This window comes from Ambystoma mexicanum, chromosome 1p (assembly GCF_040938575.1).
Source record: "Ambystoma mexicanum isolate Mex_15411 chromosome 1p, UKY_AmexF1_1, whole genome shotgun sequence".
Lineage (NCBI taxonomy): Eukaryota > Metazoa > Chordata > Amphibia > Caudata > Ambystomatidae > Ambystoma > Ambystoma mexicanum.
The window spans coordinates 665,295,477-665,439,655 of NC_090921.1; positions in this window are offsets into that span (position 1 = coordinate 665,295,477).

Below are 144,179 nucleotides of genomic sequence, written 5' to 3' on the forward strand. Positions count from 1 at the left end.
TGACCTTATCTTCTTCCCTTCTCCTTTCATTTCTACGTTCATCTGCCCTTCGAATGTCCTCATCCTTTCGCATCTTTATCCTTTTTTCACGTGCTCTCTGCTCCTCTTCCAGTTTTTCCAGATTCTGCCTGTTCTGCCTGTACTGGTCATAGGCTGCACTCTGTTTGCGACTGAGCTGTTTTCCTTGCTCTTCGTGATATAGCTGTTCTCGCCTTAGCCTATCTTTACTTTTTATCCTTTCGTCCCTTATTTCCCCTTGCTTCTCCTTCTCCCTTCTCTCTGTCTCATCAGACCTCTCTCTCGGTCTCACATCATCACTTCCTTTTCCATCGAGTTTCAACAATACCTGTCCTCCCAGCCATTCGTCTTTTGTGAATGCTATCTCATCCGTTCTGTCTTCACTTCCTTTCCACTTCCTTTCCACTTCTTTCCCTCTCTCTCTTTATCGAGAGATGCACTAATCTGTGCCTGGTCCCTACTCTCATCATCGCGTCTCTCCTTGTCTCTCGGGACTGCGAAGGTAAGATTATTTTCCTGATCCTTCCCTTTATTGTCGTCACTACTGTATGTAGGTGACTCATATGCGGGGTTGCTGTACCCTGTGGCTGCCTTAAGCTCCCTTAATGGGTAGAGTCCCTCGGGCTTACTTCCCTCGGTTTCTATTTTGGGGGGGCAGGTGGCGCGGTAGGCGTCTCACCCCCCTCCGTGCATAAGTTTAATATCCATTCAGCAGGTGGCTCTTCATCCTTCGACTGTTCGAACATTTTCCAAAGTTCTAGAACAGCAAGGTGTTTCTCTAGTTTTTTGCCTGTGTATGTGACTAGACAGACACCAGCTGGACACAGATATCTTTGCCTTCTAATCAATACCCCGACATGGAGTTTAAACGAACTCCTTTTATGACGTCTTTAATCGTCGTAGTAGCCTAGTCTTTCCCTATTATGTGGGACTATGAGTTCACGTTTCTTCTGACCGCTATATTAAAGCGCAGGAACAAGGTGTATCCTCTCTCTCGGGTGTCTACCCCGGTATCCTCTCTCTTTATCTCGGGTATCCTCCCCGGTATCCTCTCTCTTTATCTCGGGTGTGCTCCCCAGGATCCTCTCTCTTTATCGCGGGTGTCCTCCCCGGTATCCTCTCTTTATCTCGGGTATCCTCCCAGGTATCCTCTCTCTTTACTTATTCAGTTATTCTCGAGTCATTATCCCCCTATATATATACAGTCTTCTCTACTTCTGACTATTTTGTTTTCTCCACCTCCCTCCGTTACCTTTCCCCTTACTTGTTCTATTGCTTAAGGACATTTGCCAAAGCATCAATTTTCATTTCACTCACCGGTCGCATCGTTCCTCTCTGGATCCTCGGGATCACCGCCTCCGTTACTGCCTTTTTTTGGTCTTTAGTCTGATCCACTGCCCGTAGGAATAGAAGGGTTTATGTTTGTAAAACGGGTGCTTTCAACCCACTGCAGTTTTTTGGACAGTATTACGCTATCATTGTCCATGGGAAGCTTCACAGTCTACTCGGCCAAAATGGCAAAGGACTCGTGATATTGCCAAAGACCTAGAGTTACTTCGTGTCGACGGTCAATAGGTGTCTTATCAATAATCAAAATTCAATAGCTGATGGTCAAAGCCATCCTCACCGCTACCAAGTGTACAGGAGGACGGAGCGACCTTTGACGGGCCGATAGGATCAGAGCTCGTACTTTAAGACGAGATAGCTGCACCTTGAGAAGGATGTGGTGCAGGATTCTCTTACTCCAACACCAATCAATAAGGACAAGTCAATGGTTTGGCAATGGGAAGTCCGTTTAATGACAAGTACAAACAACGGGGAAACAAATGGTAATCAGCAGTGATGCGATCGCCAGTCTCGCTTCAACTTCCAGATTCTTCATTCAAACAGCAATAGTTATAGTACATTCTCGTCATCATTGCCGTGTAACACTCCAAAGTTGTCATGCAATTCTATTGGTCGGAAAAGGTAACTTAAGTATAGGTACTATATCTGTATATGGTAACAGAGTGTGGGGATTGGATAACTCTTATCAGGTGGGCATCTACGCCCATCCCTCTACATTGCTCGTGATAGGCGTCACTACAAGTATGACGTTTCATTGGTTCTACTAGCTATAGGACCCTAGACTATTTGGTCCATTGAGATTGGGTCGGTTACACCCGTAGACATAAATCTCCACTTTAATTAGCAGCATGCAGAATGGTCACCCAGGTGCGGGATGACCCAAGATTCACCCTACCTCCCTTCCATCAATCAGCGCTTTAGGGCTATGTGTCAATTAGTTGGCAGAGGGTGGCCTTGAAACTGTATCTTCTTATCAGGAGAAGTTATGGCATCCTCTGGGTTTGGATGACATCAGACGTGGGTACCTCTTTGTGCTTGGCTGGTCACATGTCAGTTCACCATGAATCTGCTTCATTCTCCCTCTATTTGTGTATTTGATTCTTCCTTTAGCCTTGCCACCTGGCTGGGCCTCCTTATCTCGACCTTCACTGGCTGACTGCTATGCTCTTAAGTTTCGTTTCTTCGGAGTTGCCGCTCTCCTCCCCTCCTGGAGTTGACCTCGATTCCCCAGGCATGAGCTGCTTCTTACTGAGTTTTTCGATTCTGCTCTTTTCGTCTGGCTTGAGCTAGTATATGAATCCTGGCCTGTTTGTCCTCCGCCATCCAGGGCTTAATTCTGCTTTTATAAAATGAAGTCACACTTGTATAATGTGCTTCTTGAGGTAGATATATATATAGTTGGCGCTTGCCGCTCTATCCTTCTACTAAGCATTGCAAGCAGTACCGTTTCCTTAGCTTCTTGCATTCCAAACCTTTTTACAGGCATTTAGCCAGTTGCATATTTCCGTCCTGCTGTATGGTTACATTTCTTTATATTTCAATATCGTCTCTTCTTCTATGTCCATTACATCCTTATTCATATCATTTAATTGTTATCTGGCATATTTGGATTGTCATTTCGTTTGTCTGAACGTCTGCCCGGGCCATTGTGTCGTCACCATTTGCCTTCAATTAGGGCCCTTTGGGTCTCTTGAGAGACAGTTTGTAAGTAAACTTCATTTCGCGTCAGCTGTTGGTATGGTTGTCTCAATGGGTACCGTGAAGCCCATGGTTGTATGGTTATTGGCGCCTCATTAGGTATTGCTCTTCTAATGGGTACTGGACAGAGCCCCATTGTGGGTCTCTGTTGGTTTATTTGCTCCTTATATGTCACATATCTTGGCGAGTATGCTCCTTGTATCTCAAAATGGGGGGCTGGAGTGCAGGCCGTATCTGGGACCACCTCTACAGCAGTGCAGGAGAACACTCTCATTGTGCGGTTAAACAAGAAGGACTCTATCCAAGTTATGGCTTTGGTCGAGAAGTGGGCAGCTAGGGTGAGGTGTTGGCATAGTGTTTTGTGATTTACCAAGTCAAACGCTGCCGAAAGGTCAACTAGAAGGAGGATGGCTAGGTTACCTTTGTTTTTGATTTCATCCATTTGGATCTTTAGGTCCAGGAGGCAGTTTACGTTCCGTGACCCGGGCGGAAGCCTGATCGACTGAGGACAAGAAGGTTGTGGCTTTCAGGTATTTTTGTTTTTGCAGGTAGGCCACTCCATCAAGTATTTTGAGGAGGAATGATAAAATTGTAATAGGGTGGTAGTTAGTGAGAATGTTGGCACCTAGGGTGGGTTTTCTGAGGAGTGGGTGTACCCAGGTTTCTTTTAGGTTCTCTGGTACAATTCCCAAAGAAAAAGGGTAATTAATTAGTGCTGTGATTAAACAGGCAAGCTTCTGTGCAATCTTTTATGAGAGAGGCTGGGCAGATGTCTCCTTGACATCTAGTAGGTTTCAAGCCTTTGATGATTTTGTTGGTTTCAGTAGCCTTGTGTCATGACCCTTGCCCCTGGCCCTCACTGGCAAATCAGCCTTCCAGTTAGGGCCAGGTCAAAGGCCTTAAAACCTCATCCAAGACTCTCTTGGAGTCAGTCCTGGCGCCTTTGGCCAGGACAGGTCATAACCATCATGAAGACCAACATTAGAATGGGACTATTTACTTGGGACTATATAACTTGGGGGTGTTCAGTCAACATGGAGGCACACACATTGCTCAGCTGTAGTCTTTTGTGTGTGGCAGGCCTGGGACTACTTTACCTGGACTACTTTGGGTGTGGCAGGCCTGGGACTATTTTACCTGGACTACTTTACCTGAGACTATTTAAACCACACCCAAACAGCAGAACATGCTTTGCGTTATTCTGCTGTGGGCAGCGTAACGCTCATCATGTCCAGTTCTTTGATGCCAGCTTACCTGAAACCAAGGACCTGCAGAGAGAGAAAGAACACTACGAAACTTACCTGGAACAGTATCCTGTCTCCAATCCATCGCTGACTTCAGTTCCACTCACCTGAAGGTACGAACTCCATTATCCGGCACCGCATCCATCCTGGAATACCATAACCTGGAAAAAGGAGAAAGAAAGACAGCATTAGTAAGCGTTTACTCACGTTTCCTCCCGAATGAAGACAGCCACGCAATTTTTACCTGGGTAGTCATCTCCTGGTCAGTATCATTGCTGGAACATTACGGCACTCAGCAAGGAACATCGCAACCTGCAAGGAGAGAAAAGACACAGGTTAGCAATATAAAAAGCAAAACAGAGCCACGCATCGCGCATTACTCACCGGACAGCATCGCGCACACCGCGCTTTCGCCTACCGGCCCATGCTCATCTTCAAACTGCATGACAACACCAAAATACCTTTCCATACCTAAAAGGAAAGAAGCAAGACATTATTATTCGAACTAAGAGGAACATAAGAACTGCATATAAAGACTGTAAAGCAGAAAACCTACAGAGTCGCAGCAGGCCTGGATTCCCACAGGGGGGCTTGCACCAGTGAAGTAACTTGGTCGCTGCTCGCCCCCCACATCTACGGGCCCCTGCCATGAGGAGCAGGACGGAGAACCCACCTTTTACAATATTATGGTGAGGAGAAGGCCCAAGGGGGAGGAAAGAGTTGAGGCCAAGGGAGGTGGGAAAACATAAAGACCACCTGGTATTGAATCCAACTCTCCTATATTGCAGACCCATCTTTAACCAGAGGCCTTACCAAGAGACCGGTAGAGGGTTTGAGAGTGCAAATCATCCAACCAGGGCTGGGTGGCGTCCCTGTGGATACCAGGTGAGCGTAACACAGTGACCAGTGTGACTTTAACCTAGTGGTTGTTTTGGGGGGGTGCTGGTAGTTGGTCTGATGGCTGGTCGGTTGACGCAACTTTAATTCTCTTTGCACGATTTTAGTTTGGAGTAGTGAGATTTTGCCGAGAGGACATTTTGTAAATTCCTGCACCAGGCGAGGTCTTTAATGCACTTATCTGGGGAAGGATCTGGCATTTCGAGTTTGTATAGTATTGCAAAATGTTCTCTTGTGCCTGAGTTTGCTTTTTCTTTTCTCTCATTGTATATGTCACCTTTAGACTGTAGAATGGCTTGTTTGTATTGTTTGGATAGGGCAGTGAAGTGCTGTTTATTCCTGTCTAAGGTTATTTTTTCCAGGCGTTTTCAGCTGCTCTTTTTGAAGAGCATAGTGCTTTGAGATTAGAGGTGTACCATAAGTTTAGGTGGGATGTTGGTTTGGGTTTGTGGTTGCTTAGTGGTGCTACTTTGTTAAGGGCTTCTAGGAAAGTTTGATTGTACAGTGTGACTATAGTTGTAGGGTCAGTGTGGGTATGTGTGTAGGCTGTTAGAGGTTGTAGCAAAAGGAGTAGGTTGTCTGAAGTGATGCTGCATGAGTTTCTTGAGAGGGAGGCCGAGACTGGTATTGTCAGGATATCAGATTGAGCTGAGTCGTGAATGGTGAATGAGATGACATTATGGTCCAACATGTTTTCTACGTAAAGGTTTTTTTTAATGCCCTCGGGTTGCCTCTGGTATGGTCAAGTCTTTGCTTCCACCACTAAAGAAGGTGATAACTGGGTTTAATTCCAAGGGATGACCTTAATGCAGATTTATTAAGGAAATATACTAATTCCTGAGATTTTTATATGCAAAATGCAATTGTAGTGCAGTGTATTTTCCCCTTTTTCCCATTTGTCCTTTCCTCTGATTAGTGGTCAGAGGAGATTACGACTGTATTCTCTCTATTCCAGAGAACTGTGGGGTTAAAGAGGGGCTCCGAGTTCATTGGATCACCCACACAAGACCTGATAATACGAGTGAATAACTGAATGAGTTCCGCCGGCAAAGGTAAAGGTAAAACGGCATTTGCAATTCTCACAAGCAGGGGGGAAGGCAAGGGAAGTTGGAAAACATCTGCTCCTCAATCTTGGGAGATGGAAGGCATGTTTCTACTACTGTCTCATGGGAGACGGAGGGTGTGATATGTTTGACAACAGTCTTCAGGGTTATCCCCTGTATACATTAAATGCACAGCGGGGGACAAACAACCAACATCCCAAAAGCTAGAGTTACAAACTGCGAACAAGTGAGCTTCGCAATTTTGTAACTCAAGCTTTTGGGATTTGGTTTTTAAAGTAGATCAGATTAGATGTTGTCTCTCCTTTCCCAGCGATTAGGATGACATTACTGCCAGTGGCAGGACTCGGGAAGTCCGGCTCTCACGGGTGCTTTCTTTTTTGCCGGGGAGTAAATGTTTGTTATTCCCCTCAAGAGGTGTGTGAGGCAGAGGAAGAGCCACTGGTGTGGGCATACTGAGACGCCGTGGAAGAAGAGAGCAAGGAACCAAGAAAGGAGAACGGCAGTAGAAGAATTTGTGAGTTGTTAGCCCGTATTGAGGGCTCCAGTTACATGGTGTGCTCGCTGAGCAGCTTCAGAGCGGAGATCAGAGGAGATTCGGCCCGCGCAGCAGAGAAGCTGTGCGAGGACATGCAGAAGCAAGCCCCGGTCTCCTGTGACAACAATTTAACAACGAACATTGCGAGAGGCCACAAACACATGCCCCGGTCTCCCGTGACAACACATTAACAACGAACCTTGCGAGAGCCCATAAACACACACCCTGGTCTCCCATGGCAACGCATCGGCAACTAATGTTGTGAGAGGCCATAAACACACGCCCGGTCTTCCGTGACAATGCATTGGCAACAAAAGTTGCGAGAGGCCATAAAAACACGCCCCGGTCTCCCGTGACAGACTATTTGTAACAAACAGTGCGAGAGGCCACCGAAACAAGTCCCAGTCTCTCATGACACCAAATTGATATGAAACATTGGGAGAGACTATCAGGCCAAACCACAGACTCTGGGGCAAGTTGAATGGGAGAAACCTGGGGGGGAGGAAGCTAGGAAATCAGCCCTGCCCTCCCCTTTTGTGTCTATTGTTGTCTACAGTGTCCTCTCTATATGATATAAAGAATACACCCTGAAACCTCAAAGAAGCTGTCAGGCGTCTAAATAAAGGTTCATGTGTAGACCGTGAACAACCTGTCCTTATTCCTTGCTAAAACCTTGACAAGGACGCAAAGGGTCCCCAGCAACACTGCCAATAATAGGCTGTGTGCTGCAATAGAAAAATACATATGCCTTAAAAAGAGATATGGAGAAAAATAGACTCCATAGGACAGTAAAACACAAAGAGCAGAGTTCCAAAAGACAGAACCCATAAGAATGAATGAGAAAGGCTCCTCTCATTCAGGATTAAAGGAAAAAGGTCCAGAAGTCCATCAAAAAGTGCTGAGGGTCTGACTAGGAGAAGGGTCTCCGTAAAAATTCTGAAGAGGCCGGGCTAGACATTATAGAGAAGTATTTTTCAGACACAATGACGGCTACAACTTCAAGATTAAAATTACTATATAACAGAAGCTAACCTACCCCAGGTCACAGAGACCTACAAAATGATGTTGGATCGCCCCATTGAAGAGGAAAAGATTGAAACAGCGATTAAATCCCTCAAAAATATGGCTACAGGTCCAGATGGCTATACCTCCCTCCTCTATAAATCATTTAAAACCCTGTTACTGAAACCCCTAATTAAACTTTCCATTCCTTTATCCAAGCTGGACGGGTTTGCTACCACCATCCTGATTCTTAAACCAGCGAAGAACTCCTTACTGAATATTGTTGGGAAGGAAATGAACCTCTCCCACCCCTCTAGGCACTTTAGAGTAAGGCAAATCCCATAACTACACTTGTGATGTACCAGGGAGTAGGGGGTGGAGTGCTAACAGACCCTGCACAGACGCAACAGTATGAGAAATGTAGATCCTTACACTTAGTGAGCACATATAAGTAGGCGCCAATTTTTGTAGCTGTGATAGAAACAGTTGGCCCTGCATTGCTGTGCAATACCAACGAAAAAATCTGAATGGGCCCAAGCGTTGATGATAGAGAGACCCAGCACCTCATTACGAGTCCTCCGTGCTGGATTCCGGTGATTCCGTGACGACGGTGACTCCGCTTCCGCGACCGCAAGGTTGCGGATAGAAGGGCCGATTACGGCACATGGGTCGCGCTCAACACACCTAAGCGGAAACAGAGTCACCGCCGTCATGTAAACACACACGCACATGATTAACGCCACAGAAAACGGTGCAAAACCTGTGTCCGCCCCTGCCAACACGGAAACACCGGAAGCGGAAAAACCATGACTGCAGGAAAAAAACGGAAACAGAGAGGCGGCCATTATATAAAGCACAATCCACTGCCATCCTCAGACACCACAGGTCAGATCACCTCCCTGAGACTGACAACTCATCTAACACCATCATGGCATCCAGGATCCCAACACACAGGCAGCGAAAGCAGCGCTTCAGTGAGGCTGAGCTAACAATTCTGGTGGAGCACATTGTTGAGCATGCGGAAATGCTCTTTAGTGCAGACGAGCGGCGGGCTACTCAGCAACTCCGCAAGGAGGTGTGGGCGAAGGCAGCATGCAAGTGCACAGCGGTCGGTGTGACCAGACGCTCTGTGAAGGACTGCCATAAGAGGTGAGATGACCTCAGGCTCCGGGTACGCAACCTCATCACTGCACACCGCCAACACAGCACTGGCACTGGTGGAGGCCCTGCATCCTCTCTCAAGTTGGAATCGTGGGAGGAGCGCTGCAGCAGTGCCATGCACCTCGAAGGCATCCACGGCATAGGAGAGGCAGACGCAGGAGTGAGCCCACCTGCAGATGCTGGTAAGTGCACAGAGTACAAAGCCATAAGTGTGAATGGGAGTGACCCAATGGACCCACTCATAATGCCCCCCCAAACAGGGCAGGAGTGACCCAATGGACCCACTCACAATGCCCCCTACCCCCCAAACAGTACAGGAGTGACCCAATGGGCCCACTGACTGGCCAGATGACAAGTACCACATCCCCAAAGCATGACCCCTGGAAGTGCACACAGTGCGTGTCTGACTGGAAACAAAGACACACACACCTGAGTGCATCAATAGTCACAAGTGTGTACATACAAGTGGTCATGGATTGTTATGTTCGAAGCATGTGATGGACACATTTAGTTACATCACACGACTAACAGCATGCCCTCTGTATCCCCACAATCGTGACAAGTGACAGCGACGACAGCCAAGAGGCAACGCAGCGGCTACCTGCACGCGCCCAACTCAGCACTCCTGCCAAGGAGGATGAAGCTAGCTGCTCCGGCACACAAGCACCGGCTGCATCAGGCACACCGGCTGGATATGGCACACCGGCTGCATCAGGCACACCAGCAGACACCACCATCCCCATGCAGGCACCCACCCTGGCCCCGGATGATGATTTGCAGCCCATCTGCACAGCTGAGGAGGCTGCATCGAGTGATGGAAGTGCCCCAGCCATGCAGACCGAAGCAGTACAACAGGGTGAGGGGGACAACATGGATGAGCTGTCACCTATCCAATGCCTACAGTTCAGCCCCCAAGAACTGCACAGCCCCATGCGCTCCCCAACTCCCTCCATGGCTGAGCTCAGTACACGCTTGCAGCACATTGAGCGAGACAGGCAACCCTGATGCAGCTGGTGGAAAGACAGCTGGAGGAGGCCAGGCTGCAGCGTGAGGAGGCCATGCATCAGCGGGAGGAGGCCAGGCTGCAGCGTGAGAGCAATGCTACGTCGGTGCGTCGGCTCTCCAGGTTGATTGGACGATTTGCAGCCACCATTGTCACCCTGGCACGCCATGTCAGGGAAGGGAACAGTGTGCAATCCAGCATTGCTGAGTCAATGTTGGTAGCCCAGCAGGCGTTTCAAGGACGCTTGCCCATAGTCACACCGACAGTCACCTCAGCCAGCACCACCCTATCCAGCTCTGCCACTGGCAGCCCACGGAGGCGTTCTAGTCGGCTTACTGGACCCGCCAGCAAGGAAACGCCAGCGCATAAGCGCCCCCGCAAATAGTGGCATGTGGGGATGCTAGTCAACATGACATTTGGGGACACCATGGGTGTAGGGGGGTGGGTACGTTTGGGTGGTGGGGGAGGTCCATCAGGGGGTTAGTTGTTTGGGGCCTGGTTGGGGGTGGGTACTGTTGGGTGGTGGGTGGGCATGGGTCTACAGCTTCCCTACCCAATGCACTTTCTTTCCTGGTTCATTGATAATACAACACCTTTGAAAACTACCATAATGAGTGGACATCTGTCATTTCATTAGCTGACAAAATACATTTATTCACCGGCATCGTCATATCCATGCTTTGCTGTCAATGTGCAGTCTCTCAAAAGTAAATGCGAATGAGTGTATCCCGTGCTTGTTGGCCATCTTGCGCACCCCCAGAAGGGTGTGGAGCCACCCGATCCCCATCCCCATCTCCATCCCCATCCCCATCTCCATCCCCATCTTCATCCTCTGCGTCTGGGGGCAGCAGAATGTTCCTGCGCAAGCACAGATTGTGCAGCATGGCACACACAAGCACAATTTTACCCGTCTTCACTGGGTTGTAGAGCAGTCATCCTCCAGATCTGCTCAAGCAGCAGAACCTGGCCTTCAGTAGGCCAAATGTCCTCTCAATCATGCCACGTGTGCGGATGTGTGCCCTGTTGTACGCCTCCTCATGCCTGTTCCTTGGCCTCCGTACAGGCGTCATCAGCCATGGCGTGAGTTCATATCCAGCATCACCTACATGGGATGGAAATGTGTGGGACATGTCAGTGTTTGTGGTATCATCTCTTGATCTGATGCAGTGCAATCTTGTGTCATCATTCATTCATCCATATGGGCCAAGCAGTGGTCGGACGGGTAGTTGATTGCCATTCATGGGTAATTGTTGGAGATGGTGGCATTTGGACATTGCCCAATTACTTGCTGTGCATATGAAGTTGACCTTGTGGACAATAGTGGTTGGTAAGTATGGCACTGTGCAATGACGTGCACACATGGAGGAGTCAATCTATGGGCTGTGATGATTTGGCTGTTGCAGGATGTCTCATGTGCAGCCGTCATGTGCATTGGGGGGCAGTGGTGCTAAGTGTGGGTGGCTGGATTGAGTGGATCAACTTGTATGGCCTTGTGGTAGCATTGGTCGTATGTCTCTTTAGGCAGGGTGTGTACTGTGCCAACCTGTCATGTGTAGCTTTGTGATGTGTGGGTTATGCTGACCGTACATTACATGGGCCAGGGGGTGATGCATATGCAGTTGTAGCAGCCCACTCACACAGGTCATTGGCCTGGGCACACAACACACTTCCACAGGACCTGTGCATTGGCAGTTGTACTCACCCAATAGCCATGTGCTTTGTCCAGCGTAGCGTTCCATGTAGCGTGGCAATGTGGAATTCCGCAGGGCCATTGAGTCATGTGTTGACCCTGGGAAACGTGCACAGCAATGTGTTATCACCAGTCCGGCATCACATACCATCTGTACATTCAGTGAGTGGTACGGTTTCCTTTTGCGGTACACCATCTCCATTGCACGTGGTACTGTCAGCTCTATGTGGGTGCAGTCTACTGCACCTATGCAATTTGGCATGGCTGCAATGGCATGGAAGGCCAACTTGGTGGCAATGACCTCTGCAAGTGTACGGGGTAGGGCGATGTGTTCCGGCACATGGCGCAGCAGGGCATCCAGTACCTGCCCCAATATTTTTGAGAAACAGGGCTGTGAGAGCCCGTGCAGCTCACCAACTATGTGCTGATAAATTCTGGTGCCTAGAAAATGCAGTACTGACACCACCTTCAGGAGTGGGGATTGCAGTCGAAATGGCAATGTGGCTGCTGATGTCGTCCTCAATCATGGCGGTGATGTACATGATTGTTGGACGGTCCATCCGGTATAATGTGTGGATCTGTCCTGGGGTCAGGTTCCAGGGTGAGGCCCTGATGCAGGGTATTGCAGGCAGCCTGCGGGGTCGTGCCAGCTGCACAATTGGGTTTGGCATGGTGTAGGGTTTGCTAACTGCCGCCTGCGCCTCCTCTGCCTCTGCCTCATCCTCCTCTGCACCATTACTGCCACCATGTGCACTGCTGCCTGTAGGTTCAATAGTCCCAGTCCCAATGCTGCTGCAGCTGCTGCCTGCATAGTTGTGTTTGGAGTTGGCCTGGGTGTGGGTGTGGCACTTTTGTGGCGTCCCAGTGACCTGCTGGGTCCAGCTGGGCTCATTTGGGGCACCTGTGGCCTGATTCAGCTCACCTGGTACTGTTTAATGTCATGTTCGCGGTGGCGCCGATACCGCCTCCGTGGCCATGGTTTTTCCGCCATTTTTATGGCGGAGTTTCCATGTCCGTGGTACTCGTGATGCCTGTGGTGTTTTGTGTTGCCGGTAACTGGGGAGTTTCTCCGCCGACGCATTTTATGGATCCCTTAACTCCGCGGCGGCGGTTTGTGGTGGTGGTTTTTCCGGGATCGTGAGTCGTGATTACACGGGCACGGAAACGGCGCCGGTATGGTTTTACCGGTGGCGTTAAATCTGGGTCGGCGGACTCGTAATGAGGCCCCCACACTGCTAGCTCCCATAGAAACTTCCCTTTCATAACTGTTGCTAATACATGTTATCTCAAGAAGGAATGCGCCCTGCAAGGCCGCAAGACAGTACCAGGTGCCTCGCAAAGCACGTTTATCACAGCCAGGTCAAAATCAGGCCCCTGACCCCCACACAGCCAACCATGAGTTATAACACCCACAACTGCCCCAGTGCAAGACCCCTGAATTCCACGATAGTAGGTGACCCCAGACTGTCAACAATAAACCCACTGGACATAAATGATCTAAAATAATACAGCCATTCCACCTTATTTCATAATGACAAACTTTGTAATAAGAGGTACAGGGTGGAATAAATTATAGTCCAAAGCCAGGGTGAAAGCCTTGGGTGCAGAGAGTACGATATGGACGGAGTGAAGTATGTGAGGGTCAGCATGATCTTAAGCCTCTCCCTGTGCCAGGCCCCCAGTTTCCCAGGTGCATGCCATAATAATAGAGTAGCATTGTCTTACATAGTAACTAATTGTAAACTCGACCTTGGTTCCCTGGAGATGATGAACCCAGCTGATTCCACGTGATGGAATACTGACAGGCGGGGCTAGGACCAACAGCAGCCTGGTATCCCCTATGGAGCAGGCAGCCCATGTATAGGGTCTCACCAACCAGCCACGTGGGTTTTTTACTGTATATGTGATGTCATTAGTGATGATGTGTTTCCTTATAACATTCTGCTTGTACCATTTTTTGGCAGAACGTTCTTGAGCAGCAGAGTTCTCTGCTGGTCTACCTATTTTTGTGTGTGATTAAAATGTATTATCCTTGCAAGAAACTCTTGGCCTTTCTTCCCTGGCGGGTGGTATTTTCTCTCGCATGAGTGTTTTGTGGGCGTGCCTTCATTTGGTCACCCCAATGCGATCCCAGCACCCCCCGTACCTGCAAAGGTGTCCAGGTCTTTGAAGGGGCCGCGCCCACCTACAGCAAGCAGTCCCAAAACAAATGCATATTTCCCAGTTGCCATAAAGGGGCTGTCTTTGCAGAATTCCTGTCTGCTCTTTCGAGCGGGTGCGGCTCTGTGGAGAAGTGCAGTGTTGGAACCCCATGACGAAGGAGTTCTGCTGAACAGGCGCACATGAGTATAGCCTTGCAAGGGATAACAAGTAGGGGATATATGTATGGGAGAGTGTGAACAGTGTGAACACGCAGATATTGAAATTGCAGATGTGGCTTATGTGCGGATGGTTTTGTTTTTTGGTATTATAAATGTTTGGAGGAGAACATTAAGGAAAGGAAAAGTGAATGGTAGGGAGCCTCCCCGGGTGAGGGGAGAAGGTGGTGCCACTCATAGTGTATAATGGAGAAAAAAGTAAATATATATGAGCCCTGCATAATTAGAGGGCTTGGGAATAGTAGTTGTTTTATTGGTGTTTTTATTTTGCATGGTGATGGCCCAGGAGGGGAATTGTGTAGTTTTTGGTATATTTGAGTGTGTGCAGTGTGTGAGCGAAAGTGTGAAGAGAAAGAAGAGGGGGGGAAAATAATATTTTTGGAATTATTTGACAGAAGGGAGGGAGTGAAAATTGTTTAGGTTTTTTGATAATTCTGTAACACTATGTGCAGCGCGTTAGTACAAGCGTAAGGGCAGTGGAGGCGTAACCATCCCCAACATGGGAGGAGAAACACTGGCAGAGTATATGTCTAGGGCCCTACCGCTATATCGAGTCAAAATTGAGAAGTATTCCAAGATGGCGGCCGGCATGAAACAGACGTGTTGGCAGTCTGCTCCTGAGCCCCGTGCAGGATTATGCTGTTCCACCACCCCGCTAATACCCAGCAGTCCCCTAAACGTGGCTGCAAGGCTTCTGGGGTGGCCGTCAGAAGGCAGTGAGGGGCAGGGTAGGAGATCATCACCCCCCGGCTGTGTGTACACCCCGTACCGGCCCTGCAAAAGGAGGAAGCAGAGGGCTCGCCCGACACCGAGCGGAGCGCCAGAGTCGAGTGACGGGCAGAGGAAGAGGATCCCACCAGCCACAGACTGCCCGGGTGCGGATCCGGAGCGGCGTTCAGTGTGCGGTTGGAGGAGCGGAGCACGGGGCTCGTCAGTGGTGTGAGGAGAGCAGAGGGGCCTTGGTAGTGATGTGCGGGCGCCCTCACCCGCAGATGGGGAAGGAGGAGCGGTGCAGCCCCTGTGAAAACAGGGCCGCAGCCCAGAGATTTGGAGGAGGAGCAGAGCAGAGGCTGAAGGCGCCAGAGGAAGCGTAGGAGTGCTACGGTGAGTCTGGGACCTCGCGGGCAGCCCTTGGAGGGGCAGGCGGTTCCTCGGTCACCGAGGAGGAGGGAGAGAGGAGCCGGGGCCTCCCCTTCAGCAACGCGCCCCGGGCTCCAAGCGTTCCGGGCCTCCCATTGAGGAACACTGGGTGGACACTGGAGCCGGGGAGCAACAACAGGCGGCAGCACCCTGTGGCTTTCTTGTATCCGGCCCTCAAAAAAAAGGCACCCCGGGGCACAGAAACCCCGGAACGTGAGTTTGTAGGCTTGAGAGACCCATAAATTGAAAAAAGGATCAGGGGCGGGAGGGGGGATGGCAGGGCTGCGTTGGGATGCCAGAGGCCCCGCATGAGCATGCAGGCCCCATTTGAGGTACCTTGGCAAAGGTCTGGCACCAGCAAGTGATTAGGACGCACAAGGCAAGAATCGGACAGAGCCTTCCACTGTATGCAAGGGGCTGATGGCCTCACAAAATAAATTGAAGAGCGGAAAGACAGTGCAGCACCTGAGGGACACACAAGGCACCTTCCACTCCTTGTGCACGGTGCAGAACAGCCTACAGTGACACAGCTCTTTCTTTGCTTAGTTTGGCACAGATTCGGGCTTCTGACTTTCGCAGACTGCCCCGCCAGCCGCAGTAAACAGCAGCTGGAAAACAAGACTACAGCCATGGCGTCAACTTACTTGCATATGGATGACGCCCATCTTACTTAATCAAGTCCGACCACGACTTTATGTCCTGAAGACAGTTCGGTAAAATTCTGCAGCACTGCTCCACTTCGTCCAGCTACTGCCCATTGCCATCAAACTACCGAACCAGAAACACCAACTAATGTGTCGAAAATGTTAATGTATTGTGACTGTGAACAATACATGTATTAGACTGTCACTAATTGTACTAACTCACCAATATGCAAACTATAAATGTACTTCAGTATGCATATACCATGTGCTACGGCACATAAATGTCCTATGAATATGTCTTCTTATTAAAATAAACTTTCATGTTTCTGCACCTTACGGTGATCTCTTTTTCAAGCTAGTAGCAACCTAGCTCCTCTGCAAGGTGGTTGTTGACCCCTGTCACGCCTTTGGTCAGGGAAGCCATTGACTCTATTCCCCTCTATTTTCTGTACTTCCCACCCTCTAGAGTCAGGCCCCCAAAAAAAGAGGGTATCGCCCATTTTCTCTCCTTCGAGGCAAGAATCGGACAGAGCCTTCCACTGTATGCAAGGGGCTGATGGCCTCACAAAATAAAGGGAAGAGCGGAAAGACAGTGCAGCACCTGAGGTACACACAAGGCACCCTCCACTCCTTGTGCATGGTGCAGGATATGGGAGAGGGCTCAGAGGGCAGCTGGGAAAGGACAGGGGAGAGTGGGGCTTCGGAAGAGTCACAGGAACTGACTCCAGTTACGAGACAGGACTTCCTTGAGGAAATTCAAGCGTTTCAAACTAATTTGGCCAAGACATTCCAGGAGCAATTTCAGCTCATGAGCTCGGATCTGAATGAAGCCCTCGGGGAGATTAAGCGGGACTTAAGAAAATTCGGCGAGAGAACAGATCTCCTGGAATGGGGTCTCCAGGAAATGGATAAGGAAACAACCGCAAACAGTGAGACCATAGAGCGCCTCGACGTGGTGACCGAAAACCTGGAGATTGAAATGGAGGACATTGAAAATAGGTCTAGAAGGATTAACATAAGGATGAAATTGTTGCCAGAATCGGTCCCGGATAAGGAGTAGAAGCATCTTCTCTGAAATCCTGGGGGAGTCCACCCTGGATAGAATTGAACTGGATCATATTCACAGAGTAGGTACGCTGACCAGGGGGCCCACATCGAAGCCAAGGGATGTTCTGGCTGCTTTCACCAGATATGCCCATAAGGAGGCAGTCCTCCAGGCGGCAAGAAGAAGGGAACCAATAATGTATAAAGGCCAACAGATAGCCTTGTATCAAGACCTGGACAACAGCACCCTGATAAAGAGGAGACAGATGGCCCGGTGCTGAAAGTACTAAATGAACGCGGAATACGCTATACATGGACGTTTCCATTTGACCTAGTATTCGACTGGGAAGGGCACCAGAAACGCATAAAGTAAGTACATGAAGGGGCCAACGTGCTACGGATTGACTTGGAGGAATGGCCCTCAAGAAACGGTGGGCAGACCACCAGCAGCAGGCCAACGCCAAGAACGTGGGAATGGTCACCAGTGGGGGACAAAAGGAGGAAGGGTCCGAGAGGTAATGGCTTGTCACCGAAAGAGAATGGCAAAAGTCCCGTTCGGAGCACAGGGTTGATAGCTCTGGGAGATTCCTAACAGAAAAAAAGCGTACAAGGGGTGGTGGACCTTTAAAGCTGGCAGCTAAGTCTGGGGGAGGGGAGCTCAACATCTTGGGGTCAGAAAGGGCGACGAGGCCCATTGGGGAGAGAGGGAGGGAGTGGAGAGAGCGGATAAGTCAGTTGGAGGGGAGGGGTGGCGGGGAGAGTGGGGGTGGGGTGGGGGCAGAGACGACATAAGAGAAGATTGAAATGGAGAACTATGGGAGGAGAGGCATGGGCCACCCACACGAAGAAGGAGGGGACGATGAGGGCAGGAGTGTCAAGGTTGATGAGGGGGGGTTGCAAGGTTGGGCAGGGTGGGTGGGGGGAGGTCGCGGTCTCACCCTAAATTGGGGATTCAGGGTGGGAGGGGAGGGAGTTCTGGGGGGGTGTAGTGATCAGTAGAGCAACACAGGCTCTATTGAATAGAGGAATGGAGGCAGAAGGTAAAGGAGGAGAGGAGGGGGGGGCGGAACACCCACCGCCGGGGGTGGGGAGAGATCCAGGGCAGACCCGGTAAGGGGATGGTGGGTCGACCAAGAGGGGCGCACTATACAACAGCCCAGCCTTCAAAGTGGCTAACACATAATGTTAGGGGGCTGAACTCCCCTTCTTAAACGTACAAAACTGGAGCAATTCACCAGGTCCCATAAGCCAGATGTCCTGGCGCTGCAAGAGACCCATCTATTGAGGAAGGACCAGAATTCCCTGCAGCTGAAGGGATTCTCACAGATACTGGTTGCATCGGGCCCCACAAAGAAAGGGGGGGTGGCCCTGGCATTCAGGAGGGGGATAGACTTCAGAGTAAAAGATATAATTAGCGACAAAAATGGGAGATACATTATGTTAAGGGGACAGTACATGGGCTCGTCTTACACCATAGCTTCAGTGTACGGCCCAAATGCGGGTCAGGATCAATTCATGCAAGAGACCCTGGGTACCCTGCAGGACTTCGCGAGGGGACAAGTAATATTGATGGGGGAACTCAATTTAGAGTGGCACAGGAGGGACGACCAAATGCAACTTGAGAGGGGGTGGAGGAGGGCGGTAGCCTCTCCCCAGCTGAAGGAGCGGTGGGAGGAAGCTGGATTGCGTGATGAATGGAGGGCGCTACGGGGAGGCGAGGAGGGGTTCACGTTTCTCTCTGACATCCATAAAACCCAATCAAGAATCGACTACATCTGGGTTTCCGCAAGCCTGATCGGGGGGGTGGAATCTGTCGAGGTGGGTCCCATTGGGATAGCAGACCACAAGGTCATGCAGATGCAGCTGCAGCTAGGGAGGTGAAGGCCGGGGGTGTGGAGCTGGAAATTGCCAGAGGTACTTCTGAGGGATCAGGTGATGCGGGAGGAGATTGGAAGTAAGATCTGGGACTTCTTCGAGAGGAATAATAGCTTGGACACGAGCCTCAACACTAGGTGGGATGCCTTTAAAGCTACTCTGAGGGGGGATCTCATCACTCTGAAGGTGGAGAGAAATAGACTGGTGAGAGGGCTGGAAACACATTTGGAAAGAGAGGTGGAGGCCGCCAGGGCGCGAGTGAGGGAGACCCCCACATGGAAGGTGTGCAGGGAATACAGGTTAGCAGAGGGCCAACTGGGGATCCTAAGGACCAAAAAGGCGGAGGAGGCTATGCTGAGGGTTAGGAAAAATTCTATGCAAAGGCCAATAAGGCAGACTCACTCCTGGCTTGCCTTCTGAGGGGAAGCAGGAAACAGAATGTTATAACGGCCATGAGGGATGAAAGGGGAGAGAGACTCACTGAGACCGAAGAGATAAAGGGGAGAATGGCGGAATTCTATGAAGCTTTGTACTCTTCACAGAATCCGCTGCCTGGGCCACAGAGGGAATTCTTTGGGGTCCTTCCCCTCCCACGTTTTACTCGGGAAGAGGGGAGGGAGCTGGGTTAGGCTATTACGGAGGACGAGGTAAGAGCAATCATAATGGCACACCCCCGTAACAAGGCCCCGGGTCCAGACGGCTATCCAGCATCTTTTTATAAAACCTACTCCCATTTACTGGTTCCTCATTTAATGCAACTATTTAACTCGTTTGGGTCCAGAGGTAGCATTACCCCCTCCATGGAGGAGGCTAAAATAACACTCATACATAAAGCGGGTAAGGATCCTGAAGAATGCACATCGTATCGACCTATTGCCCTCATAAACACGGAGGCAAAAATGTATACTAAAATATTGGCGAAACGTCTGGAAAAGTACTTACCCTCACTGATCCACCAGGATCAGACAGGGTTTGTGATAGGGAGGCAGACCGCTGACAATATCAGGCGGGTGGCCCACATGGTGGAGAAAACACGGAAGACGACCACTCCAGCGATCCTTCTAGCGCTAGACGCTGAAAAGTGTTCGATCATGTGGAGTGGTCGTTCCTGTTTCAAGTTATGGAAAAGATGGAACTGGGGACAGAGTTCATCAATATGGTTATGGTAAATTATAAGAATCCCATGTTGCGCATCCTAGTAAATGGAGAGATGTCCCATTTAACCATTCTCTGGCGGGGGACGAAACAGGGGTGCCCCCTGTCCCCATTGCTCTACGCTATATATTTGGAGCCCCTTCTACTGGCCATAAGAGAGGCAGCAGACAATATTCAGGGTATACCGTTCGGGGGATGTCAGCATAAAGTGGCGGCATTCGCCGATGATAAGTTGCTTACGCTGACGCACCCGAAGGAGTCCATCAAGGCGACCATAGAGCTGCTGACCAAATTCAGGGCGGTATCGGGTTTGCAGGTCAACTGGCAGAAGTCGGAACTGATGAACTTGTCACTAGAGGAGAATGAGTCGACGGAGCTGAAGGCGATTTCCTCATTTAGGTGGAGCCCGGGCGGGTTACCTTCCATACATACCATCCCTCTCTGGCGGGATGGTATGGAGCAAACTATGCCCCCATGTTAACGGCAATTAAGAAAGACCTGAGGAAGTGGAATGCCCTTAGGATATCCTGGCTAGGGAGGGAGGCTGTCCTTAAAATGGTGGTTCGTACGTGTACTTTATCTATTTCAGGCGATTCCGCTCTCCGTCCCGGGGAGCTTCTTTAAGGAATTGAACCGGGTGGTCAAAGAGTTCATTTGGGAAGGCAAGAGGCCGTGCTTGTCCAAGCCACTTCTTACTGTGTCCAAAGGGCAGGGAGGCCTGGCTCTTCCTGACTTCAGGCGATACCATGAGGCTGCACAGCTCCGGGTAATTAGGGAATGGTTCACGGAGGACTACAATAACCATTGGGTGAAAATGGATAGAGCAGTAGCCCATCTACTACCTGGGGGAGGTATTATGGCTGCCACGAAGGTTGAGACCTCTCCACATCTACCTGAGTGCTATAACAAAGGGAATGGTGGACATCTGGGACAGTGCAGTGGAGAGGCGGGGGATTACGTCCTTTCCATCCCCATTTACCCCTATATTCAATAATGGGGACTTTGCGCCGGGGTTGGAGAGGGGGCCGTTCCGGGAGTGTGAGAGGGGGGGATGCAGAACGCTGAGGGACATGTTTCACAACCAAAAGGTGAAAACCCTTGAGGAGTGTAAGCAGGAATTCGGGGTGGGTGAGGGAGAAAGGCACAGATACTTCCAGATTAGACACTGGGTTATGTCGGCAGAGGTAAGGAAGGCGGCCACACACGACCTAATGCAATTTGAACGATACCTCCTAACACATGAGGGATCCAGAGGTCTAATCTCGGACCTATACAGGATCCTAGAGAGCGTGGGCCCGAAGGTTACTTGGGCGTACATGAGGGGATGGGAGCAACAACTGGGGGCTAGAATGGAAAGGGAAGACTGGGAGAGGTTATGGAAGATGATTCTGAAGGTGGCTAAAGCGGCCCTGCTGCAGGAAGCTGTAACGCTCACCTGACTCCCACAGAGGCGCTGGCCTGGTTCGCGCTGCTGTGACCTCTTCTAAGGTGATGCGCAGGGTTCGGAAGACGGTCTGGACCGGGCCCCCAAATCTGGCTTGTCTGGCTCGCAGAAGTATCCTTCTGTAGGCGAAAATAGGGGATTAACTGTCTGCGGGGTAATGCAATCGGCCTCCCACTTTCCCCTCTCACCCTCCTCGAAACCCTTCTGTGATTCCCCATAGCGTCTCACCTTAGGGTCTGGAAGGACGAGCTCTCCATCCTGCTTCTGATGCAGGAGCGCGTTGGTATCCAGTTACTTCACTGGATTTTCGGATTGGTGAGAACCAAACTTGCTTGGCTTCCAGGTAAGTTTTTTTGATAAGAGGTTCTCCTTGTGTCCATGCATTAATTTACTAATGCTAGTGTCTTTTTCCCCATAGGGGCTGGGGTACGGAATGCCGGGGAACAGGCACCGACCCGAGATGAGAGGTGAAATCCTTGTAGAAATCAGGTAAGTCTTTAATGAGCGTTTTTTGGTAATGTCTTTTCATTCGCTCGTTAACGCTGATTTCCTTTTTTCCCTTAGGGGCCGGGGTCTGGAAATGCCAGGATGCGGCGCGGACCCGAAATGAAGAGGGAATGAATCAACAGGTAAGTCTTAACATGGAGATTTAGCTTTCCTTATTCCCTTCTCTCTCTCACCTTTTGTTCTTGCCTTTTTCTCCCTAGGCGCTGGGGCGTGACTGCGAATCCGGATGATCGCTGCTGAACATGGAGGCGCCCTGTAAAGGTGAGTGGAATGCGGCGCTGCAGCGATCGACGCGATGAGCTTTTAAATAAAAGTCTTCCTTTTCAGGATTGTCGGCGAGATGTCTCCGGGATGCGGATTTAGCAGGTAAGGACTTTTCCTTCTTCTGTTCTCTTCTTCTCTTCCTTTGCAGGTGATCCAGGATGCTGGCAGGCGTGGCAGAAGTCAGGATGCAGGAGCAGACACGGTGAGCGTCCAGCTGCTAGATGCAGAACAACGCGAAGCACGTGTGGCTGTTCGGGTGGGGTTTAAATAGCCTTGGAAGAAGTTCCAGGTATGTATCCTTCCTCCAATCAGGTATGTATCCTTCCCCGACCACGCCCGGATGGTAAATTAGTCCCCACAGGTAAAGTAGTTCCCTTCAGGCCTCAAGATGGCCGGGATCCTGCAGCATGGTCTGCATCAGGTAAGTACACCCAAGCACTCCCATAATGAGCCTGGCGCCTATGGCGCCAGGACTGATGTCTTTTATGAGCCTGGCGCCATAGGTGCCAGGACACTGTCCAAAGGGCCACTATATGGGGTTGCTGGGTCTTTCCTTGGGGACTGGATGTCCGCTTTAGGGGATGCAGGGCTTGAACCGGCACCCCGGGAGCGGGCATCATGACAGCACTCCCCCCCAAGGTCCCTCCCAAGGTTGTTCCCTCCGGGGGTTTTGGTTTGTCTGGGAAGAGTCGGTGGAATTTCCTGACTAATCGAGGTGCATGCACATGGTCGCTGGGTTCCCACGACTTCTCCTGAGGTCCGTACCCCTTCCAATCAATTAGGTAGAACAGTTTCGACCTAAACATTTTTGAGTCTAAAATGTTCTTCACTTCGAATTCGGGCTCCCCATCTATTAGAATAGGTTCTGGAGGTTTGAGTAGTCGGGTTCCGGGTACCACTGGTTTCAGAAGTGACACATGAAAAACAGGGTGAATTTGCATACTAGCTGGTAAATCAAGTTTAACAGCCACTGGGTTAATTATTGCCGTAATAGAATAAGGTCCCAGATATTTTAGGTTAAAGGTTCTAGGCCCTTTGAGTGGTAAATGTCTGGTAGCTAACCACACTTGATCCCCAATCTGATACTGAGGTGCTTCACTCCGATGTAGATCAGCATTCTCCTTGTATTTTCTCTTGGCTTGTTGTAAATGCGTAGTTGCCTCTTTGAAGGCTTGGGTAATTGTAGAATGCAGATGTTCTACTGCAGGCATTCCGAGGTTCTGAGGTGAGTCAAGGTTTGAGGTTCGAGGGTGATGCCCAAACAAAGTATAAAAAGGACTGTGGCCAGTTCCAGAGTGTACCGAATTATTATATGCGTATTCGGCTATCCAAAGAATGTCTTTCCAGTTGCTTTCAGATTGCTGTAACATACACCGTAAGTACTGCTCAAGGGTCTGATTTGTCCTCTCGGTCTGACCATCGGTCTGAGGGTGGTGACTGGTCGATAATCTTACGTCGATATGCGCCATTTGACAACATTTGCGCCAGAAGTGGGAAATGAATTGGCTTCCCTGGTCAGAGATTAGTATAGATGGGAATCCATGTAGCCGAACAATATTTTCGAGGAATTCTTTGGCTAGGACACAAGCTGAAGATAAACCTTTCAAAGGAATAAAGTGGGCCATTTTGGAAAGCAAATCCACAATTACCAGAATAGTATTGTACCCCGAACAAGGAGGCAGGTCCGTAATGAAATCCATTGATAGGGTGTGCCAGGGTGCTGGCGGTATGTCTAGAGGTTGAAGGAGACCGGCTGGTCTTTTCTTTTGACTTTTATTTTGGGCACACACCACAGGACATCACAAAAGCTTTAACATCTTTTCACCAAGAGGGGCACCAAAATTGTCGTTTCACCTTTTCCTCTGTCTTGGCAATACCGGGGTGTCCCTCTATTAATGTATCATGGTAACCGGAAATAACTAGTTTGTGTAATTCCTTATGTGGCAGGAATAAGCGTCCTCGGAAATAAGGTAAACCATTATCTATGGTAAAGTCTGATCCCTTTTGTATCCAATCCTGTAAGGTTGTAGGGTCCAGGAGTTGTTTCACTCTGGCTTGAATGTCTTCTAGCGTCTGTAACGAAGTCATGCCTAGAATCCTCTGTTTGGGAATTATTGGTACTGGTTCTGAGTTTGTATCAGATTCTCCCATTCCAATTCGGGATAAGGCGTCTGCTTTGCCATTCTTGCAGCCAGGTCGATAGGTAATCACGAAATCAAATTCAGCGAAAAACAAAGCCCATCGGAGCTGACGTGATGATTGAGCCTTGGCGATTTTAAAATACTGTAAATTCCGGTGATCAGTGATCACTGTGATGGTATGTCGAGCGCCAAGCAGATAATGCCGCCAGGCTTTAAAAGCGGACTTAATGGCTAACAGTTCTTTGTCAGTGATTGCATAATTAACCTCGGGTGCCGAGAATTTCCTGGACCAAAATGCTACGGGATGCAGTTGGTTGGTTTCGGGATCTCTTTGGGACAGGACAGCTCCCATGGCTAGGCTGGATGCGTCAGTCTCGACGACATAAGGGAGATCTGGACGCGGGTGTTTCAATATAGGTGCGGAGGTAAACTTAGCTTTTAAATCCTGAAAGGCCTGCTCGGCTTCTTCAGACCATTCAAAACGTTTATTTTTCCTCAAGAGTGCAGTAATGGGTTGTACCAGGCGTGAAAATTCCGGGATAAACCTGCGATAGAAATTGGCAAAGCCGAGCATACTTTGAACCCCTTTTACAGAGCTAGGTGATGGCCATTTGAGGATGGCATCCACTTTTCTTGAGTCCATTCGGACTCCTTTGGGTGTCAGGATGAAACCTAGAAACTCGACTTCTGTGGTATGGAAAACACATTTCTCCAATTTAGCAAATAGTTTGTGTTGGCGCAGTTTTTCAAGTACTGCCCTGACGTGTTTTCTGTGATCAGATTCCGAAGAGGAGAACACCAGAATGTCATCGATATATACGTCAACACAAACATCGATGAGTTCCCGAAGGACATCATTCATGAAGTATTGGAAGGCAGCCGGTGCGTTACACAATCCGAAAGGCATCACCTGGTACTCGAATAATCCGTATTTAGTACATGAGGCAGTTTTCCATTCGTCGCCTTCTTTAACTCGTACCAGATGATAAGCCCCCCGGAGATCTAACTTGGTGTATATGCAAGCGTCCTTCACCTGGTCAAGGAGTTCAGGGATCAGAGGCAGAGGATAACGGTTTTTAACCGTTATCTGGTTCAATGCGCGGTAATCGATACAAGTTCTAAGGTCGCCTTCTTTTTTGGGCACGAAGAACAAAGCCGAGGATGCCGGGGACTTTGACGGGCGAATAAAACCATTAGCTAGGTATTGATCCAAATATTGTCTCAAACGCAGGTTCTCAGGTTCGGTAAGGGCATAAATCCTGCTACAAGGGGGTTGTGCACCGGGCACCAGATCGATTTGGCAATCGTACGATCTGTGAGGAGGTAACGTGTTGGCCTGTTCCTTTTGGAAGACGTCCTGAAAGTCTTGGTATTCCGGAGGTAGTTGCATGGAGGCAGAGGTTACAGACGCTAGATTCATCTTCAGGTTTTTTGGGTAGCAGGTTTGTGTACAATCCAGGAAGGTGATTCTCTTAGCTCGCCAATCAATTTGAGGATTACGTGTCTCTAACCAAGGGATTCCAAGAATAACCTGAAACTGTGGAGCCTTGATTACATCAAACACAACACCCTCCCGATGGCCGTCGGGACCAATAAGAGTCACCTCAGTAGTGGAATGTGTTACCGGTCCAGAGGCAATTTCAGTTCCATCGACTGTGGTGATGACATCTTTGCTGGTTTTAGGACGGAGAGGGAGGTTAATCCTAGAGACCAATTCACGATCCACATAGTTTCCAATAGCCCCACTATCGATGTATGCCTGTATTGCATGCAACCGCTTAGGTTGTTCTGGATCTACGAGAACCATTGGCACAATGAAATGCGAGGTCTGAGAGTTAGATTTCAAGCTTGGCAAGCGGACCCCTACGCTTGTCGGGCGTAGTCGTTTCCCGAACCAGAGTCTTCATGGTTTTTATCAGCGGCTCCTACCGCCTTTCAGGGCGGTTTTGCCGGGCAATCTCATAGAAAGTGTCCAGAATTCCCACAATAAAGACATAATTTTAACTGCCGCCTCCTTTCACGTTCCTTTTGAGTTAAGGGTCCTTTAACCCCTCCAATTTGCATAGGCTCAGAGACATCAACTCCCTTGGGATTAGCATGGGTCTTGACCAACACCCGGGTCTCAAACCTGGACCGATCTGCTTTTCTGTTTTGAAGTCTGTGATCCAATTGGACCACTAAGTCTATATACTCTGTGCATTCTTGGGGCAGATTTACAACTTGGGCCAAGACATCTTTAAGTTCTCCGCGTAGGCCTCGATAAAACAACGTGACTCTTTTATCCTCTGGCCATCCCGTTTCCACAATTAGTCTATTAAAGGTTGCAATGTAGGATAGGAGGTCCTGATTGCCCTGTCGCAGGGATAGAAGTTCGTCACCCAGAGCCTGCCCCTGAGAGTGTCGAGCAAATAACCTTTCCATGCTTGCTTGAAACCCTTGAAAATCACGGAGAATCGGGTCATCTTGAGTAACCAGTGGAACTGACCAATCGGCAGCGCAGCCGCTGAGATATGACAATACAAAGGCTACCTTGGTCTGATCATTAGGGAAGGCCCCAGGTCTGCATAGGAAGTGCAAACGACACTGATTCATGAATACGGCGAATCGTTTGGGGTCCCCAGCAAAGCGTTCGGGTGGGGCCAGCGGCATGTTTCCGGGTAGATTAATCTGCACAGGGTTACTGGAAACCACAGGAGCGGGGTTCCCTCCGGAACCGGGTAGAGGAGTTTGCCCAGCTTGACCTTGCAAAAGCTGTCTAGCCAGGTCATCAGTTCTTTCCTTTGATATTATTAATTCCCTCCTGAGGGCATTAGTCTCTTGACGAGCGGCATGTACTTCGGCCCGTAATTCCCCCAGTAATTGGGCCAACTGATCAGTCTCAGAGCTTTCCATAGCGCCTGGGTGGGAATTTGTAGGAAGGCTTCGCGTTCTGTAATGCTCACCTGACTCCCACGGAGGCGCTGGCCTGGTTCGCGCTGCTGTGACCTCTTCTAAGGTGATGCGCAGGGTTCGGAAGACGGTCTGGACCGGGCCCCCAAATCTGGCTTGTCTGGCTCGCAGAAGTATCCTTCTGTAGGCGAAAATAGGGGATTAACTGTCTGCGGGGTAATGCAATCGGCCTCCCACTTTCCCCTCTCACCCTCCTCGAAACCCTTCTGTGATTCCCCGTAGCGTCTCACCTTAGGGTCTGGAAGGACGAGCTCTCCATCCTGCTTCTGATACAGGGGCGCGTTGGTATCCAGTTACTTCACTGGATTTTCGGATTGGTGAGAACCAAACTTGCTTGGCTTCCAGGTAAGTTTTTTTGATAAGAGGTTCCCCTTGTGTCCATGCATTAATGTACTAATGCTAGTGTCTTTTTCCCCATAGGGGCCAGGGTACGGAATGCCGGGGAACAGGCACCCACCCGAGATGAGAGGTGAAATCCTTGTAGAAATCAGGTAAGTCTTTAATGAGCGTTTTTTGGTAATGTCTTTTCATTCGCTCGTTAACGCTGATTTCCTTTTTCCCCTTAGGGGCCGGGGTCCGGAAATGCCAGGATGCGGCGCGGACCCGAAATGAAGAGGGAATGAATCAACAGGTAAGTCTTAACATGGAGATTTAGCTTTCCTTATTCCCTTCTCTCTCTCACCTTTTGTTCTTGCCTTTTTCTCCCTAGGCGCTGGGGCGTGACTGCGAATCCGGATGATCGCTGCTGAACATGGAGGCGCCCTGTAAAGGTGAGTGGAATGCGGCGCTGCAGCGATCGACGCGATGAGCTTTTAAATAAAAGTCTTCCTTTTCAGGATTGTCGGCGAGATATCTCCGGGATGCGGGTTTTAACAGGTAAGGACTTTTCCTTCTTCTGTTCTCTTCTTCTCTTCCTTTGCAGGTGATCCAGGATGCTGGCAGGCGTGGCAGAAGTCAGGATGCAGGAGCAGACACGGTGAGCATCCAGCTGCTAGATGCAGAACAACGCGAAGCACGTGTGGCTGTTCGGGTGGGGTTTAAATAGACTTGGAAGAAGTTCCAGGTATGTATCCTTCCTCCAATCAGGTATGTATCCTTCCCCGACCACGCCCGGATGGTAAATTAGTCCCCACAGGTAAAGTAGTTCCCTTCAGGCCTCAAGGAGGCCGGGATCCTGCAGCATGGTCTGCATCAGGTAAGTGCACCCAAGCACTCCCATAATGAGCCTGGCCCCTATGGCGCCAGGACTGATGTCTTTTATGAGCCTGGCGCCATAGGCGCCAGGACACTGTCCAAAGGGCCACTATATGGGGTTGCTGGGTCTTTCCTTGGGGAATGGATGTCCGCTTTCGGGGACGCAGGGCTTGAACCGGCACCCCAGGAGCGGGCATCATGACAGAAGCCTGGTATAAATACATCTATGGCTTGCACTATACCCCGGCCCGCCTGTACGCGATGTACCCGGCAACTTCGGGGGACTGCTGGAGGGGCTGCGGGGGAGTGGGTACGGCTGCTCACATTTGGTGGGACTGCCCCCTTATTAGGCCCTTTTGGTGCGAAATTGCACAAGCTCAGTCCCAGGCTTTAGGGGAGGGAGGCAGCCAGGACACCCGGGAGATCTTGCTGGGGAAGCGGGCATTAGGGGGCGATGGGGAGAGGAGAGGGAGCACTAATGCGAAAGTGGGTTTCACCTTGGCAGCGATGGCCCTAATTGCACAGAAATGAGTCCAATGATACTGACAGAGCAAGACTGGTTAAGGAAAATGTGGGACATAGTCTCGATGGAATGGGCAACGTATGCGGCTGATAATAAACTGGGGAGTACCTCAGCGGATTGGGGTGAGACGCTGGATTACTTGAAAGGGGAGTTTAGGGAACAGTGGTGCCCCCAAAGACTGAAGTTGCTGGACATTCATGGTTAAATGGTTGGAAGGGGGCTAACAGGAAAGAAGGACCTACTGGCGATATGGCCGAAGGTGGGGGGGGGGGGGGATTGGGTTCAATTGATGATGCTTGGTTTGTTTCTATGCTGAAATTAATAAAAAGAAGTTTTAAAAAAAATGGAGACGTACCATAAGCAGTGGGTGACAGAGACAAGAGGAGGGGGGATGCGCCGCTCTTGACCAGAACAGTGCTCCAACAATAAGGGTATGCTAGAACAATTTTACTAACAGCCAAGTATAAGGGGGAAACAATTACAAAGACGGAAGGAAATATTAGTTCTCTGGAGGATGTTTGAGGATACTGAAGAGTGTTAGGGGGAGGACGGATAGGACGGTAGCAAGGGCGAGTGCTCAGAAGGAGAGGGCAGGGCAGCAACAGAACGCGGAGGGATATACCCACTGACATCTCACCCGAAATAGGCTATACCAACCCGACCTAAGTATCCACAGCATCGACAGCTCCACCGCTCCCATATGTGTCCTCTCCGGACACCCCAAGACATACTGATGCCAATAAAAGAGATTCAGATGTGGCATTGACCTGAGCAAGAGCAGAATTAAATAGACTATGAACAGTGCAAAACGTAATAAAATTGACAGACAAGTAGAACAGGCGCCAGATGGATGGAAAGCAGGGGACTTCCTATTCGGGATAGATAATACACCCATACAAAAATGTGCACGTGGAAAAGGAGGGAGAAGGAAGTGACCAGGCTGACGGGTGGAGTACATACCACGAGTTTGAGGATGAGGAAGCACAACAGTCACAGGAAAGAACTCCTAAGGTGGAAAATTTATGGGATGGGAGGTTAAGGAGTAGGTTTTGCCGGATGGCGGTGGAAAGGATAAAGGGAAATGGGAAAATGAACGAAGGGAACAAAGCACGACTGCAAATCTCTCTCATACATAAGGGGACCAGTAGGCCTCACTATGTGCCAATGGCACAGATGGACAAAAACAATCTTATAAAAGTTTTCCTGGCCCTCAGAGTGGGCGCAGGCAAATGGATTTATGCATTCAAAAAACAAACAGTGGGAGTGCCTCTAGCAGTAGGAGACATCAAATACCTATTGGTAGCTACTATCAGAGATCAGGCTGCTGATGTGTAGGTAAAAGCGGGGTACCCAGGAGTAACCCTGGGAAATGATGCACATGATGGGGCCTCCTTTAATAGGATTATAGTGAAAATATGGGATGTGCTACAGAGAGCATTTCCTGACACACCTGACTTACAATCTATCATGCAATGTACTATGGACGATGACGAAGATGCCGCTCAATTTATTCTTATGGTTCAAGAGATGTGGAGAGCATAGGCGGATAACGCATGGGACCAATCAATACCCTGCTTCTATTTTATGGTTAAACAGCTCCTACCCAAGGAAGTGCAGAAGGTACTAGACAAACGTGTGGGTGTTGAGGTGAAGGGATGCCAGAAATACAGAGCATAAGAATACACCATTGTAGACAAAACAAAAGAACGCGACAGGGAAACGACTCCAGGGCAACAAGCAGAGGAACCGAAACTAGTACAAAATAAATTAGCTAAAGTAGCTGTGGAGGCATCAGTGTTGATGCCAGCGCAGACGGAAGTGGCAGTGTACAACCCTAATTCCGCGAATGCCAGACTAGCCGCTGTGTGGTCAGAAGGAGGACAAGGACAGTGGGGTGGGGATACAGTGGCAAGGAGGACAACAGCAAAGAAGAGGTGGGTTCTGAGGATCAAGGGGCAAGGGATTTGGTGGAATGGGACCACAGGGAGGAGGAATGGGGCAATGTTGGAACTGTGGGAAGTGGGGACACGTCTCAAGAGAGGGTAGAAGCAGACAAGGGATGAGTTACAGTTATGATCAATAGAATTATGGTATGCCCCCTCAAGGGGCATCTCAGAGGGCAACTCCCAGGATGACCTCCAAACCCTATGAAATACACCAGGCATACACGCATTTGCCCCCGCAGACCCTCCCACACAGCAACAACCACAGCAGAGGAGTTAACAATACATGTCTCACAACAACGTCCAACAGACAGGAAAGATGAACTCCTTTAACGGAACACCTAGTGGCACAGTAGCCCTGTTCCAGGGCGCAACAGTGGTGGAGGGAACCCCTTCTCATTTCCGGGGACAAATACATACCCTGACTAGGACAGCCCACATATGGCACCTGCGTGTCCAGTCCTGTCGATGACCGTCAACCCAGAAGAGGAACCCTTGGTGGGGCAGAGATAGGAAACAAGCAATTCATTTTTATGGTTGATTCAGGCGCTGAGAAATCATGTATCAGTGAAGGGGACTTCCCGTTATCTGGCAAAACTCTCGACACGCAGGGATTCTCTGGGGCTATTTCTCTGGTTCCATACACTAAAGATTTGGATGTAAAGGTGGGGGAAGTTGGTACGCGCTCCCCTACTATACTCTGAGAGTTCTCCTATCAACCTGCTCGCTAGGCAAGGATCTGCTTAGTAAGTTGAACATGACAATCTCATTTAATGATCACAGCATGGTCTGTGCCACACCAGGGATGTGCACAATGAGAGCACTGGTCATAATACACGTCATGGCATGTTAGGTAGTGGTCCGAAGAATACCTGTGGACCCAGACATGTTTATCTATGGCATAACAGTACTAGTGGAGGCAGTGCCATAAATTGCCAATGCATATTGCAGAGTACCAACTGATTTTGTTTTTCACCCTGTGGTCTCCCCAGAATTGGTGCTAGGTACAATATTGTCTCTAGATTTACAAGGATTGGTGGTATCTGCAAAGAGATTGGTTTTCCTCAGTACCAGGCAGGCAAGGGTGCCAGTAGCATACTGTATTATACATCGGGTCCCACCGTACCCCTCAAAGAACTAACGGATGCAGAACTTTTAGAAGAGAATGATAATGATGGAGAAATCATATTAGAGATATTTATCCCCTGTGAGATTATGGTGCAATACAGGAGAGTTCAGTGCCCCCTAATGGCTGTTGTCGCACCACCTCCCTTCATTGAAGCTGACTTGGAGTATGTGCCCGCGCCGTTGTGGACAACCAACCCACATGCCGTAGGGCTCCTAAAGGAAGTGACCCCAGTACAAATTACACTCAAGATTGGAGCAGTGTTACCCTGAGTCAAACAGTACCCATTATCAAGTGAGGCAGAAGATGGAATAAAAGACATGATACAAGCACTGCTTCACCAAGGGATAATAATACCCTCCACCTCACCGTGCAATACTGTGATCTACCCTGTAAAAAAGGCCATGTGGGGTAGTTGGAGAATAATCCAGGACCTACGCCCTCTAAATTATGTAGTACAGAAAGAATTTCCTGTAGTTCCGAACCCTGCTACCATTTTATGTAGTATCCCTAAAGAAGCGACACACTTCCCTGTGGTGGATTTAAAGAACACCTTCTTTTCGATACCCTTGCACCCTGACTCACAATATCCCATAGCCTTTACACATGGCGGAAAGCGCTACAAACACACTTGTTTGCCCCAAGGGTATTGCGACAACCCAAGCATATTCAACATAATATTACACGTCGACTTAGTTAACATCCAAGTGCCCAGCACAGTCATTCAGTACATAGATAATAATAATAATAATAATAATAATTTGGCATTTATACCGCACTACGAACCCTCGGGTATCTGAGCGCTGCTTATTATTACCCACGGTGTGTGGTGCTCATTTATCGACCTCGAAAGGATGAAAGGCTGAATTTGGCCCCGCCAGGATTCGAACCTGCGTCAGCAGGCTCTGCACCGATGTCAAAGCGAGCGCTCTACTCGCTGTGCCAATCAAGATGATTTACTTGTGTGTAGCGACAATGAACAAAACTGCTGAAGGGACTCCATTACTCTCCTACAACTATTGGCCCGCAAGGGACACAAGGTCGACAAGGCCAAACTTCAATATTGCCAACTGGAAGTACTTTACTTGGGCAAACAACAAGAAAATAATACCAGACAGAGCAGCATCCATGTCTGTGTAACTACTGCAGAGCGTGTATACTAGACTATGCAGCATACACAAGGCCACTTCTACAGGGTCTCAAGGAAGCACAGGAAGGCAACCACAAACTAGAATGGACAACAGACATGGTACAGAATTGCAATGATTTGAAAGAAGTAATTTCTACAGCCCCTGTTCTCGCTGCCCCAGATTACACACAGGATTCTACATATTTTCGCATTCTACCGGCACACTTATGACCGCTGTATTGACCCAAAAGAGCACTATGGGCCACAAGCCATAGGCCTACTAAAGCAAGGCCAATTTGCATGCGAACAAGCACTTGCTGCGGCTGCCTTCACAATACAAACAAGTTCCACAACTGTCATATAGAGCATTCCGTTTTCGCCATCTTAGAAAGATCAAAGTCTGCCCTAACCACACAGAGAGCACACAGAGAGCATCGGCATACAAAATGATCATCTGAAGCCCAAACATTCATGCTGTACGATGCAGAACAGTAAATCCTGCCACGTTCTTAACAGAAGTGTGTACAGACGAGGACTTGCAATGACACGACTGTGCAACATATGAAGGGAAAGGAGATGACATTGCCAAAGCAAAAGACAGCCCATTAGAAGAAGGGGAAGTACTTTTTGTTGAAAGGTTCAGTGACAATTGACCAGAACACGGGACAGAGACATATGGGCACAGCAGTTGTGTGCTTTGAGGGAGGACAATATGAGACATTAGTGATGAAGAGATTACCCATGCCCGATTCAGCACAGGTGGCAGAGCTTGTGACGCTCATCGAGGTGCTACACGTATCTCAAGGATGTCACATGACCATTTATTCTGACTCGGCATACATCACTACCACAGTGCATGCCGGGTTGTCAAAGTGGAAAAGTAGAGGTTTCTGCAGAGCAGACGGCTCCCCTGTACAACACACCACACTATTAGATATATTGATTTCTGCACTGTCACAACCTTCTGTGGTTGCAGTCATTAAAAGTGCCGCCCACACCAGCAACACATTTCTTTAGGAACTGCCGCAGCGGATGCTGCAGCCAAAATGACGGCCTACCGCCCGGACCCAGCGATTTCAGAGTACGTCATAACTACACCATCAGAAGATCAACAAAACACACCATACACAGCACTGCCCATTACAGACCTCATTGAGCTACAGAGCAAGGCACCAAATGAAGAAAAAGGATTATGGTCAAAAAGAGGGTGTAAACAGTCCCCCACAGACTTACTATGGAGAAAAGAATATACTGGCGAAGCAGTAATGCCTGTAGAGCTATTGACAACAGCATCCAAAGAGCTGCACCACTCATCCCATAGCTCCAAATAGCACAGTGCAGCAGACATACAGTTTATACCAAATCTTCAGGAGCATCTAACAAACATGATCATATAATGCACCACCTGCCAAACTTTCAGCACTGGCATGATGCTCTGAACAATATGAGGAACTCTACCTCTCCCCTTGGGGTCATTCCATGACCTACACGTAGACAACGCAGACATGGGAGAAAGATGCAATGGTTCCCGATATTTAATGTTTGTAATAGGCCCTTTTTCACAATGGGTTGAAGCTGGACCTTGTGCACATCCGGATGCCAAATGCGCTGTTAGGTTTTTAGTGCGCACATTTTTCCCTCGATGGGGTGTGTGCAAAGTACTGAAATCTGACAACAGCACCCACTTCTTCTCAATGAACTCTTCAAAGAGATCACAGCATTACTTAGCATTAAACACCGGATGTGCTCAATTTACCACCCACAAGCAAACAGCGTTATTGAGAGGATCAACGGACACCTCAAAAGCAAGATCTCCAAACTTTGCACCACATTAAAGAGGAACTGGGTGCATTGCTTGCCCCTGGCTCTGTTAAGCTTATGCACGCAGCCGAGTAAAGACCACCACCTTTCACCCCACGAAATAGTAACTGGCAGATGCATGCATATGACCATCTCCCCAGTGAGAAGGGCATCAGATGCCCATAAGGCTGCTGCAGTTTTGGGTGGTGAATTAAAAGATTATTTGACAAACCTAACACATGCAATTAAATATGTCTAACGACAGATTGCACCACCCTGCCTAGAAGATTCACAGAGCATTACAGAGCAACCAACCACAGACACCACACCCACACAACCACTGCTGCCAGGAGAACTAATATACGTCAAAAGCTTTGTGCATAAGTGGAACAATCCTATATTCCATGGCTCCTATGAAGTAGTGTATTCCACCCCTCTCGCAGTAAAAGTGAAGGGGCTTCGGTATTAGATTTACTGCTCTGATGTTCGAAGGGCACCCCCAAATACCTCACAAGTAACCTAAAGAGACCACCCATCTACCTCAGAATAACTACCTCAAAACTGATAACAATGACTACATGTCCCAGATAATAAACATGCATTGCTGCTAAAAGCATAAGCACTTTATAAAAAGAAAACGCTCTCTCTCTCTCCCTCTCTCTCTCCCCCTCTCTCTCTATCTCCCACTCCCATTTCTGTTTCCCTACAGGAGTGAAGAAAATGGAACAGTCAACGTCAAAGGATTCCTTGTATATTAAAAAATTAGAGATCCAAGATGGCCGCGACCCCGAACTCCCGACCCGTGGCAGCCAAAAAGCATGGAAATTAGCCACTAAAGCCCCCGCAGGCCCAGCAGCTTACTGACTAGCGTATTGGGAAAGTGTGGGCAACCGAAGATCATATCAGCTGGCCTCCGTGAGCAAGCTTATTGACTACCATATTGGGAAAGTGTGGGCTGCCGAAGACCATATCAGCTGGCCTCCCCGAGCACCCGTGCTGCATGGTACGCACATCACACAGGACAGCAAGCCCTCGGCACGAACGGCCCGGCGGAGTGCTCTCGACCTTGCAGCTCCGGAGCAACACTGATTCATCCAAACCCGGGGCCAGACCAAGCACCGGGTCCCGCAGACAGATGAGCTGCTCATCAGAAGAGGTACAAGGACGCAGCTGATGCCGCCACCCCTTTGGCATGGGCAGCAGACCCAGGGCCTTGCCCAGCAACAGGAGAGCCAACTGGAAGTCCCCTGCGGGCAGCACCTCCCCCATATGGTGGGCGTCCTCTACTGAGGGAGACCAGGGGTGGGGTCACACGGGCTCACCGTGAGGTGGGAGACCCAACGGGGTGAGGTCCCAGAGGTGCGGTCCCCCAGCAGAAGACGAGAGGGGCAGCTCGGAACCCGGGAAGAAGAGAGGTGGTGCCTGACGAGAGAGCTGGAGCGGTTGGAGAACCGATTACACTTGGAGACTACACTCCAAGTAAGTGCAGCGGGGTCGCACTGACAGGGCCCCGGGGCCCTTGTATTACACCACAGAAGGGAGTCCAGCCCCACGGCGGGTCGGCCCGTACATGCTGACTAGCACTTAACAGAGAAGCCCCTACCTGCGCAGCGGAACAGAGGTAGGAAGGCTCAGCTCGCGATGGATCCCCGCCCCCACCGCTCCCAAAGACCCACAGGAAAGCCAAGGCCCAAAGGAGCACAACGGGGGCCCGGCACTGGCGACACAACACGCATCCCACAGAACCCCCGGTTTAGACAACAAAGCACCCTCTGAGCTGCAATTTTTGATCAGGGCAGGGCACCACATTGGAGCGCAAGATAGAAGGCAAACTGTCAATGAAGGCCCCAAAGGCCAGAAGGACATAAGGATCCCAAAGTGAGCATACACCAAAAGTCAAGGAGACACCCAGCATCCACCACGAGAGCCACCCATAGGGCGGGCTAAAACGGGCATAGCCTGAAGCCCCCTGGGGGAGACCATGGGCAGCACAGCAATCGCAGTCCCAAGACCCGGGGCCACACCATAGCAAAGGGGGGGGGGCACCAGAAGTGGCAATGGGCTGGAATCCCTCAAGAAAACCGGTGGAAACTATACTTCGGAGGCTATTACTGCAACTGGATCCCGCTGTGAGTGGATAGGGTAAGTCGTAGAGCAAACTACTGCAAGCAGAGCCCGAGATGTCCAGAAACAGAAACAAGGAAACCCTGCCTGCCCCCAAATCACTGAAAAGGGCACAGGAAGGACCTCTTGTGCAGATATGGGCCAGGGAAGTAGACCCACTGGGGGGCCGCACCACAGGGGACTGGGCCACGGACACTGAAACGGCCGCCCCACAGGAAGACCAGGACAGACCGGTGACCCACACCTCTCTCAAACTACTCCTGGGGGAACTAGTGGACAAGATCAGCACAGCGGGCCAGAAGGAAATGGACACGCTGAGAGAGGGCCTGCCCAAAGGAATACAGGAAATAAGAAGGGATATTAACAAAATTGAGTAGAAAGTAGACACCAACGAGAGGGCCATCCAGGACCTGACAGAAGATGCGCAGAAAGCCGACACCCTCCTGGAGACCCTTGCCGTGGCCACCCATAACCTCGAGCTACAGAGAGAGGACCTGGAGAACAAGTCCAGGAGATCCAATATCCGAGTCAAATGACTGCCGGAAGAAACGCAATATCAAGACCTAACCCAGGTGATGAAGCGCATCTTCGGGGACCTGCTGGACGTGGAAGCTACTGGGGAGACCCAATTTGACAGGATCCACGGGGTAGGCCCGTGGCAACAGGAGCCAGGGGCGAGACCAAGAGATGTCCTGGTGGCATTCCACAGCTATACACTCAAGGAACAAATATTAGCTAAGGCTAGAAAATCTAATTGAATCTCCTACAATGGGGTGGAAATATTCCTGTACCAAGACTTATCACAAATACCCTCAGCAAAAAAAGGTGTATAGCCTCAGTCCTGGCGCATCTGAGGGATCAACAAATCAGATACAGATGGTCTCGCCCATTCAGACTGAGTTTTTCGTGGCAAGGAAAGCAGCATAATGTCACGACTTGTGAGCAGGGGGCAGCTCTACTGGGTATAGACAACGAGGTCCAAGCACCACTTCCCCCATCCGCCACTCAACCCAATGCTAGGGCATCATGGGAAAGGTCAGCAATGAAGTCTAAAAAAGCAAAAAAAGGAGAAAACCAGCCTGCCCCCAGAAGCCCGCTGGCCGGCAGGGACCCGGTCAAGCTGGGAAACCCCACCGACGGCACGAAATGAATACAAGGCTTGGGGAAATGAGGAAACAGGGATGGTTCACCTGGGGAGGGTTCACGCAGAGATAAGTACAGGGCTTTGATGTTAAAATAGTTGTTGACGCATTTTTCACCTCGTGGGGAAGGCCTTCGAAATGGGATGGAGATATCCTGCGTGGGGAGAACCTGGGGATCCATTGGGGTTCAGCTTTCGCGACCACACGACAGGAGGGGCTATGGGCCAGCTGAACCCACACAGTTGGGGGATGGGGAGGAGACAGGAAGGGGGAGGGGAACGTGTCTTCTGGGAGACGCGACGCTGGAGTAACATCATTAAGGTTTGCACCAGAGGGGACCCTAGAGAGAGCCTTCAGAACCGAAGAGGTCATCAGGCAGATCGTACCAACTAGGGGCAACGACAATGGATTGACACTGATCATCTATGGGTCCTGTCATTAAATGTCAATGGGCTAAATTCACTGATCAAAAGGAAGAAGGTGGAAAGATTTGTGGGGAGGGAAAACCCACATATACTTGCGCTACAAGAGACCCACATCCAAACACGGGATACACATAGGATAAAACTCTAGGGGTTTAGGAGAATCCTCCAAGTCACGCACACTACTAAAAAAGGGGGGCATCCTACTAGCAATGAAGGACGGGCTTGAGCTGGCAGTAAAGGGGATCGATAGCGACCGACAAGGAAGATACCTAGCGGTTGTGTTGGAGAGGAGAGGCCTACACAGTGGTGACAATATATGCACCAAACACAGGCCAAGATGCCTGCATTCAAATAACCCTCACGCGGTTAGGAACCTTCGCTAACTCCCCCATCATATTAACAGGGGACTTCAACCTGGCCTGGGATCCCTCTAAAGATAGGAGCACGCCTCCCCAGGGGCAGCCGATAAGACCATCTGGGGACCTTAAGTGTAAAATCCAGGAGCTGGCCTTAGTGTACACATGGAGAGAAAAGCATGGGGACAGACAGCGGTATACCTTTTACTCCCATGCCCACCGATCTCACTCTAGGATCGATTATACATGGCTATCCAGATCACTGCTTAATAAGGCATTAGACCTGATGCTGGGAGCAATCATAATCTCGGATCACGCCCCTATGACCCTGTCCTTGAAAAGGAGTCGGCCTGTGGAAATGGCAGTACCCAGCTCTGCTCTTTAAAGACATAACCCTCACCTGAGAGGCAGATGAGCAATTGGAGGCCTTTGCAGAGAATAATAGGAGTGGGGACACCTCGCCACAGGCTTGGTGGGATGCCCTTAAAGCAACCATAAGTGGTAAGATCATAGCGGTAAAGGCTAGACGTGAAAGTGAAATGAGGCTAAAAGACGCTCAGCTAGAGGAGAAACTAAAAGACATAATGGCAAGGATGGGCCCTATGCAGTCAGCAGCCATAAAAAGAGAAAATAGTTTGATACAAGGGCAGTTAGACCTAATACAAACCAGGGCAGCGGAGCGAAACTTACTCCGCCTTAAGCAAAAGTACTATATCAAAGCTAATAAAGCAGACCGTCTCCTTGCTAGCATGCTGAGAAAGGAAGAAAAGGACAAGATAATACTAAAAATTAAGCGCAAAGGAGGGCCACCCAGCTCTAAAAATGAAGACATAGAGGAAGAGTTTGTACAATTTTACACTAAGCTATACACATCAGATAATCCGTCACCCACACTTCAGGAGATCTACCTAAACAAAATCGACCTGCAATAAATAACGGGGGGGAAGCCCTGGAAGGAGTAATCACTGGTGATGAGGTAAGGGTGGCAATAAACTCACTACCAATTAACAAGGCCTCGGGGCCAGACGGCTTTGTTGCGGAATTTTACAAAATCCATAAAGAAACACTAACTCCCTTCCTCACGAGGTTGCACAACCAAATAGGATCCTCTGAAGCACTGCCCAAATCTATGGAAGAAGCTAAGGTGATGCTAATCCCCAATAAAGACAAATACCCCACTAACTGTGGGTCCTACCGTCCCATCGCATTAATTAATGTTGATGCGAAAATACACAAATAAATCCTTGTTTCAAGACTCGAAAAGATTCGACCTATGATAGTGCAAGCCGACCAGACAGCCTTCATTAAAGGAAGACAAACGAGTGACAATGTGAGGAGAGTAGCACACCTAGTCGAGAAAGCCCAAAAGAGAGGAATCCCTGCTCTTCTCCGAGCAGTGGACGCAGAGAAAGCTTTTGATCGGATGGAGTGGGGATTCCTTTTTGCCACCATGACTAACATGGGTTTCGGGCCCAACTTCATGAGCTGAGTTAGACCCAACTACCGACACCTGCTCCTCTGGCACAAAGCAGGGGTGCCCGATGACCCCCATCATATATGCTCTATACCTAGAACCATTCTTAGCACCCATAAGGGCAAATTAACAAATATTGGGAATACCCTTTGGGGTGGTCACCCACAAAGATGCTGCCTTCACGGACGACATGCTACTGACACTGACGCAACTGGAATTTCCCTGGGGATAGTAAACCAAGAACTAGCCCAATTCGGGGCAGTGGCAGGGCTAAAAGTAAATGAGAACAAATCCGAGATACTCAGTCTTACCTTCTCGGGAGCAGTAGAGCAAACCCTTAAACAGACCTTCCAGTACAGATGGGCAGCCAACTCCATAACTTACCTAGGGGTCAAGCTGACTAAGGCAGTGAGTGGGATATACCAAGCAAATTATCCGACCTCTAGTGGAGAAATTGAAATAAAAAATGATCAACTGGGGCCAGCGCGCAATATCATGGATAGGCCGCATCAATGTCCTAAAAATGATGGTCCTACTGCAACTCCTCTACTTTTTCATGGCACTCCCGATCCCAGTACCGTTGGCCTTCTTCAAAGCCCTCAGCAAAATAACAGGTCAGTTTCTTTGGAACAATAGACCCCCAAGGGTAGCAGCAACTTTAATGAGATCCCCAGTCACCACAGGGGGATTGGGGGTGCCAGATTTCAGGGCCTACTACACGGCCGCCCAAGTGCGAGTCATCAGAGACTGGCAAAAGAACGACAGGGGGAAAGTATGGAGACCCAAGGACAGGGCTGTCGCAGGGGGGGACCTGGAGGGAATTCTGTGGAAACCAAGGGAGGACAGACCATCCCAAATATATGGGAGCATACTCTTATCAGCGGTAGGGAAAGCATGGGACTATGCAGTAAAACGATTGCGCATCACCTCATACCCATCCCCTTACACGCCACTGTTCGACAACCCGCAGTTCACCCCAGGATACAAAATGCCAGCTTTTTACATTTGGCAGAGAGGGGGTGCCACAGTGTGAGATACATGTTTAATGGAGACCAGGCAAAACCATTCAAACAATGCAAAACTGACTTTGCCCTGGGGAAAAAACAAAGATTTAGCTACGTCCAAATGAGGCACTCGTTGCTACACCTCACAATGAAAGAAGCGGGGACCCTTCAGCTGATCCCCTTCGAGAAGTACTTAAACACTGACCCAGGGGACAAGAAAGTCGTCTCCTCCATATACAAACACATAAAAGAAGGGGAGCCCTCCCCACCCAGAACATACATGGCAAAATGGGAGGCAGAAACCGGACGCTCGATTGAGGAAAATGAATGGGCGAACCTTTGAGCACAAATTCCCAAGCTATCAAAATCCCTACAAATTAGAGATATCTGGCTCAAACTGATCCTGCAGTGGCATCTAACACCGGTCAGACTGCATAGAATTTATTCAAAAACCTCCCACTTTTGGTGGAGAAACTGCAGAGGGGAGGAATCCTGGAGCAATATATAGTGGGATTGTCCAAAACTAGACCACTACTGGAGCGGAATTCAGGAAGCACTTGAGCTGGTCCTGGGGATCGAGGGTGGAGGGAACAGGGGGCTAGAATTGATAGGTCTAAATGGGGTCCTTGAGGGTATCGCACCAAAGCAAACCGCAAACTCTACATCATAATGATGATGGCGGCAGCATTGGTGCTAGCGCATAAATGGAAATTAAGGGACCCTCCACGAGAGCATAAATGGTTGGCGAAATTGTGGTCCTTGGCCGCCAAGGAATGGCTTACATACTCGATTCAGGGCGAGCACAACAGGTTCACCACTGAATGGTCAACCCTGCTGAGATACTTAAGAGACGGGGCACGACGGACATGGTGCCCCAGATCCATGAGTCTCCTGGGAATAACAGACCCCCCCAGGGGAAGGAGACATGTGAAAGCCGGAAAACCAGGGGAGCAACGCCAAGGGAGTGTAAGAATGGCAGAGCGACCAAAGTGCTAACACCCCTAAAACACTGTCAGTGCAAGACTACTTCTGAAACTTCTTGGAAAAAACGAATTTTACTAAATATCATGTTCATTGTAGATGGTTATATATTCCTACACCTGCTGATTACACTTTAGCGCCCTTTTTTTATTATAATGATGTTTATGTTAGGTCTTTATTGGGGTACATATTTTATCTGGGCAGTCCATCTAAAAGAGGGGCAGGGGAGCATAAAAGGAAGTGCACTGCTAAACAGAACCGGTAACTCCACTGTACATATGTATAATATTTCCTACGCGAGCAATAACAGTGTCAACACACAAGCAAATTTACCTGGCCGAATGAGTGTGAGCATGAGTAAGGTGTTAGAAAACTTATTTCCTACAATTTTTAGAAACATTTTTTGTAACACAAATACCAGTAGCAATGTTAGCAATAGTACACTAATGAAGAGATACATATCCCGGCATGATAGAATAAGAAGACAAACGCTTAGGCCCAAATATGATGCATACCACAGTCTAGGCCTGGATGCTATTGAAGATATTAGAGATCCCGAGCACTCCAACAGTTGGTACACCGACATGAGTGCGGTAGGAAGACAAACAACCAACAGCAGCTGCTATGGATGCTCATTAATATTGCATGCATCAGGGGCACCCAATGTCTTAGTACCACAGGAGGTGCCAATTATAGAGGCACAATGCCTGGTTCATCTTGCGCTATGTAGAAATAAAAGGCACCTTTCAGGCACATAGAGTGCGACTAGACATTGTGGATCCAGACCGCCCGCAATGCAACAACAACCCAAAAACCTCAATTGCTTACAGCAACCTTATTTAGTGATTGAGGGACTAAAGAACATTAACAGCAAGGGGCAGGAAACAATGCTCAGCTGCCTAGCAAAATGCCTTCTGGGATACGAGGAGGAAGTAGTGGCTTTAGTGGGCAGAACCTGTGCATAAATATGGACAGAGCACATCACAAAACTGACATGGATTGCGGCAATGGAAAAGCCTGTGTAAGTGCACTAAGAGGAGAGTTATGAACTATGTTTCCACAGTGAAGGAACTGTCTATATCGGCTCCAACAAACGATGTAACAGAACATTGTTCATTCCAGACTTGAAAAGGGGCACAGCTGCAGTGATGGATTACTATTGGGTCTGTGGCCAACAAGCGTACTTGAACCTACCACCATCATGGATGGGCTATTATTCGCTGGCCATGCTGCATTCAGTGCTATTAGTAGTCCCATAAGAACACTTTAAAGGGGGGCCGATCACAGATACCGCCCCAACAGTTCCTCCAACATTCGAAGAACAAAATCCACTACTATCACCTGAATCTCCTGCATCCTACCCGGAAGGGGGCAGTACAAAAACTGAAAAGAAGAAAGAGATCGAACTACTTATCCAAAGACTCATCTGCATTGCTCGCCAAAATCCCAGATGAATACCAACTTTTCAGTTCAGCTGAGACATTCTTCGCTTCACTACTGCTACCTGGTATACAAGCAGCGACCAACGCCATGTGGTTGCAAATTGTGCGCTGGGATCTGGTCCAGCTGGCAAATGATACTGAACACAGATTCAACGTCATAAAGGTCGAGCTGAGAGCACGAATACTGATGACAATGCAGAACTGCTATGTGCTCGACATGCTGACGGCGATGGAAGGCGGTGCTTGCCACAGAATCAGAGATTTTTGCTGCATGTTCGTGCCCACAGAAGATGCAGAGAAAGGGTCACTAGCTCATTTCATCGCAGCAGTAAATGGGCTAGGAGTTTGCATGAAGAAAGAAGGAGTAATACACAGGGAGGACTGGTTTGATCTAGCCTTTGACTGGGCACCGTCCTGGTTAGGCGCCATTGTGAAGATGCTGGTACCTGTTATCGTGTTCATCCTGGTCATATTTTGAATGTGCCAAATGGGACTCCTGTGTTGTGCCAAAGCAGTACCTAATATCGAAATGATGATGGCATCCATTGGGGTTTCCAAAGTACCTTGCAGTACAAAACAAACTGAACTACAAACTGACCATGCCATTCCCCAAATGCTCCCTATTTACTATAGAGATGAAGTAGACCGCTCATACCACACCATCATTGTCCCACCCCCTGAAAATTATAATAGTGTTTGGATAGATATACCTGGAGATGGGGGATGTATTTAAATGACATCCACACTGAAGAATACGCTCAAGCGGGAGAAAAATTATGATCAGTATGTAGAGCATGGATGCGAAGAAGAGGAACTCCACAGTGTGAGGCCGTAGTGAGAAGGGGAAATTAGCGCAATTATGCAGATGAATTCATTACTGTAGAAATAACAAAAGGGGGGAATGTTGGGAAGGAAATTAACCTCTCCCACCCCCCTAGGCGTTTTAGAGTAAGGTGAATCCCATAACTACACTTGTGATATACCATGGGTGAGGGGGGCATGCTAAGAGACTCTGCACAGAAGCAATAGTATTTGAAATGTAGATGCTTAATGTAAGGAAGGCATGGTATCAACAGTAAGACAGACACAAGTGACCACAGTTCAAGGGTGTTTATTGAACTTCAACAAGGGTGTGATAAACGCCTATCTAATCCTAAATCTACAGATGAGAGCAAGCTACGACCATCAAATAATAATAACGCAGTCCTAGTGGTGTCTTGTCAAAATAAAAAGATCTATACTAAAACAAACCTATTGCCAAACCGTACCTCTAAATACAAATAGTGTGGGGGTAGTGTTTATGAAAAAGAAAGATGTGTTCACAAAAATATGTCAGGATGTTCTGGCCATTGGCCTCCCTTCCCACGTTTTCAGCACGGGGCAAGGTGGTTCACTCGAGCGTAGCACAATCTCTGGCTTCTTCGGCACGAGGATACAGTTCAAGTCTCTTGATTCAGAGGGCTTGATGTACCAAAAAAAATGAAAAGTTATTTTCCCCTTTCAAGTACTCAATTCAGGTGATTCATTCTTTACCCTGGATCCCCCTCCGCCAGGCTCAGATCCCTTTAATATAACAATTGTTACTTTGGATCCCCCTCTTCCGTGCTCAGATCCACTTTTACAATGTTCATAGAATATTCTTTCTCGTTTGACTCACGGTTCACCCTGGATCCCCCTCAGCAGGGTTCATATCCTTCCTATTAAACAATTACTCTCCCTCAGCCGGGTTCGGACCAATTTCAGTTAGTATCAACTATCGAAGACTTTTGAATGTGCACAGAGTTTAGCTTGACCCGTTGCAGGACCACTTCGATTTGCACCCATGTGGTGCCAGACCACTCTGTTTACGGTATGTGTCTTGGCCTCAAAAGTTCAGTCACTCATCTGCTGTTTAATTATTTGTGTCGCTCACAACATACGCTTGACACACTGGTCTCTTCAGATTTCTCCATACAATGTTGCTGCTTGCAACCTTGGCTCTAACACAGACCGGTCTGGCATCAGTCTCCCCGACTCACCGGCTGTTCTGACTTCACTGACACTGCTTTGTTGTAGGAGCCAAGGACAGTACCACAGTGGTAAACGCTCCTCCCCGCCTTTGTGATCAACGCGGGAGAGCCCCGGGTACCTCCGACACACAATGCAGGTTTCTTCAGCTTTAATTCCAGGTTTTATGTTTCTTGTTCTCAAAGGCTCTTGAAAGTAACAGTCTTTCTTTGAAAAGGTCAAGGGCACTCCCCTCATTGCAACCCTCTCCAGTCTTGCCGTCTTTCTCCTCGATTTAAACTGCTATCTTGGAACTGTTGGATCCTTGTGTGCTTTGCTTTGCTCAGAGTGTGCTTTCGTGCTCTGCCTTTTATCCATGTGGGAAGTATGATGGAAGTCAGGTGTGTGTAATGATCAGTAATTGCCTGACTCTGTCTGAGCATTGTGTTGTGTTAGGACACGTCAGGTGTACAGCTCAGGTGTTAGTCCATTTTCTCTCTTTCCTAAGTATCCTACCTGGTAGGATGGGGAAAAGGTGTTACAGGAAAGGGGATACCACATCTTGCCGTCCGGTGTCCCACCTCCACTCCCCGAAGACCCCTCATCCAGGTAATCCTCCCGCACTGGTCCATCCCCAGGAACATGACTCAAAAGTGATGGCTGGGTCCTGGACACCTGGATGAAAGATCCCCAGCGACTAGTGGGTGAGAAACCTTTAGGTTTCTCACATTACACTTAGTGCACACATATTAGTAGGTGCCATTTTATGTAGCTATGATAGAAATATTTGGCCCTGCATGGCTGTGCGGTAAACACAGACCCAACGAAGAAACCTGAACAGATCCAACCGCTCGTGATAGAGAGACCCACGCTGCTAGCTCCCATTGAAACTTCCCTTTGTTCCATAACTGTTGCTAATATGTGTTATCGCAAGATGGAATGTGCCCTTCAAGGCCGCAAGACAGTAAGAGGCATCTCACAGTGCACGTTTATCGCAGCCAGGCCAAAGCAGGCACCTGACTCCCGCCAGTCAACCATGAGTTATAACACCCACAACTGTCCCAGTCCAAGACCCCTGAATTCCACGATAGTGGGTGACCCCAGACACCAACCATAAACCCACTGACCATAAAAGATCTAAAAGAATACAGCCATTCCACCTTATTTCATGATGAAAAACTTTGTAAATGGAGGTACAGGGTGGGATAAACTATAGTCCAAAGGGAGGATGGAAGCCTTGGGTGTGAATCATGCAATACCGAATGAGTGAGGAATGTGTGGATCAGCTCGATCTTAAACTCCCCCTGTGCAAGTCCCCAAGCCTCCAAGGTGCACACCATAATGATAGAGAAGCATTGTCTTGCATAGTAACTAATTGTGAACTTGAACTTGGTTCCCTGGTTCCCTGGAGATGATGAGTCCATCAGACCCCACATGATGGAAGATGGACGGTTGGACGGGGCTGGGACAAATAGCGGCCTGTTATCCCCTATGGAACAGGCCGCCCATGTATAGGGTTCACCAACCAGCCACCCAGGTTTTTACTGTATAATGTTTTTCCTTATAACATTCTGCTTATACAATTATTTGGCAGAGCGTTCTAGAGCAGCAGAGTTCTTTGCGGGCATACTTACTTTTTGTGCGATTAAAACTTGTTATCCTTGCAAGAATCTCTTGGCCTTGTTTCCCTAGCGGGTTGTATTTTTTCTGGAGTGAGCGTTTGTGGGCATGTCTTCATTATTGATTCCAGTATATACTCCAAGGTTCTGGCCAATAGACTGAATGAGGTGTTGGTGAGAAAACCAGATGTGCCAGAAGTCTGGGGATTTGTCCAACTTCCAAGGGCCCAACAACACTTTGCCCAGAATGAACAGAGAACTCAGCCAATGGCAAGTTAGAACTGTCGTGTATTACAAAAAAACTACAGGGATTATACAAGACAATCACGATTCTCCAGTACATCTCAATCTTCCAAGGTGCGTTTACCAGTTTTGATGCCACATGTTGTCATCACCTGGGTCCTCCCCCAAAAAAATGGATTCCTGTGTCTAATAGGGTGCTGGGAGTAGTATCACCTATAGCTAGCCCATATAGAGGTTATTCTACTGGCCGTCGTATGTCAGGTTGCTGGCCTGTCCTGTCCCCAAGAAACTATCTAGTACATTGTTGCAGGGTCGTAGCCTTACCATTGGCCCTTGCCCTTTGCCATCCAAAACTGGATTTCTGTCTCTTGATTGGTTAGATATGTTGTCCCGAGGCCTGGGACACAGTTCGGTTCTCAGCCCTCTGTCCACCTCTTCAAGGTGATGTGAAATGACTATGTGTCTCAATTGTATATGTATTAGACTACCTTTGCCTATGAGTGTGTGCTCCCCATTGCAACATTTGTTTCACTTGTCGTTTGGGTTGCTGAGAACGGCTCGTCTTCCAACCACGGGTGAATGGCCATTGTCTAGTTTTGGCTGCATCACTTGGTTGTGGACCATAAAATTGAGCTCTTTGAGTCTGCATTTATGAGGATTTATTCAGTTTTCCTGCAGCTGGTCCCTTGTCGTCTGGAGCTTGGAATGCGCTTGTTTTATCTCTGTTGTTGGCTGTGAGTTCAGCCTTCCCGCTTGGTGCAGCCTGAGCCTGCTTCCCTTGTCTGGTGTCCGGTTGCCTGAGGCCTTCTGTAATTTTCCTTAGACTTATAATGTGATTTCTACATGCTCATACTATGCTATGTTTCCTATAGATTAGTTGTAGCTGGTCCTACCAGGTTCCATATATACTCCTGTAGTCCCATAGGGTTAATTGCCATAAGCATCTGCAAGCTTGCTCAGGATCTTTTGTTGCCTTGCGTTTCAGCGTTACTGCATTTGGCTAATGAGAAAAATAATAAAAGCTTTGACAGCATGTATATGTATCCGTCCTCTGTCTACAGAACTGTGTAAGCATCTTCTTCGTGTATGCAAGTGTGTGTTTGTGTAATGCTGTGTAGGGCTGTGAGTATGCTTCATGACTAACGCTGCTACGTCGTAGTGTCACTAGTGACGTTAGCACAGTGGCTTCTCGGTACTTAATCGATGCAGTCCAATATAGTGTTCGGATCCACAATCTCCATTGGGTTCCCTGGATCTGGAAGGATATGCACTGGATATGGTTGGAAGGGCTGTCTGAGGGGATACCTCTCTGCATTCATGTCAGTCAGTGGTGCACTTGGGGATCGTCCAAAAAATGAGTGACTTTGAGCGTTCTTAACTCTTCAGCCTGTCATGCTCATGGGGGTGAGGAGGGACACTCCTGGGACCCTCTCTTCAGAGGTCATTGATGTATTTATTTACTGAGCATTTGCAAGGCGCCTATATATCAAACAAGTGTTTCTAGGTGCCACAAGGCAAGGGGGGGTACATGGGAGAAATAACAAACGGTCCTACAAGGCCTTGTGACATTCGGATCGTGCAAGTGCGTTAATAAGGAAAGTGAAGGGAGAGGTGAAGAGGGAGAAGTGAAGGGACTTAACTTTGGCACGCCATTTCAACGAATGATAATAGCTAACTATGGCACCCCGACTACTAGAATTTGAGTGAATCGCAAGTGAACAAGCCATATCTCGGTTGCATGTATGCTTTGTCCCTGCTGATAGTTGTGCTTGCTATGGAACCATTTGCCAAACAGATCAGAGATAACCCTAATATGATTGCGATTGTAATACAGGGTGAACATTTTAAAATGTCATCTATGCACTCGACATCCTGTTAACAATCACTGGCCTGCAAACTTCAGTGAAGGAAGCCAATGACAGAATTTGATTCCTTTAAGCAAAGGGCAGGCTTCTCCATTAATTACTAGAATTCGAAAGCTGTGGGCATGGCTTTAGTGGAGCCTGACCTACATACATTGCGTCAACTATGCCTGTTGGCCTAGGAAACAGAAAGGATAGAATACTTGGGTGTCCAAATCCCTCCACCACACCCCCCCCTAAGCCTCAAAAAACGGCCCTAAGTTATTCTAAAAGCCTGAAATTGATACGAAGAGATGGGGTAAACAAGTGATGTCCCTAATGGGACATATCACAGCTGTTCAAATTAACTTATTGCCTAGGCTCAGATCTCCCAGTTCAAATTTGCGCTGTGGCTCTTCAACAGATGCAGAACATGGTGATGAAATTCATCGGGAGGGTTGTTAGGAAAGATTTCCCTTAGGTGCAATTTTCCATCCATTTATGGATCCCCAAAACGTTTTGCTTTTGTTTGACTTACCTAACCTGACTTTTTCTTCAACTATGTTGCCTTTTCTTGGTAACTTTTTATCTATGTGCCAAGTACCTTACAGTACCGTGCAAAGGGGACCTTTTGTTTTATGGCCCTAGCAACCCTCTAAGGATTTGTTGGTGTTTGTACAAGTGTGCCCAGGACGAACTGGTGGCAGCAGTTTACTTATAAAATATTTTTACTTTGTTCTCGTGGACCATACAGCGTTTAACACGTTTGTCCCAAGACTTTGGCCAGTGCCGAAAATGGCTGTATCACAAAGTCTTTTGTTCTGTCCTTTGGCCATTTTGTCCCTTTTGCCTTAACCCAGGTCTAGAGACCTGAGTATTCCTTATTTGGGTATGCAGCCTCCCGCAAAAACCGCATCTTTCGTGGGCTCCTGCATGTCACGTGTGCTACTGCTCAGGAACAGGGTTGGGACTGTCTGGTCCCAATCCACACTACTGGTGCCAGTATGTCTGGTAGGCCTGAATGACTTGAACCACTGTGGTCCACGATTACCCATGCCTGACGTGCATGCAAGAGAGCAGATCTTCAATTGGCTATCCCAGATTTGAGCGCAAAAAGCGAATCTTAGATAAGAGAAGGGGCTCTACATCCACCCCAGGTCTATCACCTGAAGTTAACACATAACTACAGAAGGAGCCAAGTATCCTGAACGAAAGAGCCACTCGTGGATCCTCTGGAGATGTGCTGGAAGGTTTGAAACCCTGACCCTGCTGTTGTCCCGTCAGACACCTGCTTTTGTATCATATCAAGAATGCCTGCAAGGGTTCTTCAACCCTTTGGAGTAGTGGGACCAATTACTCTTGGCACCTCCTGCTTACTCTCGCAAAGAGCCTCTTCTGAAGTGTTCCTGGACTTCCAGTAAACTGAACAGCTTGAACCTGACGTATCATACAGGAGCGCTGCCGTCCCGAGTTGAGACTCGAGACTTTGGGCATTGCTTGCATGTGGTTCTGGGCCCTCTCCCGCCAAAACTCATTGTCCTGTCTCCTCTGGGTCGCTATTTATGAGAGTGCACCGTGCCGTGAGCATTTGTGGTCCCTGTGTCGCCCCACTGTGCTGTAAGTGCCTGTAGATCTGCCCCACCATGTCCTGAGGCGTGCTGCACTGGAACTATCCTATTTCTTTCTTCAAGAGCTGAGAAAAGGCGACTGTCCCCCCACAGACAATCGTCCCGTCCCGCCCCGCAACCGCAGAGAGCCGGAGCGTCCTGTAACTGCAGGGGTGAAACCTACTAGCGAATTGGACTAGACTGGCAAAGTTTGGCCCGGACTGTGTCAGTCAGTGAGTACTTGCATCACTTAACGGTGGCCCCCTGGCACATCCATCTGTCTTTATGCATGAGAATCCCTGAAAAGATACTCACCTTAGCTGGGCTGGCCAGCGCTCCCCAGCTATTCCTGAACTCCGAATGTCACTATATCTGCAAGGGTAGACCCTCCTTAAGGATTAGGGCTTTATTCTTCATCGCCTTAACCCCATTCCTGAACAGCTACAGCTCCCTGAAGAGAACCCGCTTTTCGCTTTACGTACGACCGCGCTCTGTTAATGCACTGCTGTACTTTGAGCATAAGGCTCCTCACCTCTTAGGGCTGAACTGCATAAAATAGGGATTGACTTCGAAGAACTGCCAAATGCGATATCTGTGTTGAACTTACCTCTTCTGTTACAGGATGTGGTTATTTTTTCCCCTTTCATCTGCATTAGGCTAAATGCTTTCTGGATATATGTTACATAGTGAAAAGCATGTGTGGTGACTGTTTTATTATTACTGTGGTTTATTTGTGTTTAATTATAAAGGCTGATAATAAATGTATTTTTGATATACATCTGTCTAAGAGTAATCGGTGGAGATTTAATGTGTATGCTCATTGTGGGCTTCCGATCACTCTCACCCCTGACCACCTGCCAAGCTACCGTAGATTGGTCTGGTTTGTCCAGAAGGTTCCCCTATTCCACAAAACTAGGGTGGTCTCCTAAACATCTGCTCAGTTAGTTTAGAAATCCATCTTAACAAGGGGCAAAAAAACTGAATTTCCGGGGCACCCAAACCACCCAGTAGGTTGTCACCAATTATAACGCCCCTAGAAATTCGTTTTTATAATTGGCGACGACTGACTGGGTGGTTTGGGTGTGCCTGATTTAGTCAAATATAACATTGCCATGCAGATCTCTCATTTCTGCACATGGAAATGTCCAGGCCCGACTCCTAAATGGGTTTGTATAGACAAAGCCATGGCCAAAATAAAATGTGAACTTTGCCATTTCTATTCCATGGTCCACGCAAATTGCCCCTCCTATCCGCCACTAAGGCCACATTGCATTACTGCGGAAAAGCCGGTCAAGTGGCACAGCGAGTAGAGCGCTCGCTTTGACACCCGTGCAGAGCCTGTTAACGCAGGTTCAAATCCCGGCAAGGCCAAACTCAGCCTTTCATCCTTCCGAGGTCGATAAATGAGCACCACACACCGTGGGTAATAATAAGCAGCGCTCAGATACCTGAGGGTTTGTAGCGCTATATAAGTGCCTAATTATTAATTATTATTATTATTATTATTAAAAGCATTGAAAAATAGAGGAGTTACTCCTGGATTGGGTCTGTTATCCCCTAATCCAGAATTTACCCCAGGGCTCTCAGAAAGGGCCTATTTTGTTGGTGTCAAGGGGGTCTAGGAACATATCCCACCACTACAAAAACGGACCTATCTTGTTGGTCTCAAGGGGGTCTAGGAGCATATCCCACCACTACAAAAACGGGCCTATCTTGTTGGTCTCAAGGGGGTCTAGGAACATATCCCACCACTACAAATACGGACCTATCTTGTTGGTCTCAAGGGGGTCTAGGAACATATCCCACCACTACAGAAAAGGGGCTATCTTGTTGGTCTCAAGGGGGTCTAGGAACATATCCCACCACTACAAAAATGGCACACCCCTAGCCTTTGCTGAATGTAAAGACAAATTCTCACTAATTAGAAGGAAAGATTTACGTATATACAGCTTAGGCACTCGTCCTCCCAGCCAATGGTTAAATGGGCAGCCTTAGTCACTCCTAATGCACTCGAACTCGCCGTAGAAGGGTGATTATCGCAAGGCCGTATTTCCAAACTTTATACAATCCTAGGGAATCTTATGCTGCTTTTAAAATCAAATTACACGTCAAGATGGGAATCAGATCTGGGCCACCCCATTGAAGAACACACCTATCTGGATATGTTGTCTAGACATTATTCTTCCACCAGGTGTGTCACGAATAGAGAATGCATGTTCAAATTGGCGTATAGATGCCACTCTGCCGCCAGACAAGTAAAAACGGAGCTTAGACCCACACTGTTGGCCTAAGTGTGGGTTTATCACATGGGGTCGGTGTGCCCTATTGTGCAAACCTTCTGAGAGAAGATTTTAGCGACAATCAGAGACATAACCATGGTCTAATTACCCATGGAACCCGTAATTGTCCTCCAGGGCAGTGCTCAGGATAATGTATATCCAAAGACAGGGCGGTTAGTGAAACGTATGGTGGCCACAAGAATCATGATTGCGCGCTTTTAGAAATCTTTAATCTATGGAAGGCCTCCTCCTCCTCTCTCCGTGGTTGATCAAAGTATGGCATATTCTTGTGGTGGAAAGAGTGGCAGCTATCATGGGCAATCAGATAGATCATTTTCTAGATGTTTGACCCACTGAAAATGTCCAGCGCAAACATGCAAACCAACTGTCATCCAGAACTTCTCTTTGCATTGGTCACCAAGACTAGCTCGTGGTCTTCAAACAGCTTGATGCAAATCGATCAAGCCTAATGAGGAGAGTGGATATGATAGGGGAGAATTATTGTTGTTTAATTGTTTTCTTTATTTTAATTTATTTAATTGTTTTTTATAACGGGCTTAATACCCGAGTTTGGTTTCTAAGTGCGGATCCGATATTCGAACCTGTGTTGCTCTGCGTGGTCTTGCTTCCAAGACCAGCTCGTTGCCCCTATACGTATTTATTACTTACTGTATTCATTTCTACTGCCTGATGGGAGGTGATGCTGCAAATGAAAATGTTTACATAAAAATTGTACAAAATAAATAACTAAGGAATTGGGGATTCATTTCTTTTGACAGTAAAAAGAAACATTTGCAGCTTCTAAATTAAAAGCATACTACTGGTTTGGGCATTTTCCATTGTCCATAACCCATTGTCCTTGCTCCTACCACCCACATCCTGTGTGTTCCTGCCCTGTCTGCTCGATACTCCACCCACTCCACTGATTCTGTCACTGGAAATTCCGCTGGATTTTTGGTCTGCCTGGACTGACCCACTGCCTATGTGCTCCAACCACCCATAACCTATTTGTTCCTGCCCTGTCTTTGTAACTCCACTCATCCCCGCTTCCTTTCTCAGTTGACACGTTTCACCAACCTTCAGTCTCCTTCGGGGCTCACACTCTAGTCCCTGCGGGGGGGTCATCTCCTCTGCCTCCCTCATCCTGTGAGCTCCTGCTCTGTTCTCCTTGAGCTTCCGCCTAGCCCTTCACCCACCACCCTCTTCCTGTGAGCTCCTGCTCTGTTCTGCTTGAGCTTCCCCCCAGCCCTGCACCCCTTTCCGCAGCTTTCTGATTCTGCTCCCTAAGCACAGCTCCTATATCTGTGGCACAAAACATTCCTGTGAGCTCCTGCTCTGTTCTGCTTGAGCTTCCCCCCAGCCCTGCACCCCTCTCCACAGCTTTCTGATTCTGCTCCCTCTGCCCAGCTCCTATCTCTGTGGCACGAAACACCATCTTCGTGTCACCTTCTAGAGATCACATACTGTGTCACTGACCGGGTGTACCCTCCTAAGAAGCTTCACTTCCTACTCACCTACTCCTTATCTTTCTCCCTGATATGCTCCTCTCCCTCCCTCTGGCTTGCTCCGCTCCCCTTCCCTCTTCTCTCTTCCCTACCCTCCCCCCTATCAAAATACTCTGCCTTCTCCTCATGGCAATCTCCTCTCTCAAACTACCCATCACCTTCCAATCCCACTCATCCCCCCTCCCGAATGCATCATTCCAACGCCGCAACCTCATCTACTCTCATCTCACTAACACTACCAATTCCTTTGATGTTGCCCTCTGGAATACTAGGTCAATTTGTAACAAAACCACTGCTGTCCTCGACCTCTTCCTATGCCTCAACCTCCAATTCCTCTGTATTACTGAAACCTGGATCCCCCCCACAACACCTCCATTTCTGCTTCTCTCACCTCCTCCTCCTCCTCTTTTGACCATGTCTCTCGATCCTCTGGCCGCGGAGGTGGTCTAGGTCTTCTCTTTCGACCACACTTCACATCCTCTCCCTCTCCTATTTCTCTACCTACCTTCCCTTCCTTTGAATTCATGTTCAGAATCTTTAACTCCCCTCATGCTATCTCATTCCTAATCATCTACCGCCCCCCTGGACCTGTTGGCTCCTTATATGAGGACATTGACCATCTCCTTAGCCTCATTTCCCCCACCCCCACCCCACTAATTGTACTTGGCGACTTCAATCTTCATCTCTCCCCTAACCTTCCCTCCTCTCCTCTCCTTTCCCACTTCTCCTCTCTCTCTGCATCTGATGCATCCTCCGTCTTAACTTCCTCTCTCACCTCCACTCTTGATGTCCTCTACCCTCTCTCCTCATTTCGCCCTTCCCACCGTCCTGCTAAACTTTGGCTCTCATCTCAACTTTCCTCCATGAGCCGCCTCCTTAGGCGCCTTGAATGTCTCTGGCTTAAACACCCCACCCCCTCTAACCAATATGCTTACTTCTCCTATCACACCCTCTATGATTCTGCTTCAACTCAGCCAAACGCACCTACTTCTCCGAACTCCTCCAGTCTCAATCCTCCCACCCCTGCCGCATCTTCCAAACCTTATCCCGACTTCTCTCCCCTGCTATCCCTGACCCTTCCATTGCCTCTCCTCTATCTGCCTCTGATCTTGCTTCCTTTTTCTCTAATAAAGTCCTCAATCTCGGTTAAACTATCCTGTCCTCCCCCTCTTACTCTCCCCCTCCTCCTCTTCCTCCCCCTCCATCCTCTTCCATGGCCTCCTTTGCTCCTGTCACTCAATCTGAGTTTCCCTCCTCCTAGCCAAAACTCATCCCACAGCTTCTCCTGCTGACCCCATTCCTACTCCCCTCATCCCCAAAATCTACCCTCTCCTTATACCTTATCTCACCTCCTTTTTCAACATCTGCCTCTCAACCTCCTCTTTTCCTGCTCCTTTTAAACATGCAACCATTATCCCCATTCTCAAAAAACCCTCTGCTAATCCTCATCTCGCAACCAACTATTGCCCCATCTCTCTCCTTCCCTTTCTCTCCAAACTTCTTGAACGCATTGTCTATTCTCAACTCTCTTCCTTTATCTCTAACCACTCCCTCCTCCCCTTACCCAATCTGGCTTCCGTCCCCTACATTCCACGGAAACAGCCCTCATTTCTGTTCTCAACTCTCTCCTCTCTGCACGCTACTCTAAGCACTCCTCCATTCTTATTCTCCTTGACCTCTCTGCTGCATTTGATACTGTCGACCATCCTCTTCTCCTTAACTCCCTCTCCACATTTGGCCTAAAAGACTCTGTCCTCACTTGGCTCTCCTTTTATCTCTCTAATCGTACCGTTTCTGTCTCCTGGGGTGGCTCCATCTCTCCCACCTACCCTCTCAACCATTGAGTCCCTCAAGGTTCTGTCCTTGGTCCCTTTCTTTGCTCACTCTACACTTCTTTTCTAGCTCCCATAATCTCATTTGGTATCTCACATCATTTCTATGTTGACGATACCCAGCTCTTCCTCTCCTTCTCACCTGACATTCATGATAAACTCTCCTCTTGCCTCTCTGCTATCAAATCCTGGATGTCCTCTCACTTCCTTACTCTTAACGCTGATAAAACTGAACTCCTTTTCTTCCCTGCTAACACTCTTCCTCCTCCCTCCCCTCCCCCCTTCATTGTCTTTCTCCCCTCCCAACTCTCCTTCTCTCCCCACGCTCGTAACCTTGGCCTTCACATTGACCCTCACCTCTCCCTATCTCACCACATTTCTGTTACTGCCAAATCGTGTCGCTTTCACCTCTACAACATTCGCAAAATACGACCCCTCCTTACCTTTCATGCTACTAAACTCTTGATCACCTCCCTCATCTTCTACAGACTTTTCTACTGTTCCTCCTTTTTCTTCGGTCTTCCCTCCTCTCACCTCTCCCCACTCAAATCTATCTACCACTCTGCCATCCGCTCCCTCTGCCTTCTCTCACCTCTTGACTCCATCTCCTCTACTCTTATCTCTCTAGGTTGGCTTTCTTTTCACTCCCAACTTAAATTCAAATTCCTCTGTCTTGTCTTCAAATCCCTCCATGGTCTTGCCCCCCAACCTTACCTCCCTTCTTACTCTCTACTCCCCCCTCGTTCTCTTCGCTCTGCTGATCTCTTCCTACTCTCCCCTCCTCCGCCTCCCTGCGCCACCTCCCGCTTCCGCTCGTTCCAACTCCTTGCTCCGTTCCACTGGAACCGCCTTCCCCTACCCATCCGCTCTTCTCCCTCCTACCCTACCTTTCGCTCTTCTCTAAAATCTTATCTCTTCCATTCCTCCCCATAACACCTCTCACCCCCTGTTAAGATGGATTTCTACACTCTGTCCTGGAGTGGCAGAGGTTCAGAAGGCAAGCCTAGTTTCTTGGAACAGGGTAACCTCTGGACAAGTCAGACCAATAAAGGTAGCGATCGCGGCGGTCAAGACTAGGTCTCAAGAGGGGTGAGGGTGACTGAAAGCCCGCAATGACCACACAGAGCAAGGACGCTTACAAATTACTCCAAGCAGGTGTTATATTAAAAATATAGACACATTTATTACAAGGCCTTTGTAATATTGACCATAGGAAAGAATCACGATAAAACTCAAGTAAACCAAAAATCATCATCAAATACAATATATATACAATTACTGACGCGTCTAAAGAGTTAGAAGCACGAAATATGCAGACCACCTAGATGGGGAGGAAAACAGGCAGTGCAAGTAATCGTTTAGACCCAGTTCGCCTTCAGAGGCCACCTAACTAGAAGGAAGTCCGAGCCCTACGAAGAGTGGAGCCTTGTGCTTAAAAGTACCTGCACACGCTGGTGCCGATGGGCCAAGGGGAGTCTCTTCAAGGAAGTCAGGCAGTTCAGAGTGGTGAACAAAGGAGGGCGAACAGATCTCCGCTACTCAAGCGCGGCCTCCACTTGCGGGCAGAAGCAGAACGCGAGTGCAAAAAAGGTGTGCTGTTTAACACAGCGAGGAAAAGCTACGGGCTACTGCAGTAGGGCGACCAGTTCCTAGCGTTGCTACTCACCAGTCCCCAATGCAGGCAGACCCAGGCTCCTCCGCGTCTGTTTCAGTGCTGGCAGGTTCAGATACGAGCAGGGGACGTCTCGGCGTCGTGTAGATTCCGCGGCAGCAGAAGTTAGAGTTGAGGATGTCCCAAATGCAGTGAACCCGCACAGTTTGTTACCACAGCAGGGCAACGAAGCGGCCGTGTGTATTTCAGCCCAATGTACACTTCTCACTTCAGACCTGGGAATGCCAAGTGTACGAATCGTGTGAGAGTGTCAAGGACTCGGAATACAGCAGCAACCTGATGTCGGTTACAGAGCAAGACTCCTGGGTAAACTGGTCAATCCACTGGATGGCCCAGAGACGCTTCCGAAGGCTTACGTGCAGGAGATGATGAAGATGACGAGAATAGTTGTTCCCACTATTCCAAAGGGTCGAAGTACCAGTACAGGCCTTCTCGTTCAATCAGAGGCAGAATGGTTTCACAGAGCGACAGCAGTGCAGAGGAGCAGTCCTTCAGCGGGTCACCAGCGATTCCTCGGTTCAGCCTCTTGGTTGCAGGATACTTGGCTCCTGTATCCGTCGTTTGTGAGATCGATATGGTAGTGGTGTTTCCAGCCTCCTCTTATCCAGAGTTCCCTTCACGCCAACACGGAGGGGACCCAATGGGAGATCTGCTCACAAAACACTCACACCATACGTGGACCTATCACGGACCACGGTGGTCCCAGGCATTCAAGACACACTAGACTCTCTGGCACCCAGGATGTGTATTGGGACCAGACATCCCAGCCCACATCCTGGAGGCACACACAAGGCTTGTAGAAGCCTGCGAAAGCATCTGTGTTTCGCGGGAAAGTACATGCCCAAATAAGGAAGGCCCCGGGTCGGCTCGACCTGGGGAAGGTGAAGGGGGCAAGACGGTCAGCGGGCAGGGCAAAGAGCCTCGTGGTCTGGCCATTTTGGAAGCCAGGCCACCATTTTGCGCTAAGCGCGAGAAACGCGCTTAAACAGCCAAAAGGAGCTCAAAACACAAAGAAACGATCGCTGCCACCAGTCCCGTCCGTGATTCACTTCCACCGTTCGTTAACAATCCAAAGAGAGTGTCTAGGTTCCTGCAGAGTGACTAGAGACCCAAGAGAGCAGTAATTTAGCTTACAGTGCCCTCTTGTGTCATGTTGCGCGAAAGCTGCAACATGATGAAAGAACTACGGAAAACAACGTTTCCCGGTACTGACTTGTCTTAAGGGCAAGTCAGTTTCCCCGTAATAATGGAGCGAAAGCCCAGAGGAGTGCGGCGGAAGGCTGCGCTTCTCTGGCAATGTCTAGATCAGGGTGAAAACAACAGCATAAAGTTTAGGGGTTGCCACATGGAAGGAAAATTACCTACAATTAAGAAATCTTTCCTAACACCCCCTCTTCCACTTCTCTACGCACTTGCCTCACCTCCTACTTCACCTCTACACCCTTTCCTCCCCTCCACTTCCTTCTTATACTATCTCCTGCTCTTACCTAATCTTATTCTTCCCTTTCCGCTTCCTCTGACCCTCCTGCTTCCCTCTAACTCCCTCCTCTCCCCAGCAATAATGTAAACTGTTCCTCGTCCATCGAGTTGTGACTCATTCATCATTTTATATTGTTTTACCTCCTCCTCCCTCTTATTCCCTTGTCCCTCTCCCCTCCCTCCTTACCGATAATGTGAATTGTTCCTCTCACTGTTTCAATTTATGTCTCAATTATTACTAGCTGTTCATGGTCTCTTCCTATCCCTTGAACCTCTCCCCTCCCTCCTCACGTCAGCAATAATGTAAATTGTTCCATATACTGTTTTCGAGTTGTGATTCAATTACCATCTTATGCTTGTTGTATTTCTTCTAGTTCTTATGTACAACACTTTGGATTAAAGGGCTATATAAATTCAATAAAATACAAATAAATACAAATTTTGGCCACATATATGCATCGTAAAAATGAAAGCTATCATGAAAGTTTAGCAAAAACCTTTAACTTCAATTAGCAAAACACAATCACACTTATTTTGCACTGCATTTCCAAGTCATGTGCCGCTCGAAGTCAAATTTGCAAAAAGACCTACGCAAACAATAGTTCTACCAATTCCAGATGGGGAGATACGTGATTAAGTCACTGAGTTGCAGACTGATCTCAAATCCCAGCTTCGCCACTTAACCAAAGTGTGTGCTCCTGGTCATATCGTTTTTTAATCACTGTGCCTTGTCTGTCAACTTTAGAAGTCCCTAGACATGATTCAGTGACACTTTCCACAACTTAAAAAAGCCTCACCCATGCTATTTCCACATGTGTAATATATCTGACCAGTCACATACTGCACATAACTAAGTTCATTTGTCTTTTGGCTTCCTCCTGGCCGCTTCTTTTAAGGTAACTTGCAGTTAAGTCCTTGGATGTTTAACGACTTGTTCTGTGGCTTCGTTTTCTGTGATAGCACTACTTGCAAATTAGGAGGCCCTGCACACCTTTTTTCGGCGAGGCATAGGGCCCTTGCTACAGCAAGCACACAGACGGTGGGGGTAGGATGGATGGCTTCACTACTCTCCTGGCTGGGCAGTGGTTGCTCAGTGCGCATGTGTAAGGGATCGGATAACTTCCGCCACTGTCTATTGATATGGAGAAGGGGCGGCAGTGTTGCCAGGTCCGCTTATTATAAGCGACTTTGGGCTTGTTTTTGCCCAAAGTCGCTTATAATATTTGGAGGTCGCTTGTCGCGGTTTTCGTCCGCTTGTTGGACCGTCTGTGCGCGTGTAATTGGGCTTGTTTATATTGCTGTTACGCCCATTACACGTCGCACAGAGCGTCCTGCACTGGGCTGCTGGCAGCACTTGACGGCAATTGCTGCTTTGTCTTGCTCTCGGGTGCGCCCTGTGTTTTGAATATGCTTAAGTGTTTGGCACTGATGGGATCGTTACTTGCCCACCAGGTGGCCCATCAATGCCAAATGCCTAAACATATGCAAAAAAAGCGCACTTTAAAAGTTTTGTCATGCAGGCAGACACACTGACATGTAAAGATGTAAAGAAGGGGATTGGTTTAGTTTAGCAAGCGTCACTCTATAGCAATATTATCCTGGTGATATCCCCAGTGCTGACGCATTATCCACTAACATCCTTTATTTATTTATTTTTTAAAAAAAATTTTTGCAAGACTGGGTTAGAGGATTATTGGAATCTATATACAACATTTTCTCAGAAAGATGTATTCAGGAAGGCCATGTTTCTTTTCAGCTTCCAATTGGCCATGTTACAATATTATATAGCGCCTTGGATTAAGGCGCTATATAAAACGATAAATACAAATATTTCAGGGCCGTATTATTTTGCAATCTGGGACTTCTAGTCACCATGCAATAAAATATTGTTGTTCTAACACACTATGTCAGTGTTCTGTCTATGTATGTTTTTTTTGTTGTGTTATGTTTCTTACTTTTGAGACCTTTCCACAACTTTTTAGGTGCACGCTTGTTTTTTCCGCTTATTTGGATGGGAGTCAGCTTGTTTTGGGCTTGTTTTTGAAGGGCATTCAGCTTATTTTTTCCTTCCGACCTGGCAACACTGAGGGGCGGCTTTTCAGTCTTTCTTCGGAACAGTGCGTGCGTATACTGGCGTTGACTACTCTCTCATGGGCAAAGCAGCGCATGACCAGAAGACCGCCCACATACACTCATCTATGCGACTGAAAAGTGGCATGGCTGGCTTCTAAAAGTCTCTCCAAGGCCTGGGGAATTAAGTCTGTGGGAGTCGCTTTTGGGTGGGAGTGGGGGAGGGGTGAGTAGATAATACAGCTTCGACTTCTCCCTTCGGTGGTGTGGAGAGCAGGGTGTTTCTGGCGCACACCCGAGGAATGTGCCTATTCAGGACGCCTTGTATACGCAATCTTTAAACAGTCCCCGCCCACACGCCCACACGCATTCCTGGAACAGACCATGTGACTTCCCTGAACACAGTTCCGCTTCTATAAAAAAAAACCTGTTGCTGGGCAAAGAATGCTGAGAGATGGTAGTATCTTAGCCAATCAGAGCTTTCAGCGTGGGTGAGCGTGGCCGTTTGCCCAGGGTGTGCATGTTGAGTCCAGAGTGTGTCTGACTCTGCCCCGGCCTTTCTGGCCACACATATGACTAACAGTGTCAACACACATATGTATGTCTATAAACTCCCCCTGAGTGACATCTCGGGTGTCCCCCCTCAACTGCATTTACTGGTCTCTCTTTTGCATTTATAATGGTATCTGTAAGCTGTCCCTCGATGGCAGCTCATATTTGCAAGCGGCCCCTCGTTGGCACCACAGAATAATGTTAACAGGGGTTTCTATCATCTTTAGGCAGACACCACTGCTCGGTACATTACACTTCCACCCCCTTGTGGCAAGTCGAACTAAGCCGGGTCCCGGACCATACCACCCACACCAGGCTTTCGCGATAACCGCTTACTTTTTAAAAGGCTCCAGTTTAGATTGACTATTTACGGATCTGCTTTATGTCTATAGTATGAAAACACGGAGTGGATTTCACTCTGGAACTCCGTCTTGTGGTGTCAGTGGGTGTATCTGCAAGCTGCCCTCAAAGTCAGTCTGGGCGGTGAATAGAATCCGCGAGTCTGGGCTGGAAAATTCCCGAATGAGTTGAATGGCAACAGCTGGAAAACATCAGCTGATTCCAACTCCGGGAACAACAGGATGTTAGAAAGTCGAGCACACCACGCAACGCACATAACACAGCAATCACTGAGCATAGCACATAGCGTACGAATTGCAAATGTCACAGCAAGCGCACATCACAGAGCACAGCATGCACGTAGCACAGAACGCAGAGGGCGTAGCAATGGAAACAACCAGTACAGAACAGAGTGCACAGAAAGCAAGCACAGAGAACAAAGTACAGATGACGCAGCCAACAAAACACAGTACAGCCAGTGCAGGGTATAAACGAAAGCAAACGCGCAATAGGACAGCCACTGAGCACAACCAATATTGACCCCATCAAGTAGAGCACAGCGAATACTAGCACCCACATAGCCTGTCAAAGGAACACAGCATAGTAAGTACAGAGGCCCTCAAGCATGCACAGAGCTAGAACTCCGAATGGAACCTCATTCACAAAGGGTGCCAGTAATTGCATAAAGCACAGCAGGAACGACTTAGCAAGCAGAGATCCCATCAATCCAACAGACTACACAGCACAAAGGGGAGAAAATGGACAAAGCAGAGGAAATAGATCCAGAGCACAGCAATAGATACAGAGCGAGCATAGCACTGAGCTCAGCAGGCACAGCACACATCGGGCGCATAGTACAAGAAGAACCAGCAGTACACTAAGAGCCAGAGCCGGACTTAGGGGGGGGCAAGCCGGGCGACCGCCCAGGGCACCACACCCCCCAGGGCGCCATATGCCCCCACCACACCAGCTCGGGGAGTCTTTCAAGGGCTCCCTCGAGCTGGCGTTGTGGGAGAAGGTGCAGCGGGCAGCCTTTTACTTTTAAGAGCACCCGTCACCGCGGGTGCCTTTAACAGCAAAATACGCCATTAGTCCTCCCACCACGCCAGCTCGGGGGAGTCTTTCAAGGGCTCCCCCGAGCTGGCCTGGTGGCAGAAGGCATGGCAGGCGCCTCATTGTCATTGAATGAACCCGCGGTGGTGTGCTCATTCAATGACAATGGGGTGCTAACGCGCCCTATTCACACCATTGCATTGCATCCTCGCAGAGCGAGGAGGTTAAAAGTGGCCCCTCCTGGCACGCCCCCCTTCCGCCCCGCCCCCTGTTAATCAGGGGCGAGGGGGGGGCGCCAATTCGCCCATGGCGCCTCTGCCCTTCAGGCCGGCCCTGCTAAGAGCAAACTAAGTAACGAACACAGATAAAACAACATGGGGCACAGCATGGCAGAAGGCATAGCACACAATGTGGGGGCCCCGCTACGAGCGATGCTGGGGTCCTCCCCCAGGCTTGGCAACAAATCACGGGTTGCCCCACACTCTAGGCCCGCCTAGACTACCACACTTGCGCAATACACACAACGATCATGGTGCTGCAGGGGAACGGCGCGCACTGCGCACTGCACTGGGAGAAAGATTTCAATATATGTTTTAATGCATTATACAGCACTTTCTGAGAAAGATTGGCTACAAAGCCAGAGCGTTTGCTATTGTTTTGTAGTGTAACACCAATCCAAAAATCTAATATGTCCAAGTCACCAACAGTGCACAGGAAAATCAATGCTTTAATTCATTTAAGCTTTGCTATTAAAAATGGCATGCCACAATGAAATCATGTCCAACTGGCTGCACAATGTAGACCAGTCTAGACACGTATTACACATATTACAGTAAAACATGCTATGCTACATTGAGACATATGTAGACTGTTTGCACCAAAATGCCAGTCGAAGCAATAACAATTAACATGGTCATTTTATCATAAACATGAAATGCCACAGTAAGAAATGACAGTGGCAGCTAGTGCATTTTTTTTAAGTGAAGGGGTTTAAATATTTCCCCAAATATGTCTTAGTGATCGAGCGTAGTGAAGGAGCCCAAACCAATTAGGGGGTTGGTGGGTGCTGGCGGATTGTCCTCCCGCAATTTCTTTTTTAAATGATGGGTTAAAATGTTGCATTTTACAGCACACCTTTTTGAAAAATTGGGTAAAAAAGGTAATCAGTTTGCAGTTGGTTTTGTAGAGTAACCCATGAAAAAATCCAATAGATGCAAGTTACCAAAGTGCACAGCAGCATTTCTCAAACATATTTTCATGATGCCTTTCCCCACAATATGTGCAAGTGTAAAAGCATTATCACGCTGGTTGCGCCTGTATATCTCCATACTGGCTGCACCAATATATGCAAGTATTTCCATGTAAGAACATACTCAAGTTTGCTTTGCGCATAATTCCAGTAATGACACTTTAAGAAAATATGTCCACACTGGTTCTGCCAATATATACCAGTACCCCCACAACATACTCCTGTTGGATTTACCGAAATACATGCCACTGTGTGAACATATATCCAAATTGGCTGCACCAAAATGCTAGGCTAGCTACATAATAACACGTATCATACTTGCTTCATCAAAGATGCCCAATATAAAATATCATACGACAATATGAACTGGCAAGACTGGCTACACTAAAAAGCCAGTCTAGCTACATAACACTTATCATGTTTATTGAAGATGCCAATACAAAATGTCATACCACACTATGAAATGTCTAGACTAGCTCTACCAAAATGCCAGTCCAGCCACCTAATAGCACTTATCATGCTTTCTTTATCAAATATGCCCAATACAAAATGTAATGCAACAGTAAGTAATGGTTAGACTGACTGCATTAAAATACCCGTCTAGCTCCATAATAACACTTATCATGCTTGCTTTATGGCATGTTATGTTGATTTATACCATGCACCGCTACCACCCAATTGCAGTCTCCAGGCGCTCATGTGGCCCTGCAAGAGAAGAGGGCTGGGTGTGTTAGTGGGGATAGGATGATAGGATAGGTTCAGAACCAGGAGGAATTGGCATCTATGAGCGTTGTCTTGCATGTGGAAGTTGGTTCGGGAGGCCCTGTGTGTTGTAACCGTATGGGTAGGACTCAGAGCCTCAGATGTGTGCTATTGTCTGTGTTGGGGGTGTGTGACGTGTGATGTTAGGGTAAGGTTTGTGGTCGTGCGCACTGGTTGGTTGTATTCATAAGGGTCTAGAGTCGCAGATGGTTGTTAAGTTTTTAATATATTGTAGTAGTGTGCATTTTTGTAGTGTTGATGAATTTATGGAATATGTGCATGGGTGTTCCCTCTAGTGTTGTTTCCAGAGTCTTGTAGAGTTGATAGGGTGTGAGCATTACATTCATTCTCTGTTTATGTGTAGTGTGACTAGCCCCATGTCATATGTAGTGACGTTGGTTATGTTGTGGGAGCAAGAAGGAGGGAAATGAGTTATTAAGTCAGTCGGTTTGACAATGCCTCTGACGTGAGTCTTTGGTTGCCACTCAATGGTATCTACCAATGTTCTTGGTTGTGGTTTGTTGGCCAGTCTCGCCTCCTCTCCGGGCTTGGAGGCTGACTTCCTCGGCGGGTTTGGTGGTAGAGGGTTGGTTATACCTAGTGTGTTTGTGGTTACTCGTCTTAGTTACACTGGCAGTTGGGTGTGGACCTGTTGTGCGGTCGACTGCTGAATTGGTGTGCAGCTGGTGTTAAAATAAATTGAGGAAGTGGTGCTCGACCGGGTGGCCCTGCTTGGGTGGGTGGGCAAGTTGGGTGATACTTAGGCTTTAAAGATTTACCTGTCTACATTTTCCTTGCTGCATACATTGCACATGGGTGTTATTCCTAAATATGTCTGTTGATTGGGCGGGCTTCTCTATGTTGATCACTCTAGTTGTTGTGCATGGCTGGGCGGGGGTGGAGGGATGGGTAGTGCAGTGTTCTGGTCCTCTTAGATTTTTCTGCTGTTATCTGTGACCGCATCCCTTAGTGTGTTTTTTTCGGTCTGCAATGTTTTTGCCGTCTATTTCCACATGTCCTTGTCGTTGTCTGTTGAATGACCAGGTTTTGAGTCATTTCTTGAAGGTGATGTCTTCAGTGGTTCGAATTTCCTTCGGCATGGTGTTCCAAAGGTTAGCAATTAGGCGTGAGAATTCTGTTCCTCTGAATTTCCTTTTTTCGTACTATTTTGTCTCTATTTGTAGGTCATTGTTTGATCTTAGGTCTCTTATTGGAGGAATCTGGCTCTTTGTCTGTGTAAGGCTTTGTGGATGATCCAGAGGGCTTTGAATTTGATTCATTTTTTTTTACTGGTAGCCAGTGAAGGCTTTTCTGAGCTGAAGTGATGTGGTCTCTTCTGTTTAATCTTAGCAGAATCCTGGCTGCAGTGTTTTGGACCCTTTGGAGTTTCTTGGTGAGTCTGTCCAGCATTCCTAGGTAGAGGCTGTTTGCGTAGTCAGTTTGTGTTAGTATCAGGCATATGATTGTAAGGGTTCTGTGGGGAAAGGAGAGGAATGGGAGCAATCCTCTGAGTAGTCTTAGACGTTAGAAGCACTTTTTAGTGATTGCGCTGACTTGCGGTTCAAGGGATAGTCCATTGTACATGAGTATTCCTAGGTTATTTACTACTTTGCAAGTCTCTGGTTTATCAAAGATGCCCAATACAAAATGACATGCCACAGTAAGAAATGACTTGATGGGCTGCACCAAAATGCCAGTCCAGCAACATAATAACAGTTATCATGCTTGCTTTATCACAGGTGCCCAGTAAAAAATGGCAGGCCTGCTCCCTGTGCCCCACCGCTCCTCACACATGCACACAATTATGTGATTATGTGTGCATACAAGGCTTTGAGGGGCCCAGGTATTTTCTACTAGACATCTATCGTAGAAGTTCAGTAAAAATACCACCCCTGTCCATTGGGCCACACATCACCTAACACTCGCACACAATCAATGTGATTATGTGTGCATGCAAGGTGCTGGAGGATTCAGGGGCAAGCATGGTATTTTTTTTACTAGACATCTATGATAGATGTCCAGCAAAAGAAATGCCATCCCTGTCCCCTGGGCCCCACAGCACCTCAGAAGGAGAGCTGTACATTATTTTCTTCATTGCGCACAACATCATAGCAAATTCTACTCGACTCTCCCTCTCTCCCACCCCATGAAATGGAGGCCTTCGAGAGGCCTCCATTTCATGGGGTGGGGAAAGCCCTATGAAATCAAAAAGAAATCATTTCTTTCTGAAGTCACTCTGCCATCATAAAGAAAGTATTTCCGTTGTATTTCCATTACAGTCTCGTAACAGAAATAATTTATTTATGAAGTCAGAGGACTTAAAAAAGAAAAGGTTTTTTTTAATGTCCAAGGCTTTCCCCCATCCCCTTCCAGGACATGTGGTGGGGGCCCCCCACACTGCAGGGGTTGCAGGCCTCTGCTACACCACTGGGCATAGCAGGCCCACAGCTCATGGTCCATAGTCAGGACACAAAGCAAAGCAAGCCAAGGCCAGCAAGTGCACCAGGTATTGGAAGCACAAAGCACAGCAAGCACATAGAACACAACAAACAACCAAATGACATCAAGGACAATAAGCACAAATCAAATCCAATGCAGATCCCGTGAGGATAGCTCAGAGGCAGCGTGCTCGCCTTGGTAGCAAGATGACACGAAGCAACACAGGTTTGATCCCCGGGTCCGCGCTTTGAAACCGCTGGGCATTTAAGCGTGTTATAAATACGCAATTAAGACAAAAATATTTTTAAAAAATCCTGTAACAGTGCCTCAATGCCCCCTGGCTGTGTGAGCGCTTTAAAAAAATGCAATAAAAAAAAAATAGATGGCTGCAAACATATACTGTACAACAAGAACACACAATAATGCAAACAGTACACCATGCCTAAGGCACACTGCATACAGAACACAACAAGCACAGATATCAACAAGCACATAATATAGCAAATGCACAGAGCACAACTATCAAGAACACAGCGAAGAGTGCGAAAATCAGAGTTCAACAAACACCAAGCAGATCAAGCACTAATACCACAATCACCAAGAACAAAGCAAGCAAACAGGGTATATACTGCAACAGGCACACCGATCAAAGCAAGTATAGCCTCTTCAGAGAACAGCAAAACGTACAGTACACGGGGGTCTGAGCAAGTACAGACCATGAGTTAGGCAAAAGTACAGCAAATACACAGCATAGACCTCAGGAACTAACTAGCAAATAAAGCATGGATAACAGAGTAAACAAACATGCAAAGCACAGCAAATACAAAAAGATGCCCAGAAATCCTGAGCACAGTAAGCCCAGAGAGCACAGGAACCACAACACATGCAGAGTGCACCAGAGAGACACAACTGCATGCACCACAGATACCCCAGAAGTACTGAATTAATCAAGCACAGAGCACTGCAAACACACAGACAAAAGCCAGCAAAACACATTAAAAGCAGAATGTTGCAAGGACACAGAGCACCGCAAATAGAGACCACCACAACAACAGGCCGCAGGTGTATCTGGGTAATTGAAGTACTACATTATCCATGGCCAAGCACATTCATAAACATGCAGCAACACAAACCTACTCGCACATACACAGCCACCCTCATAAATCCATAAATATTTAGATACTGACAGATCAACACGAGCTGCAACACATCTTCTTGCCCTGCTCAGCAAACCTACTCCCAGCCCCTCTAGCTCCTTTCCTCAGTGTTCCACCCTACTTCAACTCACTTTGCAAGCTTCCAATGAACCTCTTTTCATCTTGTGATGGTCCTCCTTTGTGAGTGATCCAATTGACCGCCAGGATCTAGAAGAAACTCCTGCTTGCCATTGCTTTTGCCACCATCCAAACTGTCCTTATGCCACTCTGCCAAATGATAGTCCTTTCTTCCTTTAAAAAAGTAGCCAAATGGCACCACCCTGAAGAAAGCCCATCTGGCTCAGACTGACTGCAGTAGCAATAGAGCTATCACGAAGCGCCCTTCCTCTGGGAAACTGAGTGATAAAAAGATAGCTACAATAGTGCACCGTATTGTAGCTGGCCACTGCTCGAAGTGGCCAGGTTTAAGAGAGAATTGCTCCACTGTGACACCAAGCCCTCAAGTGGTGTATGAACTACATGCCTACTGTTAATTCACAACCACTCTGTTGCAAGCCCTATGTCTAAACATGAGACACTACTGTCTACCGTGTTTACCTAACCGGGGGTCAGGGTCAAGCTCCTTAACTGGTTCTCTTCCTTGTTTGCAAAAAGAACCTAATTCATTCTAATTGAAATGTCAATGCCCTTTATTTTGCACCAAGGTTAGATTCGGTTGTCCATGCTGTCTAACCTCTAAATGCCAACACTGAGCGCTCTGTTAGCAGAGCAAGATATCGTCACCAACCAATATGCAGTCAGTACCCAACTCCACCCAATGGTTTGCACTTGTGATGGCATCGCTAAACTGAAATCCAACCGACTCCTTATCTCACTGTGTCCGTTCTAGGTTGCTCTAGCAATCGGTCCAGCTGTTATTCAATTCCCACTGCTTTCACCCAACGTGACACATATCAACATTCAATAAGTCTCCCCTTAAACTCCCAAGAAGGCATCAACCCAAGATGTCTGTTAGCCCAATTCTTGGGCATCATTCTGGATTCCCATTTACCCTTGAGGATTGGGTCGCTGAAACGATCAAGTCTGCCCCTTTCCAACTTCACTTAATTCTCACAGTGAATCCACTTATTCATCATGGCCTGAAGCTCAAAGTATGGTGGCCCAGTCCCTTGTTATCGCCCATCATAACAGCATCAATGCTATACTGGTGGGTCTTCTTAAAGCAATTATAACTCTTAAATTCATACTATGTTCACGTAACCTCTGGGTATGTGTAAAAAGTAGTCAGACACCTTACCTTCCCCCACTGAGACACTGTACCGGCTTTACCTGGATGCTTCCATCATGTTTTTAAAATTTATTTTAAAGTTTTTGAAAGCGCAACATGAATCCTGTTGGTCAGTGTGCACAATTTCTGCCTAACCTTCGTTGGTCAAGTTGGCATTTAGGGTAGATCCTGTCCTACTTCCGTTAGATGAGTACTAGGGTTTCCGCTCCTGTCACTCCACGGAAACTGCTCTGCTAAGCATTCAAACCTATCCTCTATCCTAATTCTCCTTGACCTGTCTGCTGCCTTTGACACTGTTGATCACTTTGATCTCCTTAGTACTTGCTTTCTTCGTGGATTCATGATCAAATCATTGCCCGGATTGAATCCTACCTAGCACCTCACCAGTTCTCTGTCTCCTGGAGCAACAACACCTCTCCACTCACTCCTCTAACTGTTGGTGTTCCACAGGGCTCTGTCTTCAGTCCGCTACTCTTTAAACTCTACACTTCTGCTCTTGGGGCACTAATATCCTCCTTTTGGTTCCCAAACCAACTCTTCGGGATGACACCCGAATCTTCTTCTCTTTCCCTGAAACTCGCCTAGGCTCTGATCCCGCTATCAAAATGTCCAACTGTCTATCTGCATTAAATATTGGATGGCTTTGCACTCTCTGATGTTAACCTCTACCAAGACAGAGATACTCTTCTTCCCTGCCAAAACCTCTTTCTCATCTCTTCCTCTGGCTATCTATTTTCCACATGACACTCTCCCCTACTACTCTCTTCAGCTAGAAACCACAGCGTCATCTATGAACCATCTCACACCATCTCTACTTTCATCTCCAAAACTGTAATAGCAGCTTGCCTTAACCTCCTAAATATTAGGAAAATCAGCACCTCCTTTCTTTCAACACCGCCAAACATCTCGTAACCACTCTTGTCTTTTCTAAACTGGACTTCTGTGACAACATTCTCTTTGGTCTCCTCAACAATGCTTTCTGTCCTCTCGACAAGCTCATTAACCTTGCTACCAGGACTCTCTTTGAACGCCCTCACTTCACACCTGCTTCCTCGTACCATCACCAGGCCGGATGACTGATAATACAAAACAGGGCCGGATTTACATGTCTTCTCCTGATTCACAAATCTATCCACGGTAAGGCACCACTGTATCTGTCCTCCTCTATCCAACTCTACAAGCCTTATCTAATCTCTGCTCTGCCTCCTCGACTACCTATGTAGCGGCTGCTAGCCCTCCCTGTGCTTCCTCTCACTTCCGCTCATTCTCCCTTCTTGCGCCACTTGCATGGAATACTTTTCCCAGGACATTCGAGAAACAGTCCACACAGATTTGTTCAAAACTAAACTAAAAGCCTACCTCCTCACCTCTGAGTTACCCTCTTAACCTACCTCTCATCTGCCTGATAGCTAACATTTTCCCTCACCTCTAACCTGCCTCTGTCCCTCATTTCTTCTGCCTCCACTCTAGAACTTCACCCATCATGGTCACATCCTGAGCACAGCTGACTGTACCACCTGCCTAGCACTTAAAAATGTCAAATGTTGGATGTCCTTAATCTATGTATGTGCACGTATGTATTGTCCCTGGTGACTGTTCCATTTACTCACCTCCACAACCTGGTCAGAATGTCCATCAAACTCGCCCCATTGTAGGAAGCTCACTGCTTCCCGTTGAATCTGATTTTGTATCTATTGTACCTTCCTTTGTGATCAGAAGAGCATTGTTCCTCCTGTATAAAAATAAATAAATAGATAACTTTGGCTTTTCTACAGGTCGTGGTCCACATGTGCACAATGTCTCATTCGCATGCTGCTCAGACCAGAAAGCAGCAGTGTAGTAAGCATCCAAGGCCAGTCCCCTATAGTAGGGGGGGAAGAGGGAATTGCCCCTGCAAACCTAGCAATTGAACTAATTTTTGAACTAACATGATTTTATGTCTTTCCTGAACCTTTGGTGCTTCTCCTATGATCTTAAGGAGCAGTCCAGTTTGGTCAAGTGCCTTGCCTCTAACACTCTTTCTCATAACCTTTCCTATTAAATCTTCTTGGTTTTACTAGGTTGGCCTGGGTAGATCATAGACTGCTTTATTTTCAGGAAGTTAGGGCCTATGTTCCCTATGTTCTTATGTATTGTGTTATGGGTCTTAAATGTTATTATTTGCTCAACTAAGAGCCAATAGAGTGCTTTCAAGGCCGTGGTTAAGTGTTCATGCTTTTCAATCCTACACGCTCACACTGCCTTGGACTCAGTATCTAGAATCTTGCGATTTGAGGTATGCCAAGACTAAAATAAACAAAGTTACAGTAATCCAGCATCAAAAGTGCCAGGAATATCATAATTTCTGTTTGGAGATTGAAATTCAATAGTGCCTGTCTGTCAGGGCAGGAAGCCTGCAATGTACTGATTTGTAGCAATAAAACGATGTAAATAATTCTGTTTCTGAAAGGCAGACCTGTTAATCAGAAACCCCTTTCATAATGCTCAATGCCAAGAATACAGCGCACCCATGTACCTTTGCTGTGACATCACCTGAGACCCCCAGCGCCTGCCCTGCAGTAACAGCAGAGCAGGTTAAAAGGTCACATGTTAATTCCTGAACAGCTGCTGGCACACATTTCCAGCAGGCAGGGGTGGCTTTTTAATTTAGTTCACTACATAATAATTGTGTACCCTAGTCTCTTGGTGACATGTTAATCTCTAAATATAAGCTATGTTTAGTGATGTCGTTGTGGCTACTGAGGTTACACAATTATACAGCTACAAGCATTTCAATAATATTTTAGTGTCTGCTTTGTGAGGTGACTAAGCCATTACAGTGTGTGCTGGTTATTAGCTTCCTGCCCTGGGTGTACCTACACAACCATGTGGGACCCTGACAAGGAAGTTTCTCTTTTGATCCCACTGAAGAAGGTTGACTCCTTTCGCCAGGAGACAGGAAGCCTTCCCGGGAAGTCCTCTGGGAACCGATGCTTCAAAAACAGTCCTTACATGACAGGCCCTCCCGTATCAGGGTGCTAATTACTGGACTGTGCTTGAAGTAGGCAGATAGAACAAGAGAGTGAAGTTAGAGTAGTCCAGAGGTGAAGTTTAGCCCAGACAAGGGTTTTACAATCTTGTATTATGCCAGGGCCACCTAAACTTCTAGTCCCTCCCACTTTCTGCAGGCAAAGCCCTCTGGATATGACATCAGATGGCAAGGGACACTTGCTAGAGCAACCTGAATTGGACCCCTGACTACAGGCTTGCTTTGTACCAATCCACTGAAGAAATGTGCCTCTCTAAGGAGGGAAATCCTCCCCTTAATTGATTAATCTTTGGACTTCAATATAAGAAGGATTCACCTGGAACTCATTTGGGATACATCTTTTGCAAATTCCTCTGCCACTGAGGTAAAGCCAGAAGGCTCAGAGGAAGAGAAACACTCTTGTCCCTACCCACATTTGTTGTTAATCTGCTGAGAACCAATACCTCTCTGCTGGGTTTGCACTGTAGACAGGATTCTACTCACTTGAGGTTAAGGACCGCAGCAATTGCCAGACAATCCTCCTGGAGTGGAAGTGTAGAGGAAAACACTCACCATGTTCTTGGAGACCCTGAACTGGATCTCCAAGCAGCCCAGAAGCAGCTCATAGCTCTGATCAACACCTCCAGACACTTCTGAAGCTGGCTTGACCACAATCAACTCACTTGCAGTTACAGGACCTTCAGTGCTGCTTTTGGCAGTCTCAGAACTTCAAACAGCTTCTGCTTCCTCCTTTCTGTAGAGAACCCAACTCGCCATATCCCGAGCCCCGAATTGACCTAACAGAATCCTCACCTCGACCTGACTCAAAAGTCGAATTAATCACTGGAAGCCATCCACTCGTCCATCTCTAATGCCGACTCGACCCAGCAGAAGCTTTGTCTTGACCTGAATCGACTGTTGACTCAACCTGTTGAGAGCCACTGACTCAACCCATCCTGAATGCCGACTGGAGCATCTCAACACCGGCTTCATTGGAGAAAAGTGCCAAGTAGCCCGGCTTGACAGTGTCGGGCCACCAATACAAGAAGAACATGTATTTTCAGTGGTCCTGTCCGTGTGGTTTACCTTAAACTGCACTAGTTACTTCTAAGATCCCACTTTTTGCCTTTTCAAAAGCTCTCAAAGTCTTTATTTTCTATGTTTCCTTTACATGGTGCGTCTTTATTGTTTACAATTAGCTGTGCGCATTGTAAATCTAGTAAAGCTCTTAATATTATAGAACCCTGGATGGATATTCTTTTATTTTGGTACTACTGTAGTATTGTTATGTGTGTGTTGCATCTGTAGCAGCTCACACCGTTCGAGGCAAGGGAGGCATACCTATCAGGCTGTGTCTGTTTCATCTTTACGATTGGGATCCCTGCTGGTTTAGTAGTGTAAAGCTGAATAGGTGGTTTATCCACTTCTCATGCCTGTGCTCCTGCAGAACTGTAGTCATTTCGTCACAGGGAACATCTTCCTGGGCAAGTTCAGCTGGTCGCTGGTTGGGCTTACAAAGGTCATCTCCAAGAGGAAGATGATGCAGAAATACCAGTGGGACATCTCCCTGCAGCCAAGGGCACGTGCATATCAGTGATTCAACAGAGCACAAGATTTCACTCATTTACTCAACATTTCCAAGTGAGTTTTATAGATCTCCTAGGTCAGTGTTGGTGCTTTGAGGAAGATAAATGTGAAAGGTCAAGACGGCATTAAAGAAACATTGAGGGCTAATGCTTATCTTTCGTGTTTAGTGCTTGTGTCTCACCCTCAATTTAACAGTCTCTGTCAGGAGATCTGAGAAAAAAGAGAAACGGTTCTTGGACATGTCAACGATAGCCATCTCAAGCCAATGCACTGAAAATATTTTTCGGGTCCTTGCTATCGTGTTGAATTTTGGGGTGAGTATTCGTTTTTTATTAGTTATGCTGCTCTCTTCTCTATTGCGCAACTGGGAGAAATCCCTGGCACCTCTCTTTTGACCCTAGTATCCTCTCCATCATCTCAAACCAATGCGCTGACATTCTTTTTTTGGTGCTTGCTATCTCAATGAATTTTGGGGGTTATTTTTCATTTTTAAAATTATATTGCTTCCTTCTTTTTTGAACAACTCAGAGCAATCCGTGTTATCCTAAAATCCCCGTCATCCTATTACTCATTATTAACATTTCTTCATCGATATTTCACTCTCTTTATTATATCCTATACCCATTACTATTATGTAAATATTTACTTTAAAAACTTTTTTAAAATCCTTCATTTTGTCCAAATGTCCACATCTTTACAGAAAGTGCTTTAAAATGCAAGACTTTAACCTTTAAAAAAATATATTACTCGAAGGGGGAATCCTCCCTCCGCCGAACGCCCCTTACTTGGTTACTTGGTTCGGGCTACCTGGCTATGCTTGGTTGCATCTGCACATTCGGGGAAAGCATTACTGGCCTTCCAATTAAAACATTCTCCAGCTACCACAGCCCTAAGTCCAATTGTACCACCTGACCTGCACCGAAGTAACTGAATTGCCCCGCCCCCATTCACAACTCAATTCCGAACATTCTGCATAATTATGAAATTGGCTGTAATGTGACAGCATCTGTGTGACCCTGCCACGCAAGCAGCCAAGAGACAGTTACTTGAAAATAAATGCAAACCAGAGAGAGAGCTCATTGAGACTACTTCTCTGTCTATGCCCCAAGACTTTGAGGGTAATCTCTCCCTGCATCACAAACCTACTCTATTGCACTGCCAATGCAGAAGGGAGCAAAAGTCTTTCTCCACAATATGCCACAAGGCTCATAATGAGAACATAATCAGTTGCTGCGCCCCTGACTCCCTTGCCCCCGTGGCCCCTCTCCCGCTCTGAATAATATTGCTTACCACGAGTTATGGAAAATTATGCACTTGTGCTACTGCTCTCATGTTTACTATTAAAAATTGGCCATGCCAGAAATTTTCGTTTGGAGGTAGCTCTTAGCTGCTCTTGAAGTTTTCATCACAATAAACACATACCCTTTTTAAATATAATACCATGATGCAGACTTAGGTTGAACGTCCTCCAGCCAGGGCAGGTGAGTCAATGTGACAGCAAGCCACATGGTGTTTGGAAAACCAAGTAAGGAGAACACCCGGGATGAAATACGTCTGTTGGTGGGAAGGGTCTACACGCTCACTGAGAGGTAGATATTCTGTTAACTCTTCAGGGAGACAGAATCAGGTGCTACTGGAGCCTCACACATCTGCGTCTTTTTTCATCTTTATTATTATTGTATTTATTGAGTGTGGACCTAGCTTCGAAAAGCAACAGAGCGCTTTACAGAGCTATACACCAATACAGATACATAACGGATACATTAACCCTTCCTGCTCCCCAACACTTGAACTCCCTACCTTCTGAAATAAAGAGGAGAGACAATGCACATGCTTTTGAGACTGCTCGTAGAATGCACCTGCTACCCATGGATGGGGCACCTATGTCCTACTGCCGAATCCCCAACCTCGCTCCCTGGCTATGGAGCATGAATGTAAATAATTGTTGAATCTCTAACGTCGCCCTCCATGGAGCATGAACATAAATAATTGTTGAGTCCCCAAACTCGCCCTCCATCAATCATGAATGTAAATAATTGTTGAGTCCCCAACCTCGCCCTCCATGCGGCATGAATATAAATAATTGTTGAATCTCCAACCTCACCCTCCATGAGCATGAATGTAAATAATTGTTGAGTCACCAACCTCACCCTCCTTGAATCATGAATGTAAATATTTGCTGAATCTCCAACCTCTCCCTCCATGGAGCATGAACGTAAATAATTGTTGAATCTCCAACCTCGCCCTCCATGGAGCATGAATGTAAATAATTGTTACATCTCAAACCTCACCCTCTATGTAACATGAATGTAAATAATTGTTGAATCTCCAACTTCACCCTTCATGAAGCATGAATGTAATTAACTGTTGAATCTCCAACCTCACCCTTCATGGAGCATGAATATAAATAATTGTTGGATCTCCACCCTCGCCCTCCATGAATTATGATTGTAAATAATTTTTCAATCTCCAACCTCGCCCTCCATGGAAAATGAGCGTAAATAATTGTTGAATCCCCAACCTCACCCTATATGGAGCATGAAAGTAAATAATTGTTGAGTCCCCAACCTCGCCCTCCATGGAGCATGAATATAAATAATTGTTGAATCTCCAACCTTGCCCTCCATGGAGCATGAATGTAAATAATTGTTGAATCTCCAACCTCATCCTCCATGGAGCATGAACGTAAATAAGTGTTACATCTCCAACCTCGACCTCTATGGAGCATGAATGTAAATAATTGTTGAATCGCCAAGCTCACTCTCCATGGAGCATGAATGTAAATAATTGTTGAATCTCCAACCTCACCCTTCATGGAGCATGAATGTAAATAATTGTTGAATCTCTAACTTCACCCTCCATGGAGCATGAACATAAATAAGTGTTGAGTTCCAAACTCGCCCTCCATCAATCATGAATGTAAATAATTGTTGAGTTCCCAACCTCGCCCTCCATGCGGCATGAATATAAATAATTGTTGAATCTCCAACCTCACCCTCCATGAGCATGAATGTAAATAATTGTTGAATCTCCGACCTCGCCTTCCAAGGAGCATGAATGCAAATAATTGTTGAGTCACCAACCTCACCCTCCAGGAATCATGAATGTAAATATTTGTTGAATCTCCAACCTCGCCCTCCATGGAGAATGAACGTAAATAATTGTTGAATCTCCAACCTCGCCCTCCATGGAGCATGAATGTAAATAATTGTTACATCTCAAACCTCACCCTCTATGTAACATGAATGTAAATAATTGCTGAATCTCCAACCTCGCCCTCCATGGAGCATGAACGTAAATAATTGTTACATCTCCAACCTCGCCCTCTATGGAGCATGAATGTAAATAACTGTTCAATCTACAAACTCGCCATCCATGCAGCATGAACGTAAATAATTGTTGAATCTCCAACCTCACCCTCCTTGGAGCATGAACATAAATAATTGTTGAATCTCCAAACTCGCACTCCATGGAGCATGAACGTAAATAATTGTTGAATCTCCAAACTCACCCTCCATGAAGCATGAACGTAAATAAATGTTGAATCTCCAGCCTCGCCCTCCATGAATCATGAATGTAAATAATTGTTGAATCTCCAACCTCGCCCTCCATGGAGCATGAACGTAAATAATATTGCATCTCCAACCTCGCCCTCCATAGAGCATGAACGTAAATGATGATTGAATCTCCAACCTCGAACTCCATGAAGCATGAGCGTAAATAAATGTTGAATCTCCAGCCTCGCCCTCCATGAATCATGAATGTAAATAATTGTTCAATCTCCAACCTCGCCCTCCATGGAGCATGAACGTAAATAATATTGCATCTCCAACCTCGCCCTCCATACAGCATGATCGTAAAAATAATGATTGAATCTCCAACCTCGCCCTCCATGGAGCATGAATGTAAATAATTGTTGAATTTTCAACCACACACTCCATGGATCATGAACGTAAATAATTGTTGAATTTCCATCCTCGAACTCCATGGAGCATGAACATAAATTATTGTTGAATCGCCAACCTCAGCCTCCATGAAGCATGAACGTAAACAATTGTTGAATCTCCAGCCTCGCCCTCCATGAATCATGAATGTAAATAATTGTTCAATCTCCAACCTCGCTCTCCATGGAGCATGAACGTAAATAATGATTGAATCTCCAATCTCACCCTCCATGGAGCAAGAATGTAAATAATTGTTGAATCCCGAACCTCGCCCTCCATGGAGCATGAACGGAAATAATTGTTGAATCCCCAACCTCGTCCTCCATGGAGCATGAACGTAAATAATTATTGCATCTCCAACCTCGCCCTCCATAGAGCATGAACGTAAATAATGATTGAATCTCCAACCTCGCCCTCCATGGAGCATGAATGTAAATAATTGTTGAATCTCCAACCTCGCCCTGCTTGGAGCAGGAATGTAAATAATTGTTGAATTTCCAACCACACACTCCATGGATCATGATCGTAAATAATTGTTGAATTTCCATCCTCGCACTCCATGGAGCATGAACGGAAATAATTGTTGAATCCCCAACCCCGTCCTCCATGGAGCATGAACGTAAATAATTGTTGAATCTCCAACATCGCCCTCCATGAATCATGATTGTAAATAACTGTTCAATCTACAAACTCCCTCTCCATGCAGCATGAACGTAAATAATTGTTGAATCTCCAAACTCGCACTCCATACAGCATGATCGTAAAAATAATGATTGAATCTCCAACCTCGCCCTCCATGGAGCATGAATGTAAATAATTGTTGAATTTTCAACCACACACTCCATGGATCATGAACGTAAATAATTGTTGAATTTCCATCCTCGAACTCCATGGAGCATGAACATAAATTATTGTTGAATCGCCAACCTCAGCCTCCATGAAGCATGAACGTAAACAATTGTTGAATCTCCAGCCTCGCCCTCCATGAATCATGAATGTAAATAATTGTTCAATCTCCAACCTCGCTCTCCATGGAGCATGAACGTAAATAATGATTGAATCTCCAATCTCACCCTCCATGGAGCAAGAATGTAAATAATTGTTGAATCCCGAACCTCGCCCTCCATGGAGCATGAACGGAAATAATTGTTGAATCCCCAACCTCGTCCTCCATGGAGCATGAACGTAAATAATTATTGCATCTCCAACCTCGCCCTCCATAGAGCATGAACGTAAATAATGATTGAATCTCCAACCTCGCCCTCCATGGAGCATGAATGTAAATAATTGTTGAATCTCCAACCTCGCCCTGCTTGGAGCAGGAATGTAAATAATTGTTGAATTTCCAACCACACACTCCATGGATCATGATCGTAAATAATTGTTGAATTTCCATCCTCGCACTCCATGGAGCATGAACGGAAATAATTGTTGAATCCCCAACCCCGTCCTCCATGGAGCATGAACGTAAATAATTGTTGAATCTCCAACATCGCCCTCCATGAATCATGATTGTAAATAACTGTTCAATCTACAAACTCCCTCTCCATGCAGCATGAACGTAAATAATTGTTGAATCTCCAAACTCGCACTCCATGGAGCATGAACATTAATAATTGTTGAATCTCCAACCTCGCCCTCCATGGAGCATGAACGTAAATAATTGTTGAATCTCCAGCCTCGCCCTCCATGAATCATGAATGTAAATAATTGTTCAATCTCCAACCTCGCTCTCCATGGAGCATGAAAGTAAATAATTGTTACATTTCCATCCTCACACTCCATGGAGCATGAAAGGAAATAATTGTTGAATCCCCAACATCGTCCTCCATGGAGCATAAACGTAAATAATTGTTGAATCCCCAACCTCGCCCTTCATGGTGCATGAATGTAAATAATTGTTGAATCCCCAACCTCGTCCTCCATGGAACATGCATATAAATAATTGTTGAATCCCCAACCTCGCCCTCCATGGAGCATGAATGTAAATAATTGTTGAATCTCCAACCTCGCCCTCCATGGAGCATGAAAGTAAATAATTGTTATATCTCCAACCTCGCCCTCTATGGAGCATGAATGTAAATAATTGTTGAATCTCCAACCTCGCCCTCCATGGAGCATGAATGTTAATAATTGTTACATCTCAAACCTCACCCTCTACGTAACATGAATGTAAATAATTGTTGAATCTCCAACCTCGCCCTCCATGGAGCATGAACGTAAATAATTGTTACATCTCCAACCTCGCCCTCTATGGAGCATGAATGTAAATAACTGTTCAATCTACAAACTCGCCATCCATGCAGCATGGACGTAAATAATTGTTGAATCTCCAACCTCACCCTCCTTGGAGCATGAACGTAAATAATTGTTGAATCTCCAGCCTCGCCCTCCATGAATCATGAATGTAAATAATTGTTGAATCTCCAACCTCGCCCTCCATGGAGCATGAACGTAAATAATATTGCATCTCCAACCTCGCCCTCCATAGAGCATGAACGTAAATGATGATTGAATCTCCAACCTCGAACTCCATGAAGCATGACCGTAAATAAATGTTGAATCTCCAGCCTCGCCCTCCATGAATCATGAATGTAAATAATTGTTCAATCTCCAACCTCGCCCTCCATGGAGCATGAACGTAAATAATATTGCATCTCCAACCTCGCCCTCCATACAGCATGATCGTAAAAATAATGATTGAATCTCCAACCTCGCCCTCCATGGAGCATGAATGTAAATAATTGTTGAATTTTCAACCACACACTCCATGGATCATGAACGTAAATAATTGTTGAATTTCCATCCTCGAACTCCATGGAGCATGAACATAAATTATTGTTGAATCGCCAGCCTCAGCCTCCATGAAGCATGAACGTAAACAATTGTTGAATCTCCAGCCTCGCCCTCCATGAATCATGAATGTAAATAATTGTTCAATCTCCAACCTCGCTCTCCATGGAGCATGAACGTAAATAATTATTGAATCTCCAACCTCACCCTCCATGGAGCAAGAATGTAAATAATTGTTGAATCCCGAACCTCGCCCTCTATGGAGCATGAACGGAAATAATTGTTGAATCCCCAACCTCGTCCTCCATGGAGCATGAACGTAAATAATTATTGCATCTCCAACCTCGCCCTCCATAGAGCATGAACGTAAATAATGATTGAATCTCCAACCTCGCCCTCCATGGAGCATGAATGTAAATAATTGTTGAATCCCCAACCTCGCCCTGCTTGGAGCAGGAATGTAAATAATTGTTGAATTTCCAACCACACACTCCATGGATCATGATCGTAAATAATTGTTGAATTTCCATCCTCGCACTCCATGGAGCATGAACGGAAATAATTGTTGAATCCCCAACCCCGTCCTCCATGGAGCATGAACGTAAATAATTGTTGAATCTCCAACATCGCCCTCCATGAATCATGATTGTAAATAACTGTTCAATCTACAAACTCCCTCTCCATGCAGCATGAACGTAAATAATTGTTGAATCTCCAAACTCGCACTCCATGGAGCATGAACATTAATAATTGTTGAATCTCCAACCTCGCCCTCCATGGAGCATGAACGTAAATAATTGTTGAATCTCCAGCCTCGCCCTCCATGAATCATGAATGTAAATAATTGTTCAATCTCCAACCTCGCTCTCCATGGAGCATGAAAGTAAATAATTGTTACATTTCCATCCTCACACTGCATTGGGGCATGAAAGGAAATAATTGTTGAATCCCCAACATCGTCCTCCATGGAGCATAAACGTAAATAATTGTTGAATCCCCAACCTCGCCCTTCATGGTGCATGAATGTAAATAATTGTTGAATCCCCAACCTCGTCCTACATGGAACATGCATATAAATAATTGTTGAATCCCCAACCTCGCCCTCCATGGAGCATGAATGTAAATAATTGTTGAATCTCCAACCTCGCCCTCCATGGAGCATGAAAGTAAATAATTGTTATATCTCCAACCTCGCCCTCTATGGAGCATGAATGTAAATAATTGTTGAATTTCCAACCTCGCCCTCCATGGAGCATGAATGTAAATAATTGTTGAATCTCCAACCTCACCCTTCATGAACCATGAATATAAATAATTGTTGAATCTCCAACATCGCCCTCCATGAATCATGAATGTAAATAACTGTTCAATCTACAAACTCGCTCTCCATGCAGCATGAACGTAAATAATTGTTGAATCTCCAACCTCACCCTCCATGGAGCATGAACGTAAATAATTGTTGAATCTCCAAACTCTCACTCCATGGAGCATAAACGTAAATAATTGTTGAATCCCCAACCTCGCCCTTCATGGTGCATGAATGTAAATAATTGCTGAATCCCCAACCTCGTCCTCCATGGAACATGCATATAAATAATTGCTGAATCCCCAACCTCGCCCTCCATGGAGCATGAATGTAAATAATTGTTGAATCTCCAACCTCGCCCTCCATGGAGCATGAAAGTAAATAATTGTTACATCTCCAACCTCGCCCTCTATGGAGCATGAATGTAAATAATTATTGAATCTCCAACCTCGCCCTCCATGGAGCATGAATGTAAATAATTGTTGAATCTCCAACCTCACCCTTCATGAACCATGAATATAAATAATTGTTGAATCTCCAACATCGCCCTCCATGAATCATGAATGTAAATAACTGTTCAATCAACAAACTCGCTCTCCATGCAGCATGAACGTAAATAATTGTTGAATCTCCAACCTCACCCTCCATGGAGCATGAACGTAAATAATTGTTGAATCTCCAAACTCTCACTCCATGTACCATGAATGTAAATAATTGTTGAATCTCCAACCTCACCCCCATGAAGCATGAACGTAAATAAATGTTGAATCTCCAGCCTCGCCTTCCATGGAGCATGAACGTAAATAATCGTTACATCTCCAACCTCGCCCTCTATGGAGCATGAATGTAAATAATTGTTGAATCTCCAACCTCGCCCTCCATGGAGCATGAATGTTAATAATTGTTGAATCTCCAACATTGCCCTCCATGAATCATGAATGTAAATAAATGTTCAATCTACTAACTCGCCCTCCATGCAGCATGAACGTAAATAATTGTTGAATCTCCAAACTTGCACTCAATGGAGCATGAGCGTAAATAATTGTTGAATCTCCAACCTCACCCTCCATGAAGCATGAACGTAAATAATGATTGCATCTCCAACCTCGCCCTCCGTAGAGCATGAACGTAAATAATTATTGAATTTCTACCCTTGCCCTCCATGGAGCATGAATGTAAATGATTGTTGAATCCTCAACCTCGCCCTCCATGGAGAAGAAATGCAAATAATTGTTGAATTTCCAACCACACACTCCATGTATCATGAACGTAAATAATTGTTGAATTTCCATCCTCGCACTCCATGGAGCATGGACGTAAATTATTGTTGAATCTCCAATCTCAGCCTCCATGAAGCATGAACGTAAATAATTGTTGAATCTCCAGCATCGCCCTCCATGAATCATGAATGTAAATAATTGTTCAATCTCCAACCTCGCTCTCCATGGAGCATGAATGTAAATAATTGTTGAATCCCGAACCTCGCCGTTCATGGAGCAGGAATGTAAATAATTGTTGAATTTCCAACCTCACACTCCATGGAGCATGAACGTAAATAATTGTTGAATCTCTATCCTCGCACTCCATGGAGCATGAACGGAAATAATTGTTGAATCCCCAACCTCGTCCTCCATGGAGCATGAACGGAAATAATTGTTGAATCCCCAACCTCGCCCTTCATGGTGCATGAATGTAAATAATTGTTGAATCCCAAACCTCGTCCTCCATGGAGCATGCATATAAATAATTGTTGAATCCCCAACCTCACTCTCCATGGAGCATGAATGTAAATAATTGTTGAATCTCCAACCTCGCCCTCCATGGAGCATGAACGTAAATAATTGTTACATCTCCAACCTCGCCCTCTATGGAGCATGAATGTAAATAACTGTTCAATCTACAAACTCGCCATCCATGCAGCATGAACATAAATAATTGTTCAATCTCCAACCTCACCCTCCATGGAGCATGAACGTAAATAAGTGTTGTATCTCCAAACTCGCCCTCCATGGAGCATGAACGTAAATAATTGTTGAATCTCCAACCTCGCCCTCCATGGAGCATGAACGTAAATATTTATTGCATCTCCAACCTCGCCCTCCATAGAGCATAATCGTAAATAATGATTGAATCTCCAACCTCGCCCTCCATGGAGCATGAATGTAAATAATTATTGAATCCCCAACCTCACCCTCCATGGAGCATGAACGGAAATAATTGTTGAATTTCCAACCCTGTCCTCCATGGAGCATGAACGTAAATAATTGTTGAATCCCCAACCTCGCCCTTCATGGTGCATGAATGTAAATAATTGTTGAATCCCCAACCTTGGCCTCCATGCAGCATGAACGTAAATAATTGTTGAATCCCCAACCTCGCACCCACATGGAGCATGAATGTAAATGTTGAATCTCCAACCTCGTCCTCCATGGAGCATGAATGTAAATAATTGTTGATACAGTACAGAGAGCATTGTCAGTCTGGACTGTACTGTCCAGAGCCGATGTCACACAAGTTCCCCATCCACTGGCTGGCACACCACAGTTCAGAAGACACAAATGGCAGAATACTCCCAACCGTTTTTGGCGAGATGAAGAGCTTACATGGCAGTTGTCTCTCTCCCAGGTGACAGTGTTGCCTGATCAAGGGACATCGCTAGACCGCAATGCTGTACAGCTCAGATCAGTCAGCATGCCCCTGATATAGCAACTACCTCACTTTCACAGGAACAGGATGCAGATATTAACAGGTAACACCGCTTTAGAAAGCAGGGTTTTGGGTGAAACCATGCATGCCCTTGTAAAAGAACAGAGTGGCCTTACTCTGAATCACTTGCCTGGGACAAATAATATTACGCCAGATAAAAAATAGCGATTGCAACAAATTGGAAATATGACAAGAGCTTGGAGACGAGAATGTCTAAAGATGGGCCACGGCAAAGGAAAGTCTTTTTTTAACTCATGGCCAAAACGGAAGCATGCATAGATTTCACATCCGAGTGTTCCCGGCAATGCTCGCTGGGCAAAGTTTTTTTGGGATCAGCTGGTAGAAGGAATTCTGTACTTTTCCCACTCCTTTTCTTTATCCATGCACTGGCAACCGATATAAAAACATCCAAATGCATTGGTGCACGTGTGTTTATATCCTATCTATGAACTGTGCAGAACGTCTAACAGAAACAATAGGAATACAACAGTGCTCAAAGGAGGCTCATAGCCGGATGCAGCACAACAGGTAGTGACGGTGGCTAATTCAGCAAGTCGTGGTCCGGCTGAAGAAAGCGCAAACATGCTCGTTACACAAATGGGGCTAGCACAGACAGTCATTAGCCATACTATATATAGCTCTATACACTGAAAAAGGTGTCATTATCAAATGATAATGGCCTGCCTCCGAGATAAGGCCCGAGGAGAATCCAAGACCTATAGGTTGGGGGGGGACATTTTCCCACGTAAAAGGACCGCTCGGGCAGTTTAAAAGGCTATTTGCACATAGTGGCAAATAGCAATGAAGGCTTTGGAGTTGTAGGAAGTAAAACACGTTCATTCAATAGTGAATAAAATACACAAACCATGTAAGTCATTTGAATGTGGTTTTATTTTGTAATAAGCATTGAATTGTAAACTTGGTTGAGCTGCGTCCTTAAGTGCAATCTGAAAGTGAACAGGCTTTCTTTACGAAAGTGAAAGCATTGTTCCATGTTTTAGCTTTTGCTTTCCTGCGCTAAATTAGGTTCTTTCCAGACAAGCAGTCTGTTGTTGAAAGATAACTTTCTGGGAAATCGCACCGCTGTTCCTTGAATCCAGATAAATGCGCTTTGCTGTTTCCCCGGCTGCTTCCGAAGTCAGACTTTCTAGAGTGCAGTGAATCCCGCTAGTTACGGGCTGTATTCTGAAGATTCTGAGTAGCTGAGGGCAGTCCAATAAGGACTTCTATGTGCTAGCAATGTATGCACATCAGCTGGTACAGTAGAATGCGCGTCAGGCAGGAGGACTAGACAATACTTACAGTAGGTGGGAGCGGTGGATGGCGATCATAGCCCCATCGTAAGCAAACCAGCATGGTACACAGATCATTGGGAGAGGTCGACTTATCCACAATGGTTCAAAGGACCAGTCTTCCTACTGTGCCAGGGTCTTGAAACCTAGCAGTTGGAGTCCTGGGGCCCTAGAACATGGGCACTAGCTCGAAATGTCGAAAGAGTGCAGGAGCTATTGCCTAAACCCACCAGATCGACATACAGCAAGGAGTGGAAGAGACATGTCCATGGTGATCCCCATACCACCAAATTTAGCGTCAGCAGGGCTGGCCTACAAGACCCATCTGTTAGGAGCATCTGGCATACATTTCAGGATACAGAATTAGACTGGCGTAACCCTCGTGATATTGGTGTCATTTTTAGAGGGACTGAGATCTTACACGTCAGATTTGTATCCAGTTGATAGACGCGTGATCACGGGAAATCATTACACAGCAATGACCCAGAATTGCAATATCAGCCTGAACATCCACCGGAATATCATGTACACATTGAAAGATAACACTACAACAATGCATTGCTTCAGAAAGTGGGGGGTTTGCTGCGGTAATTATAATTGTTCTTTGTATAACACGCTTAATACCAGAGATTGGTTTCTAGGCACGGGATCGGGAGTTGTCTTGCTTCCAAGTAGAACGTGTTGCCCCCTGAGCTATGCCACCTCACATGATGTTGTAAAAAGCCCTGACATTGGGAATGTGCACTTTCAGAAAATAGATTGACACTTGCCAGGGTTCAATCATATCATGGCAGCCATTCTTAGCTAAACAATCAAAGATTGCTACAAATGGGACCGATGACGAAATTGGCGAACAATGGGCCACACCAACGATAGACTTTTTTTCCCACCACCAAAAATGTTAAATGCGGGAGCCTCACCTCTATATATCCGCAAGGAGGTTTGCTAAGCGAAGTCTTTTCAGTCACCTGGTGGAATGAATTCCCATAGCGGGTCTCAGCACTTCCACTCATTCATGAACTGGTGAACATTATAAAATATCCAAACGCATCATTCTACCGATAGCCCCAAAAGAAGAGAGACACCCATGCAATACAGATCTACAACAGTCATCCAGTCAACCACTGAGGCTCCAAAGGCGCCTCCCAATCTGCTGTTAAAGGGTAGCAGGTTCAATCTCTATCCAGTTAAAGGATCTTGCATCGTAGTCATGTGACTCCTGAAGACACACACTCTGGGCTACTTGACCTATGAAAACAGTGCCCACGATGCTGATTCAGTCATGGACCCGCCCCCAAACCGATCTACAGCAGGGAAAGAAAGAGATATGTGTTTGTTGTTCTTACATTTAATTCACTAGGTTTACAATGGGATTCTGCCACACCCCTGAGGGAGGCCCGGCCCACAACATCCATATATAAGGTAGCATCTAGAAGACATTTCTAAATGTCTAGGGAAACTGGGGCAAACCAGTCCTTTCCTGCTTGGTAATCAAGGATTTTCTGGGTGGGCCACTGGGGTAATGTGTTGTAGCTTGTAGGTGCATTCTGTTTAATTGGAATATGGGTGGAATCCTGTGGTCACTATAGAACCTTAGGTGAGTGACTGGTGTGATTCTTTCAAGAGTGTCAGTTAGATCAGGGTAGCTGGCGGTTGTGGATGTGCCGGTGCTTCTGTCCTGTCCAATTCATCCTATGTACCTTGGATGTCATTTACCTGAAGGAGACACAGACAATAAAGAAGCGAATGTCCAGGCTGTGGTGTGTCACCCCTCCTGGGAGCATGCCATCTCCCAGGTCTCGTGCTGGTGACCACGTGACTTTGAAAACAACAAAAGTCATGAGCGGCTTCCCGCTCATCAGTCTTATTACCAACGGACTATGGTGTGCTCTATCCTTATTATTACCAGCGCCATGCTGCCGCTGCATAGCTGGCAGGGGGCCTGCCCTGCATGGCCCTCCACCAGGACAGTGCCCCTGCCGGGCAACGCTGTCCATCATGGCTGTCATCCATGTTGGTAGAACCCCTGCCAGACAACTCTACCCGTGTGCCCTGCAGAGCCCCTGATGGGCAACTCCTCTTGTGGCCACCGGTGCCCATGCTGTGCAACGCCGGCCTGGTCCTTATTATAGGCCTGGTTGCACCCAGGCCATGGAAGAAAGAGTCTGTGTGCTCCTGGGCTCGCAGGGTGCCCCCTGCCAAGGTGTGTCAGCTCGGGCCCCCGGCACGTCGGCTGGGTGCCCCCTGCCAAGGTGTGTCTGGCCTGCATGACCACAGGCCAGGACATTACATTGGAGACGAGGGGTGGGGGCCCCAGTACCCCGTACTGTATGGTGGCGTCTTCGCCATGAGGAAAGGAGGAGGAGCCCGTCCGACCGTTGTGGCTGTCCGGTGCCTGTTTGCTTGGCCCTGCGAGGGGTCTGTGTGGTGCTCTTGTCCTCCCCCATAAGGGTAAGGGGGGACGGAGCTGTGGAGGAGTGCAATGGAGATGGTCTGAGCCCCTGTGCCTCTTGTCATGCGGGCTGCCGGGTGACTGCTCCAGTGTGACGAAGCAGCGTCGGCCGCATTTAAGGAAAGTGGACGTGGCCTGAGAGGCTCCGTGTGGAGGCGGATCTGGTGTTCCCCCGCCGTGTGCATGAAAGATGTGCCCCGTGGCATCTGCCGCAATAAGAAGAGTTGGGATGTCCCGCCCCTGGGGAAAAGAAATGGAGCGGCCGCAGCCATGAAATGAAAGACATCTCCCGCCGGGGAGAGAGAGAGAGGTGTGCGGCGCCCGGGGAGGAAGGAGGTGAGTACCTGTCCCCACCCCAGCAGGCGACACCAAAGAGATCCTGGGCTGCCGGGCAGTTGATGTTTGTTGCTCTGATCTGGAGCGAAGACGGAGAAGTCCTGCGGGTGGGGTGGCTGCATCCCCCGGGCAATGATCCCGGCCCCCGCATGCGGTGAAAGAAATGGCACGATGAGTGCGGCGCAATAACATTCCAAAGCATAGGCCCCTCCATAGACTTGGGCTGCTGATGGTGAAAAGGAAAAGAAAGGAAGCACTGCACACTGGCGCTGTGGGAATTCAAAGTACGGGCCCTCCTTACATTCCGGGCCCATGTTGTGCACAGAGAAGGAAGTCTCCCGCCGGAGCGAATGGAAAGTAAAGCGCTCCACTTCGGAGAAAAGATCAGAGAGCAGTGCCTTTTCATACAGCATACCCGAGCCAATGGTTGTGATTGGTTAGACAAGAAGGTAAAATGATGAACAGAAGAAGGGGAACAACAAGGAAAGATTGCAGCTCTCATGAGTGCTCGTGCGCCCTCCCAGACACCCTGCCACCAGTGTCTCCCTGCCAGCCACCCCCAAGTGGGAGGGGAAGTGTAAGGAGTGGCCTATCATCCCGCCACCAGTACCGTGCCACTGGTTGCCCCCACTGTATGTGGACTAGGCCGATGTGATGGCTTTGCTGGCCCCTGAACTGTGGTCTGACTGTTCTGAACTGATACTGGTGAAAGTATGAACTAGTTTTCCGCAACTCCACTAGTGCGCAAGATGGACTCTGTGGACATCCCCATGAAGGCTGAGAACTTGCTGACCCTGGACTTACTTAAAATGGCCCTGTCAATGGGCTATCTGAAGCTGTGAACATCCGAATTGTGGACATGCCTTATGTGGTGCCAGGAGCTGCCTTTGGTTTCTTTCAGTGGCTTTAGGTTTCACTCACCCAGGTTAATAAAGGGTCCATTGATAATGTGGTGAACCCCCAACGTGCCACCAACCCTGTCACCCTCAAATATGTGTCCATGCTAAACCCATATTTTATGTGTGTAACTGTCAGAGCATAAATGTATGTGAGTGTTGTTTGCACCCATAATCACAAGTGTTGCTGTTAGTGATTTAATCTGTTTTGATGTCCAGTGATCCTTGTCTTTTGTTTTGGAAAAAGAGGAGTGTGGTGTGTCACCCCTCCTGGGAGCATGGTATCTCCCAGGTCTCGTGCTAGTGACCACGTGACTTTGAAAACAATAAAAGTAATGAGCAGCTTCCCGCTTGTCAGTCTTGGAACCAACTGACTATGGTGTGCTGTGTCCTCATTAACAGCGCCATGCTGGCGCCGCGTGGACGACTGAGGGCCTGCCCTGCTGAGCCATCCACCAAGACAGTGCGCTGCCGGACAATGCTGTCCATCCTGGCTGTCATCCATGTTGGCTAGAACCCCTGCTGGGTAACTCTACCTGTGTGCCCCGCAGAGCCCCTGCTGGGCAACTCTGCTTGTGGACGGCAGTGCCCCTGCTGGGCAATGCCAGCATGGTCCTTAGTATTGGCCTGCGTGTCCCCAGGCCATGGAAAAGCCTGTGTGCTCATGGGCTGGCAGAGCGCCCCCTGCCGAGGTATGTCAGCTGGGTGCCCCCAGCATGTCAGCTGGGTGCCCCCAGCCTTCGGATGCCTGGCCTGCGTAACTGCAGGCCAGGACATTACACAGGCGTCTTCATAAACCCACAGTGGTCATTTTATTGGTGACAAGGTGGTTTAAAAGGTGTCAGGAAGTGGAACTGAAGAGCTGCTGTGGAGGACGCAGCAGGTGGACAGACACTGCCCTCTAGGATACACATCCTTGGTGCCAGCTGTGTCAGAACCAGGCGAAGAGGTCCTGAAGGTGCTTGCGGGCCATGCAGTGTTTGCATGTTGTCAGTAGGTCCTGAAAAGTGACAGGGGGCCAAGGAGAACAGTCCGGGTGGTGGAGGACCAGGGTGGATGGTCCGGCGAAGCCTGTAGGCCAGGCAGCACAGGGACGGTGTTGGTGCAGTGCTGGTGGTCAGTGGGGAAGCTGGTGACATTGCAAAACGGTCGGCAGCCGTTGTCTCCCTGATGGGAAGTGGAAGCAGGCGGGCCTATGGACCCAAGGAGCCTTGTTGCAGCCAGGCGCTGAAAGGACACCTGGATGCAACCGCTGCTATGGGTCAGGAGGCGCGGCAAGTCACGGGAGCATGCATATAACAGTGGGCGCTGGAGGGAACTGCTGGAGGTGAGCTGAACCAACGAGATCTTTCTTGGTCCACTGCTGGGGAGAGTCTGATGACGTTTCCTGGAACACCAGTGGCCCAGCGCTTCGTGGGTGTTCATCATGTGACCACGTTCGGTCGCAGCAGCAAAGATGGTGAATCCAAGCATATGTTGGGGAGCTGGTCTTGTGCCTAGCGTGACATTCCCCGGAAGAAGCATCAGCGCAGTGTAGCGGCGGGGAGCAGCAAAAAGTAGGGGCCATGCGCCCCCGGAAGAGGGAACTAAAAGGAGGTGCTTCTCCGGTGTACCGAAGGGACAAACCAGACCTCGAGACTGCTCATTGTTTACGGTGGGTTTATTTACCAGCCCATCGTTCTGCCAAGGTTGCAGCAGGTTCGTGAACAATTTGAGAGAGTTGGATCCTGATTTGTGGGCTTCCTGTCTTCATATTGGAAGGCTTAGCATTCACGAGGAGTAGTTTTTGATTCTCGTGAGGGAGGCCTCTGTCTCTATTATGTTGTTTGTTTTATGCTGTGGCTTCGAGGAGGGATGTAAGGGCATGATGTTTAGGTATCAAGGCCTGTGATTTTAAGTCCTAGTGTTGGACCCTTTTTTATGTTTAGGCAGAGTCTTCATTGTTGGGGCATGTTTCATCCCTTGAGAGAGGTCAATCACTTTTGGCCTTTTGGACTAGAGGTGGAATCCTGTGAGGTCACTATGGAACCTTAGGTGAGTGACTGGTGTGAAGCTTCCGAGAGTGTCAGTTAGATGACGGTAGCTGGCCGTTGTGGATGTGCCAGTGTTTCTCTCCTGTCCGATTTATCCTGTGTACCTCGGATGTCACATACCTGAATGAGACACGGACAATAAACATACTTACAAAAGTGAGCGTCCAGGCGTCTTCATCAAATCACGGCGGCCATTTCCAAATTCGCACCGGCTGTGACGTCACGCGAGGGGTTCTGCAACTGTCCAACCTGGCAGCTAGCTCGCGAGGGCAGAACATTGTTGCAGCAGGAAACCCAGGCACAGTCGCTGGAAGTCAACACATTCCACAGAGATCGGTATGCTGATCCCCGCTGCAGGAGCATTTCCATCACGGGGCAGGAATTGTTCTGCCAGTGCCAGAAATTAGAATGCGCGGCTGTGGGCGAAATCCACACAGACATGTTTTGTGCTAGTTTTCTCTGCATACATCATTATCAAAACGGAGCCCTTAAGTGTTGAATCCCTTGGAAGCCTCCACACATTCTGAGTGACAAATTAAGGTTGTCTATTAATGCGAAGAGAGGCTTTTTATTAGCGCCCTGGGCAGCGCTCTAAACCAATGAAAATGCTCGGAGCACGGGCTGTATTAAGCAAAGAAAGCCGACCCCCCTTAACCACTTAGCACCCATGTAGTTGGCTGCGCTCCGGCCCTTAACATGGGCCTGCGGGCCGTTACCTACAGGGTCGGCCCGCCACCTCATTGGCATATCGCCTCACTGTAGAATAGTCTGAGATGTGTGAGATGTGGACATATGACAGACACTACTCTTCACATACTCGTATGATATCTCTCAAAGTGGAACAGGGACTTTCATCTATAAACCTTAAGATAGCTCAGCGGGTTAAGCGTTCACTGCTGCAATCTGTGTGTGATCTGCAGGTTGCACGTTCGAATCGTGGCAAGTCCAACTCAGCCTTTCATCCGTCCATAAATGAGTATCAAATTCAGTTGGGTGATAATTGTATGTAAATATGTTACATGTACAGAGCTATGGTGAAAGCGCTATATAAATAACACATCATTGATAAGCAGTCACACTTCTGTTCATTTATTGGTTTTGTTTAAAGGCCTTTACACTCCATAAACAATGTAATGTAGAATTAAATCCCAAATTCAACCCTACTCTTCTGAATCCGTACAAAAAGATAATTTCACATTATAACAAATACATTCCTCAAATTCGCTTACATTGAATATTCACAGATCAGTTTGTAGAGCTAAACACAACCCTTATTTAAATATTTTTTCAAACAGATGTTCACTGGCACCTGTATTTGCTAATCAAATATGAACATAGTCCATTGGGTGAGGTCCAGCAAAAAGAAAATCACACAGAGCTGAAGCCGCTGATTCTTCCCTCCAATTAATAAAAAAAAAAGAATACATATTTGTTCGATCCTGTGAACCCTGTGACACAAATAAAAGGGTATCAGTACTGATTTCCAGACATGGAGGTTATGGGAACATAGAACAAATGCAAAATCTGCCCTGGCAGCCAGATGTGACTATGCCAATCTGGCTTTGATGAAGTCCCTTCTGATGGCTACTAATAGTAAATCATATAGAGTTATGTATTTATTTATTTTGATATTTATGGAGCGCACCGAACCCAAGGGCAACTGGGCCCTGGATACAGTACGAGCATGTTTACAGATCAACAATAGTAGTACAAAGTGCATGAACGTTTTACAGAGTTGGGGGTTCATGGTAGCTGTACTGAGTTAGAGTTCTTAATTGAAAAGCCATGTTTTGAGGCCTTTGCGGAAGGACCAGAAGGAGGGTTCAGATCTTCGGGAGGGGGAGGGGGGGGAGAAAGGGCATTCCCATGTTTTGCAGCCATGACTGGGAAGCTGTTACCCCCTGCTTTTTGGAGCTTGACTGTGGGCATGGATAGGAGGTGTGAATGGGCGGCCCTGGTGGGTCTTTTGGACTGTGATTTGGAGATTTTACCAGATAAGTATCTAGGGGCCCTGTTTGACAAGCATTTGTGTGTTCATGAAAGTGTTTTGAACATGATGCACTTGGGAACAGGTAGCCAGTGTGTCTTCCATCTTGCCGGGGAGATAAGCTCTTTTTTTGCGATGTTTAACACTTCTCTTAGTGCGTTATTTTGTATGATCTGAAGTTTTTTAATGTTCCGAGTGGATGAGTCTGCAAAAAGGGCAGTGCAGTAGTCTATCCTGGAAAGAATAAGGGCTCTGGCGATTGGGATACAGCTTTCAGGTGTCAGGAAAGGTCTGCATGCATTGATGAGTTTTGACCTATATGCTGAAGTGAGATGATGGCGTTTACATGTCTTGTTAGGGAGAGCAAGGAGTATAGGTAAACTCCCAGCATTTATACTTATTTAGAGACTGGGATAATGTTACCATCGATAACGAAGGATTTATAGTTTTCGTTAAGTTTGTTCAGACCTGATTGTGATCCTATGAGGAGCAGCTCTGTTTTCTCGTCATTTAGGCATAGAGTATGGTGAACCATCCACGCCTGGATGGTTTGATATATGTTCCTTGGAGTGTTGGAGTCGGTGTTGTAATTGCCTGAGATGGGCAGGGGCATCTGGGTGTCATCTGCATAGTTAGTGTGGGTAACACCCAGATTGTCCAAGAGGTCAACAAATGATTTGGTAAATATATTATAAAGCGTCAGTGAGATGCAGGAGCCTTGGGGAACTCTGCATGTGACTCTGGCTGGCGGGGCAGCTGTAGAGGTGTAGAAAACCGTCATTGTTCGGTTAGATAGGAAGGATTCAATGCAGGCTCTCCACAAATAAAGGGGTATCAGTTCTGATCAATGGTCACAAGGGCAGCAGGCTCTGGGATGCGTGAGACATCAATAATTATAAGGGCTGCAGGCTTTAAAGTACATGAGGTGTTGAGGGCTGCCGGCTCTGGTATGCATGGGGCAACAATAATTACTGGTACTGCAGGCTCCAAGGTGCATATGGCATCCAGGGTTACAGGAGCTGCAGGCTCTAAAGTAAATATGGCATCAAGGGCTACAGGCTTTGGAGCACATGGGGCAACAATAATTGCAGGGGCTCCGGCAACAGTAATTGCATGGGTTGCGGGCTTCAGAGTACATTTGGCATTGAGGAGTGCAGGGGCTGCAGACTTCAAGGTACATGTTGCATCACACATATGAGTGGCTTCTGACACTGGAATACATGTGGCATTTATAGTTACTGGGCCTTCAGGCTCTAAAGTATATATGGCACTGAAGGCTACAGGCTGTGTAATACATGGGGCAACAGTGATTTCGGAGGCTGCAGGCTTCAAGATACATGTTGCTTCACAGGTTAAAGGGGCTGCTGGCACTGGAGTACAGATGGCATTGATCATTGCAGTGGTTGCAACTACTGTGGCAATAGCAGTTACATGGGCCTTGGACTCTGTGGAGCGTGGGGCAACAGCAATTACAGGGGCATCAGGTTTCAGCTACATATGGAATCGAAGTATACAGGGGCCACAGGCATTACAGTACTTTTGGCGGAAGTAGAATTGTCAACATAGGATTCTGAAATGTGGATATCTTTGTCAATTGCGGAGGCAGCAGGTTCAGAGTTTCCAAAGGCAAGCATCCTTAGCCGTGGTGGTCCTAAATTGGGAAGTGGGTGCCAGTGTTAGCAGGGCAACCACTAGATCAGTCCCCGGCGATATGTGGGTAGGTGTGCAGTAGATCCGCCAGTGTGCTTGCTGACTCTACTGAAAAGGTTGTTAGGCTTGCACTTGGGGGTGAGTGGCTCTATGCTCACGGCTATGCTTTTGCCAAAGTGACTGTGTTGGTAACTGTGTGAGGCAAAAGGTTCTGTTAATAGGCAGGGAGCTTGGGGTGCGCACGTACCCATGCTTTATACTGGGGTGTGCATGTTTGCGATACAGTTGTTGTGGGAGCAGGTAACGTGAGGCTTGTGTGTTGCGAGGGGTGGTGGTTCTAGAGCCCTGACTCCTGTTCCTGATGTAGGGAGGTGGGGGAGCAGGGTTTGGACACTACTCAAAGTCCTTACATCGCCTGCCGGCTCCCCGGACAAATACTAGATAAGGCCTGATGCAGCAAATCGGGCTTCTGTAGAGGCGAGAAAATTGCCTTGTTTCGCGCTTTAAGATATATTATAATTATAAATGTTCTTTGATAATGCACTTAATACCAGAGGCCAGTTTCTAAGCATGAGACCAGGATTCAAACGTTTGTTGCTATGCGTTGTCTTGCTTCCAAGACAAACGCGTTGCCCCTGAGCTATCCTCCCGGCCCAAAGCTGTAAGCTAGTTTTTTTCTTTTGAATGGGACAAAAACAGGTCCTAGCGACACTTGAAAAAGGCTTAACAAGGCAAACAAACTAGGTATCCTCCCACTCCCCATGCTCCTACCACTGGTTTCTATGGACATCTCCCATTTCAATATCTTACTTTGCCACTCTCATCCTCCTCCTCTCTCTCTCTCTCTCTCTCTCTCTCTCTCTCTCTCTCTCGCTCACTCTCTCTCTCTCTCTGTCTCTCTCTCACTCTGTCTCTCTCTGTCTCTCTTTCTCTCTCTCTCTCTCTCTCCTTCTCTCTCCTTTTCTCTCTCTCCTTCTCTCTCTCTCTCACTCTCTCCTTCTCTCTCCCGCTCTCTCTTTTGCTCTCTCTCGCTAATAGATATGCTACAGCCCATGTACAGCAGTGAACTGGAAATTGTCAGATGAGAAGTTGGAGCAGTTTTGAGACTCCACTCATTCAGTACAGAACAGATGAGAGTAGAGATGATTATATTGGACAGGATATTGCTGTTGAATGCGTGAAAAACACGAGTGCTTAAAGCGGATGAGTGCTTAAAGCGGATGAGTGCTGAAAGCGGATGAGTGCTGAAAGCGGATGAGTGTGGGGAGCAAATGAGTGCAGGGAGCGGATGAGTGCAGGGAGCGGATGAGTGCGTGGAGCGGATGACAGTTAAGTGCGTGGAGGGATGAGTGCATAGAGGGAACAAGTGCGAAGAGGGAGCGAGTGTGTAGAGGGACGAGTGCGTAGAGGGACGAGTGCGTAGAGGGACGAGTGCATAGAGAGACAAGTGCGTGGAGGGGATGAGTGCGTAGAGGGGGTGAGTATGTAAAAGAGCGGACCGGAGTGTATGGAGCAGACTGGGGTGCATGGAATGGATAGGAGTGCATGGAATGGACCGGAGTGCATAGACTTGCGTGACGTGTATAGTATGGTTTGGAATGCAGAGAACGTTGAAGGAGCATATAACCCATCATACCCCACCACCATGCTTACTCTCTCCTGTACATCATCACTCAACTAGAACACAGAGATACTATGACACCATTCGGTATAACTGTTCTCATACCAATATCCGCCGCTCACTCCACATCACTCTAAGTAAACACTGCTGGTTACACACCCCCCAGCCAGGCGTCCTCCTCAGGCCTAACGCAGCCACATCCGGTCTGGATAATTCCTGCCAGAAGGAACACATACTCCTGATCTCTCAACCACCACACCTACCGCTAAGAAGCAGCTACTACACGAATACCGCACGAGCTGCACACATACCCTGTGCTTACACACACTTTTTGACTCACTCTACTCTTTCTACTGATCTGAACTTCGGTTCCCAAGGGCGTTCAACCTACCAGCGCCTTCAGACCATACCAGTGGTATATAAGGCGCTATATAAATGCAACATAACATAACATTACCTTAAACCAGTGGTCTTGAAACTGGGGGGCTGGTCCCCCTAAGAAGTCCATAAGGATGTCCAGGGAGGCCCCTTACCCTTTGAAACTGGATTAAGATTACTGTTTTTAATATTTTAACAAATGATTAAGGCCACTGCTTTCAATAAAAAATATAAGCAGTAGGTAATGTGCTCAGATTTTAAAGAGCCTATTCCTCCGTCCCCTGGACATCAACTGGGTCCCTTAGGGGGCCAACCCCTAGTTAGAAGAGGTGGAGGGGGGGCAGAAACCATATTTTTACTCAAGGGGGGATCGGTATGAAAAAGTTTGAATATCACTGCCTTAAGCGGAGTGCTAAAGTCTATGGGAGACTTATGGGAGAAAGAGCTGTCTGAGGTACTAAAACCCTGCATCCCAGTTTCTCCTTCCTTATTCCGTTGCTTGGCAGTCTGGGGGCTATTGAGACCTCACTCTAAGTTGTTCAGGTGCTGTACTCTGTGCCCATCTGGGATGTGTGCTACTCGGGGGAACAAACAGCATTTGTCAAGAGTTCAGGGAAGGGTGCAGAATCCCTGGTCCTTTCTTCCAACAGTCTACCTCAGTATTTCTCAAGGGTCTTAAACTCCCCTAAAAGAGTGCACACATGGCGGTGTGTCAGCACCATAACACTGCTTTCAGCATGATACTTAAACACTGCAGGGGGTTATTCACGATGAGATGAGGAGCAGGAAGAATAAAAGATGGAGTGTGGATTCCTCAAAGTGCCCCAAGAAACTGACTGAATCATCCTGTATTATAGAAATATACAGAAGACATCAAAGACTGCAAACTGAAAAATACAAGACAGGCCAAAATGGCTAAGGCCATAGACAGGCTATAATGACGGCACCTCATGCATAGATTCTAAACACGTTGACTGCGATTTTAGGGACCTAGTCCGTTTGAGGAGCGGTTTTTATGGTTTAAACTTTTCCAGTGTGAGTTGGGGTCTCTTTCTGTAAAGCACTTGGGTTCAGTAATGATGATGAACTGTGATGCTGGTACTCTTGGAACAACAATGAGGCAACGGATGGACATACATCTTCCATCAATACTATTCCTTCCTCTCGTTTGTACCCATCCCTACTCTGTTCGACTTATACTAACCTTCTCTCTTGATTATACAGTTCCCCCTTCTATTCCATCCCATCACCTCTCCACTCTCTTTCATCTGTTCCTCCCGCTTTTTATTTTTTTAGCAGTCTGGTCTTCTGGCAACTGTTGTGTATGCCTTACGTCACCGCATTGCGGGACGTAAGGCACGTTGAATAAAAGCCCCGCCCACGCCAGGAGGAGGCAGTTCCGGGCAAACCACGAGCCACTTTGTGCGCCTCCTTCATTTATGCTCTGCGGCCAGGCCTCGGCCCGCGGAGCCCCACGTGCTCTCTCCCTCACCGGCGCCCCGGCGGGAGAAGCCATTACACTGGCACCGAGGAAACAAACTATGACACACCATGTGCGTGTGCTTCAACGATAAGCCCTCGACACGGTTGAATTTTTGGAAACACGGTGGGGGCCCACCCCCCACTGAAAAAAAAACAGGTTTTTTTTCAAAAAAAAAAAAGGAAGACAATTTTCTTTTTTCTCTCCTATACTCCCATCTGGCCCACTGCATCAATTCTTTTTTTGCCTCAAACCCACCAACAGGTTTCTCTCACAAGAACAACACCATTGACGCACGCCTGAGGCCACTGGCTGTCCAGGCAACACAGCACCGCCAGCTACAATCCCCCCTTGAGGTGAGGAATTTTTGGTGCACGCTCTCTACTACAGCCCTCACTTCAGCACACCATGGCGACAGGCCTATCCACACCCAGGCCTGGCACGCCATCGAGGATTGCGGCAAACCTAATGCCCACAGCACCGTCCCCGTGACCGCAAGGAGGCACCATGATGGCATTCGGACCTTTTGACCCATACACAGATCCCTCATCTGTGGGCCCCCGATGGCTGTTGTGGGTCCAGAAGCTTGAAATGGCCATGGACTGCAAAGACCTCACAACACCCAGGAAAATGAGGTCACACCTCCTACTCAACGTGGGTGACGAAGTCCTACTCATCTTCAACTCACTCATCATCGGAGATGGTTTAGACGTCTACCAGCTAGCAAAGAATGCTCTCACAGCCCATTTCATGCCACAACTAAACCCAGATACGAGACTTTCATTTTCTGCACCACCATCCAGCTAGAAGAGGAAACGCTCGACACATATCACACGAGACTCAGCAAACTTGCGGTCACATGTGAGTTTGACAATGTCGAAAAAGAGATCAGACGTCAAGTCATCAACGGCATGCACTCAGAAAAGCTACGCAGGATGGTGTTGAGTGAAAAGGGCATCTCACTGGCCAGAATCCTTGAATACGGACGTCAGAGGGAACTTTCACATGCGAGGGTAGCACACATGAGCACCACCCTGCAGAAGCTCCAGCTAACACAGCGACAATAGCACAAATTGCCAGCCGCCAACAGTCAAGAGAAGACTCCAGTGATGCAAACAATTCATCTCGGTGGCAATCAAGGACCCCATGGCCCACCAAATGTGGATGGTGTGGAGGTGTACGTCATGGAAGGCGAAACTGTCCAGCACAGGGAACCACTATGCGGATCATCAGGACTCGCACAACGCCTCCCGTCGCAACAAGAAAAAGGGGCCCAGAGGAAATAGAAACAGGCCAATGCCCGCCGTGTTGAGACGGCCAACTCTTCCACCGACGAAGAAGGCGATGGGGACGGCGTCACAACAAAAGAGACATAGTGGACAACTGAGAAGAGGGAGGACAGTGTACCTAGTCTCAAATGTCAATCGACACCGGAGCATCAGTGAACGTCATGCCGGCTACCATGTTCTGAAAGCTACCCCCACCAAGTCCTAAAGAAGACAGACACACTTCTATTCGCCTACGGGTGTGAAACTCCATTACCAGTGGTAGGACATTTTCAGACAACTCTCAGCAGAGGCGACCAAACACTACAATCCAAGGTGTGTGTCGTTGACGCGGGCATCGTGTGCCTGGTGAGTGGGGATGCAGCGAAAGACCTAGAGTTGATACATTTCGTCTGCAACATCACAGACCAATCGGACATTGCCAGCCTCCTTGACAAGCACCCAGGCCTCCTCAAAGGTATCGGATGCCTGAAAGGCAAACTCCATATCGATGAATCAGTGCAGCCCCGAGCGGTGCGCCACAGACGGACACCTTTTCACATGAGAGACCTAGTTGAAAAGGAGTTGCGTGAACTCGAGAAAGCCGGTATCACAGGGCCGACACCGTGGGTTTCACCCATGGTGGTGACTAAGAAGCCAAAACAACGGGGGAAGGTGAGGATCTGCATTGACATGCACCTCCCCAATTCAGCCATCAAGCAGGAACGGCACATCACCCCCACACTGGACGAAATCATCACAGACCTCACTGGATCAAAGGTGTTCTCCAAGATTGACCTCAATGCTGGGTACCATCAGCTAAAACTGCATCGGGACTCAAGGTAGATTACAACGTTCTCCACGTACCTAGGTCTGCGCCGAAACAAAAGACTGAGCTTTGGCATATCATCAACGGCCAAAGTCTTTCAGCAAGCCATCAAGGAAGTGATACAGGGCATCCTGGGAGTACTCAATGTCAGTGATGACATTGTCATCGACGCCAGCGACAAGCAAGAACACATGCGTCGCCTCGAGATGCTACTTAGCAGGCAGGAGGCCGCAGGGTTAACCATTCACTGAGAAAAGTGTGAGTTCATGAAGGATGAAATCATCTTCTTCGGCTATGTGTTTAACATCGCAGGAGTCTCAGCTGACCCACAAAAAGTCGCGGACATCAAGGGTCTGTGGCCCCAACTGCCAGGAGGTTTCGAGCAGATCAAGACGTCCTTATCGGTCGACACCACAATGGCATACTACGACCCCACATTGTCAACGGAACTATATGTTGACGCCAGCCCCGTCGGCCTCGGGGCGATCCTGTTCCAAGTGGCCTAGACAGGTGAGACCAAGCCGATTGCCTACGCGTCCCGTGCTTTAACTCCCACTGAACAAAGGTACTCCCACATTGAGAAAGAGGCCATTGCGGTACTGTGGGGCTGTCGCTACTTTCACATATACCTGTATTGGCAAAAATTCAAAGCATACACGGACCACAAGCCTCTCATCCCCATATTCACAGGATCCTCCTCACACCCCCCGGCAAGGATAGGGAAATTGTTGCTACACCTGCAACAGTACGAATTTGAACTGACATACCAACCTGGCACTAGCAACCCCACAGACTTCCTATCCAGACACCCGAGAGTGGCTACGCCAAGGGAAGTGAATATGGCAGAAGAAACCGAGGAACACATCTGCCAGGTCGTCCACACGATGAAACCCAGAGTGATCAGCATCGAGGACATCATACAAGCTACCCAAGCTGACCCCTGCTGTGACCTCGTCAAGGACTCCATCATCTCCGGCGAATGGAAATAATTTCTGAAAAACTTACACATTCGCACACCCAAAGCCAGAGACTTCCTCACGGGCATATTCCCGGCACGACAAGACCTGTCCGTCACCAAGGAAGGCCTCATACTAAGAGGAGCTCGAATCGTCATACCCACAGGGCTCCAAGACAGAGTCATTGCGCTGGCTCACGAAGGTCACCAAGGCATGGTCAGGACCAAAGCCAGGATCAGACACCAAGTATGGTTCCCGCACATAGACACCAAGGTGGAACAACTTATAACAGCATGCCTGCCGTGTCAGATCACAAGCGCACCACCAAACCCTGAACCCATACAAGCAGCAGAACGGGGGTCATCAAGATGGGACGCGATCAGCGTTGACTTCTGCATGGTCCAGGAAGGCACGTGCCTGTTGGTAGTAATCGACGACTACTCAAGATATCCCGAGGTGGAAATCGTGTCATCTACCTCTGCAGACATGGTGATGCCGGCTTTGGAGAAGATTTTTGCCACCCGTGGCCTACCTCGCCGCATCCGGAGCGAAAACGGGCCACCCTTCCAAGGGGCGGAAATCAAGAAATACCTGGATGATCTGAACATTCAATATCACCACATCACGCAGAGATGGCCCCAAGCCAGTGGAGATGTGGAGAGTTTCTTGCGTACCCTCAACAAGGTCCTATGCCTATCCCGGGCACAATCCAGCCCCTGGAGGGTGGACCTGTATCGATTCCTAAGGAACTACAGAGTGACACCCCACAGCACCACAGGGTTACCACTGGCAGATGTCATGTATGCAACAGTGATAAATTCATCAATTCCACACCACCCAAGCCGGGGCACAGATGCCTACGATAGCGAGCGCACTCACCAAAGAAGGATCACAGCGAATGAGCGTATGAGCACCAAGAGACATGCAAAGGAATCCAGACACCAAGTCGGTGATCAAGTGTTGGTGAAGAGGAACCTCTCGGAAATGAACCTGGACACCCAATATGACGTGGACCCCTGGACCATAACTCAACGGCGAGGAACCATGATAACGGCCACACGGGGGCAACGACAGATCACCAGGAACGCATCATGGTTCAAGGGAGTGCCACGACAAATGTGGACTGATGGGGACCAGCAGTCCTCGGAGGAAGCAGGGTCACCGCCGGAGGATGAGTACCAACAACCCGAGGAGGAGTCGACCGAGGAGCACGAGACAGGTGGAGTGCTAGAGGAACTGATGGAGGTGTTTCCAAGTAAGGCAGGTGAGCCGCAACAGAACACGATCAGGGGACAGCCCCTATATGTGGGCACTATACCCTAAGAACTGCACCGAGAACCCCAGAAAAGTTAAGAGACTATGAGTGGTAGGACTATAACGTTTGTTGGACTAGAATGCACAGTAGAGTTAAGTTGAATCAGTTGGACATAATTGTGTTTAGTGTGTTGTGTGTTAAGTTGTTGGAAAAAAGGAGGAATGTTGTGTACGCCTTACGTCACCACGTTGCGGGACGTAAGGCGCATTGAATAAAAGCCCAACCCCCGCCAGAAGGAGGCAGTTCCGGGCAAACCACGAGTCACTGTGTGCACCTCCTTCATTTATGCTCTGCCGTCAGGCCTCGGCCCGCAGAGCCCCATGTGCTCTCTCCCTCGCCGGCGCCCCGGCGGGAGAAGCCATTACAGCAGCAAGAGCCAGGTGCTTATCTTCACAGTGCCTTTCACTCCAGCCTTTTCCTGCAGCTGTCACCTGACTTAGAGAAATTCTTTCATAAGCATCTAGATTCAAAACCCATTGATGGTAATGCAGAATGTGTGCCTTGCTTCGGAGGGCTGTGCGGCAAGTTTGACGCATGAACGCCAGTGGGAGGCGGAGCAAAACATGAGCAGAGTCCCTAGAGTGCGAGTAGGATGAGCACCAGCATGCATGACAAGGAGCAGATGCTGCTGCCCCAGGCCCTGCATGGATGTAAGGACCCTCCTTGGTTCATTTGAGTATGACATATAACCCTGAAACCTTCGAAAGAATAAATCTACACCCCTAGCAAACAGCTTCCAGTGTCAGCTTCCCCTATATCCTAGTGGCACCAAAGGATGCGATTGCATAGAACAACAACTGCTACCTGCACAGTGAAAGGTGCTCACTGCACTATGAAAATGTAAAGAGTAGTCTGTAGTGAGCACGGGAAGCATTGGCTTTGCTGGGGGGCGCTGAGGGGGCTATAGGCCAGGGTCTTTTGGTTGTAGCCCCGGATAGAAGCTGAGTGGTTACAACCAAAAAGGCTAGCTAGCCCCCAGTCCTGACAGTCCAAAAATTAGCATAGCCCCAGATCTTTTCCAAACCTAGCACCACCCCTGACGAGAAGGATCCCAATTTCCTGGAACAAGGATATGCCGCTCGTCAAGATGTACCAGCGAGCCCTGGCAGGGACCGACTTTGCCACAAGCAGGAACAAGGCAGTGCTGCTGAATGTGTTGAGGGTGGAAGGATTGCACTCAAGCAGTAACTCTGCCCAGCAATGATGACGGTGCTAATGTTTTAGGCAAAATCAAAAGAAGACCCACTAAACGCACAGAAAATATCATATGACCCAAGATCAAGTGTTACACAATGAGCACGAGTCTGCAGATGATTTTCTGGTCAGTTTGCATGCGAGTTAGTCATGGCATGTGATTTCGGAAGTCACACAGATAAATTGATTAGAAACATACTTGTAGCTCACATTAACATTTAAAAGACAACAAAAACATCATGAAGGAGGTACTCGATGGTACGTGTACCATTGCAAGGTCACAGAGCAAAATCTGAACATTGTGTCTATGGGTGGGGATGTGTACTGGACTTCCTATTGCTTGGGACCAAAAATGAGGTGGATAGACTACAAAATACACCTCTTTGTTTTCTTTCTTTACTGTAAAGTAGGAAGTGTGTAACTGAGGATTCCCAGACTGACGACGGAGAATATTCAAAGCATGTGGGTCTATGAAAGATCCTTTGCTGGAGAAGTGAACTTTATGACCCACAAAAACAAAGGAAGTCTTAAAATAAAATGTGAGCAGAAGCAAAGGGCCAGGCGTGTAACAAGGAGAAGACGATATCAGTGCAACAGCACAGCACATTTGGTGATCGCCAACCACTGGCATGGGAAAGAACATGCAAATGTCGTAACGCATCGGCTATTTCATTAAAGCATGCAGAGCATGCCAACAAAGGCAAGTGCAGGCAGTGTCTGAAAGGGATGAAGGAGGGAGTAAAAGTGGAGACTTAACATGATCCATAAGACTTAGAGTAGGTCCAAAGTGCATTGGAAAGAGCAGGATGTGGTTAATAATGTCGAGCTTTTAGCTGATTAGGACTCAGCCCTTACAGAGATCCAACTGCAGTACTACAAAGAACTGGAGGCACAAGCAAACGTGCACATCAACAAAGTGCATTTCAGCTACATGTGTTCAATGTTGCCTGTGCCGACCCAAGAGGCTATACAAATTTGAAAGATGTGTGGCTTTCAGGAAGGTGTATGTGTCAGATCCTGGCCCAGCAATATTGGGATGCAATGAGCAGAGAGCACTCAATATAATGCTTGATCAGGACTTGCTCACAGTGTTTAGGAAACACAGCGCAAACCCATGTGTTTACTTTTACTTGAAAGACTGGCAGCAGCCGTTCCGGGGAGGCTGTAACACAAAAACGGACTAAACTAAGAAAAAAAGACTGGTCTTGGTCCTCACACTCCATTAAGGTTCAATGGTTCTAGTCAGTGTCTTACCTATTTCTGAACTATTCCCTTGAGATCTGAACTTGTCCTCAACAGTTCTAGGACTTGTGAGGATTGGCTGTAACAAATAAAAATCACCAATTAGAGCTATGGTTATCCATTAGTTTAAAAGCTACTGGCTAGTATCCTAAAATCCTATTGTTTTGCTAAATTATTAATTGCAAAACAAAGGGGGTTCTGGGAGTCTCTCTAGAAGAATTGCCTAGCATTTCAGTGCTGGAGTGCCCCTGTGTGGGACAAAGACAGCTGTGCAGGGATACATCTCCTCTGTGAAAGGGACAATGAGCTAAAGACTTGGTTGAGACACTTCCGGGGGCCATCCACCCAAGAACAGGTCAATGGGCTGTGTTTGTGCTGTTAGAGAGACTCCCAGACCCCCCTTTGTTTTGCATATTAAGTAACTTTGGGTCTTACCCTACGTTAGCAGGGGAATCCAGACGAGGACTCCTTGCTCACTGTTCTCAGAGAGGCAAAGCTCCACCTCACTGATGATGCCCAACAAGGCTGAAACACGTGTATGGGGTTGCTGTTGGTACTCTTGTTCAGAGGAGAATTGCCAGCATTTTGGTGCTATACTGCCGCTGGGAAGGACAAAGACTGATATGCAGGGATATTTCTTCTCTGTGAAAGGGACAGTGAGCTAAAGACTTGGTTGAAACTCTCCCAGGGGCCATCCACCCAAGAACTGGTCAAGGGGCTGTGTTCGTGCTGGTAGAGAGACTCCCAGACCCCCCTTTGTTTTGCAAATTATTAATTGTATTTACCTTCCAATCTTCACTGATGTACAACAGTGTTATTGAAAGGAAGTGAGATAATACTGGTCATTTCATCACCCCGTCATGTTTAATAGGCTCATGTTTAATAGGCTTCTTGATTGCCACATACAGTTTTCACTTTTCCTGTAAGGACAGGCGTTGGGTCACTTTATGCATTTTTGTATTCTCGCCGTGCTAAAGAAGATCATTCTGGGAAAGACCCCTCTGCCTTTTTAGCTTATGATACTCGCTCACGTTACACAATAATGTGGTTAGGTTATATAATGCCTTCATGACGGCGTTAGCTCCTGCATTTATGGATATAATTCAAAACTTGCACCTGCAACACAAATGTAAGGCTATCATTAGCCTTTGATTCCCAAATGTAACTCATTTCCATTCGTTTTTTCGTTGATCTTACCTGAAGTCGCAGCAAAGTGTTATTTCAAAATAGGGCAGGGTTCTACATGCTGGATCACTGCCGCCATTTTGAATCGCATTTATATATTGGAATGACTAGCCCTTCTGAAAATTGATTCCCACTATGGAAATAACACAAAGTATTAGGACATCTTTTAAATTGTCTATATATTACACATATTACAACTGACCAGATTGGGGTCAGTAACGTGCACCATGTACATTGACTGTGTACGTGCTGTCTAGCAAATACTGTCTCAGTACTTTAGAGATAGTTCCTTGTGTTTGCAAATTAATGAGATAACTCTCTTCTTGTGTTCTAACACAGGTGGAATATGTATGATTAATCAATGTAAAGGGTGTACAATCAATGTACCTTTTTTAGTTCTGTATGTTTTTTTAATATAAATAATGTTTTTTGCCCAGATGAAGCCTACATAAGGCGAAACATTTGAACGTGCACTAATAGCTAGATGTTGGCACAAGATAGTACTGGTGGCTACTGGAATATGGTCAAGAGAAACACTATTTAGGGATTTCACTAAATTTGTCTGCGAGAAATGATGAAAGTTTAGTCGTGACTTTCTGTAAACCAAGACTGTTTGTAAGGAATGATGAAGTTTAAGTTGTGACTTTTTGTAAAAGATTTTGAGTATGCACACCAATACCAGTAGTTTTCTCTTCAATATAATGCTTGATACTTGTAGCCGCAAACAGGCCTTGAGACTAGAAAACAATACCTGGGAATACATTGCAAACAAACACAATCGAGGGTTCGGTCCTGGGATGGGATGCGTCTAGGGATAGATATGTCTGTGCTCACTTGCTGTGTCAATCAAACACAAAGTGAGGCCAGTTCCTGCCATGGCCAGGTAAGGCCTCAAAGTGCTTTACTGGAGTGCTGGAGAAAGAAGAAACTAATAAACCTTTAGAAGCAACTAAATAGTTAAGAAAGCAACTTTAGCACTCTAAAGCCTCAGTAGCCTTATTAGAGGAACTGTTACAGCCAGGTTCCATATTACTATCATCTCAGAGCTTGTATTGATGTTGAATAATGCAGTATTCTCACAAAGCTGGACACAAGTAATACTTACCCCAAATACGAGGTCACAGAGAGGGGAAATTTCCTCACAGCTTTCACCACGCCTTTTGGGGTGCACAGATACACACGGATGATGTATGGCCAATACTCTGCGGCTTTGCTATTCTGTAGGATGATGATTGGCAACAGAGTACTTCAGGACATACATATAAGACAGTAAACTCTGACTACTGACTGCCCATAACCCGTTGATGCATATGCTCAGCCCTGGAGGCACCAAGACCGCTGATCCGTCACTTGCCAGGTTAGGGGCCAAAGTCCAAGCCTATGTGTTCAATATTGAACACATGCACGTTTGCACGTTTGTCAGCTGAGACAAGCACACTGCTTGTCTCAGCTGACATTTGATGAAAAAACACCAGCCATGTTCTACAAAGGGGCGTGCTTTCTGGCAAGCTTAGAAGATGTGTGTGCAAACAAAGGGAATATAAGTGAAAGTGCATGTTGACCAGTCATCATGGGCAGAATGGGAGGGTACCAGCAATCCAGGCATTGTGAGACACCAGCCCGGTTCAAAAACGTGTAAAATGGTCCCCTGCATACACCACTGTGACTACCTCTATGGTTCGAAGCAATGCCACATAAAAAGACAAATTCTAAACCCATTGCAAACATCGCTTTTTTGTAACTAGGAAAAGAGGGGCTGCTATCTCACACTTTGCACTGAATGACTGTACAAAGGTCAGTGTGAACAGGCCATGTTCAGGACCAGCCCAATCTCCAGCAGAAGGCCACAAGAGACTCTTCTGGGAACACCAACAAGGAAGAAATGGCCTCATCCCAGCAACACCACAGACAAAATCAGCGAGACCAACCACTAATATGCTTGGTGATCAGGTGACGAGAGAATGTGTTATCCCTTCTGAGCTCCCTACGGGTGGCCCAGTTAAGGGTGGAACAGCGAAGAGTGAAATCCAGCTTTTGACCAGCTTCTTTGCCTCATAGCCGATGAACCTTTGCTTTACTGTGTCCTGTTACTTGTCCATTAGCATCCAATATTGCTTCTTCTTAGCTTCACCCTCACCATGCACTTCTCATGCTGTCTCTTCCTTTCACTCCTACTTCTCTCTTCACTCTCCTCCGCTCAGAATCATCTTAACTCTATTCCCATGCCTATCATCTCTTCTCGTCGATGCCACCTCTCTTCTCGCTCCACTACTCTCTCTAGTCCCAAAGCCTACTCCAACCTTAACTTCCATTATACTTTACCTCCAGCGCCTTTCTATTTATCCGACTCAATGTCACTATGTTTCTACATCTCACTGTTTTTCTATTGCTCTTTGGAATGCACCGTCTGTCTGCAATAAATCCCTCTTTACCTGAGACTTCTTTCTTTCTCATTCTCCTTCTCGTGGCCTCATTATCCTTACAGAAACCTGTATCACTACCACTGACTTTGCAACCCATGCTGCCCTTCATGACCCTACCTACACCTTCAATTATCCCCCGCACTCCTCCAAACCTCCTATCTCTCCCTCTCCCTATCTCCCACTAATTCTCCCTCATTCAAATGCACTATCTCCACAATCACTGCCCACTATGGAATACATATTATTTCTCTCTACCGGCCATCTGGTCCAGTAGGCCAATTCTTTGACTGCATCTGTCAACCAATTGACTCTCTCCCTCCCGATCACTGACTCATTGCTATTGGTTACTTCAATCTCTCCTCTTTCTGCTGCTCTATCCACTGACTTTAACTCTCTTCTACTTAACCAATCACTCTGTTTTGTCCGCTCTCTGCCCACCCATTCAAATTGAAACTGCATTGCCCATATTTCATCTCCTCTCAACTCTCTGCCTATACAATATCCACTGCATCTTTTCCCTCTGATCACTCTATCGTCTTTACCTCAATCTCCACTCCTGCCACTTCCTCACTCTCTCTATCTACTTCAACTATTACTAAGCACAGGTTTCCCTCCTCCTAACTCCCTGACTACCTCTCTGACCTACACCACTCCCTCTCCTCCTATGCTGAGATTACCTTTCCATCCACTGAAGAATCCTTCACTAACATTAACACTGCTCTTTATGTTCCCTTCTCCTACCACTACCCACTTATTACACCCACTCATAAGTCCTCCCATCCATGGCCCTGTATTACACCTCTCATCCGTGCCCTGAAAACAACAATGAGGAATGGCAAAGGCCAACACACTCCTCTGATCTCCAACTCTGTCTCGCTGCTCTTAATGACTATTCCTCTCCTCTTGACTCTGACAAACGTGACTTCTATCTCTGTCTCATTTCATCTCAAGCCTCCCAATCTAGGTGCTTTCAAAAGTCTCTCAACTCAGTAATCTCACTTCCTAAATCCACCTCCATCTCCTCTTCACATTCTGTGAATGATTTTGCTCTCTACTTTGCTTCTAATCTTTCTACCATTCACAATACCCTCCCTGCTTACCTTCTAACCCATCCTCCTGCTCACTTTTTTCCATCACCCCTACCCTACCCTCCAGCTTCCTTTGCCCCCACCAACCCTGATGAGATTCTTGCCCTAGTCAAGGCTACTATGTCTGTGCCCCCACTGAACCACTGCCCCTGCACATTGTGAAGCACATAGCTCCCAGGGTTGCTCCAAATCTTGCTTCCCTATTCAATTCCTCTATTAACAACGCCACCTTTCCCTCACCCTATAAGACAGCTACTGTCATCCCTCTCTTTAAGAAACCTGGTCTAGATCCTAACTGTCCTGCCACCTTTCACCCTGTTTCTCTTGTACAACACTATTCAAAAACCCTAGGGCAAGTAGTACTCAATTGACTCACTGAGTTCCTTGATACTCACAACCTCAATTATAGAATGGCGTCTCACTCAATTATGCTCAACTCCACTAAGATTGAAATTCTCTACTTCCCAGCCAAACAGGCTTCTTCTCTTCTCGCCTGATGACCATTCCTTAATCTGCTTCTGCTCGTAACCTTGGTGTCATCTTCAACCCATCACACAACTTCCCGCTTTTCATCTCCCAATCTGTCTATGCAGCCAACCTTCTCAATGTCATCTTCCTTTCAATAATGCTAAACAGCTAATCTCCTCCTTAGCCCTTTCCAGAACTGACTACTGTGCCAGTCTCCTCTATGACCTTCCCACTTGTGCTCTTCCACCTCTAGACAAAGTCCTCAACTTCGCGGTCGGCACACTTTTCAACCATTCTCGCTTTATCTCTACCTCATCTGCCCATTGCCAGATTGGCTGGCTATCTATGAAACAAAGCGCTAAGTATAAACATCTTCTCATGTACTTCAAGACTATCAATGGACTCGCCCCACACTACCTATCTGCTCAGCTCACTCCCTACTCTCGTCCTCACTCGTTAAGATCATCCTAAACTCATCTCCTTGCTACCACTCTAGCACCATCTGCTCTCTCTCATTTCCATTCTCTTTCTCTCTCCCCACTCCCCTACTCTGGAATGCTCTTCCCCTCCCTCTCCGTACTGCTCCAATTCTACCATTGTTTAAATCCAAACGTAAAGCTCTCCTTCTTTCTGAAGAACCTGTTTCCTAGTACTCTACGCTACTGCATCACCTTGTTTTCCTCTCTCTCTACCCTTCATGGACAACCCTAGAGCAGTTTTCCGTCACCCCTCTGTAGTGGGGCAGTTATTGACTAGACAGCATGATCAGGCTCTGCCCCCTGCCTTCCTCAGAAGAAACAAAGTTATAAGATAAGAAAGGACACATTTGAAACTGCACTTTGAATTCTCCTGGAAATGCAGCTGTCACAAAGAATAGTTATTTTGAGCTACATAAGCAGGGATCAAATAAGGCATTAGCTTGCACAATTAGTGTGTTTAAAATAGAGTAGATTAGGTGACAGGAAGGCATGTACACAAGATAGGGACTCACTACACAAGTTGGGTAGAAATGTGTAGGTAGATAAGGTTGCTGCTTCCCATAGGAAGGGAAATAATGTGACAGGCATGCAACAGGAAGTCGGTAGATAGCAAAGCAAAGGTGTCCTGCAGAGAATAAGAGTGACAGCAGTTGCCATTTTTAAAACTGCACAAGCACTGCAGAGAATAAAGTCTGTAGCTTTAAGAAGGCCTCAAAGCTAAGTACGCTATTTTAAACAAATAGAGTTAATTCAGAAAAAATGCTGCAGTGGCTGGACATACCTGCCTCAAAGGAATGTTTAAAGCCAGGACACTGGAGGGAAGGTTTACATAACAGAACAAGATACCAGTGTCTGGGCAGCAAGCTTTCAACCATTACGGTAAATCCGTTACGACAACACGGCAGACTATTGAAGTCCATGGGACGAACGGAGCATCTCAGGAAATTTCATAATAGTTGACAGATTAATGTCTAAGCAATTGGCTAGGCATGACAGTGAAGCAAGTGCAGATAATAAGACAAAGTACTTGCCGCAACAAAATATTAATATGGCGGAAGCAGCATGACTCATGAACATAGTTATTCATAATGTATCAAGAACAGGATGGCGTGTTTACTGTTGCAAGACAGGGAGGGCCAGAAACTGAAATTTGCCCATGGACAAACTCTTTGTAACTCAGAGACATCATGGCAGAGATAACATGGTTTTTAAAATTTAATTCAGAACTGAAAGCGACACGCTTGGTCTTCTACCCATATCCACATCCATAATTCTTTATACACCCGACAGTACAAGGACAGTGTCACCATATGTTGACCGATAAGCATATGTCCTTTTCACTGCAGAAGTAATATAGAGCTTAGCAATAATATTCAACAATATTGAGGTCGTACATTTTATGAGATCTTTTATGGGTGTGACCTTAGATAGAGAGTTACCTAATCAGTACGGTGGGACATGTAGATACTATATGTAGCTTAGCAATTAGGACCAATGAGCAGTAGAGATAGATTTTCTTAACTCTGTGATCATGATGACATCAGAATGACTCATTTGTATTATATAAACTGTGTTTTCTGTTCAAACGTTGGAGGATTTGAGAGAGAGAGAGGTTGGCTGTTAGTTTTGTTTTTCCCCCAGCTCTGCATACTTTCAATAAAGCTGAGTTACCTTGCATTTTGAATACCTCTATCCACTCTGTGTTGTCTATTTATTGGCAAATAGCAGGTAGAGGGCTGTGCTGTTTTTGGGCCTGTGTTTACATCTGGTAGCAGATACTGGTTGGATTTTTGTGAACTTTGGGGGTCACCCAGCACCCCTCTTTCTGGACAGCGGGTCGGTCAGGAGAGCAGTATTTTTGTGCACAATTTAACAGGAGGTCAGCAGGTACCGGCTTTGGAGTGGAATCCTGCCTGGTCTTCCACTGCCCACTGGAAGCAAAGGAGGAGCTGGCAGATTGAGTGGACCCCAATGCACAGAATCCTCAAGGATCCACAGATGTGAGTATGCTATGTGCAGGGTAACGTTTGGGAGGTAGGGACATTTATTGTATGGTATTTATGAAACAGAGAAGTTGATAAAGGATATCACTTGACAAGGTCTTGGAAGACTGCGCAGAAGGGCCCCTGAGGGCCCAACCTTCTTTTGAGGGTAGATTAAAATAGATAGTGAGATAAGGATAGCCCGGGGCAAAAACCGTAAGACAGCTGTATTTTATTGTGTTGTATTGTGTTTAAATTGATAACGTTTTTGAGTAATAGCATTGTGTTGTGTTTTGAGAAAGGTCCTGTAGAGGTGTTTGCCTTGTGTGCTATGAGTGTAGCAGATAGTATTGTTTGATAGAGGTTGATGGGGTAAGTATGAACATTTAGATTGTGAGTGGATCTTGTTGTGACCCAGAGGTAGGATTTGGACATTGGGGTGTGGCCCCAGACAATGAAAACGGATTTAATGGTGGTGTATATTTAAAGTGGGGAGGAGGTGTGAGTAAGGGAAAAGTGTGAGAGAATTGTGAAGAATATTTTTGTTCTGATTATTGGTAAGCTCAACAGTGTTTGTATTGGTTATTCTGTGTAAGTGCCAAGCTGCGTGCTGCTTAAAAGTTGTCACCATGTCAGATACCCCAGAAATTCCCCTATGCAAAGCATTCCCTAGATATAGTACTAAAATCATTAAGTATCATGCTGAGTGGGTAAAAGGGACCGCTGGAAAGATGTACATGTCATGGCCACAAGAAGGTCCTCACTCGAAAGATGTACTCCAACATATGTGAACATACTTATACTCCATATACAAGGGCAAGAAGCTTAAGAACAGGCTAGGTATATTAGAACTCTGGAAGGCTTTTGAGGAAGCGACAGAGGGGACAAAGAAGGAATGGATGCTTAATCTGTGTGAGGGGGAGCGCGAGCAGCCCACAGCGCTGCCACCTCCTCCCTCTGAGGAGAGTGCTCACACACAGCCAACAGCCCCGCCATCACCAGCTGAGGCAGGCATCTACACACAATCCACAGAACCACCTCTGTATAAGGAGAGCCCACCAGCCCAGAACATCCCAGGAATATACCTGCTCAAACAGCAGCTTTAGGGTATTGTAATCCCAGATATGAATCCCCTGATGAGGCTGATGAGGAAAGTGATGATAGTAGGAGGGCAAAATTGGTAAAAGGAAAGGCGTCATTAGTGCACATTGAGAATGAAGCATGGTGCAGCCCAGAGACGCAGTTAAGGGATGAAGGAGAGTTTAGAGGGATACTTAGCTTAGAAAAGCAGCTAAAAGAAGCTAAGGAAGAGCTCCAGAGAGTGAGAGGCATGCAGATAGATGGTCAAAGGTAGAGAAGCGTACTGATAGCTAATGGAGATAATGGAGAGACAATGATGGAACCAGAGAAATGGATAGGAGGAAATATATTGTTAAAACTCATTGGGAAAGGCACAGAAAATAATCATGTGAAGGTAGTGGAGTATGAAGAAATGGAGGAAGCAGCCAGAGAAGAATTGAGGAGGGCGACACAGGAAGAGATAGAGCAAAATGTACAGAGGGATAAAGAGAGGGAACGGAGAGAAGAAGCAGAGAAGATGCATAGAGTAGAACATGAAAGGCAAAGAAGGAAAAGGGGGTAGGTGAAAGGGATGAGTATGTAAAAAGGCTAAATTAGAGGAACAGGAGAATAGCAAGAGAAAAGGAAGAAATTGAAAAGATTAGGAGGGAGATGAGCCAAAATGTGAGCAGAAATATGATGCCAGAGATGTGGGGAGAGGATGGACAATAACTGCAGAGACCAGGGGCAGAGATGTGTTGCCAGAGATAATGAGTGGAACATATGTTAGGGAGCCTGTTAAGGCAGTGAGTTTTGATCTCATACTTGAGGATGATGACAATGGTGAAAGTGACAGAGAGACAGATTGGGTAGAAATTGATGATGAAGAGGGGGAGAGGAGGTAGTGCAAGCCCCACAAATGGATACCTCAGGGCCAGATGTAGGAGAGATGGCAGATTTTCTGGGGCCAAACGTAAGCTTATATCCACCCCTCACATCAGTACTCCCCATAAAGGAAGACCAAAGATCACCATATCTCTTAAGAAACCTGCCAGAATGCTGGCAACACCATGTAGCTGAGACATTGAAAAGGAGAACTTGTGCAGCATCACCTTTGCGCAAGAAAGGGATAACAGAATTCCCACTGCTCCACCAGGGATTAGGGCAGCCCCACTATACTCCATGGAATCAGACAAACAAAAATAACTTGAGGGATAACCTGCCATCACTCACAGCGGAGGCGGGACGGTGGATCTACAAGCTAGAGTGAGAGACAACTGAGATAGCATTAGCTATAGGTGACATGAAAAGCCTATTTGCATCCATATTCGGTGACCAGGCAGAGGACGTGTCGAAGCAAGCGGGCTATTTTGCAGTGACAGAACATACCACCACTGAATATGATGGGTCACCATTCAATAACTCTAGAGTGAATGTATGTAAGGCACTGAGGGTGCTATTTCTAGACCAATCTGACATGAGTGCCATAATGACTAGGAAGATGGGGCCAACAGAGGACCCCGCTGCCTATGTTCAAGACATTAAAGAATGTTGGCGTTTGGAAACTAAAGACCATTGGGATACAAATATACCATTTTATATTAAGTCCTACCTGAAGAAGTACAGAGACAGTGAAAAAAGATTGTGGGGATTGAAATGAGACCATGGCCAGAGATACAATTGACTATTGTCCATCACTGAAGGTTAAAGCAGGAGAAGCATCAAAAGAAAATAGAGGAAAGGCGAAAGGAAGAGGAAAAATTGGTACAGAAGAAATTATCCAAAATGGCGGTAGAAGGAGCAGTATTGACAGTTACAGGAGATAGGAAAATGGACAGGGAGCTGTCATGCCATAGCTGGGCATGGGTGGTTATTTTGTAGGAAGAGGGGAAAGTAGATTTTACCCCAGAGGAGGAAGCGGATTTGTTCACAGAGGGAGGGGATTTGGTTTTGGAGCACCACAAGGAAGGTTTGGTGGGGGACAGTCTTGCTTTGGAGGACCTGGGGGCCCCGCAGCAGTATGTTGGAAATGTGCGAAAATAGGTCACATTTCCCAAGTGTGTAGATGTAGAGGAGCAAGGCAGCAAGGTGCAATACAGTATGGGCCAAGAGGGGAGATGGCATATAGCAGCACCATTTGGTGCACCACAGCAAGATTATGTTATTATGACTACACACAATATTCACCAGATCAGACACAAGCGAAGCAGGTGCAGCAACCACAAGGGCCACAGATATTGCCACAGAAAGCGCCACAACAACCACAGCAGACGTTGACACAGCAACTGCAGAATGCAGAGCAATCACAACAAGCAGTGACACTGTGGGATAAAACATTTTGCCACAGACAACCCAGATAGGAGTAGTAACAGCAGTTGGGGGGAACCCTTTTACAGGGACAGGACTGAACATGTATCCCCAATAGGACAGGCCACAAAATAGCATGATGTGCCCTGTCCTATCAGTCCACAGACCCTGAACAGGAACCAAGGGTGGAGGTATCTATAGGTGACCAATCTCTTTCCTTCTTAGAACACACTGGGCTAACAAAGTCCTGTGTCAGAGAGGGCAGATTTCCGATGTCAGGAATATTCATGGACACTCAAGGCTTTTCTGGGGCTACAAATACGGTTCCTTTCACTGGCACATTGCATGTGACAGTAGGAGAGCAGACGGTAGCTATCTCATTCCTGTATTCCGGGAGGACACCTGTTAACATTTTGGGAAGAGATCTTATGGCCAAACTCAATATGTCAATATCATTCACAGAGGACAGCATCATATGCGCTACACCAGGAATATATTTCCAGACAGCAAAGGAATACATACCAGCCTTTCATGGGCAGAAAGTACGGCAGGGTGTACCAGTGGATCCTGAAGTATTTTTCTATGGAGTACAAGTGATGTTAGCATGACTTCACCGCATTGAGGGACAGCTATTGAGACTACCCACAAACTTTCTATTCAGAACACAAATACCTACAGATATAACTGAATGGGAACTGGTTACAATTGACCTAGAGATGGATGTAGTGAGGGAGGATAGAGTGATTTTACACGGCACTGATGAGGAAGGGATGAGTTGGCGCACAGTAATAGCACTTGATGCATCACACAGATTGAGCCAGTTGACAGATGATGAGTTGTCTGACTAGAGTGACTCTAATGATGAGGTATTGGCTGAGATAAGTATACCATGTCAAATGAGAATAGAGTATACAGAGGTGCCACAACAAATAATGCTAGTTAAGGAAAAGTACCATCATTCATGGAAGAGGATTTGGCAAGGGTACCCGGCACACTATGGACGACCAGCCCATACAATGTGCAGTTGTGAAAAGGGATTGTAGCAGTAAAAATAAAATTAAAGAAAGGGTCAATGTCCAAAGAAGCAGATGAGGGTATTTATGAAACAATAAATGCGTTCATGAAGCAGGGAGTGATAGTGCCATCAAAATCTCCTTGCAACACTACTGTATACATAGTGAAAACATCTCAGGGATGGTTGTGGAGATTTATTTATTTGTTTATTTATCTATTTATTTTTATTTATAAAGTGTACAAAACTCTTGAGCATCACGGGTTAGCAAGATTGGCAATATTGCGTGACATGCTGCATAAGGACTGGCTGTACTGCCTTCGGCTGGCTCCTTTTGCCCTGCGCAATGCGCAAGGCTCAGACGATCACCAGACTCCTCATGAGTTGGTGACAGGTCACAGGATGCATGTGCCCAATAACCTTCCCACGCGCACGCAGACAGATGCCCAAAGCACTATGACTGTGTTAGGAAATGAATTACTTGACTATTTGATGTCCATAGCTAAATACCTCTCTTTTTCATTTATTGACAGGAAAGGGGAAGGCAGGGAGGTATCACTAACGGCACAGAAAAAGACAAGATAGAATTGAATACTAATGCAGTTGTCAACTTCTTTCTGTGCATCAACATAGCCAGCATAAGATGATGCAAGAGTACCGCCTCCCTGCCCAACTACCAGGATTCCGAGGGAGAAGAGAACGAAAACAGACCCAGGACAAGAGCCCAAGTGCATGCTGAGAAAGAAGATAAAAAGAATAAGGAACTTGAGAATAAAGGAGAGATGAATTAAGTTGCACAAGTTGAGGAACACTGATGCTGAACAACCACTGGAACAGTAGGAAAGGAGTTGACGCTGAGGACTTTTTGAATATGTCACGAGCACAGTTCTAAGACTATTTTTCACAAGAGCGTACATCTATAACAGACTATTTTTTATACTTTTCTATCTTTACATTTTTATTGGGACTATTTTTATCTTCCACATTTTTATATTTTTATATTTTTTATCAGCACTATTTTTATATTTTTACGTTCTTTATCAATGAGCCACATAACAGTGGAAGTGGTTTGAAAAATAAATAAATAAATCCATTTTTAAAAATCCATCAAATCTTTTATTATTGTCATTATTATTGCTTGCAAGTGCTTTGAAAAAGGTACATACAGCTCGCCTCACTCATCATTGAAAAATAATAACCTACTATTTTGTCGGTACTAAGTAAACTGTACGAATGTTTTCATATCCTTATGTTCCTGATCTTGCCATAATACCCTGATAAATACGCTGCAGAACACATCTACAAACGACTGACATTATTATGGCTATTGTGGTCCTTCTGTTTTCCTTTCTCTTTTGTTGTTTTTATTTCTTATTTTATCCCATACTGCATTTGACTGATTATGATAAGATAAATGTGTCCCTATGACATAATATTAGTGAAGAAGTTAAAAAACAAATAGATTTCCAGTTAGAGCAGGAAATTGTATTCGGCCCAGTTGTGGAGACTGTAAGGGCTAGGAGAATATTGCAGATGATGACTATTACACGAAAAGATATTTTGACAATTCCATAAATATTGAACGAAACTCATGGTCTAGGTCAATGGAGAAGGTGGGGAGAGAGAGAGATCAAGGGAACGCTGCTTTGTTTGCTCACTTATCCCCTATGCCATGACAGCCTCTCGAGTATTTATACCTCAAGATGTACCTGAGTTCAGAGCACACTGCTTGGTACATCTCGCAGTATGCCAGACCAGAGGACAGTTTCTGGGACAATCGGCCATGATAAAGTGTCTCATAGGATCAGAATTCCCATACATAGAAAACTACAAGCACTGCCATTATGCTTTAGGAATAATGGTTCAGTAAGGCTTGGTAACAATGAATGGTGCAAACGCATTATGGATTGACCAGGTATGAAAGTTGGCACAGCTGTACTCATGGACCATTACTGGGCCTGCGGTACAAGAGCTTATATGCAGCTTCTACCCAACTGGGGTAGCATATTTACTATAGTGCTACTTAATGCACCAGCATTGGTAATACCACATAGTGAGGTCGACATTGGGACATTTCTTTCAATGGCACACAGCAGGAAGAAAAGATCTCTAGGCCTAAAACGCACAAAAAGAACACATTATTTTTCCAAGGAGGCCAATGCTGCATTCTATGAAATCACAGAGAGTCATATGTTATTTGTAAAACAACAACATTCTTCACATCCTTTCTAATGCCTGGCCTGCAAGCAGCAGCAAATGCACACTGGATCCACGTTACTAGGTGGGAACTGTTACAAACTATTAATGCCACAATTAAAGGCTTCAGTGCCATTAAGGAGGAGTTAAGGGCAGTCAGATTGATGACCCTACATAACATGTATGTTCAGGACCTCCTCACAGCCATGGAGGGAGGAGTATGTGCAAAGATAGTGCCAGATTGCTGTACATATGTACCCGCAGATGATGAAGAGAATGGGACCTTGTCAAAGGCCATATACTCCTTGAAAGAGCTGCAAGATAAAATGGAGGAGGAGTGAATGACATTGAGGATGAACACTAGTTCAGTTATCTATTCTCCTTTATGCCTACCTGGCTGACAGATGCATTCAAATGTCTGTTGGCAATGTTGGTACTGGTCCTAATGGCTTTTTGCATCTTGAGAACAGCATTAAGCCAATGTAAAAAGACTGCCAAGAAGGCACTCCAAATGACAGCAATGGCTAATGTGGGTGACACTGTACATCAGTACACCCAAACTGATGACAAAGTTTACTGTCCCATGTACCCATTGGGTCAGCCAGCTAGACAACCTGGGGTATTGTTTACATGCTCAAAGGATACGCATAACTACACTGAGCCCTCAATGAAACGTGATGAGAATGGCCAGTACTGGCATATGACATGCAGTCCACCAGAATACATAGCACAAGGAGGTAACTTGAGGGGGGTCACCATAGTGTGGCTGCCTAAGGATGGCTATAATATGATGAGACAAAATAAAGGAGTGGTTGATAACTCAACCGGAGGGGGGAATGTAGTGGGATAGTTATTGACTAGAGAGCATGTTCAAGCTCTGCCCCCTGCCTTCCTCAGAAGAAACAAAGTTATAAGATAAGAGAGGATACATTTGAAACTGCACTTTGAATTCTCCTGTAAATGCAGCTGTCACAAAGAATAGTTACTTAGTGCTACACAAGTAGGGATCAAATAAGGCATTAGTTTGCACAATTTGTGTGTTTAAAATAGACTAGATTGGGTGACAGGAAGGCATGTACACAAGATAGGGACTCACTACACAAGTATGGCAAAAATGTGTAGGTAGATAAGGTTTCTGCTACCCATAGGAAGGGAAATAATGGACAGGCATGCACCAGGAAATCAGTGGATAGCAAAGCAAATGTGTCCTGCAGAGAATAGTTAAACTTTCCCCGTCCTCCCTCTTCCCTCCCTCCCTTTCTCTTTCCCTTTCCCTTTCCCTTCCCCTTTCCTGTGAATCTGCTGCCTCCTTTTCTTGCTGACTTGCCCCTTGCCATTTTTAAAATTGTACAAGCACAGCGCATAATAAAGTCTGTAGCTTTAAGGAGGCCAAGCAGAAAAGCACGCTATTTGAAACAAATACAGTTAATTCAGAAAAAATGCTGCAGTGGCTGGACATAGCTGCCTCAAAGGAATGTCCAAAGCCAGGACACCAGAGGGGAAGTTTACATAACGGAACAAGATACCAGTGTCTGGGCAGTGAGCATTCAATCATTAAGGTTAATGAGTTATGAAAACACAGCAGACTATTTGAAGTCCATGGGACGAAAGGAGCATCTCAGGAAATATCCTAGTAGTTGACAGATAAATGTCCCAGCAATCAGATAGGCTTCACAGAGAAGCAAGTGCGGTTAAAAAGACAAAACAATTTCTGCGACAAAATATGAATATGGTGGAAGCAGCATGACTCGGGACAACAGATATTCATAATGTATCAAGAAAAGGATGGCGTGTTTACTGTTGCAAGACAAGGAGGGCTGGAAAACTGAAATTTGGACAAGGACAAACTCTTTGAAACTCGGAGATATCATGGCAGGCAGAGATAACATGGGCTGTTTTATTTAATTAAGAACTGAAAGCAACAAGCCTGGTCTTCTGCCCCCATCCGCATCCATAATTCTTTATACATCCGACAGTTCAAGGACAGTGTCAACGCATGTTGACCGATAAGCATATGTCCTTTTCACCGTAGAAGTAATTTATTGCTTGCCAATAATATTCAAGCATGATGAGCTTGTATATTTTATGGGATGTTTTATGAGTGGGACCTTAGATAGAAAGTTACCCAATCAGTAGGCTGCAACATATAGATACTATATGTAGCTTAGCAATTAGGACCAATGAGCGGCAGAGATAGGTTTTCATAACTCAGTGATCATGATGACATCAGAATGACTCATTAGTATTATATAAACTGTGTTATCTGTTCAAACATTGGAGAATATGAGAGAGAGAGAGCTTGGCTGTTAATTTCATTTCCCCCCCAGCTTTGCATACTTTCAATAAAGATGGGTTACCTTGCATTCTGCATACCACCATCCACTCTGTGTTGTCTCTTTATTGGCAAATACCAGGTGGAGGGCTGTGCTGTTTTTGGGCCTGTGTTCTCACCTCCATTTTCAATTCAGCAATGTCTCCACCATCCCATTCCAATGTCATTCTGTTCTGTCCTCGTCCCTGGTTTATGTTTCCACCTTCCCCTGCAGCATCTGGTCTTCAAGTCACATTCTCTCACCCCATTGTAAAGGACCTGTGTCCTCCACTGTGTTATCAATGGTATGTTCTGTATGCTTTTTTGTGCATTGCTTTCCCTGTGTTTTGTATCAAATACATAAATGAATAATGTTATAAATGTTTAAAAAAACATAACTGATAATAAATGTATTTGGCCTTTTCTAGGCATGTACACATTACAATGAGAGCACAGACACAGCATCAAACTGTCAATATGGGCTGGCGGACTAACCAAATTATCAGATTGTTCAATAAAGTCTTCCTCATCAGTAAGACACCGGTCGTACTCCCGTTCCCTTTCCTCCTCACCTGAGCTTGAATTAAACTTCTTTCTTCTGGCGTGGAGAGTGGGAAGACTCTTCTTCTGTAGCAGGTAAGCTCGGCCTCGAAAGGAAGCCACCGCGGCTCCGATAACGGGAGGCACGGTGACCCCCCTCCGCGACGGACTAGCAACGGAGATAGGCGAAAAGCCCGAATGGCATAAAAACCCCTCTGGAGTACTTGAGCAGGCAGGAACCAGATAACTGGGAAACTCGGGGAGCACAATACGAAATATATCCAAGGTAGAGTGAGGGTACACGAGGGACCAGCTGAATAAGAGAAAGGAGCCGAAAAAGAGACAGCCAGGAAAGGGAGAGAATTATGGGAACCAACTGGGAAGAGAAACACTGGAAAGGCTGGAAGAGAAAGAGCACAAGGGAAAGAGCAACTAGGGCCAGGGAGCCCCAACACAGCAAGGGCGGAGCACCGCCAAGGAGAAAACAATAAGGGAGCGAGAGCAACAGAGGGAAATCCGAAGTTGCAACGCGCCGAGCTGCCTAGCGTGTGGAAGTAAATACGCATAGGCAGCGGCCATGTTGAAAAAGACTAGACCGATAATACTGTCAAGGAGAAAACGTGGCGGCACAATCAATGGCGGCCTCGCTTCCACCTCTCCCACAGCCGCCAGTGCCCAGCGGTCGTGACAGTATGCCCCCCTCTAGGGCGATTCCCCCCGGGTTTGCCGGGATGTAGGTTGTGGAACCGGTGTAGCAAGCGGGGTGCGTTAACATAAGATCGGGGTTCCCAGGAATCCTCGGACGAAGGGAAGCCCTTCCAGTGTATAAGATATTCCAGGCGTCCCTTATGGTAACGGGAATCCCTGATGTGGGAGACTTCGTATATTTCAGAGTTAGGGTCGGGCGGAATGTGAAGTCTGGGAACTCTCTGTCTTCTCTCATCAGCCACATAAGAGCGGAGCTGTGAAGAATGGAAAGTCGGATGAACACGGCTGAGTGACTTAGGTAACTTGAGGCGGTAAGCCACTGGGTTGATCTTTGTCAGGATGGTAAAAGGTCCAATATACCGGGGAGACAACTTGGAAGGTCTGACCCATCGGGGTAGAAATTTAGTAGACAGCATGACTTTCGTACCTTCCTCCCACATCGGTACTTGTCTCCGGTGGCGATCTGCTTGGTCTTTGTATTGAATGCTTGCCTCTTTAAGACTCTGTTTGGCAGATAAGTGAGCTTCTCTCAGCTGTGCCAAACTTGACTCAATCGACGGGATAGGAGTTTCCTTCCAGAAAGTGGGTATAATAGATCTGGGGTTATATCCATAGGTACAATAAAAAGGGCTCATACCTAAAGAAGCATGCATAGCATTGTTGTACGAGAACTCGGCAGTAGGGAGAAGAGAAACCCAATTTGTCTTGAGACTGGTTTACGAAACATCTCAGATATTGTTCAAGGGTTCCGTTTAACCTCTCAGTTTGGCCATTAGTCTGAGGATGGAATCCAGAAGAAAGAGCCCTCTCAATACCCAAAAGTTTGCATAAAGCTGACCAAAACTTAGAGGTGTACTGACTGCCACGATCGGATACAATCTTTTGCGGGAGACCATGCAATCTGAATATGTCTTTAAGAAAGACTTCAGCAGTGAGTGAAGCAGAAGGTATGCCAGACAGTGGGGAGAAATGTGCCAGTTTGGAATAGGTATCGACTGTTACCATAATACATGTACACCCTTGGGATATAGGTAAGTCGACGATGAAGTCCGTAGAAATGTTAATCCAAGGACCCGGAGGGATCGGGCTGGATTGAAGTAACCCCAACGATTTCTGGGTGGAATACTTGGTACGTAAACAAGTCAGACATCTTTGAATATAGGCCTGAGTCTCTGCTCGCATCTTGGGCCAAAAGAAGGTTCTTTGGAGCAGTTCAAGAGTACCGCGCAGGCCGCGATGACCCGCAACCCTTGAGTCATGACACCACTTAAGAGCTCGTACTCGAAGGTCATGTGTGGGTAGGATTAGTCTTCCTTGGTTGAAATACAGTCCATCCTTTTCCTCGACAGGTAAATTTCTTAGAGTGGGAGTGGGACCTTCTAAAGGAGTATAAGCCCCCTTAACCTCTTCCAGAAAAGATGATACCACCAGAACGATCTTTGTACGGGGAAACATGAGTTCTTTCTGATCTGACTGGTGTACTTCGTTTCTTCGAGACAACGCGTCAGCCACTTGGTTTTTGAGAGCCTGGAATATACGTGATGGTGAAATGAAACTGAGCAAAGAAGTGTGCCCATCTGGCTTGTCGGGTGTTATAGCATTCCTGTTGCCTCAAAATCTGCAGGTTTTTATGATCAGTACGTATCTGAAACGGGTGCATACTTCCTTGAAGTAAGTGTCTCCATTCCAGACAAGCCAATTTCATCGCCAGTAGCTCTTTCTCGATGACTGAGTAGTTTTGTTGACTGGTTGTTAAGGTTTTGGAATAATAGGCTATCGGATGTTCCATTCCGTGGTTGATTTGGAGAAGCACGGCACCTACTGCAGCAGCAGAAGCGTCAGTCTCCATAATGAAAGGTTTCAATTGATCTGGTTGCCGAAGAATGGGAGCCGTGCAGAATTTTCCTTTGAGACTGGTAAAGCTGTCTTCAGCTGCTTCATTCCAAAGAAAAGGTTTAGAGGATTTCTTAAGTAGAGAAGTGATGGGCAAGATAAGCCTTGAAAACCCCGGAACAAATTTCTGATAAAAGTTTGCCAGACCTAAAAACCTCTGGATGTCCTTTACAGAGGAAGGAGATGGCCATGAGAGAATGGCTTCCACCTTCTCGGGATCCATGGTTATACCTTTTTCAGAGAGAATAAACCCTAAATAGGGTATGGATGATTTAGCGAAAGCACATTTCTCTGGTTTGACCAATAGATGATGTATACAGAGTCGGTGTAACACCTCCAATACCTGGGAAAAATGCTCTTCTTTCTTCCGGGAAAATATCAAGATGTCATCAAGATATACTACTGTGTTGATACCTAATAGATCGGAAAATATTCGATCCATAAACCTCTGGAAAATAGAGGGAGCATTTACCAGTCCAAATGGCATAACTCGGTACTCGAAAAGCCCGTATGGAGTGCGGAAAGCAGTCTTCCATTCATCACCGGATCTAACCCGAAGCAAGTGGTATGCATTCCGAAGATCGAGCTTCGTAAACAATACCGATCCCTGCACGGCTTCAAGTATCTCCGAGATTATGGGCATGGGATATCTGTCCTTGATCGTGACCTGATTTAGACCTCTGTAATCAATACAAGGTCTCAACTCCTTAGTGTCTCTCTTAGGTATAAAGAATAATGAAGCACCAGCTGGGGATCTTGATGGTCGGATCAATCCGTTAGCAAGATTGTCATCCAGGTAGCGCCGGAGAACTGCCTTTTCAGCCAAGGATAGGGGGTACATTCTTCCAAAAGGAACCAAGGCCTGAGGTATGAGGTCTATATTGCAATCTTCCGGCCGATGAGGGGGGAGTACCGAAGGTTGTTGTTCCTTAAAGATGTCAGCAAATTCCTCGAATATCCTGGGTAAATTGTGGATGGAGTTATTCTCAGTGGCACATATAGTCTTTACCTTTTCAAACATAGGTTCCGGCAGACACCTTTCTTTACAAAAAGAAGAGTGAAAGCTCAGTAGGTTGTCTGTCCAATTTATTGTTGGGTTGTGTCTGCGGAGCCAACCGATTCCCAATATCACAGGAAAGTGGGCGGCCCTAATGATATCGAACTTAAGGAACTCGGAATGTAGTTGAATAGATACCTGGACTTCCTCAGTGGTGTGGGTTATGGGCCCGGAGCATAAAGGAGTACCATCAACTCCTTCTACCTTCTGGTCTTCCTTCTTTGGTAATCAGAGAAGGCCCACCTTGTCAGCCCACACAGTGTCTAGAAAATTTCCGGCAGCTCCACAATCAAGCAGGGCTTGTGTCTCTATCTGTTGTCCTCTGAACTGGAGCTGAACGGCAACTACCATCAATCGATGGTCTTCGGAGGTTTTGGCAGAGGTCACAGAAAGGGTAGCATAGGAACCAGCTGACGCCCCTCGATAATCTGTTCCACCGACTACCGAGGGCGTTCGTTTCCCGGCCTCCTCGGGGGTACGTCAGGACAGTCCCTCAAAAGGTGTCTTGTCGAACCACAATAAAGACACAGATTGCCTTCTCGCCTTCTCTTCTTTTCTTCCGCTGTCAAAGGGGCTCGGGTGGTACCAATCTGCATTGGTTCGTCTCTGGAAGGAGGACGCGTAACAGGTGAGGAGGTCGACGTGTGGGCTTCAAGGGAAAATCCGGGAGGACGAGTCTTCTTCTTCTCGTTCTTTCTTTCGGTCATGCGATAATCGATCCTAATTATCGCCTTGATGAGATCGGAGAAAGAGTCTGGGCGGGGAATTCTGGCTAGTTCGTCCTTTAAGTCCTCCCGCAAACCCCTCCGGAATATGGTATACTGTGCTTCTTCTTGCCAACCAGCCTCCGCTGCTATTCGTTTGAAAGCGGACAGATAGGAAAGCAAGTCTGAATTTCCTTGACGCACGTCAAGGAGGTCTTCACTGGCCAAAAAGGCTGTTTCCGTATGAAGGAAAGTCTGTTTGAGAAGGTCTTTGAAAGCCGAATAATCTTGTAGCACTGGGTCAGATCGAGATACCAACGGAGTGGCCCATGCTAAGGCATTACCCGTCATGTGGGTTATCATGAACCCTACCTTGGTATGGTCAGTGGAAAAGGTGCCTCTTCTGAAAGCAAAGTGAATATCACAAGCATCAAGGAATTCCTTTACTTTTCTCTCTGTGCCATCATACTTGCCTGATACCAAGGGTAGGGGTGGAAGGTCGGCCGTAAGCTGTTCTCGAGCAGCAACCCTTAGTTGAAGGGCGGCATTGTCTGCCTTTAAAGTCTGAACCTCCTGACTCAAACCTTGTACGGCAGCGACAAGTTCCTGGAGTTGTTGTGGGGTTGCCATCTCAATATTTGGGCGTTGCAATCTGTCAATATGGGCTGGCGGACTAACCAAATTATCAGATTGTTCAATAAAGTCTTCCTCATCAGTAAGACACCGGTCGTACTCCCGTTCCCTTTCCTCCTCACCTGAGCTTGAATTAAACTTCTTTCTTCTGGCGTGGAGAGTGGGAAGACTCTTCTTCTGTAGCAGGTAAGGTCGGCCTCGAAAGGAAGCCACCGCGGCTCCGATAACGGGAGGCACGGTGACCCCCCTCCGCGACGGACTAGCAACGGAGATAGGGGAAAAGCCCGAATGGCATAAAAACCCCTCTGGAGTACTTGAGCAGGCAGGAACCAGATAACTGGGAAACTCGGGGAGCACAATCCGAAATATATCCAAGGTAGAGTGAGGGTACACGAGGGACCAGCTGAATAAGAGAAAGGAGCCGAAAAAGAGACAGCCAGGAAAGGGAGAGAATTATGGGAACCAACTGGGAAGAGAAACACTGGAAAGGCTGGAAGAGAAAGAGCACAAGGGAAAGAGCAACTAGGGCCAGGGAGCCCCAACACAGCAAGGGCGGAGCACCGCCAAGGAGAAAACAATAAGGGAGCGAGAGCAACAGAGGGAAATCCGAAGTTGCAACGCGCCGAGCTGCCTAGCGTGTGGAAGTAAATACGCATAGGCAGCGGCCATGTTGAAAAAGACTAGACCGATAATACTGTCAAGGAGAAAACGTGGCGGCACAATCAATGGCAGCCTCGCTTCCACCTCTCCCACAGCCGCCAGTGCCCAGCGGTCGTGACACAAACACCTAAACCAGTGAGCAGTCCGCCCAGCAGCTGAACATGAGCTGTGCAGATACAGCTATCGACCAACCCTCTGCTTTTACTGAGGGTAGGAGGAAGGTTCGGCATAAAGTCCCAGGGACCTGTTAATTATGCTAATATGTGTGTTAGTGTTTTGTCTCTATTGAGGCTGACGCTAGCTTGGGAGGGGAGGGGCAGGGGGTTGGTCACGTAGAGGGAGGTGGCCTTCAACCATCCAGGGAGCAACCCTGGGGTCTTTGATGTTGCTGACCCACTGTGCGAATTCGGGACTGATTTAATAGTAAATCTACCCTTGCCAGACATTGAAAACAAGAGTACACTGACAGAAGTGAGACGGTAGGTGAACAAGGGTGGCAAGAGAGAACCCCTTCATTATATCACCACTGTGACAGAAGAAGTGTTATTCAGAGTGGACAGGAAAATACCTCCCAGTGGTGCCCCGTCATGCATAATCTACGCAACTCACAAAGGGCACTCTGATTAACTGCAGAGAGAGGGAGGAATATTGGTGGCCTCTGGTGGACAGCAACAGGCACTGTGTTAGACAGATATAGTGACAGTCATATCTGTCACAAAATTGCACACTGGGTAAAACTCCTTAATAGAGAATTGTGAGTCCCAAGGGTCCTTAGGACAAAGTGGAGCTTGATTTCATCGGTCCATTAGAAACCAGTTGTTTGTGGAAACCTTTTTCAAATGGATAGAGTTGCACTTTGTTTCTGACATTTTCATATGGACAACAATTGCACTGTTGAAGGGTATATTCAGGAGGGAGGTTTTTCCTTAAGGAACTGGTCACAGACAATGCTGTTCAGTTAGTATTCTGTACATTGATGGATTTTCTCAGGAACTGCAACATCACATATTGCAGGACTGCACTATGTCACCCCCATGAAAATGAGTCAGTGTAAAGGGTACAAAGATCTATCAAAGTCATGTTGCAGTTGGGAGCAGCATCTAGTAAAGACGCCCAACACACAGCCCTAGAACTACTGGCTGCAGATAGATTTACACCAAACAGTGTTAGAGATGTATCACCATTTCAAGTTATATGAGTGAGGTTTTCAGTGTGGTTCCACTGTGGTCACCTGTTATCAGCAAGGAAACCATGAATCAGTATAGGACATAAGGTATCAAGGTAAAATATGCCAGAATAAGCCATAGGAAAGGTATTATGGGAGACATGCTGCGAAGGCACCAAATACATGACTCAGCGACCCTATCAAAATGAAGCACTATCACAGAGATACTCTCTCAAAATGAAACAGTCCTGTTACAGGTGATAATATCTTGGAGAAACTGGATGCTCACACAAAACAACAGAAGGTGAACAATTAAGAGAAAGGTGATGAATGAGTCAGCAGAACCACACAGTTCTTCTCCAACAATGGATCGTTCTGCTAACAGTTAGAAGAGTGATCTCCAAGTAAGTGGAAACATTTTGGTGAAGCGGAAAGAAAGGAATGAAAAAAACTCATCAGGGTGGAAAAAGGTCCCAGGTGCATGAAGGTATGGAAGAGGACGGTTGAAACAACACCACCTTGATGAGGAAGCCGTTCACATCTGAGACTCCTGAAAAGAGCCTGCAAAGGTTGGGATGTGATTGTGGAATACTAGTCATTACTGTGAATTGTTCGGACTTGCTTTTTCGAGTCCTCGTTATGTACAAAAGGAGGCATGTGGTGCCACAAGACATGTGTCCTGCTTCACGGAGCAGTGCCTGTGTGTGACAAATGGGTGACAAAAGAGGATGATGAAGCGAAAAAGGAGCAGTGTCTGAGTTGATACACACATCAGCAGAAGGGAGACCAATAGCAGGATGTTAAGGAGTGAATGCCGCTACGCTGGGCTATGCACTGAGCCCTTTTGCATGTGACATTTAACCCTGCATACTTCAAAAGAATGAATCAACACTTTTTTCCTAAATGTGTCCTGTTTACAGGTGTGGTGAGTTGCCTTCTGTGAGGGTGTGAAAGCCTTAGATTTTTTGATTTGTAATTAAAAAATGATGCAGCTAATTCCGTCAACGAAAAATAGGTCTGCTATTTAAACCCCTCTTTTCTAATGCTACATGTCAAAAGAATAGTGCACCTAAGTAACTTTGCTATGATGAGACTCCTGACATTTCCAGCCACTGCTCTGCAGTGGCATCAGGGCAGGGTCAAATGTCAAATGTGCATTCCTGGAAGCTGCTGGAACACAAAGTTCCAGCAGGCAGAGGTGTTTTTTAATCAACTGCACCTCTGATTCAAAAGATAACAATTGTGTGTCTAAATCAGCCTGGTGACGTGGTAAACTGTAAATGTAAGCAATGCCTGGTTGTGGCATGGTGGCTTCTGGGGTGACACAAATAAACATCCACAGCATTTAGATATCATATTAGTGTCAGCAGCTTGGCAAGCAGTGCTTCAGCTATGGCAGGGTTGATATGCATTAGCTTTCTGCCTGGGTTTTCTTCACAATTCTCCACAACCGCATGCTGTCCAAGTCCCATGAAGCTGCTTCTCTTATCCCCCTCAGGAAGGCCCACAACTTCATCCCATTGCACAGGAACCCTGTCCCAGGGGTCCCCTGGGAACCAGTGTTCCAAAATAGGCCTGACATAACAAAGCCACACTAACACCTGTGTGCTGATCACTGGAACCCTTTTGATGTAAGCAGACGTGGGAAGGTGGTGTAGTTATTGCAGCCAGAGAAGAAATGTAGGCTCAGAGAAGGGTTCCACAGGCTTGTGTTCTGCTAGAGCTCTCTACAATTCCTGTACCCTCCACTGCCTGCCCACTCCACTTCCTCCACACAAAGCACTCTGGGTAGGATGTCAGAAGGCAAAGGTCACTTGTTACAGCAGCCTAGATGGCATTAGCATAATTGACCTAAAAACATTTGACCTAAAACATTTGATTGAACATTTTGACCGTTTTTGTCAGTCAAAATTAATTAAATATATATATATATATATATATATATATATATATATATATATATATATATATATATATATATATATATATATATATATATAGGTGGGTAGGGTATAGATTAGGTTGAGGGGAAGTGGTGGGGCTGCGGGGCGTCTCCCCTGCATATTAGACTGAAAAGGTCATTTCGCTCTTCTCAAACGTAGCTTCGATCCAGGAGAAGCATTGTTTCACCACCAACTCGACCTCCGTCCTGAACTGCTAGAGGACATCGACTTGACCGTATCACACACCGAGTCAATCCTCCAGTATCCCAAACCTGGAATTGACTCAGCACCAACTCAACATTGGGATAGCACATCTCTTCCATCGCCACAGTGGCATGGCTTCAGCCAAGCACCTAGAAGCCCGGCTTGACGCCATTGAGCCCAAAATACAAGATTAACAGATACTATTAGTGGTTCCGGCCGCATGGCCTACCTGTAAGCCCTAGTGACTTACGAGACCCCACCTTCTATCTTTTTGAAGACAAGGCCTTTGAACATTGACACTGTTACTGAACTCTTTTGCCTGAGCACCCCTGCCTATGAACCCTGAGTGCCCTTTATTCTCAAGGTTTGCATTTTCAGTGGTTCCTTTACTGGGGTGGATCTGTAGTGTATTTAATTTGTTTTGTGCATTTATTAGTTTACTTAAATGTCCTATTTTAATACAACATTGATTCAACATTCTTTTATTTTAGTACCCCTGTGCTATGGTTGTTTGTCTTGAACCCGTACCAGCTCACACCCCTCCTAAAGGGATAGCCTGACCTCGGCCCACATTACCAAAAGCGGGGTACCTGTCTGGATGTGTCTTCTTCACCTTTATGATTGGGATCACTGCTGGTTTAGTAGTAGTGTCGGCCTGAGCGGGTAGTGTAGCCACTACAGATTACTATACTCCTGCAGAGCAGCAATTATTTCATCACACCTGGACCTCATAGCATGTACCAATGCCATATTATTTTAAAAAAAGGGGGTACATATGACTATTTTAAGAAGGCTGCTGGGACAGGTGTGAAAAACAGTACTATTCCCCAAAACCAGTGGGTTGTGTCATCCCAGAGCACTGTGTGTGACATCAACGTACGTCGGTAGGAAAGATTTCTTAAGTTAGACCCTGGTCGACCCGAAATGCTCCAAAAGGCACTTGATTCTGTGAAATGTAGAACAGACTGTCCTTTCTACTTTACATACAAGATGAAGAAACTCTGGTATCAGATGGTTCTAGCGAAGGGACTTTCCCACTTAGGCCAGAATTGCAGATTGACTGGAAAGGCAAATATATAGGTTGTGGCAAAAAGCGCACGTCAGTGAAAGGGGACGAGGTGGGGGAACTCCTCCTGAGTCTACCGGCATCTGAGAAACCTTACTGAAGGGGCCTGTCCCTTCGAGACCAGAGACTCCCACGCGGCCTTGAAATGAGGTTTCAGTGAGAGGGCGCCAGCTGTGCACTTTTCCCATGGAGTGGGCAAACCCCAAGGTCACGCTACCGAACATTTGAGATGGAAACTCTTGTTACTTTTGTGGGGACCTTCTCCAGCCCTCTTCTGTGCTTTCCACAGAGAAACACGGCTCTCCGACTTACTTCCGCGGACTCCAGAGGCCCCCAATGCACTTCCGGCTGACACACACGCTTTAACCCCTTGCTTTACAGATACACCAGAGCGCCAAGGGACCAGGCAGGTGCTGACAGTGCATGGTATAAGAACCTTTAGCATAACATGACAAAACAAAACACAGCACTCACTGTGGTGAGGGGCATATGCGTGGCGCAGCTTACGGGTCATGAGTAGCAAGACAGATTTTACTACTCTTCCATTGTCGAAGACCCTGTTAAAACTTAGAAACAGAAGAGGTCAAAACATGCGTCTGTTTAAAGAGTGAGCATTTTGAGCTGGTCAAACCTGCCATGAATGCAATAAAACCATAATATGTTGTTACTTTAGCCCTCCGTTTAAACTCCAAACTACAAGTTTTCGTCATGCCTTGTATCGCCCCTCTCGCCGCAGATTTTTCTCTTGCAGTAAATATTATTCGCTGCGGTTCCGCACCAAAGCATGAGGAAAAAAATGTAAACGCTAAAAGCTAGTGACCGAAGCCATTGGGCCTTCAACTGCTCTCAGCCGACCCCAGCCAAAAGAGGTGCCAGCCTAAAGTCACGAGCGGCTCTGTTGATGATAGGTGGGATTTTATGCGCCATGTTCTCGTCTACGCAGCCACTGCTGTGCGTGTGCACACAAACCCAAGCGGATCCTGCCATGAACTGATGGCCCATTCCGTGTAAACAAGGTGAGCGTGGGAATGGCAGGTACAGCGCAAAGCGTGGGAAGCTTAGGTTGTTTTTATGGCCCACGGTGATATCACAAGCCGCAGGTAGCTGCAGAAAACATGTTGATTTATTTGGCGAGAATGGCTGTAGGACACGCAGACACAGAGCAGCCGTGTAAGGTGGCCGGCCACATGCCACCGTGGCGTTTGCAAAAAAAAAATCAACTCGATTGTCGAATCTCATGCAATGGTGAGCAAATGTGCAACTGTGCAAATAACAAAGTGCAACGGCGGAAAGAGCAAAGACGAACATCCAACTATGAGTAAATACACTGAAAGCGGATGCGGTGCAAGGGCATCGCTAGGAAAGGATGTGTGTCTGAAAACAAGGCCTCAGCCTTGGCCAGAGTCCAAGCCCAGCTGAGTCAGTGCCTCAGCTAGAGATTCTGACACAGAGTAACCTCGAACTCTTCAGGGCCCCCTGTCCACCGGAGATGCAGTGCCAGCCATCGCAGTGTGTGCAGACCTTAGTGCATGCTGCCCCAGATGCTGCATGCAACCCTTCAGTGTGCATGAATTGGTGCACTCTCTCCCAATGTGGGTATATGTGGAGGCATCCGTGCACAAACCCTGATGTGTCCATGCAATGGTATGTAAATCCGTGCACACAGTGCCTGAGTGTGCATTGATAGGTGCACGCCAGTGCAATGTGCCCACACTTGAGTGATCACTGTCAGATTGAAGTGCTCTCAGATGAAGCTCTATTGCAACACCCTTGCCAAATTTTCAAGTTGAGTTCATATTTGGGCACCGTTCCTGATGTCTCAACTCCCCTACCCATGCTCTATGTACCCAGTATTTTTTCCAAGCAAGCAGTCCCCTCAGGCTGGTTGGTGATAGTGCTTTTAATTGCAGCGTGCCTACTGATGCCTCCTCTAAAATCCAGCGTTGGCGGGCGCTGTTGAGCAGCCGCAAAATGGCCGCACATCTCTGAGCGAGCCGCCAGCGAATTAGGGTTTATCTCGCTTCTTGGAGACATGAACATGATCTAAACGTATATTCCGCTGATGGGGATACTCTGATATGATATGGTATTTGTAACGCGCCTATACACAAGTGTTTCAAGGCGCGACGAGGCAGGGAGGGAGGGAAACAAGGGGAAGACAGACAAACGATCCTACTAGGCCAGGTGTCATTCAGATCGCGCAAGTGCAGAGGTAGGGGGAAAAGGAGAAAGTGCAGGGGGAGGAGGTGGGGGGGAAAGTGCAGTACACGGTAAGTAGCGTAATAAAATATTAAATAATAAATAATAAATAAAAGGGCCAGCTGGTGGCAAGTGCGAGGTAAGTGCAGAGCAAGTGCTAGGAAGGGGGCTGTAGGGATACAGTGACAGTCCCACAGTGCAGGGGGAGCCAGGGAGGCAGTGCAAGTGGAGAGTGGCTGGGCCCTGGACCGAGGTCGCTGAGAGTGGCCAAGATGCAGGTTTAGTGCAGAGTTTCAGTGGGGAGTTAAGCAGGTTTAGCAGGGGAGAGGGAGAGAAAAGGCAGAAGCGAAGAGGAAGGTTTTGAGGTGCTTCCGGAACCGGAGATGGTTCTCCTCAAGTTTCAGGGAGGCAGGAAGGCTGTTCCAGAGGGAGGCCCCTGCTGCGGAGAGAGATCTACCCCCAGCTCGTTGCTTCGAGAAGCGGCTGACCATGAGGGAGTTGGAGACGGATGAGCGAAGGGCTCGTGAAGGAAGATATTTAGGAAGAGAGAGTTGAAGGTATTTAGGCCCCAGGCCCCAGAAGGCCTTGTGGACAATGCAGAGGGTTTTGAACTTAATCCTCGCAGCCACTGGGAGCCAGTGAAGAGATTTCAGTCCTGGAGAGATACGGTCCCTGGGCTTGAGGCCAAGGACAAGTCTCGCAGTTCTGTTCTGGATAAGTTGCAGAGGGCGGAGAGTGGAGGCAGGCAGATTAAGATAGAGGCTGTTACAGTAGTCCAGCCTTGAGAGAACCAGGGCTCGGGAGACAGTGAGCTTCTGGGGGAAGGAGAGGAAGGGAAGAATACCTCTGAGGAGGTGCAGCTGGTAGTGTGACTTCTTAGAGACGTCAGATATATGAGGAGAGAAGGAGAGTGTGGAGTTGAAGATGACCCCGAGGTTTTTAGCCTTGCAGGTAGGGGCAGGAAGGGGGCCAAGGGAGGCCGGCCAGAGAGTTGCAGGGAAGGAGGGAGTGGGTGTGCCGATGAGTAGAATCTCAGTCTTACTGGCGTTAAGGCAGAGGTCATTGGCGGCACACCATTCCGGGATAGCAGACAGACAGTCGGAGATGAGGGAAGAAGAGGAGGAGGCCGAGGGTAGCCTGAAAATGAGCTGGGTATCGTCCGCATAGCACTGGAAGTGGGGGCAGAGAGCGGCGATGCGGTGGGCAAGGAGTGCCAGATACTGGTTGAAAAGCCAGGGAGAGAGGTTGGATCCCTGGGGGACACCACAGGTGGAGAAAAAGATGTCGGAGAGGAATGAGCCCATTTGGACCTGGGAGGGTCGACCGGAAAGGAAAGAGGTCAGCCATGCCAGAGCCTGACCAGTGATACCCAGGTTATCACGGAGACGGTTGAGCAGGATGGCATGGTTGACAGTGTCAAAGGCAGAGGAGAGATCGAGCAGAATGAGAACATGTCTAAGTATCGCGCCAAACCACGCAGCAATTCCTGACATCTGCGCACTATGATCTACAGCGTCCTATTCAGAGTGCACTTGAAGAGAACGGGCTCTTTCAGAAACCCTGTGACTGCAGGGATACCAATAGAACTGGGGCGAGCGTGGTCCACTGCAGCACTGCTAACATTTATTGGCCACTTCACACAGATCTGTGACGAGTGCCTGAGGGCGTGCGGTAACATAGCACCACCGACACCCCGCCCCAGGACGGGGGGGGGTGTGGGGGGGATTGGCATGTCCCGAGATATTCCACACTCTTACACCCCCTTGTGTCTGCACTCCATTCACACTCCCTTCCTCCCTTGGAACCACCCTCATCCCCAGATCCCCAAATGAGAGGCAGGACCAGTTGGCTGAGTGGAAGTGAAATTGCCACAGCAAACTTTATTAACATACATAAAGTCAGAGGTTATCTTACAGGTGTTCCATTTCATCACTACCCTCAGGATTCTGCGCTGAGGGTAGCATCCTATCCCCCCCCCCCTTAAGGTCCTTGCAGACCCGTTGAGGGCCCTGTCCCTCCCTATCTGTCCCTCTCTACACCTGGCCAACTTTTTCTTTTAATTTCTTTTAATTTTTAATTTTCATTGTTCATTTTCCCATTTCGTTTTTTCACCTTGTCATTGTTCTGCCTCATTTCTTTGATTAGTTCCCTCCAACTTCTCCCTTTGCCCCAATAAATCTTCCTTTCTTTTCCCCTATGTGCCCTCTTCTTCTCCCCTTGCTCTTTTCCTCTTTGGTAGTCTCGGTTTACCTTACAATTTCCTGATCCCCATTGTGTTCTTCCCTTATTTATTGTGTGACCCCCCCATCTTCATTGAACCAAGTGCTGCCAAACTTCATCCGCCTTAGCTGTTCCCCTCCACTCAGGCCTCGCATTGCACAGCCCCTTCCCCTTTTCACCATCCGTTCCCTACCAAGGCCCCCCTCTGTTAGCTACCTTCCCCCCGGATCCCTTTAGCCATTCCAACCCAATCCACATCCCCTTACCCAGCTCCTGCAGGTCCTCCCCTAATCTTCCCCACTCTGCCCCTCCTTCCCACAGCATTCCAAGGACCCCATCCTAGGCATTTCCCAGGTTAGTTCCCTAAGCTGACCCTTCCAGTTTACCAGTTATCTTCCTATCCTCGCCGTAACCGTCCCTCTTTCCAGGTTCACTTTCCCCTTCTCCCCAACTCCAAATCTTTGTTTCATCATTGCTTCCCAGAGCCCTGTTTTCTCCTAACTCCCTTCTCTTCTTCCCCTCCCCTTGTAGGGATTCGTTGTTATTCTCCTTCAACACACTGCCCAATTTCCCCCACCCACGTTTGGGGTTGGAAGGTCTTCCAAGCCCCGTAGCCCCCCCCTCTTTGCAAGGGCCTCCATGAGTCTAATACTCCTGGGTGCCGTTCATCCTAAGCTGATGGCTGTGCAGTCCCCTTGTGGTATCCGCCAGTACTTTCTGAAGGGAACACCATGTAACATCCGCTGGGCATGTCTGAAAGCAAAAACACACAGCATAGATACAACAATAATGAAAGGGCGGGTGGGAGGTCAACGCAAACAAGGAGCCGGAAACAAAGAGGCCACCCTACTTGCTGGAATCATGTTTATAGGGGTGCTCCTCAGCTGCGGCTCGCTCCCTGTCACCCCTGATGACACCCCACTGCCGCCCTCCCCTGGGCAGTGACTTGTGAGGCCGTGCCACTCTCCAAACCCCCGTTCCTTGGGCCGTGCATATGGGGGCGTCGGCACTAAGGCTGGCCCTGCCGAGAACCATTTTTGTAAAATGGCGCGTGAGCCCGGCATACCTGCTTTGGTATCAGTGCAGTGGGACCCTGAACGCAGATGCCCTGTGGCCCGAGAGAGCTCCAATGAAAACTGCGGCTGTATGCCTGATAAGTGTCGGGGAGGAGGGAGCACATATTCGATTGCTGCAGGGCACGGCAGTGAGAATGAGAGCTCCTGTTGTCGAACGTTTCCACGCACGCAATCAATACTAAGGTACGGCGCAAGCAAAACTAGGGAAGCGAGGTAGATCGTTGTCCCTGTGCAGCCCCTACATACTACTGGCCTCGCTGACAGATTGTTTATAGGGTGAACAATGTGCGTGCAAGTACATGGGCATGGAATGTTCTTTCCACGCAGAGGTGATGGCGTGTAGAGAAGCTTGCAATACGGCAAACCAGGTTGGGCAGAGTGACCAGCACACCAAGCCTTTGGTCTCCCTGCTTGTGATTCATAGACATTTCCCAACAAAAATGAAGTGCGAGAGTCAGTTAAACAGCAAGACTCAAGTCGCTGGAGAACCCTGTATGGTGTATGATGATCAAAAACCTCAACTTTGTTAATATAACCTCTCTTGGTGACCATGTACCCATGCTTTTTACACTCAAGTTGGTACTGTAAGTTTCCAGAGGGCAGTCATTGGTCTGTTCTAGGTGTGGTAGTAGGTGCTGTTGAAGCCTCCATACTGTATTCCTGAATACCCTATACTAAGAGGCTGGTAATTGCGACAAACTATTTATTATTAGTAGATAACAGCATATGCTTACGCCTGTCGAGCTGGGTTCAATGTTATACTATACTGCTGACGCGCAGTGACGAAGGTTTGCCTCGTCTGGTGGGGATGACTCTAACCAAGCCCAGAGGGAGAGCCAATCAAAAAAAGCTAAATATGGTGGATGACTTTGCTAGACAAACAAACCCATCTTGCCTGGATAAAACGATTGACCCTCAAGCTGGGATATCTTCCTGCGACTCACCCGATGAGCCATTAAGCCTTAAATAGGTGAGGGATAGCATGCAAGCCGGCTTCACCTCTATGATGGATAAACTAGACTGCGTTACGACCAATATAACTACTTTGAATGGTAAAATGGAGAAAGTTTGCAATCAGATGACAGAAGCAGAAATGGAAGGCATGCGCTGTACCCAATAATGGGTGAACAGTACTCCCCTGCCTCCCCAACTGCTCCAAATCCCACAAAGAGTCTTTAGTTCACTCCCTCATTATCACTGTCACAGGAGCCAGGTCCGGCCTCAAATGGAGGGCCCACTCTACTCCCGTTAATGGTTGGAATGCACTCTAGTGCCTCCCCAACGTCTCCAAGTCCCACCATAAGTCAATGACTCCTGCATTTTCACCGCCTCGAGGGAGCCTTATCTGGCCCGGAACAGAAGGCTTGCATTAAATCATGAATTGGATGGGGCTGTTATCTGGTCGAGCTTACTACCTTAATACATTCAGTGATTTGTTAGCTTGCTCTGGTAGGAGAGTGCATGCATGGTTGTATGCAATTGACCGAAGCCCTGGGTCAATGGAAGAAACTGCAAAGGGGTTGTTTTAGCAATAATCCATGCGCTCCTTAACTCCTGATAATTCTAAATTGTATTTATCTACAATCCTAAGTGGACCACATCAGTCTTTCGCCTACTAGATTCTTAATGAACCATTGTCCAAACAACGCTACTATTAATTTTATATCCTCCTTCATTTAATGTGTGTTGGTTACACATAGCCGACACATGTTTCGACCTGTTAACGGTCTTACTCAGGGCTTATGATTATTACTACCCACTCCTCAATTACAAAGACATCCTGTCCTATGTAATTTATTTCCGGATATCACATGTTTATGCCCGTCCTGGTTAGTTCTGCTTCATGTATGTGCAAATGCTTTATCTTCAAAGTATCACGGTCGCGGGTTTAGATCCCCTTGCCATTTTAAAGCATCTGTTTCATTTAACAATACACCATTTCAAAGGTGAACTGCAATCAAGTGCCTCCCCATCTTCTCCAAATCCCACCAGGAGTCCTTAGTCGACCTCACACTGGCATCCTGCCAACCGGGAAGCCCAATGTTGTCGGAGTCAGTGGTGCCTGCAGAGTAAGTGGTGTCTGGAAAACATGACTGCAAAAACAGCTAAAGTTCAATCCATTAAGAATTGACAGCAGCAGATGGATCACTAGCATGAGGTACGTCCCACATAATTCTGCTGCTTTTGGTCCAAGCTCGCATTCTTCATGGTGAACCCTATGAAAATGCGCTGAGAGGGCCTGAGCCTCACAGAACCACAGAGTAGCTGAAAAACATCTTTGCATATCCTGCCATTGACTCCCATGTTAAAGTGCTTCAGAATCAGGACAAGCTACTTTGCTATCCAGAAGCATGTGGGTTGGCTTCAACATACAAACCCGAGCTGGTCCATAACCGTGGTGACGCATAAATCTGATTATGGGATTACAGACTGGACCTGCGATGACGTATGGACATTTTTAAATAGTATTATTTATTAGATCTGTCTGCAATAATTGTATGTTGTTGCCATGCACTCTTGCTATTTCGACACCTACGCACTACATGTGGTCAAGGTATTTGTCTTCTCACCTCACTTACTCATGTCAGGCACTTTCCTTCCGTGATCATATATATCGTTTTTTAACAGAGTTTGTGTCTCGACCCAAATAAATTAACAAATAAAACCATAATCCTTTAGATCCGTGGTGTCCCTATGGTTGCTATTGAGGAACAACCAGGTTTCACGCTCTTACATCCTGGATTCAGTAATAGTATTCTCGAATATTTAAGGGAGAACATTCACCTTAGTTATCGTATCACACTGAAATCTGTGCATCACAAAACTATTCAGAGTTATAATCCATTGGCATTTATTACCAACATACGCACATGGCCCGCCTGGTTATCTCCATTGCTGGAAATACTATGAAATACATGTAATTTATGAAGATAACCAGATGGGACATTTTGATCTTTTGTAGTATTGATGGATGCGTTTTCACAGAATTTGTGTTTTGTATTTTTGTAATACATTATATAAGGGTATGGTTTTGTAATGCACATGTTTCAATCTGATCCTTTTAACTAAGGTGCTTTGCCTTTTGGGCATTCATTTTAGTCCATTAACTGTCAGGTAATTATGGCATGAATGTGTTCTGTTAAATATTCAAGCATTTTATGAGTGAGTCCCTACAGTTGACCTTAATCCTAACTTTTCAACATGTAGACCCAGACACGTGCATTTTTAAGGGATTTCAAGAGATCCTAAGTATTTACAGCGTCCCTGCTCCTGACCAGGTGTGTATGCAGTGTGATAAAGTGCGACCCTGGACCTTGATCCACTTCCCGCTACTCCCGAGATCTTGACCTTGAGTACTCACACTCATCTAGTAATAGGGGAGCAAGAGACTGCTAACAGAGCCCTATTTTCCCATGTTAGGAACAGTGCCCAAACTCTGCTCTGGAGCCTAAAGAAAACCCCTGACAGACCCTATAAAGCATTCTAGAATTCAAAGAATAAACATTTAGAATATCTATGGATATGCCAAAAAAAGCGATGACATGTTAAACTACTACATCAACTAACAACCAAATGAGTGATTAACTTGGTTGACTACTGATCCTTCTAATTGAACAAATTGTATGATTTATGGGATGACTAATCTGGGAATAATGATTTTATAACAATGATTTCATTAGTCTTTGGTCTACACCACTTTCATCTCTTCTCATTTCCCTGCCCATTCTTGAGTTCTTGGGTATCTATTAATGTGTGCCGATAACAAGGCCATTATACTTTTCGGGTCTTCTGTTTGCCTTGGTCCTTCCTCTTCATTTATGTCGTACTACTCCAAGCCTCTCTCCCTTGGTTTGAAGTTGCTTTCCCTTTTTTCTTTTAATTATTTAATTGAATGATTCTGCATTCTAAATATTTGTTGGATAGACTGTTGCCATTTCAATGAACATTGTCATACATATATCACTTTGGAGTGTCATACTAGCATAGTGACTAACGGTAAAACGTCTTTAGAAGCCTGCCAATAGTAAATAAGATTGATACAAGGAAAAGGAACAATTTCCGGTGGTAGAGCATTATGTCTTCTTAATATGTATCAGCCCAGCTATCGCCGATAGATGGGGTCTATGCTGGCTTCTGCTTGCTCACATTCATACTGTCATGCATGCAGTTGAGCATGCAAGTCCCAAGTGTCCATGAAACAGTACTCTCTATATCTGTTCGTAAGTGTAACCCTTTTCCTCACTTTTGCCGAATGTCGATTTCTTTTCACCAAATATGTTACCACCTTTTCTTACTGCAAATGTTATGTGGTAAGTTTTGGTATGGTATATAAAGGAGGGATTGGGAGTGTAAGGTGGAGTGTGGAGGTCTCCCTCCACATTTTATGGTAAAAAAAGGTGGAAAATCCTTGCAAAATATTTCGCCAAAATTCCATTTGGCTAAAAGGAAATTGAGGAAACCTAATGGATCCGTTTCACAGTACCTAGGCATTATCTG